This window comes from Leuresthes tenuis, unplaced genomic scaffold (assembly GCF_036924035.1).
Source record: "Leuresthes tenuis unplaced genomic scaffold, fLeuTen1.0.hap1 SCAF_6, whole genome shotgun sequence".
In the NCBI taxonomy this organism is placed as follows: domain Eukaryota; kingdom Metazoa; phylum Chordata; class Actinopteri; order Atheriniformes; family Atherinopsidae; genus Leuresthes; species Leuresthes tenuis.
Window position 1 is genome coordinate 13799286 of NW_027325360.1, and position 123916 is coordinate 13923201.

The 123916-nt window shown below is 40.1% G+C and overlaps 2 protein-coding genes across 2 annotated transcripts; one reads left to right on the plus strand and one right to left on the minus strand.

The window, feature by feature from the left end:
• Positions 1–1704: 1704 nt before the first annotated feature.
• On the minus strand, positions 1705–102840 carry ipo11 (importin 11). The gene is made up of 30 exons (XM_072387736.1): positions 102735–102840; positions 99120–99269; positions 95919–96019; positions 91883–91955; positions 89363–89566; positions 84041–84173; positions 83655–83713; positions 79362–79410; positions 76939–77009; positions 76595–76787; positions 75068–75220; positions 74355–74398; positions 72378–72468; positions 71480–71527; positions 68015–68120; positions 59248–59374; positions 52533–52566; positions 52327–52367; positions 52111–52227; positions 49871–49984; positions 47584–47699; positions 45840–45916; positions 32788–32867; positions 32563–32643; positions 29597–29692; positions 29132–29245; positions 28623–28744; positions 24008–24103; positions 22437–22521; positions 1705–3711 (listed from the first exon to the last, which is right to left on the minus strand). The coding sequence occupies exons 2-30, from the start codon at positions 99255–99257 to the stop codon at positions 3547–3549; spliced, it is 2928 nt and encodes a 975-aa protein (XP_072243837.1). The 5' UTR covers positions 99258–99269; positions 102735–102840; the 3' UTR covers positions 1705–3546.
• Positions 102841–107637: 4797 nt separating this feature from the next.
• On the plus strand, positions 107638–116781 carry hsd17b3 (hydroxysteroid (17-beta) dehydrogenase 3). The gene is made up of 11 exons (XM_072387737.1): positions 107638–107871; positions 113594–113640; positions 113814–113889; positions 113976–114083; positions 114239–114306; positions 115387–115431; positions 115685–115719; positions 115847–115928; positions 116015–116080; positions 116169–116318; positions 116416–116781. Exons 1-11 carry the CDS (start codon positions 107721–107723, stop codon positions 116548–116550), a joined length of 963 nt encoding a protein of 320 aa, XP_072243838.1. The 5' UTR covers positions 107638–107720; the 3' UTR covers positions 116551–116781.
• The last annotated feature ends 7135 nt before the right edge of the window (positions 116782–123916 follow it).

The following is a 123916-nucleotide window of genomic DNA, read 5'->3' on the forward strand; positions in this document are numbered from 1 at the left end:
TTTCACAAGAAAAAAAGCTTTTCACATTTTAGCCAATTAAACTATTACCTACTCAATGACTTCTCTCTACTTGATTGGCAAAACAATTTGTTCTTTGAAAAATAAATGAAAACCGTAGCCTAATAAGGAATTGGATTATCATTGGATATTTAGTGGATCTGCAGATGCAGGCGAAACCAGTCAGTTTCAAGGCAAACTCAATGCACCATCAGTTCAAAGCTGGCTTCTGCCATTGCTTTATCTGAACCGTTTTGCTGACTGCAGTCAACAGGCTGAATATTGGCTGATACGATGTTGGGCCGTTATGCCTAAATCACTTATTAAAGTTTTGTATTATCCAACCCCATCCACATCTTAGCCATTTGGTTAATGATGTTTACAGTCTATGATTTGGCTTTGTGACTTCCAAGTTAATTCGGTAGTGTACGCACGAGCCACCAGTATGAAGTTCTTTGTTTTGATAACTTCTGCATTATCATTGACATTGGTTGATATAATAATAATAATAATAATATCAGTAATTGAAATAATCTACTTTGGATTTCAATCTAGATAAGATGTTGCATACAAGATTTTTTTTTTATGCATCCTTGATGGAGATATGCATTCTGTGTGCCACTGATCTAATAAAGAGAAAACAAATGACTTGGACGTCAGCTGTAAGACATGCAGACATTAAGCATTCCCCGCAAGATCACTGAAAGCTCATAAGTTTAAATCGTCCTAGCATTGCGTTTGCAGTGCTGGTAAAGTTGTAGCTTGTTATGAGCCTGTGCAGCTGTATGAGCACCAACAACACACACAAAATGGGTATATAGTCAAAGCTAGAGATGCAAGGACTAAAATAAATAAATATATACATATATATATAAAATGCATGTTATATATGTATGCACACAGGTGGACTTAACGGAACTGGAAGAATTGGATCCTCATCAAACATTGGGGGTAAATACAGATGCTCACCATACTTTTCCAGTTAAATTTTTTAAGACGCGTGTTCTTATATTACTTCACCAAATTGGACTATTTTGAGTAAGTCTATTTCAGAAAAGTCTAATAACATACCCACTTACACTGCAGGTTGTAATGTAACAAAACAGGAAAATGGCCAAAGACTGGTGAATACTTCAGCAAATCACTGTATATCATACTTGTTGCGTGGCTGCATTTATGGATGATGCCTTTTCCCTTTTGCTAAAATTGTCAATGTGCATAAATGCCACCTTAAATGAGCCACTGGCATGGGTGTGGAGTGTTTTCTTGCTTCCACATTGTCAGTTGGATAATAAGCAATATGGGAATAACCATAGAGGTCCAATTGCACTAGCTAAAAAAATGGCAATGAAAAGAATCGGCTAACCGCTTACCTCTTTTGCAAAGTCTCTCCCACATTGGTCATAGCTTCTATATCAAGTACGCTGAACTCTCTAGAGTACATGTATGTGCTTGCTATCATGCTTCTTGATCAGTATGCCAAGGTGCTCCTTCCCCCTTTCTACTGCCTTCAGTGTTTAAATCCTTGCTGGTGGGTAATTTACAGTTCATCAGTAATAAAACGTGATAGCTTTCCAGGGCAATGGCGTCTGATCCACCTGAAATAAAAACACCAAATGAAACCTGGAAAAATGCCAAGACCCAGCAGCACTTGTATTTCAGTTAAAACATCTTAAAAGTAATAAATCGAAACACAAAGACAGTTACTCTGACTGATTACTGCATTTTTATTGAAGGCTTTGGAAAAAAGCAAAATGGATAACTTCCCATCAAAACATAACTAAATGTGTAACCCCAAAGACATTCCTCTATGGTGTGCTGTGTTCAAAAGGTGGCTGTTATTATCAACAGACTGCAACTAAAGAAAACATATACGGCTAAACTAGTTAAGAAGTGAACATATCAGTAAAACGGTCTTTTGTGTTTCAAGGACAATAAGGCTGAAAGCATAAGGCTGATATTCTGACTGCTACTCCCCTCTGTCACAGTATCAAAGGAGCAAGTGTCAGGATCCGCCTCTTTCCCAGGGAGGCTGACAAGAGAGCTTGAGAACCATATAATTCCAAATTCAAAAATAATTGATTCAAAATGCGGGGGACAGGCTCACATTATGCAGTTTAGACAAACTTTTCATTTTAGATCATATTTTGTAGTGACGCAGGTGCACACACCACATCTATCGTGTAATTCTTCAACTTCCACACCATGTAAGGGAACCCATATGAAGCAATTCATCACTTTGCATTGTTTACTACACCTGCAAATGATCAACTGTTCTGAGAAAATCCCCAAGATAAACTGGTGGTGCTGTCAAATTGAATATAACAAAGCCTCATTTCTAACAATACCGATCAAGTTGTGACGACAAGACAAATACGCACAGAATTTCCCTCCGAGACCCCTTCCTGTAACTGACTGTGTACTCAACTGCCACCTGGGTCAGAATTAATCAAACTGATTCAACGGTGACACCATCTAACAGCATCTGACATTTGCTTGGGTTTTTCTATGTAGCGCAAGGTTGCACAAAGATATGAGAAATGTCAAGAAACCAGATGAGGGTCTTAATCCAACTTCAGTCTCACCGTGCTGCTCCGAGGCCTTCTATCAATGCGTTGACGTTTATTGATGTGGAAAGGTGAAAAAAAAAGAAATGTCAAAGAGTTTTTGGTTATTAAAGTGCTCCGACACACCATCAGTTAGCAGCAGTATGTATATATACATATAAATGTGGTTGAGCACTCATACAAATCAACCATTTAAAAAAAAAGAAAAAAAAAAGACAAATTTACAAAAAGAAAAAGAACCAAAGGGGAAAAAAAAATCCCTCCAACTCACCTTAAAAAGAAAAGAAAAACTACACTGTTCTCAGTAGTTACTTCAAACTGACCTCTGGTTATGACAAAAGTGATCATTTTGAAAAAAAGAAAGTAAAAACAAACTAAAATATTGTCATGCAGAACATCATTCCTACTTTACATACGTACAAAATTACATTTCTTTGTTTCTCTTTTAAGAATAGACTCTGTAAACACTGCTTTAGGTCCTTCACGTTTGGTTTAGCCACGTTCCTGCTACAATCTGTATGACCATTTGTTTTTTTTCCCCCAGTAGAAAATTGTCCATGGTTCCTGCTCTGGCACCTGCAGATGTTTTTTTTTTTTGCACGTTACTCCCAAACTAACCCAACATTAATAACAATCCTCCTCTTCTCTACCCATTTAACGTCAGAACCTTAGAAAGTGAAGAAACTACTAGAATTAGGTGGAAGCTCTTGTGTGGTGATGCTTTCGTGTGGATGCTATAAACATTTTTAAGCTTCCAAAGAAATCCCATCTTCTTTAAAACATAAATGTAAGGGAAAGGATTGTTAGCTGAGGAAAGTTGACGAGGCTAGGTTTGGATATAGATAATGCTTAGCATGGGTAGAGGCTGGGAGTCCACACGTCAGGCTGATCGTTAGCCTGTTCAATACATTTTCAAACATGGTAGAGGAGGGTAGCGTTAGGCAAGGATGTTTGCGTAGAGGTGAAAGGGTGGAGATGCGATTCAGAGGCCCTGAAGGAACTCCTGGAGCTGCCTGACGAGCTCTGTGTCCACAGTCTCCATCAGGGCCCCAAAGCCCTGGTCGCCAATCAGGGCTTGCTGTGCCTTCAGCTTTTCATAGACAAACTGCTGGAGAGAAACGCTGTGCACAGGGTCCTCAAGAGCCAACTGCAGAGGGACAAAGAAAACAGAAAGAGGCAGAATTTACAGTCATGTGTCAAAGACGAGCTACTCACAACAAATGACCTGCTTATGTTCGACAAATCTACCCTCAGACTCATAAAATACAGAGGAGCAGTGTTACTGCATCAGCTCTACAAACTTTAGAAGAAAGTACAACAGTTTAAATAAATTCTTGTCTTGACTGAAATGGAAAAACCTTGAAGCCCTTACAAGGACGCATTGGGGAATTTATAGAAAGTACTGACATGCCTGCAAAGACAAATAGCACCATTCTAAAAAAGCTTATTACTGAAAAGGAGCATCTCTACACCCCGGATGTTAAAACTGTAGGCTGTGAGTTTCTGTCCATGTTGTCAACTGAGAGAGTTCCCCTGTGTTACCTGCAACACTGTGTGGTATCATCGGCTAAACTGTTGCCAAGAAACATTTTAGCCACACCTCTCTCTGCTACAACTTTTCAAAAGCTTGTCAGCTGATGTCATTTTAATTGTATTCTATTTTGTTATCCGCCTTTAGCAATAATATATCTACGGCCATTATTCTTACTGCATACTACCTGTTTATTAATACAAAATCAAACAAAACTCTTTATAACGACATAATCCAATGCTCTCGTCTGTGCTTCTCCATCTGGACCATTTAACAGCGTGCAACATCAAGTTTTAGCAATTGTTTCTACAAATTAGTCTTGACCACGAGCATGAGCTGCCTCAGTATGATACAGGGTTCTTTGTGCTGTGCATAAACAGTGGAGACGGCAGGCCGTGCGACAGGAACAAACACATAAATCTGCTGCCATGCAGGGGTCACCCGCCTGGGCGACGATAAAAAGACGTTTTAACCAAATCTGTCACCTTCAAGTCATTTCAAATGGAAACTTCATGATATAATGATTCATTTCAGTAGACTGCTATTCAAAAAGGCAAATCCACACGTTTTCAACCCTACAAATTCCTGCCTCAGCTGGCAAAATAATACGCTAGTATTGTAGGACAGTGCAGGACACTGACCAATGACGCTCGCACAATTTCTGAATTATTATTATTATTTTTTTGCAGAAAAGGAGAAAATGAACAATTGCTCAGACATGTTAGCATTTACAGCTTTGACATATCCATCTACCCAAAACACTTGCACCGGAGAAAAGGATTCGATGTATGCGGTTGCGACCATTCGTCTTACGCAAAAAGAAAGGGCTGGAAAAACAATCCTTGCTGACAGAGTAGAGGCTGACGAGAGCTAATAGGTTTCTGTGAAATGAAGCAAGGGCAGAGGCAAATGCAGCAGCACAGCGGAGGTGGAAAGCCACCCCACTGCAGAGGAATGAGATAACTGCGAACACAATTCCTCACAGAAAACGTTGTCAGTTTGTAACAAAATGACTAAATATAGCACGTGCTCTTTTTGTTTTTTAAGGATAAACTCCACTATGCAAATGTTCCTTTGAAGTTGAACTCATGCAAAAGAAATGTGTGTGAGTATGTGTAACATCTGCAGGTATTATGTCTCTCTGAACTAAGTTACCTTTGATTCCCCCGCAGATTGATTATTGATATGTGATAAAATATGACCCTCTTCCTCCAGCCTAATGAATGCTGGTCGGATTCTCACATAGTCCCTCAGTGACTATGTCTCCTTTCCTGTGTAATGCAAGGTTTGACGTATTATGCTCACAACAAGCATAAGAGAGCTCCACAAACCCTGCGAGAGGATTCACAAACAAAAGCAACCTTTTGAGAAGCAGTGTAGTTTCTAATGGGTTACAGAAAATAACCCTCGACACGCTAATTAGTTCTTAGCCATTACAGTGCAATCAAACTAGTGAATCTAACCTACATAATTACCTTCAGGACAAGGACTTGGATGGAGTCTCTCTGAATAGGACTGCATCTTTCATTGCAATGTCCGTGTGTGTGTGTGAGTGCACAAGCAAGTCTTGTATGTGTGCTGGAGCGCTCAATTAAAGCCTTTGTATACTCGATCAATAAATGTGTAACCATTAAAGGGTCATTTTGTAGAATTTGTAGTAAAAAGGGGTCAGCACCTTCAGCGCTTTCATTAAGTAAACCGTACCCACTTTCATAATGGTGTACACATGTTTGAGCTTTAATAAGGATTCAGTTAGCAGGTGAAATCAACGCAGAAGACATCAGCAGAGACATTATCCACCAACCATTCTACACGACAATTCACTGGATAAGCAAAAGTATCTGAAAACCAAGCCCCCGACCCTCAGCAGCAGCTGATGCTGGTGGATATATCCCTGTTAGCTTTTGATTTCAGTTTGTCTTCTCTTCTACTTCAAAAGGGCCGTGCTCCTTGTTTGTCACTGCAGGACTGACTACTTGTGCCTGTGGTTGTCTTGGAGCAGTAACTGCGCGCAGTGTTCACCTGTAAATTGTTAGTGTATTTTCAGACTGTGTCACTTTCCAGCTCGCTTTTCTTTCAAACTTCTTCCCAACATGTTTGCTCTCTATTTTACTATCCTGATTTTTCTTTTTTTAAGCCCATTTCACACAAGCTCCGGTTTTGGTTTCTTGGATAGTCGCAAATAGATCTCATGCTGATTTCAACGATGAGAAAGAACTTCTCTGAATCTGTGCTCATGTGTTCACTTCTTCCGTTGAAGTGAACAGATTTAGGACCTGCTGTTAGCCTCTTATGAGATGATAAAGACAACTCAGAGGGGTGCTTTCTAAACCGTTTCTGACAACATAACAGAAATTGCAATCAGTGGAAAAACAAATTTTCATCTCATAAAAGTCTAAGGTGGCAGACTTCACACTACAGCAATTCAATCCTCCATCTTGTGGTAAAAAAAAGTGGTATTTTCTCAAAGGTACAGACCCAATGCTAAGTTCAGAACAATTAACATCACTTCAGTAGTTTACAAACATTTTGCTAGTCATTTTTACGACGTTTTGATATTTCTTTTAAGCTAATAATCTTACAAACTGCACTCTTAAAAATATACTGAGGTAGAATACGCATTGTCTCGAGAGCAAAGCATCCCACTGAAGGGAACCACACATTTCATATAGCGTGTTAATGAATGACCTTCTACAAAATACCAGACAAACAGAGCATTAAAGCAAAGAAACAGTGCCTGCATGAATGAGAGCATCTATTTTCTCAAGGAGTGTAAACCAAGAGGGGCAAGAAAAAAACTCAGGAAACCAGCAGAATGCAAGCAGGACGTTATAAGTACACATGCACTAAAAGGCACTAAAAAGCACAATGATACTTCAACAGCAACAGACTACTGAGACGTACAGTGATGCATTCAGGCGACAAAACAATCAGTAGTGTGTCTGATTACAAGACTCATATACATGATGGACTGCCATCTCTGGGAAACTCTGAAGCAGAGATAAGACAGGAAGAAATCCACAGAAGGCATTAGGGCAGGAGAGGAGAGGATTTTTAGGTAGAGTAGACATTTAAATAAAACTGTCAATACAGACAGACACATAAAAGAGAGCGGATTATCGTAATGAAAGACACCGAGACGGAAAGCATCAGAGAACACCAGCAAGTGGCAGCAGAAAGATGGGACGCAGGAAGTAGTCACTGCTCATTGCTCAGGACAGAGAGGATGAAGGAGACGAGTGAGCAAAAGAAGAAGAAACGGAGCGAGATTAAAGACTGACACACGTGACATCGCAGTTTCTAGAGAGGCTGTTATATTGAACGTAATCCCCAGACAAATGGAGGCATTTTTCAAGAAAGATGAGTCAAGAGCCTCCTGTCAGTAGTGCAAAGACGGAAGTGTCTTTCAAAACTGTCCAAAAAGATTTACACGTTGCTCATGCTGCTACAGCAACAAGTTCAGAAAATCAACAGAAGCAAATGTGTGCCTATTTTTTAAATTATCAATCGATTTATCTTTTATTTTTAAATTGTTTTTTTAGAATCAACTTTTTTTTTTCCCAAGAGGAAAAGCACATTTATATTTCAGCGTAAAATATCAAAGAAAGCTAAGTCAAGAAGTCAAATTGCTAAGTGGAGACGATGATGCGACAACCTGTACTTTTCCAGCCTTTATCTCCCACTCCGTGGTGCTTCCTGTCCGACTGCGAGTATAGATACATGCACGAGTGTGCAAGCACACGCTCTCAAGTGTGATGCAATGAGCTATGGGGCTGTGTGATGCATGAAATGCAGACGATAAACTACAGTTGTGAAAGGCCATGCAGACAGCGTGGGCTTTAGTGGGCAGATGTTTATTTCATCAGCTACATTATGATGCATCATCTGCTGCCACGCCAGCCGGCCAAACACCCACATAATCCAAGTCTAGACGAGCGAGCCTGATCAAGTGGTCAAATTTAATTGAGGGCATCATGTTGCTCAAGACAGGAGGTTCTCAGCACACATTTTATTAGCCTCACGCTTTCAGGACTGAAACTGCAAAGAAAGCTTCAGTTTATCAAGTTCAAACTTTTATGAGTCCGTTTCCATATGAGCCACCGTGGCTCATATGGCAAAAAACACCACCGTATACTGATGAGATCCTATTTCTCTGTCTTTTAACAGATGTCCGTTGATATTACACACAAAGCTCTGGTTTGAACCAGACAACTTGTTTTTACTATTAAAAACACACTTTTTTTTAAAAAGCTACATTTATTCTTTCAAGGGGACTGACTCATTTCATTTGCATCCGTTATCACATGAAGGAGGGCAGTTCAGGATAAAGCCACAGCACAAATAACGCCCAGGCTTACGTTACCTTTAAAGTTGTCACACATGTTGACAAAGGTAAGCTAATACCCTGCATATTCTAAGACTAGCTGGCGGTAGTTCTCTGTACAGCTTATACTGTTAAAACAGCGATCGCTGCCATTCAGATCAATATATCTATTCAACGTTGAACATTTAATTTGAGTGCCAAAGCCTGCCACTGTGAGTAAAACAAGCTTATTGAGTTTAGTTTAATTTATGTGTGTTACCTAATGTCAATGATTGTGTTTCATGTTGTGTTTACAAAAAAAAGAAGGAAACGGTCGGGATGCAGGATTCTGGTTTTGCAGAAATGAGAAATCACTAAGGCCATTATGGCTTTTTGACAAAACACATTATCATGGTGGGGAATATTCATTAAAATACGGTAGATTGTGGCCATAAGGGTATGAATGTGGTCAGCAGCAGCACAGATGCTGTGCCATTCAAATAATGGGAGATCAAACTGCGCAAAGAGGCCATTTTCCACACCATTACACCATCACCGACCTGGATTGTTCGCACAAGGTAGACTGGGTCCACAGACTCATGGTGCTGCGGCCAGATTCATACCCTGCCATCTGCGTGCCTCAACAGGAAATGCAGTTTCCACAGAACAGGCCAGTCTCCAATTTTCAACTGTCAGCTGCAAATTCTAGCCTCTTTCTACCTCTTTCTACCATGTTTCATTCAGTCAACAGTATTGTGCAATTAAAAAGTATCTAAAGTAGGACAGCACTCCTTTTAAATAATTAATTCATCCAATGCACTGACTCAAAGATCCTTCATAATACATTGCCACTGCCTCACCTGTGCTCTGACTCACCACTGCAGGCAAAGAAACTGTGAATAACTGCACATTCCTTAATTCTTACAAACCCAGCCCACTAGCATGGGTGCTTTCACTTATTTTGGCTGATTAGACCCATATTCATGCTGAAGGTTAGAAAAGCTATGTAGGGGATTAAGAGACTTATCCCCAGACTCTAATGCACCAATAACAATGATAAAGGTTTAATTTGTTCTATCCTGGCAGATGCAACAAAGCTAACAAGGTCAGGATGTAAAACACAGCCTGCACATTTTTATGCACTCCTAAGAAGAGCTCTAATCCTCAAGAATGAGCAAAAACCATTCAGGGCCTGGAATATCATCAGTCATGTTGGCCTGCAATAAACAATGAAGGTGATTTTATGCTTGTGACAGACATTCTGCCTGTTAAACTTTTAGCATCTATGGAAATGATAAATTCTCACACACTGTTCACGATAGCAAAAGTAAAGAGCCTAAATCAAGTTTAAAAATCAATGCGGCGCTTCATCGAGGAGGCAGTCGGAAAGCATTAAAATCACGAATCAGGCATTCAGAGAGTAAACGCATTAACTCTCCTTTTCTTCTTGAAACACTCTATTATCGCGTATTATTAAATGTAGTTTTCAACAGTATTTTCCAACAATGATCTCTCATGGCAGAGGGTCTTATTCTGGCACAGCAGCCAGTGGGGGCAACGAGAAAAGCCGGAGCAGTCTGATTAAACTGACTTGAAGAGAGTTAGGAGCATAGACATGCAACAGCGGGAATGTGATTTTACAAATGGAAACATGTCTCTTTTGTGCTTCTTGCTGAGCTGCTCGACAGTTAAAATACTTGGGTTAGGTTATTCAAGGAAAGTTGTGCATTTTTCAATTCACACCATCTGGAAGACGAAAATGAGCGTGTGATTATGTCTTATGGATGTGAAGAAGAAAAGTTAAAGGCAAAAGATGTTACTAAAGAGAAGAAATGCTGCTTTGCCTCTGGGGAGAAGTTGGGCAACAACAACACACCGAGTCGGACTGTTGCAGTGAAGGAATCAATCCAGCTGCGTTACTGGCTGGATTAACAAAAGGGGTGTGCAAAACTGCACTTTACTTTCCCCCCCCTCATTAATGTCTACACTGGACTGTGATAATAAACCTCTCCTCACCGTTAGAGACGAATAATTCTTTTAACCCGACCTTTTGACTCGACTCACAACGGCAACCATCTCAACCAGCCCAATGACAGATAATGACACGAGGCCCAGGCAGCAGCGGATACCTGCACGTCTTGGACTGAAGCCCCAGGGAGGGTGAGGAGCTGGGGCTCAGGAAATTACCACAGTCAACCCCCGCAACATGAGTAGGGGAAAAGCAGATATTAATCATTACATATCGAGGGTCTAACAAGCAAGCTTTGCCGCTTATTGTTAAAATGCCAAGACTTAATAATATTGATTTTGGTGAACATCTAAAGTACATGCACACTGAATCCTGAATAAAAGTGAACCATGATGCTGTTTCACATCCCCTCAAACTAGCCTAGCCTCACTAAACTAGCAATATAGTGAGCTTCGAAGTTTACTAAGGAAAACAAATAGGAAGGAGGATCGGGATCGGCATTAAAGAGTTTATAACAAAAAAAAGAAAGAAAAAAACTATTTGCATGAATATAAGCCAACCTGACAGTGCACAAACTAAATATTCCAATCATTGCCAAAAATGCTTGGGCTGAAAAGATGAGACCTGTGGAACTGGGTGGAAGGCAATAAATTGAGTGATGATGAGAGGAAAGAAGTGAAGATGAGAGTAAGGGGTGGAGGGAGAGTGACGTGCCCCTGCTGCGGCTCACTGATAAAGAGGATATGGTCTTTTTGCCTCGGAGAGAGCAGAAGATAAATGAGGCAGGATGAAAAGAGGAGAGACAAATGAGATGTGAAGAAAGTGGAAAGGGTTTGGAAGTGGCCTGGTGAGCAGATGGAGAGGGGAAGAAAAGCAAAGAAAAAGAAACAGAATGGAGAAGTAGGCCAGTCATGCTGCAATAAAAAAAATGTAATTGTTGTGATGGTGATAACGACGCTTTGCTCCCAGAGGAGTAAATGCCTGCCTGCCTTTACCTTGTGCAAAACACAGTAAGATACACTCAAAAGAAAGACATTATCAAAGAGAGGTTGACAAACAACTTTACATAGAATGGAACTGTCATGTTTACAGTTGTTTTGAGGAAGCACAGATTCAAAACTCCATGCCAGTAATGTAAAATTTACCCTCGCTTCAAACATTTGTTGGCAAGTTGAGCCTGTCCCTTTGTCTGTTATATTCATCTTTTTATGCCCCCTGGCTAGAAAAGAATAAAGCCCAAGCACCATCTAAAAGAGTGTCACAAAACCGTGGGTTATAGAATAATCATTTTGATCATCGGAGCTCCTCTCAAGTCAAAAAATAAAGTATACAAGCTGGATCACTAGTTTAACAAACTGACTCGTAAATGAATAAAAAGGCCGAATTAACGTCAGCTGTCACAAATGTTACTGGGTTTTGCCCATAGGGTTTTCTTTATGATTCAATTCTTCAAGGAAGAGGAATTTCAAGGCAGGCAAGAGTGCAAGTTTCAGCTTGACCGCTGGGAACTGGGATGTGTTATTCATCAACAGCCGAGTAAACCGCACGAGGCAAGGGATTACAGAGTGAAAACTTTGTTAAGCCTTATAATACGGAGTTATGTTCACAAAAGCAACTTCTGCAGCTTTACATGTTGGCCTTTAAACCTCGTCTCCCCCTAAGAGAACACAAAGATTATACGTGTTCTTCAAATGCTCCCAAAAACCACGGAAACAAAGCACATCAGTTTGAACCTTCAGAGTACGACTGCGATCGTAAGAATCAAAGACGAAGGATGGGACTGTTTGAATATGGATCTGCTGGTATTTATGGAAGGATGTGAGAGCATCGATAAAAGATATCAAGCAGCAGACATGCAGTCTGTGTTTCTGTCTGTGCTTTCCGAGTCTGACACCGATTGCTGGTATTCTTAAGCTTTTGAACATATGGCATCCACTGTTATCCCCAAATGCAATGCCCTACAAAGAAACTCGTAATGCAGACACATCAAAACCTTTTTCTCTACTTTATCTGAAAAAAAGAAAGAAAAAAGGAGCAAATCTGTAACAATTTTAATGCTTTTTTAAAAAGGTACATTTTAAAGAGCCAGAATGTTCAGCTATCAAATAAAACGATGGAGCTTTGTTGATGAACATCTGAATGAACGTCCTCCAAGTTCGGTGTGTCCATCATTTTTGCCAGCGGGATGCGACTGTCATCAGATCAGACCAAATGGAAGTTCAAATAACATTTAAACCCCAATATCCACACTGAAAGGAACCGGAACGGTGATTGGCTTGAAATAAACAGAATAACAAAGGAAGAGGCAACACTTCTGAGCTTTATGCTGTGACTGTACCTGACCTGACACACACACACACACATACACACACAAAAAAAAACAAATACCCAAGTTGATTAACAAGTTTCCTCCAATCTGGAAAAAGCTAAAGTGGTAGTAATATTTCAGTGAATATGCAGCTTGATTAACAGGCTTTTTTCCACATTAAAACAGACAAAAAGCACTCGCCAAGAAGTAGAAAACAACTGAATAGAGAAATGACTTTTTTAAGAAAAGAAAGCAAAAAGAATGAGGCAGCAATAAGCGAAGGGATAGGGTCACGAACGTAACAATACTGCAACCCAAAACTGAAATGAGGTCAGAAAAAAAAAGTAAATGCAACACGAGGACAACTGAAAAGACCTCAGAAACACAGACAAATACAGCCATCTTTCTCCCTCTAAAGGATTGCACTGGGTCATGGCCTCTTAACTGGAAGGGAGGATTAAGAGCTTAATTACAGTCATTTCTTCACCAAATGAGGCGGCACTAATTGTAATACTCTTATTAGAACTGTTGTTGAAAGCATAGACGTAACGGTCCTCTGAAGTCTGTCATAAAAGGTGCATATTAGAAAACATACATCTAAGTGTATGGGCTTGCACAGACTTATGTACCCCAAACACGTCAAGACAGAGAAAAGCGCAGAAGAGCTGAACGTCTTTAGGGAACAAACCATCCATAAAAACACAGAGTTTAAAAGGATTGAAGTGAGGAAAGTCACCGACAGGAAGAAAAGGGCTAAGAAGAAAGTAAAAAAAATAGCTCAAGCAGAAAATTTGGTGGGTGAAAAAACACAGGCTCATTTTGCATGGTTGACATTTTCCCTCAGGACGTCTGATTCACAACAACATAACTAAAAATTTTCCCTCACTGCGTGACAGTGCAGACTTTCCTTCAGCTCAATTTGCACAGTCAAAAGCACATTTGCTCCCACTTCTAATTTCCCTCCACTGTTATTGTGAAACGTCTCAAGGTTAAGGACCTCCACAGACTCAAATCATTATGGATTTAATTCGAAAAAAAACAGATGGTCTTAAATGTAGAAACGGTACATTTTGTTGCTTATCAGCGCAAACCCTCACAGTGGATTCAGTTTATCAATAGGAGGCTAACTTTTCTGACAGCTAATGCTTAAAATCCAGAAATTCAGAAGGATCGAGAGGCCCCGTTTTCACCGTCTGTATAAGTTCTGAAAATCAAGTTCAATGGAAAAACTCTTAGATTCTGGGTCAAACAACGACATTCAACATTCTGCCTGAAATCTGGCGTGCCATCTAAAAAGGCACTTAAAGTTCCATTCATCCATTTGAAAAACAGAAACAAGGAGTGGAACAACCGAGGCAGTGACTGAATGATGGATGTTGCCTTCCATTTAAGGCACAAAGTCATTACTGAAACGCCTTCAATTCGATAAATAAAAGTGGTTATTAAATAGTGTTTTACAACCACTTCGCTTCCTTTGGAAATACTACGGAGACGTCTGCCAGCTCATTTTCAGCTAATCTTTTTTTTCTAATTGTCAGTGATATTTGAATGACACTGTATAGCGAAACTTTATTAAATGGAACAAATAGTCCAGAGCTGACATTTTGGTGCCAAGACGCTAAATGGGATGCGAGTTGAAATAAAGCAAATGAGGAAGATTTTGGTGCATAAGCTGCAGGTGTTTTGGGATGATTCCCTGGTGCTAGTGAACAACTTTATCTCAGAGCATGTGTGTATACATATGCCTTAATGTTTTTACCAATTATTATAAAATCTGAAGTGAGAACATGGACTAGCAAATACTTAAAAATCTATTTTGCCTGCCTGTATGCATAAAAATCTGATGAGAAATTTACAACACAATATACAAGATTGATAGTGCAGCACATAATAATTTGTTAGGAAATAAAATGTTAATGTCAGTTAAATGTAGAATCACATCAGACTGAAGTCATTTTTATTTTTTTAGAAGTGTGCATCACTACTTTAAAGCTTTAAAGCAGAGGACTCCATTCAGATTTTAATCCTGCAGGTGCTGCAGGACCCAGTGCTAATCTTAGAGGTGATCTCTCCAGCATTTAGTGAGCTTTAACCACAACGATGGAGTCATCAAACAGAGTCGAAGAGGACACCAAAGCAGCGCTATAAAGTACGAAAGTGAAGCAAGGCGACTCTCACGTGCAACAAGTTCTCTGCTCTGAACATGTTTAACGCGTACACAAAATCAACCAAACTTAAATGTCTTAAAAAGAATTTTTGCAGGCACTTTTCTTCACTGTCGTATTCAAAGTGAGATCTTTATGTTACAAAGTCTCTCAAATTCTTTTTAAAAATTGGGCTATAATTGCTTGGGTTCCATGTGTAGGAATAACTGAAATTGAGTTCAGCTGAACTCAACTATAAAAAACTATAGATTGCAAACTGTGTGTCAATTAACCTTTGAATTTAAGCAAAGTTTTGGCTCTCCTGCAAACTATCCATCGAGACTTGGTCTTACACCTCATACTCTGAATTCTCCCATTTTTAATATAATTGCTTGGGCCGCTGCCAACATTTAACTTCAAACTCATTAAATCATATCCCTATACTGTGGCTGTTTTGTGTTAATCAAACAGCTTGTGAATTACAGACAGACTGGTGTTATCAATTTAACCTCTGCATCGAGAAAGTAGTGAGCCGGGATAAGAAACATGGGATGATTTCAGGTCATATATGTATCTTTCTTTCTCTCTCTCTCTATATATATATATATGAATGACAAACAATAGCTCACACAATGTAACAATTAATTTAGAGTGGATTAAACTACAGCTAACTTTAGTGAAACTTTGATAACAGAAATACAAAATACCTTACAGTCACAGTAATGTGCTGCAACGTCATTTTTTGTTCATTCCTTTAGAGCCATCTTTAAACACTCCCGAGAACATTCACTCACTTCTCTCATGGACAAATGGCTCCAAAGACGAGAAGCAACTGAGACAGAAGCTAATTTTGATAATTCTGCCTTAGGCAACACGGTGGAGAATCTTTATATCTTGTGCTGCAGAATAGCGCCGTCAGAGAGGTCTGTTATTCAACAAAACCAAATTATGCTGACACTGATGGTCTGCTTGAGAATAGAACAATAACAAAGCAAGAATGGCAAGTCTTCATTACCAAAGCTTTGTGTGGCCCCACAGTGAATTGATAACAGGCCGAAACTCATTTCCTAGAAATATACACCTCTGCAGGATCTTTGGAGGTTATATGATTGTTCATTAAAATAAAATAATGAAAAACAGTTGAATGAAAGGAACAATTTAATGTTTCATCCGAAAGTCATACAAGCTTTGAATAATATTTTCAGAGAAATGAAAGCTAAAACAAAAACTAAACGCTATTTAGAGGCCACAAAGAATCAAAAGCTGCTAACGATCCACTCAACATCCGTTTGTACAGGCATGCAACGTTGTCCCGTGTGCACGGATATGACAGAAAATAGAATGATGAATGAATTTAGAAATGTGTCCAACAGAGACGCTTCTCTCTGCCTTGTTGAAAACATTCTCAGGACAGCGAGCTGCTCAGGCAGCTGAGAGGCATCACAGCCGAGCAGGTGGTGGTGCAGAGTTAAGCAGTGCCTTTGCATTCATTCTCTTTAAAACCAGCTTGTGAAATGAATTGCTGGAAAGTTTGACAATGAACCTGTAATTTTTCATTTTATATTCAAGCCCAGCATACAGCATGCATGCATAATCATACATACGTAAAGGCAGCATGTTATCGATAGCAAAAACTTTACATAACTTTAAATTCTGAGTCATATTGTCCCCATAAATCCAGTTTTTACAACACATAACAAAAATGGTTCAGCGTAAGTATTCATTGCCAAATGGCAGCACTTCTCAAATGTCAAAGCACGCAGAGTCAGATATTCTATATGCTGATATTCTTTACCGATAACCAGACAATGCAAATATCTGATTTTAAATATCAAAATTAGCATGATCTCTGAAAACAACTGTTCTAACTGTGAGAGTAGTGTGTTGATTATACAACCATAAATACCCACCACTAGTAATATTCACTACAGACATTCACACACGACTGAAAACAAACTCATTAGCCCAACAACTTGGAACTCATCAGTTGCGCATCCTGACAAATTTCCCACAAGTGACGACTTGTGGCAGTTTGTCCAAATGACTCCAGGCATTTTGCTGCCACTTGGGGACAGACGCAAACTCGTGGAACAATCTCGTGGAAATGTTCGTGCTTTAAACATACTTCTGCGCCTTAATAGGTTAAAAAGTTCTGTAACTTTTTGACTGAGCTTCTGTATAATATAACATCTCCTTTCATTGTTTTGCAAATGACCTACAGATCTATTTGCCTAACTCACAGACATGCTTTCCATTAAGACAAGTACAATCATGGATTGAGAATTACATCCTCATCCTATATTAAAAACAAAAAAGAAATGACCTTATTTAGACTATCGCACTGTTTAGTTGGTTATGACAGTGACATTAGTCTATTCAATTCTTACTGTCACACGGCTACAAGGGACCTTGGTTATAAACCGATTAGCTTGGTTTCAAAATGAGTTTTATTCCAAGTAAGGCTCCTCAGTAAAGGCCTTCCTCCCTCCAGCTGACTTTGAGAAGGCAATTCATGCCTTCATTACCTCCCGATAAGATGATCGTAACTCTTTGTATGTTGGTCTGGATCGGTTGTCAGTTTGTTGCCTGCAAGCAATACAAAATGCAACAGCTCACACTATGACAGGAAAGAAAAACAACGTGATCACATTCGCTACACTTCAGTTCAAAATGCTCTATCGATCCCCGAGGGGAAATATTCCTACCCATCACACCTGTACTGGCATCCGGTCCATTTCAGGATCCAGTTTAAAACTTTTAAGAGTCTAAATGGTGTGGGGCACCATCCCATCTGCCTGAACGGTAACAGTCCAGAGCCCTGCAGTCTACAAACCGATTACTCTTCAGCATTCCATCATCAAGGCTCAAAAACAGAGGTGATTGTGCCTTTATGGTGGTGGTCCCTAATCTGTGGAACAGCCCACCTTTTTCATATAAGGGCTGCCCAGACCTTTGATCATTTCAAAACACTGTTGAAAACCTATTTATTTTTGTCGGCTTCTAGTTCTGGTTTAGCAGCCCATCTCGGCTTTTATAGTGCAAGCACTGTTTTTTATTTTGGCTTGGCTTATCTTGGCTTTTATAGCGCAAGCACTGTTTTTTATTTTGGCTTGGCTTATCTTGGCTTTTATAGTGCAAGCACTGTTTTTTGTTTTTTTAATCATTCAAAAGTATATTCTATATTTTTTTATTTTACTTTACACTTGTTTTATTGCTCAACTTATTACATATATTTTATGCTACCTTCCTACATTATAAGTAGTACAAAAGTTTTAAATCGCTAATGTTTTGGTCTCAGAAAACTAATATAAAACTTCCAGCATAGCTGCAGTGGACGTCACTAAAAGCTTTAATAGATAGTTTCTAATTCGTCACTTTAAATCCCTTGAAACCTGCAGCCTCTCTTATACATTTGGACGTGACTCCATACATGATGACATGAATCTCTTGCCTCCATCATCATTCAGTGATCAGCTGATACAAGGATTTCATTTAGCACTGATGTGTGCTATCGAACAGTCACGCTGTTTTTCTGCTGGTGTGTAATCAGTCACAAATGCAGCATAACAACCTCTATGTCTGCCGTGTGTGTTTGCTGTGCAGGAACATTAGTGTGTAGTAAAAAAGAATGGGCTCAAGTGGGTGTGAGCCACCACAGCACAACAAACGCAGCCCATGTCATTAGTACCCAGTGGAAAAAGTCTTTGATGTTGCCTGTCCTTCTTTTTGTTTGATGGTGCTGGCCTTGTAGATGGAGCTCAAGAATCAAATGATGCATTATGTACAGAGGCCCAAACACAGCATCAGTTAGCAGAGTCTAGTTGTCTGAAAGACTCAGATCAAAGTGAGGGGCTCCTACAAATCAAATACAAGATAGAGTACAACAGTCTTCCATGACATAAAAACAAACTCCTCCGTCATGAAGAGAAAAACACAGCAAGTACAATTTAGGTTCAAAACAGAAGACGGCAGCAGTGATGAAGCAGCCGCTCCATCTCCAGTGACAATATATCTGAAGCGGTGCACACACAGTGAATGTAATCTCTGTATGGAATGTGCACTGGCATATCTCCATCCTCCAGCTGAATAGAGTACTGATATACTGGAGGTCTGAACTCCACAAATCATACATTGGTATGTATAAACTAGATGCATGTATGGACTTCCTGTTGTGCGTGCTGCCATAATGGCTTGCAGTATCTGTCGGTTTCTTTTTTTCTTGGTGCTTGACCTGAGGTACCATGTTATACTAAAATAATCACAACCTTCACTGTTATACAGCTATGAATGAGTAGCGGTATTAAAAGAGAAACAGAGAATTCCTGGACATCGAAAGATTGTTTTTTTTTTTCTTAACTCAAATGGGTGCACAATGTCTAAAAAAAAAAGAGAAGTTAACCGATATTCACATTCAAACAACACCCGTCTCCTTGACAAACGCAAGCACACAAACGTAAACGCAACATAAGGAGGAAAATTGTGCTTTTTGTGTGACTTGCATAGACTTATGTGGCTGGAAGATGCTAAAATAGATATTTTCCAATAGCTTTTAACCAACTGGATTAGAAAATCCAGATAAAAATATTTCCTTGGATAGCTTGTGGTGGAGTGTGGACGGGCCTATGCAATAGGTATGTAACGGCTCTGTTTAGTAGTACTTCGGTCAGGTATAGTGCCACTGTTCTATTAGAAAAAGCAGCTGTGCTACAGGAATCTAATGACTCTTTTGACAATTATCATTAAAATCATTTAAAGAAAGCAAATGCTATAGGTAAGGTGGGTAAGGGGTGATTCAAAGAAACATTCCTTGCAGGAAGGCCCAAAAACATCCAGCGATGTCAAACCCACAAACAAGAACAGACAGTGCTGGCAACTGCATCACCATTTCTTTGGAGAGACTCTCCAGCAATTGTCAGATATGTGTAACAATGGCTTCATCCAGTGTGCCAAAGTGGCTGCATTTAGTCGTTCAGACAGGAGTCTTTATAGTTTCATTCAGACATACCCAGTGGAGGGATGTGAAAGGCTAGATAGTTTATCAAGTAAGACAATGTATGGAAATCATTTTTATTCTTTTATTTCACAACAACTCATAGTGTCCTCGTGACAATAAATGGATTAAAGGTAGAGTTATGCCACTAATCTATCAACTAATTATAGGAAATTCCCTGAATCCTTACAAAAAAAAAAAAAAAAACAACACCTATTATCTGAGATGAGGAACATAAAGATAAAAAAATGTCTGTTTGGAATATAAACGGCACATGGCAGGTATACCGTGTCCACAGCAGAGGACGGGGATATAACAGTGTGATGCTATCAAAATGTTATCAACTATCAGTCATTCAGTTCACTCTATCTAATGGTGGATAAAACTGTAGAAATATGGCATTTCTGTAACATTTATCACATTACAGTGATTACAGTGATCACAAATAATTGTGATTCTAAGACACATTATGACAGGGCCACTGAAAGTGTGTACATGTTCGAGTTTGTTGAGCAGGTCTGTTGATGACATTTCCACCAACATCGGCAATAGGCCCAAACTGACTCATTAATCAGACAGCCAGTGGCTCAATGATCTTCTAGTCAAAGTTACTTAAGTATTCCGTTAATTTCAGTAGGTGGTCCTCCAAATACTTTAATGTAAATAATGCAATACATATACAGTAGAAGGGAAAATGACATGCGCCACACATCTGTGTTAAGATGGAGGAACATCAACGTTCAGGCTCTGTTGTGATGGTAAATTTTATGTCTCAGGACTGACAGACTCTCCAATCCACATTAACCATTTGTATCACCCAGACACGCTAATTGTTTTAAACTATTTACCTCTTAATTAACACTCAGACAAGATAATTGTTTTAACCTCCTGTTTCTTAATTATTATCAAGACTGCATCCTACCCCCCCTGGAGGTGTGGTTACACACCTAAAGAACAAAGCCCGCCTCCTCAGGTATAAATCCTTTGCGTTCCTTTTGTCTGTATCTTTTCATACCATTGCCGCTGAATGGTGTGGACTGATCTTTTTCCTTGCAACGAAGAATAAAAACTTAGCCGGCCGGCAGAAAAAGTAAGTTTCTCTATTTCATTGCTCATCAGAGGTATTAGGAAGGAAGCGATTGAAAACTTCCATAACACTGTCCAGTACTGGGATTCAAAGACCATTGCTGTGTAGGGTAGAAAGTCCAACTAAATCTATTTGTAGAGATTCACCACCTTCCCTACCTCAAGCTTCTTCATCCTTGGAGGTGTGACATTTCATGTCCCGCGTGCCAGTTTCCAGAGCTTCTGCCCGTACCTGCCGTCTGACAGAGTATACGACCCTACATTTAACTGTGCAGATGGTGGACATACAGCTGGCTGAACCGGAAGTTCATGCCACCGATGCAATATAAATGGGACTAATAATGTCACGTGTGCTGATCAGTCAAGATACAATTGTGTCGCTCACCAACTGTCTGATCGCATTTACAGAGGTGAAAAAACAGTTTGCAGTCACCGTTTAATACCAGGAAAAAAAGGCTTCAACAAACAACTGTCCCACTGTGCTTTCAGACCAGCATAAACATAAGCAACAGATGTTCAAACACACGTTTTCCCACAGATATGCACACACCTGCCAGAGCGACAGGCCTTAAAAAAGCCAAACTGGGGTTAATAAATAGTCGAAAATGTCTCCGGTCTCCTTGCTTATCGGCTTCCTGCGCACATTGAAAACTGTATCATGCGGACAAAGCTGTTGCTTGCACACACGCATTCGCGCACATCTCCGAGCACAGACGCTCACATGCATTAAGACGCAGAGCGGGTGTGATTTTGTATTCCCTGGAGCAAAGAGTCAGCCTGGGCTGAGGCGATAAGTGCAGTGGGATACCACCCAGCACATCCCCAGATGCTAACATAGAGAAAAGTCCCACAAAAAAAGAAATACATCACTATTTCTACATTCAAATGCCAATAAACTAAACCTCTATGTATTTTAGTTTGCTCAAGCGCTCATTTGGAAACTAACAATACAATCAGGGGAGTGTTGTCATTTCTAAGCCTTCAAAGTGTGACAGAGTAGCAGAGCAACACATCCTCACACAGATGCATGTTCATACATATATTTACGGTATCCCTGTACTGTTTAATTGGTGTACATCTCCCACCTAGGGGCCATATATGGGTACTAAACATTCAAGCTTACGTAAAGGCTTGCTGGATGCTTCCACGCCACACATTCACATCCAGGGGCTGCTCTTAGAAGTGACTATACAACGCACAAGATAGAAAGCTGTGAAGTGGCTACAATTTGATGCACGACAAAGTGGTACATCAAGTGACCATATTTCTCTTTTAGTATTTGAGAGAAACACATTAGTTTTTGAGAGAATACATCTTCTATGAGTGCCAGTCTAAAATAAGCAACATCACAAGGGGAGAAGATTGCTTTTGTGTGAGTTTAGAGAACACCTCAATGAGCAGATAGTAAGTAGAATTAATATAAAGTAGCACGTGATTGGTGTCTGGAATCTAAAATGAGAATAGGAAAACAGACAAAGGCTTTACTGACTGCAGACTTGGATATGTGCTGTGTTTGCAAGTTGCAAGAATGTTTGACTCACGAGTTTCTTCCTCTTATCCTGCTCGGTTGGTGGCTCCTCGTCGTCGCTTAGCTTGGGCTCTTCAAAATGACTCATCAGCATGCAGCTGCAAACACAACAAATTCAACTCAATATTAATAACCACCCATGGGCTTGCACTGCAGGGGGACAATCTCACAACAAGCAGCATGTGCAAACACAGGCGCACAAAAGCGGCCGAACCTTCTAGCACTTCTATCACACAGCTATGCCATCTACTCATATTGATTCATCTGCATGCAGAGACATTTGCATGTGAAATCTTTGTGCTCTGTACAAAGTCTGTGTATGGTCTTTCATTGCCTTTCTGTTTGGTACTTAATCCTTATGCTGAGCATGGATAAAGTAGAGGGCAGCTGAATGTCACATTTTGTGAGTTTGAAATGTCGCAAGTGAGAACTCGTGAACAGAAATCTTAACTAAACGCCAACCAATAACATTCAAAGGAGCGAAAATAAACCAATCGGCTTATTAAAATCAGGAGCTGGCAAATTGTGTCATATAGATATGTAATATATGTACAATAATTCCAATACAAATCAATGACAATGTGAGAGGGTTTGCATGTGAGTTTCAGGAAATCAGTCACCCAAATCTGCATCTCCCAATGCTTTACGGCTCTTTAAAGCCCTTTATAGAGTTTAAACTCTTTCTTGCCTCTGACTGAGTCTCTGTGCTCTTATAACATTGATTTCTGGCATCAGCTGCAAAGAGAAATACACAAACATTCTAGCAAGAACAACTTGCTTTATATGCTGAATAAATGAATGAATTATATGACCACATGATATTTACTTTTTTACTTAACCTCTGTTTAAAGTGTAAAGTTCACAGTACAACAGCTCCTCTCTTTCTTATTTTTCGGATAAGTAAAAAGCACATTCAATTTTGACCTTATTGCTGCTGAGTGAAAAGAGATTGCATTTCTGCAACAGCACAGGAAGACAGTGCCACGATGAAGAGGTTTGCTGGCTGACGTGTTATTATAGTGATTTTATCAAAAGCCGCACCTTAGAGGAAGAGCTCCAAACCACTCCTAAATAGAGGCAGAGACATTACTATAATACCTGCTGTTTGCCTCAGTTGAATGTGCGTACTGTACTGTTGTTAAAATTCGGAGTCGGTGTGAATCCACAAACACATTTTTGTCTATTAGGAAAAGAAAACTACTCAACACATAATGGTCACATAATGAAACACTTACACTCACCTCTCAACCTAACCTTTCAGGTCATTTCGCACACATCCTCTCTGAAAGCAGAGAAAACGTGTCTGCGTGTTCCACTACAAGAATAAGTTTGTGAATCTTTTGGCACTGAATGGATTTCTGAATTAATCACCCCTGAAATGCAGGCTTATTCTCACGGTCACAACACAGAGGAACGATCTGATTCAATTAATAACGCACCATCACTTGTGCTTGTCGTTTCACAAACATTTGGAAAGACTGGAGGATTTAAATGACGTGAGTTACAAATACATAGAAATTCGTGTCGCCCTTTTTCTACCCACTTGAATTAAAAAAGAAAAGGGAAAAAAAGACGAGTACTTACTCTTTGAAGGTGCCCGTTTCTGTGTCCTCCGTCATCACGTCATGCAGCGCTTCAACGCAGATGTTGATGATGCCACAGAACTTGTCCTGGATCACACTGATAAAACACAGATTACACAGCTTTGTTACTCAGCGGATCAAACAGCCAGGTTCAATTCTGAGCCCACTGAAAGAGCTTCCAAAACAAGAAAAAAACTCCCACAGGAGGAAAAAATAAAAGCAAAACATCAATTTACATCAAAGCATTTTTTGCTATAAAAATATGCTTTGATGTGCCCCTGTATCTATATCTGGCATGAACTTTTAGAAGTAGTTATTTTAAAAAAAAGTCCAAATCATAATGTGAGCAACAGTACATTGAAAACATACTAAGACATTTTTTTTCTAAATGGACACACCAGACAACACATATAAATGAAAACTGATGAGGCTTCTTATCTTAATATGCATTATTGCTTCAAAGTACGAAATAAAAAGAAAAAAAACAGCCACCATGGGTGTTCTTCCATCCAGGAAGCAATGTGGAGCCCACACTTGCTGGCTGGCAGAACCTGAGATCTTTCAAATATACTGCCTTGCAACATTCATCACCAAAGCTTGGAGACAAGCAGCAGTCAGTGATGAATTGTTTGAGCCATTCTTTGAAAACAGAGGAGAGGAATTGGGTTCCAAACGTCAAAAGGAATGAAATAAAAAAAGAAAGAAAGAATAAGTGTTGGTGAGGGCATCAAAGGCTCTGTCAGCTCAAGCGGTTGACTCGGTAGGCCGCGGGCAACGCTGCGTAAAGTTCACAGAGCATAAGGTCTGGCAAAACATGAAAAATCAGCACCAAGGATGAACACCCTGTCAGTAAACATGGGCCCTTTTTCACAAGTTTGGGAATCTTTCCATACACACCAATGGAGTGCAGACTCCAGGAGGGAAAAGAATATAATAACAGAAACAGAAACAGAAACAGAAAAACAAGAGCATCTCTGCTTTTTTGGGGCTTCTATACACCAAAGCCAACGTCAAGTAGCGACGGCAGACCCCCTGCTGGGGGGTTGAGAAAAGAAAAAAACACCACCGCGATAAATGGCACAATGTTCTTGAGGTTACCTCTGATCATTCCGGCTATACAATGAAATATCTATCTCTTGTGACCAAATATAATTCTTCCCCATTCTTTTTCTTTGTCCATCTGGTCAGCTGAAAGCTTTAGATGAACCTAAACATGTCAGTTTTGGAGAAGAGGTTTCTAATGGCAGATTTGCACCCATTTAGAACCGAGCATCTTAGATTTTACAATAGTGCTCTGAGTTACTCGTAAAAGTAACTGTTGTGGCACGGGGAATGAGCTGCTGCTAATCATGGTGACTGACAGAAAGTGAAGAGGCCTCGGCAAGTTGAAAGACAATTTCAAACAATCAGCGTGGCTAAATCAATCTTTGCCAAACATCATTTTCAGTATTGGCTGATTTCAGGAAACCCTCAAAAAAATGAAAACTTGTAAAGCAAATTATAATAATCTTTTTCTATTACAGACCCATGATGTCCATTGTTTAAAAAATATTCCGTGGATGCCACATATTCCACTAAAAAGAGAAAAAGAAAGGAAAACCGCTATGCCTCAGCTACTTCACTACTAAAACCGTTCTGCACCTGCTTTTTTCAGGGATTGCCTCAAAATGAAACAGTAACAACTCGATGCACACATTCTATTAAAGTTCCCTTCGTATGCATCTAAGAATGTCTCAGTTCTGATTTTATGCAGCTCAAAATCTCTCCGGTGATTGCTTTCTAATAGCTGCTCCGTGCCCATCATCCACATCATTGTAACTGGAAACATGATCTGAAAGCAAAGAAATCTCTCATCTTCTCTCTTCTTCCTCCTTTGAAAAGCAGCCCTACACCAGCGTAGTTCTTCAGTTTTAAAGCTGCAGCTGCTCTTTGGGAACATTTGCAATGGACGAAAGTGCACACTGCAAACAGTTTCTGATGACATGTATAACTCTTTCCTTTCTTTTAATAATATTGTGGACATGTGGAAATATATGTGGTGCTGATATGAGCAAAAAGAGTCGATTTCCATCATGTCGTGCCTCTTCAACGCTTTTCCCCAGATGTCCCTGTCCTGCATTTTTCAGATGGCGCTCATCTCCAGCACAGGGTTAACCAGACAATCTCCAGAAAGTCTCAGGTGTCGACTCAAAGACAAATGTTTTTGATTTCGTGGTTTTTAAAAAAAAAAAAAAAAGCTTTCATTTGAATGCAAAAAGCAAATTACACACACAAGCATGTTTGCATGCGGGTACGCGAGAGCCAAGGCATCCTTAAAGGCTGTGTGATATTAAATGATTTAACATTTAAGGTTTCAATACTATCAAAAATGCATTTAGCTAAAAGGGATCCCAGTGTTTCAATTAAACAAAACAACCAAACTTGCTGAAGCAAAGTACAACAAGAAAAATACAATTTCTCCTGCATGATGTCCCAATTTCATGGCAACACTGGAATATTCATGAGTTCAGCAAATCCAGGCAACAAAGAGTGTGCATCGATTTACACCTGCTTTCTTGTTGAGTATTGGAATCTCTTAATAAAGGCTTTGCCATCGATAAAATCCAACGACAAGGTCGAACATAAGGTTCTGATAAACAAAGCAGTGTTTTGTGAAAATGACCTCTTGGCTGGCTGTGAAGGTTAACTGAAGACCGAAAACATTTCCCCCCCCTCAGAAAACTTAATCTGATCTGGCTCAGTGTGTTCGCATATTAGCTCACCAAAAGATTAACGAGACAGTCTTACAGTCAGGAAACGGAACACAATCAAACGCAAACAAACTAAAAGAATAAATGAGAAAAGTGGGGAACTAATTAATCAGAGCCAGAAGCAGGAGAAGGAGCTGAAAGGTATGGAGAACATGTCACAAGCGGTTTATATATTTGCACAAGAGTATCTGATATGCTACAACACAAATACAGTAAGACGTTAGATGTGATTACAAAGCAAGCTGCTGAACACTGGAAATCTAATTGCACTCCAAGCTATTTCAGACAGGTGTATAAATAATCCACCTTCTACAAAATGAAGCGCTCACAAAATGCAACTTTACAGTACACAAGCGGATTTTGCTCGGGATTTTTTTTGTTATCACATTCATCATCGGCCTGCAGCATTTCCAAGGCACATAATAAATCCCTTAACTTTCATCATTAACATAAAGGGGAAAAAACTTTATTCAACTTGTGACTGAGACACTTGATGAACAGTAACAGTCTGAGGATTTAGGCTACCCGCAACGTTTAACTTTAAAAAAAAAGATTGAAAAAGTGCAGCTGTGAACAAGATACGGACCTCTTCAATTTTAGCTGTGACTGTATAAGAGAAAGTAGATTCGTCATGCGGCAGTTAACTAATCCAGCCTGTCATCACGAGTTGGCGTTAGAGACCACGAACGGGGGTGTGAAAGGATTTCATGGCTGTATGTGTAATGCTGAGCTCCCTTACATCTCGATAAAAGTAAAAATCATTTAAATAATAATAATAATAATAATAAAAAAAGGTCGTCTTTAAACACCACATTGTGTCCTTTGAACCACTTCTGAAAAGTTTTACAAAGGAAATTAAATGAGCTACTTCTTGATTGGAAGCAAAGCACTCGGCATTGACCTCAGCCTCAAGTTGTGGTGGCTGCAGTTTGGACAAATTATTCACCAAATTCACTTCACAGCAGCAAAAAAACTACTCTTACGATGCACGTTACCCTTCTGGAACTATGGTAGTGCTTTTACTGTGCTAAATTCAGCTCATTTTCACACAAAAGTAGGCTAATAGGTTAGTTCAGTCAGTAGAGAACAGAGGAAATCTCAGCTCTTTCTGCTAATCATCTCAATGCCCCACCAACACTCAGGCAGAGCCAAAGCTTTGTACACAAAGAGAAACCGGACCCAGAATGTTCCACCAACTGTGTGCTGTAAGCATAGTCATCAGTACGTCTCTTTTTGTGTTCTGTGGAAAATGTCATATCGCTTCAGACAGCGGCCTAAAAAACATCTACATCATGTGAAGCTTTAACACGACGAGTGCGTGAGCATTTATGCGTTTGCTCCTCATTTGCGGGCGAGAGATGTCGCCCAGATGGTGTTGACAAGAAGCGCACTAATCCACTACACTTGAGACTTTTTGCCCTCTCCACATTTGCAGTTTTCCTCCCACTTCCAAAAGCCTCGGGCATTCAAATCTAGAAAGGGTTAAGTCGGGACAAAACGCAAACTCATGATGGCGTGGGGATCAAATCACATTCTGTGACAACACATTCGCTCCCATAAGCTCCAAATAAAGCCTGAGTGGAAACCCTGCAGCCTGTGTAGCCAGTGTGTGTGTGAGTAGTACATGCTGTTATGCCGGCACTGTTGCTGGTTAATCATGACTTTAAGGGGGGAAAAAATATTAGATTTTCTATTAAAAAAAAGTATTAAAAAGTAATCAATTATATTGATTACTTTTTAATAGCTAATACACATTGTGGTCACAGTTAACCCATTCAGAACAACAGGCTGTGCTGTTCCGTGCTCTTCTGACCACATCAAAAGTCTCATTTGCACATAAATGGAGCAAAGATATAAGTCTCTCACCTGTTGTCAGAGGGTAGCAGAGAAAGCAGAGCCAGAGAGGACAGCTTCCTCCTCTCAGGCTGAGTGATGTTGTCCATGCGGTCGACCCACATCTCTATCACGCTACCCAACAACTGGTCCATCTAATCAGAGAGATTATTACGATGAAGGATGGCAGTGAGACAAGAGGAAAGAGAAAAATATAAAGAGAAAGCACACAGAGAAGTGGCAATCTAGTCTTAAAAAAAAAGAAAAGGTACAGACAGAAATAAATGTCAGCTTCACTAACTAGCTCAGAATACATTTTAAGGTCTCAAAATATGTCATAAATGTCTACAAGCAAAAGTGTACCAACATCAGGTACAGCACATTTGGGATTTAGAGAAATGTCAGAAAGGTTTCCATTTGCAATTCCTTCCTCGTTATTTTCAGATTCCTTCGGAATGATTCGTTTTGAACAGCCACTTAGCAAATATGATTCTCAGAGGGTTCCAGACTGGAGCGGAGATGACAGAAACGGCGAGCCTCACCTCTTGGTTGCATTCAGAAGCCATTTGTGTGAGCAAAGAAGAGAAGAAGCTGGAGTTCTGGAGCAGAACCCGACCCATGATGCCGAGGTAGGTGGACATCACCACGGGATATCGCTGCAAATCACACACATGCAGTCACACATCAAGATTAAGTCTTTAATATACATTACTGGGTTTACATAGAGCTTTTTATGTAAAGCAGGTCAATAAACCTGATAATAGGAAGTTAGGCAAAAACCCACAGACACAGCAGAGTCCAGGATGTATTGATTAACTAGAATCATTCATTCATAAATGCCTCTAAACAGCTCATTTTATGAGACAGAAAAGGAAAAAGTAGAGGAATATGCAGAGAAATTTCCATTGTAAGAGTAAAATATATATAATATATAAACTATCTTCGTAAGTTTGTCTGTTTATATAACTCCAGTCCAGATCTGGGAAAGATGAAAAGGTAAAACTCACCTCCCCGTCCACTATACCTCGGAAGACAGCTGGCAGCAGGGGCTGAAACATGTGGGCTCCCAGTATGGGGCTAACCTTTAAAGCTATTTCTACCACCTGCAGAGACACAAGGAGAGACAGGATGAGGGACACTCAGAGAGAGTGGCAAAGAGAAGCAGACAGGAAGGAAAAAGGTCAGTCGGGCGATGATGTAAAGAAAGTTAAGTGTGCTTGGATGGAAGAAAGTGAAGTGCGTTGAAAGACTGACGCGTGACAGGTAGGTTTAGTTTTATATCTATAATCACAGGTGGATCAATTCATCTGGTTGTTTGACAGCGTCCGCCTACGTGTCACATGATCAAACACCAACAAAGAGATTTTCTCATGAAACATTTATTCCAAAGTCTGCTAAAAGTTTCTTACGCTATAACAAATTATGACCACACCACAAACAATGGTGTGACAGTGCGTCATTGATAGATGGCCTTTCTTCCAGCTGTCACTAACAAACAAAGCATAGTGTTACAAACCTGGCTGAAGACCATGCAACACGACACACAACAGGATAAACAAAAGTTTCACAGTTGTAACAAGAATTAAATCAAAGAGTAAGTTAAGTGACATGTGGAGAGAGAGAGAAAACGGTGAGAGTCATTTTAAAGCTTAGTGCCACCGACATGTTAAACAACCAGATCAGTGCACATCAGCTCAGGAGAGAAAAGCACACTGATTACACAGATCCCTCTGTTGTCAGGGCTCTCATTGTTATGTAGACATCCTCATTTAGTGTCTGCTGGCTTTTCTTTCCCCAGACAAAAGAATTGGCAGGAGCCAGCTGTTCAGTAAAGCCACATGGTTATACGCAGCTAAAGATCACAGATCTTATGGCTAAATCTGATTACACACTGCCTGAGCTGTGCAAATAGCACAAACTTTGCAGAGACGCCACCAGAAGCGAAGGCACATGTACACACTGACATGTAAGCTCACTAAAGAATGAGCCCAAACATAAGAACTAATAGACTTCAGTAAAACTCTTTCAGCGTCTACAAACAGCTACACAAGATATATTAGACTTTAAGCAAGCAATTTTCATTGTGAACATAATATGATCCCTCCAGAATTTGCTGTTTCTTTTTCTGAATATTACAATAAAAGTTGCTATGCACTGAAGTAGTTTTTTTTTTTGCAAGGAGAAAATTGCACAACTGGCAGCATGTTTTTTTCTTTTTTTGTATGGATATCATTAAAAATGTAAGGCCCAGTGACATATGCTTTGTTTGTAGATGCACATCTGGGGTCAAGTAGAAAAATGTCTTTGGAGCTCCAACTCAGAAATAAATAAGTCTGCATGAAGTGCAGAAATAAATAAATATACTTGGATACGCATGGCATCCATAAAAGTTTAATGAAAAAAGTGAAAAATCTTATTTTCAGCACCCGAGGGGGGGGGGGGGGCTTACAGAACCTCAAAATACCTGAGGGCACTTTAATATGCTGAAGAGATGAAAGTGATTTGTGTGGAATGATGTACAGTAAGGTATGATATATATGATAGTATAGGATAGTATATATATATAGCTGACAACTTTTAACCATCTTAAACTTTATCATTAAACAGAAACAGATTCTTTGACAAGTCAAGAAAAACAGGAATATTTCAGATGTTTCATTTGAAGAGACCCAGCACAAAAAATACAAGTTCCAGTTTTTCTCACACAACTCCACCCACTTCTGTTCAAGCCAGTTAACAAACCCAAGAAAGCTCAAGTCAAACTCTACTCTGGTTTTCGCTACAGATTCCTGCAACTGGCAGCTTACAGAACCTCAAAATACCTGAGGGCACTTTAATATGCTGAAGAGATGAAAGTGATTTGTGTGGAATGATGTACAGTAAGGTATGATATATATGATAGTATAGGATAGTATATATATATAGCTGACAACTTTTAACCATCTTAAACTTTATCATTAAACAGAAACAGATTCTTTGACAAGTCAAGAAAAACAGGAATATTTCAGATGTTTCATTTGAAGAGACCCAGCACAAAAAATACAGGTTCCAGTTTTTCTCACACAACTCCACCCACTTCTGTTCCAGTTAACAAACCCAAGAAAGCTCAAGTCAAACTCTACTCTGGTTTTCGCTACAGATTCCTGCAACTGGCAGCTGAAAAAGAACAAAACCTATGAAATAAAAACGCTCACCTGCAATAAACTACTTCAAATGTATACAGAATATTTACATCACCCACTGACCTGTCAGTCCGTGAGCCAGCAAGAGGTTTTTTTAAGGAGCTACATAAAAAATGATTAAAACCAACTAGGTTTAGAATAGAATTAGAGTTTCTTTACAGAAACATATCTACTGATCGCAATGTCTCACGTAGAGGCTCAAAAACTTACAGGGACAACTTTTATAACCCGTTATTAGGACATTATTATGAGTGAAACAGGAAACGTGAAGGCATTAAGTTGCTTATGTAGTTTTGTGCAATTTAAACATGCATATTACGGTAAATACAAAGGAATATAGCAAAAAAAAAAGCACATAGTTACATTGCAACATCCACATTGAAAGTATAATCACATCCTTCATCATGAGATCACAATCGATCAGTAAAGAAAATAGTAATTCGATAAATTTTTTGTCATGTCACCCAGAGCCTGTAGGATACAGTGTAAAACTACGCCTTTATATTGTCATAGCGACATACCTGTACTCTGGAGGGTAAGGACAACTGGACAGGTAATGTTTAAACAGAATAGAACAGAATACAGGCGAAAATTGGATTGAAAAATATGTTATTAATCCCAAAATGGGAAGTTAACCAACTCTAGCTTAAAAGTTAAAAAGGTAAAATGAACCCACAGAAAAGGCAGAGAGAGATATCTGTGTGATAATGAACTGAAGTGATTTGTAGGGACATAAACAATCTGGCGTGACCGTCAAACCAATTATGTGTGAACGAAGGAAGTCGCAGTACCTTAAGCACTTGAACTTGTCCCTCATTTGTGATGTCCTTCAGCAGATCACAAAAGGATCGACATATTGATTCTCCATAGCTCTGAAAAATAACACAAAAACAAGTAAGTGAATATATAAATGAATGAAACCAAATGAACGCGGGTAAATTTGATACAGCTTGTGTCATTTTGCGTGACGTGTGTGTGTGTGTGTGTGTGTGTGTGTGTGTGTGTGTGTCTCTCACCTGCAGGAAATCCGCGGCTGATAAGTAGATGTAGGCATTGACGATCTGAAAGCAGGTGCGAAGATTCTCCGAGCTCAACTCTGAAACAAAACAAAATACTGAAAATCGTGTGTGTGTGGGTGGGTGGGTAAACAAATAAAAAGATTTTAATCCATAGGTTCATGTGCCACGTGTTGCAGTTAATCCTAATAAGACTAAAGAGAAGGATTTATTACATTTCTGGGGAGAAAAATAATGTGGAACTGGAACAACTAACGGTGACTAAAAAAAATGCAAAAAAATGGATGAGCTCCATTAAGCAATCAGTGTAGATGCAATAAATGAACACCTCAGCAGCAGTTTCACAAGTCTGGCAGCTCAAACAGCTGCTTAACTGCCACTGTGAATCAAGAAGGTGCGACAGTCTGTTTCCAAAAACGGCACCGAAATTATTAAGCATAATCTGCAACATTATCACCGTGGCCCTGTTCTCTGCTTTCTATCCGATTTTTTTTCTCTGGTCTTTCCTGTCCAAGTTCATGTAACATACACAAAGAGACGGCTTACAGATCGGTGCTGGATGAAAAGGGGATTCTCCCCATATACAATATCTAACCGTGTAATTCAACACAGTCCGATGCACCACAGACTCAGAAGAGCACCAAGTCAAAGGATGTAAGTGATGAGCCACATTCTAATGGGACTAAAGGGGAAACACAATATAACAGTGGATAGAAGAAGTCAAAAGGACACTTTTTACCTTATTGTAAAAAAAAAAAAGAAAAAAAAAAAAAAGAGAACCTATTGTTGCTCGAAACAAAGCAACAACAGTAGCCTGAAAAAAACAAAAACAACAAACCCATTGACTCTGAAAAGGTTGATAAAAATATGTTAATGCTTCTGGAATAAAAACTCCCTTAAGGTAACACACACTGAACAGTTTGGACCAGACAATTACACACTGGCTGGTGGAGTGCATGGCTTCTACTCCAGGGTGCTAAAAGTGTTTGCGTGTTGTAATCCAGGACCATTGTGCTACCATGGCTCTACAGTAAATGTTAATGGCCTCTTGAAACATCCTTTGTGTAATAATCACAAGTGGATACTCAGAGTGCAATTTGCTACTTAAAATGACCGTCGTTACATGCCTTCACAGGCTACATGTAAAAAAGGTGTCGGGAAGGATGATAGACAGCTGTACAAACGGAGCCAGCTTTTTTTTTTTTAATTAACTGCATCCGTTTGTCGAGCTAAGCAGCAAAAATAACGTTGAATTTATAGAGAGGAGGAGGAGGAGGAGGGGAAGGTATTCATTGCCGTGAGCAGGAGCCGCACAAGAGGACAACAGAGCAGTATCGCAAAAAAGGAGTAGAGTACGACTCGATTTGGAAATACACCGTGTTGAAAATAGGTAAAATAAGAAGAGGCCTAAAGGAAGAGGGAATTAATAAGTACAGATACATGAACAATGTAATTGACACTGATGTAAGCTGGTGAGGACGCTGAACACCCAAAATGGCCTAAATACTTCTTACGCAAACAGAGACACACACACACACATACACACACACACCTGTGTGCCAGAAAATACACTCTTCACAGAACCTTTTCAGGGTAGTTTCAGGGAAGACATGCTTACAGGAGCGTTGACTCCAAGGACTCCATACAACAGTGGCACTTGCACTCCCACATTCATTGAATTTCAATCAGTGGCTCAAGACACCAAGAGAGGTCTCAAGACACAGCTAATAAAGCCAAAGTGTTTATTTTCTAACTTTCCCCTCAAAAAGTGTAAGAATAAGCTGTTCAAATAAGATCAAATGAAATTTCAAAAACAGGTTATCGATCAAAAGTGGAAACTTAAAACCAAAACCGTCACTGAATTAATCCAGAATTAATCTTGTTATTGTCAAATATTGGCCCTCTGCTGCAAACTCAACTCTTTAAATTGCTGGAACAGCGTTGAGCAGAATAAACGCTGCATGCGCATCCTTCCACAGATTAAAACTAATTTGAATCTACATACTGTAAACCATCCAAGCCCGAGTAAACACCACAGTCCCTCATTAAGGTTTGTATGGAAGAAAATAAGAACTTAATGACGAGCAGTACCAGAGGAGTCATGTCTGACCATGCCACTCCACACAGGTGATATCAATGTTGATCTATGCCATATGTTTTCTGGGCCACCTGTCAGCCATAATAAGCTAATGGGCATAATCCATGCAGCCATCTGTTATTTGGGTTATTGTATTCCAGGGCCTATTTACACAGCAAGTCAGTGTATATATGAATATTCAACATAGTACGGAGCCAAATTAAAACTAAAAGAGTTCGGTGTGCCAGCATATTATATGACCACAAGGATGGAATTAAAAATGAATAAGCAAGTTTGCAAAATAGAACAGGAAGAAGAAATAGCGTGACAGTCGAATAGCTGGAGCGACTCTGGAGACGGGCATTAAAGCCATTATTGTACAGCGTGATCATTGTGTGTACTATGCTGCAGTATGGATAATGGGATATAAAGCATTACAAGAAAAGAGAGGAAAGATGAAAGCTACTATCATGAATAGTCTCCTTTGATTAGACTTTTCTTCTTTTTTTTTTTCTCAAAAAGGTAAGAACAGGTAATAGATGGCCTAACAGTGGTTGGACAAGTAAATGCATGTTCACTGTATGTAATGTTCACAGCGGCTCTCCAGTAGTAAAGGAGACGTGCACAAATGATCAAAAATGCATCTTTAACTGTCAAACAACACTGTGTACTCAGAAAAGAAGAACAAAAGGTATAATATCCAAGGTTATCCAACAAAAAAAGGGTGAAATTCTGAAAGCATAAAATGCACCTCTGGTCCAATATTTAGTAAGAATGACAACACACATCTTTTTCCGCTCTTATAATTCAGGGAGGCAAACGATTCTGGCCAGGACTGCAACTCAACATGGGTGTTTGCCATGAACGTAACCTGGGAAATAGAGAAGGGGGAAAGCATGGTTTGGATGTTGCTTTGTTGTTGTAAGGACAGCAGCGTTGGCTTCCGAGTCATTATTGGAATTGCCAGGATAAAGCCTTCAGTAAATGATTTAACAAAAACAAAAAAAAACTAATGAAAATACTAATTCAACGGCCGAATGGGGAGCAACAACAATATCATAGCTCAAATTATGTCTCACTAAAGCTTTAATTGTTGTGCCCAATACATTCATTCACTGGAATTCTTTTGCTGCTTTTGTTCTACTGCATCCCGAGTCAGACAAGTGGATGGCTGAGAGCTGTTGAGTTCTACTGGGAACAAAATGGCATCACCACAATGAAACATAATTAAATCACTTCCAATGAAAGTAATTCCTAGTAAAGCAAATTGGTTTACAGCAAGAATAACCACCAGCGTGTCCGTGTATAAACATACAAACACCACAAAACAATACTGGAAGAAATGGCAATGTCCAAATTAGCATCATTTGAGATGCTAATTGAGTAAAAAACTGACAAAACTTACAGGTTTCTGAGACACATCTCATACAACACAGTACAGGCTTGAACTATTCTGGTTAAATAAAAATTCTGAATCTAACAACAACATGATTCCAGCCACTGGATGTCTCAAGCTCTCATTTCTGAACTCCTCCACCAACAGCCAGTCAAGTCCTCTGGCATTGCTTTGAGCTGAGGTACCACAAATAAGTTCCCAAAGGCTCCGACTGGCACAGAAAAGACATAGATGAGTGAGCTAAGAGTGAACACTCGAGGCACAGCTAAGAGGCTACTCCGGTTCCGATGGCAGGAAAACTAGTGGGCTGTACGAATAAGTAATAAAAGGACAAATCTGGAATTAAATATCAGCTTGGGATGATTAACTCTGTTAGAAAAGTTCAGACTAAATGGTGCAGTAAGATTTAAAACATTTACGCTCAACATACTACAGCTAATGAGGGAAAAATAGGGTTCCATCACCATGAATGTTTCCCAGCAGGAAATAAAAAGAAAAACATTCATCTTTAAAAAAAAACAAAAAAAAAAAAAAACTTCAGAGTTATCGCACATATTTGTCATATCTAGAAAAATATTGCACATTTCCCACAGACTTAGGGTAGAACAAAATTCAAGTACACGCTTACACAGTGCCAAACTTCAGTCTGAACACACATCAAATTGGCAAACAGAGTTTCTGAAATTTCTCAGAGGTTAAAGATCAGAACTCAATGAATTGTGGCGATCGAGTAGTTCTCACTCATTCATGAACCAGACGGTTTACTGTTCTGGACAGGCTGACTGCGGGTTACGGACAGAATGCTATCAACTCCTGGATGGATTCTAACATCTGACACACATGGCAACAATAACTAGTCATGATTTATGCAAAAAGAATCGGCAGCGAGACGAAGAAATGGTATTACAAATATGCATAAAAAAGAATCATTGTCACGACCCTCTGTGTTCTGTATGAAAATAAATAAAAAATAACAGGAAAAGAAAATTCTTGTTCTGGGTTGGTCAGTCAACTCAGAGAATTGACTTGATAAGGCTTTCATCATTCCTGCTGCTCACTTCGAAAAAAGAGCCAAATGTCTGTGTGTGGCCACAGTCTGACGAAATAACACATCTGTTATTGTTACTGTAGGTCAACTCACTTCTGTTTCTACATAACATTCGCAAACACTTTTAGTCTATAACCAATTTGACAGCAACAAAAGGAAGGTGCATGCACGGCGGCCAAAGCGACTGCATGTCTGTGTCTGCAAAATGACAAATTCTAGTCTTACTGGTATTGTTCAAGGAGCTCTCCAAGGCTCAAAGTTACGACAAAAAAACCTACAATCCCTCCTTCCGCTTTAAATTCCTTTAAAGTTTCCACTGATTAAACCAGGCAAAAACATTATTTTGTGCGGAGGAGCGGCGGTTCTACTCCGAGCCCCTCCCGGATGACTGAGCTTCTCACCCTGTCTCTAAGGGAGAGCCCAGACACCCTGCGGAGGAAACCCATTTCGGCCGCTTGTATTCGCGATCTCGTTCTTTCGGTCACTACCCACAACTCGTGACCATCGGTGAGGATGGGAGCGTAGATTGACCAGTAAATCGAGAGCTTCGCCTTCTGGCTCAGCTCCTTCTTCCCAACGATGGGTCGGTGCAGAGCCCGCAACACTGCAGACGCCGCACCGATCTGCTCGTCAATCTCCCGTTCCATTCATCCCTCTTGAACAAGACCCCGAGATATTTGAACTCCTCCACTTGGGGAAGGATCTCATTCCCGACCTGGAGAGTCCTAAATGGACCATCTGCCATAAAGCAGGAACACTCGTTGTAATACTTGCTGTAATGTTGATTTAGCATAATATTATTTGACTTGTATTTGACTAAAACTCAGTGAAATTATAACATATTCCCATGTTTGTTCTTCTTTCAGGAAAAGAACTGTCCGTGGACAAGAATGAGACGAAATCATAATAGGCTGTTTTGCCAATAACTAAAAAAGCAATGAAATTCTCACAAAGAACTGGCACGAGAGAACATAATCATCCTCTCAAAAACACAGGCACACATACAGTGTCACAATCAATGAGTCACAACAAAAAAAAATACAAAAATCTGCTAAGGCACTGATTTAGTTTAGTGTGCACATCACACGGCTGCAAAAACCGCTTTGGTTATCGGCATTAAGAGGAAATGAGCCTCACTTGTGACTCTGATTGCAGCTCCTGAAGTACCTCCAATGTTTGTGGGGACACTGTGAAAACATATGGTCAGATTCCAAACCAATTTTTATTTCAGGTGTGTGGTGTGGCTGACAAAAGATAGAAAGACCAAAGCTAACCGATACCAGCAAGTGGTGCAAAACTGCACCGATGTACTGCAAGGACAGTTTGTTGGAATCATTAACCACACGTATAGACCATTTTTGAAATAAGTAAAGCGCCCAAGATGCAGAAACTTAACTGTTCGTGTTTAAATTAGAAAAAAAAGAAAAGAAAAGAGGGCGGGAGGTAAAAACTTAAGTGGATAACTTAAAAAAAATGTGCAGCTGAAGAAAACCTATGATAAAAAAAGCAGACATTATTTGGAGTTTCCCCTCTTACTTTCAGACGGAACACAACTAAATAAACAACAGCTAAAGCAATTTACAGCATGAAGAGAATTATTTCCTGTAAATCTAAACCTGAACTTGTAAATTAGCCAAATTAGAAACCCTTTAAAGGCGGACGGACAGATTCAGTCATAGAGGCAGCTAACTTTGCAAGGATTTACTCTATATGGGAAAAAATAAAAAATAAATTTAATCAATCAATCAATAACTAACTGATACATCCTCTTGCTTTTTTTTTTTTTTATCCAAAGTCATGGATGAGTGCTTGAAATAAGCAATGAAGTCTGGAACTGCAATTGAAGGATAACTAGAGCAACAAATGAACTTTTACAGATGCATAATAATGGAAACAATTTCTTCCCTCCCGACATTAAATATGACCAAATGTCTGTGATAACTACAATCAAACTACTTTTTGTTGAGAAGCCTGGAATAAGAAGTTTGTCCACTAATGGGAATGTCCAGATTGATCCATGAAGCACATTAGCAGGGCAGTTAAATGTGAGCGCTTTCACAGGCCCTTTCATGTTTCATGAGTCCTTGCTGTCTCTATTCCCTCTAACTGATGGGATGGTCAGTAAGAAGCGTTGCCCAATTTTCCTTCTGTAATTGCTGAAACTCTTCCTTAGTAGGTTGATGATGAAGCGGCCTCTTTTGAAAAAAGTGGATCTTAAACTGAACAGAGGGAGGCTGTTAGTATTAACACAAAACAAACGACATCAGTGTGGAGTTGTAGAAACTGTGAGGTATTTCCACATTTTCTGAAATTTAATAAACAAAAACAGACCCACAGACAAATAACTTAATGGAAACTTTAATGGGAAGCCGCATGGTACTTCAACTTGCTCACACGAATCAGCTTAATTTCCCCTCGCTTATATTCACCATCAGCACAAGTCAGTGCACCACATCAACAACTGAAATGTGTCCTAGTTCAGAGAATAGCAGCAGTGGCGTAAAGCTAGTCTCCCAATTTCGCCACAACAAGGCCTCTGACATTCTAATTGTGGAATTTGCTGCTTCAGTTCAGCGGTGATGGAACGGGGGCTCGTTATCAGACAAGACCAGGCCACACACCTGGCAAGCTGTGACACCCTCCGGAGCCCAACTCCCTCAATAGCCCACGTCCCTCCACTGCGCTCCACGGACTGAATAAATGAACTACCGGATGTTCAAGTGAAAGCCAGCCAAAGATGACGACCGGTCTACGACTGACAATGAGGTTAAAAAATAAGGACGAGTTCTTTTCTTTATCATTTTCTTCGGTGATAAGTGAATTAAAACTACTGCATAAAACTGGTTTTGCACTTCATGTCTACAGCGCTCACGAGATGCATTTTAAAACTGTGTGCTAATGTGCTTTGACCTGCGCCCATGCCTCTAAGCTATTATCTTTTTTTAATCACAGAAGCTATGAGTTTTCCCTCAAAAACTTGCAGAGACGAGCTAATTACATCCAAGACAGTTAAAATATTTTCAGTGTACCAATGTAACCCGAGGAGTAAAGTGTTTCTCACCGTAACATGAAAAAATATATATATATATATATATATATATATATATATATATGAACACGGGGAAAGGCAACAAAACGCAGAATGAATACCAAGTACCGACAATCTGCTAGAAAAGGCACATTTGACTGAGTTATTTTGCTCATTAAAGTAGCAACAAACCTCGCCTTGTTAACAGCAAAAATGGACACACATGCAAATGTTACAAGGCACATACGCTGCAAACGTATAAATATCTACTGATGGCAAATCATTCCGTTAAAACTACGCACAATAATGACATGGAAACAAAAGATGCTACTGAGGAGCAGAATAAATGCACCACAGCCTGGATTCAGTCAAGTTTATTTGTGGAAAAGCATTCTTGTGGACTAGTTTACATATACTGAGAACAAATTTAGCACATGATGCAGACATAATAAGAGGTTTGATCTGTGCTCGGTTTACAGCAGGTTCACAAACCACTCTTGTGCCTGGAGAGGGCAGCTGAGAAGACAATAACTGATTGGGTCAAGGCTCAATGTTGATATAAGCTAAAGCCACATAGCATTTACAACACTGACTATATTCACAGTTACGTGATGAAAGCTCAAAAGCAGCTACTAAAATGTTCTTGTGACCATTTTCACTTACACAAAAGGTAGACTATAGCATAGAAAACCACAGGGTGCCACTCCAAACCAGCAGAACCTTAGCCCAAAGCCAAAAGTGAAACCTGCAAACGTGAGGTTTTGAGTCGTTTTCACACGTGCGCTAAAGCCCAGAAATGTTCTCGATATGTTCTGCAGGGACTGGATTTAAGAGCACACGAGTTTGCAGCATTTGCTCCACACTCACCGTGCACTTAACCTCCACATGTCCACAGTAATAACACCTTCAAATGTGTTTGAATACAGCAGCTAATCTTGCAGAGCCTTTATGGTGAATGAGTGGACACACTGATAACAGCTGCTGCCTCGTACACTTCTCTGATGGCCTCAGTCCCTCTCTCCACTCGCTTAATGATACAGAAAACAGGTCCAAATGTATGCAGCACCGATGTCAAGACAAAAACGGGCATCGTTGTAAATAGGTAGTGCCTCATCCATCATTCTCTGCGTGCTGTAAACGGGACACTTATTGCATCATGTCCTGCCTCCAGTATGCTGCACCCAGGTCTGCCAAGGAGACCGTTTAGAGTATATCAATTTGTGAAAATGCATCAGAGTGCTTCTACCTCTGAAGTCTAAGTGCGAATGAACAAGTAAAGAGAAGATATCCACCCAATTATCCCAAAATTCTCCCGTGTTAGAATCTCAGGGAAATTTAGAGCAACTATGGACTCTGTATCCCAACTAGCTCATCAACGGCTAAAAACTCCACTAAAATTGTGGTCTTAATTATCCTCCTCATAATGTGCCACAAAGTTCAATATCAGGTAGACGTAAACAGCAGTCAGGCCAGTCAAGAACACACACTTAATGTTGTTGAAGGTATCCTGCTTCCACTTTTAAGATTAGGCTTAAAACTTTCCTTTTTGATAAAGCTTTTAGTTAGGGATGGCTCAGGTAATCCTGAAACATCCCATAGTTAAGCTGCTATAGGCTTAGACTGCTGGGGGACCTCATCTGTCACACCTTTCCTCACTTTGCTCTCTTTTTCCCCCTGTTTAATTTCACAATTGATTTTATGTACATGTCACATTATTGTGGTCATTAACTTGTGTTTCCCTGTTCCAACAGATATCCTTTGAATGGCGTTATGGTGTTTTTCCCCCTTCTTTTCTGTCTTCTCATACCCCAGCTGGTCGAGGCGGATGTCCACCCTTCCTGAGTCTGGTTCTGCCAGAGGTTTCTTCCTGTTAAAAGGGAGTCGTTCCTTTCCACAGTCGCCACAGGTATGCTCAGGACGGGAGATTGGACTGAAGACAAGTTTCGGTGTAATCTGTTGGTTTTCCTTAGCTAGGATATTAATTTTTGAATTGGCTCTATATGAATTAATTGGATTATGATTACAATGAATTGAATTCCAATTGGCTTGAATTGGACTATATTACTTAAGTGCCTTGAGATGACAATTGTTGTAATCTGGCGCTATATAAATAAAATTGAATTGAATTGAAATCTGTGCAGAATGAGGGCTAACACTGTTACACATATGAAAGTCAGCCGTGTCATGCAGCGACGCACCTGCATACCATCACAAAGACTGGCTTATGCAAACGTGCCACAAATCAGATCAGAGAAGGTTTCATCACAACACACATCAAGCGAGAATGACTTTTGTCTCTTGTTAGGAGACCATTAAAACCACTATGGCTTCACACACCAAATTTATGTTTTGTGCTGTACTGAGGCTGAAAATATCATATATTCAACTTTTAATAGCCAGACCCCTCCAGAAGTTAATTTTTGCCAAAGCCACCGACTGTCCCGGCACATTTCATGCAGCATCCTTCTTCTACTGCTATCTGCATGTAAGCGTATTCACAATCCGCTTTGCTACAGCAAAACCTTCCACCTCACGCCACCACAGAGTGGAAATGGCAAGCTGTTGACAAAGACTCAGTGTGCGCACAAAGTTATCTACCTGGTTCTTTTTGTAAGTAGCTTTAAAGATCGACAAACTGGTTCACGATATTTGAAGACAAACGGGGCAATTTTGCGACGTTAACCATCACTCCAACTCGGTGCTGTCAAGGCGAGTTCTCTTCCAAAACCAATTTCGCAGTGGCACATCTGTACCCTGTGATCAGAGCCTCCAAGGACGACTGTGATGGGTTTAAAGAAAACTTGCAAGCAAGAGCATTTGTTTCCCTCCCACACAGAACAGCGGGTCAGTGCAGCGAGACTATCCTCTTGTGGTGATGCAAAGCGGTCGAGAGAGGTCTGGCCATGAGACTGTGGCATGTGGACTACCATCAAAATCTAAAGAAACGTTAAGGAGCTTAAATGTGCGTCACACACAGAACATGAAAAGATAATAAGATTGTGTGCTTGACATGAAACTGGCAGTATAAGAGGAGGTAAACAGGATCTAAGTGCCAATCCAGGCTCACAAAAGAGTTCCGAACACCGAGGTCTTGCAGTAAAAAGTCCTTAAACCGAGCAAATGTTTATCTCTTAGCTGTAAAACTATGTTCCCAAAAAAAGCTAAATGGTTGGGAAGAGTGTAAACTATCCCCACAAATCTTTTTGCCATTTTAATTTGTGTTTTTCTACGAAATGTGACTGTTTTTCCCCATTGTTTTAATGACCAGGCATCCTCCACCGGACCAAATACTGATAGGAAAGAGAGAAAGGTCTCTGGTTCCATGAATAAGCACTGTTCAAAGCATTTTTGTTGCAGTTTTGTTTTAATTTCCCTCCACACGCTGGAAATGGCTGCATATGTGAAAACAGTAAACACAAAGTGGCTTTTTTGCGTCACGGGGGCACAGAATGCCTACGTCTATGATATGTTGACCAAAAGGGCAAGGGGAAAAAAAGTGTGGTATATTCCAAAGAGAGATCAATATTTTCTCAAGAAAGAGAAAGACGAGCTAGCTAGCAAAAGAGGATAACAGCTAATAAGTCATTTAAATAGTGCCCATTTGGGGCTACATTTAGTAAATTATCTGTGTGCATCGCATTGCTCATCAATTGGGACGGGGCTGCCATGACAAAAGGGACGCTTGTCATCAATGTTGTGTCTTATCCGAGGGAATCCCAGATTGTGAAGGGTCTGAAATTGAACAGCTGACTTTATAACCATCTGCAGCTTCCATTTAAGCTCATTAAGCTGAACTGCATAAGAAGAGGACGGAAGATGATTTGGCAACAAATTAAAGAAATTCTGCAGGTACACCTGTGACCTTATGTGTAGTCACGTCATCTGGCAACAACTCAAGGTAAGGTCATGGGCACTTGAAGAACATTTTGCCGTGGAGCCAGTTAATTTTCTTTCAAACCGCAAATCAAGGAACAGACCTTGGCAGAGGAAACGCTTCCAGAGTAAACATTAATGCAACCTGGATTCTGTGCTTCTATCGCCATCTGTCAACCTCCAAATAAGCAGCCGCATATCACTTCATATGCTTTTTTTGTTGCATTTCCCACCATCCAACCTTCACCTTCCTCTCTCCTTTCATGCGACACCCTCTTTCTTTACTTCATCTTTCTGTACTTCATCATCACAGACTCTTAAATGAGCGATGATGCAGATGATTCGTCTTCGCAGTGACGGAATGTGTTATGAGCAAACTTTAGTCAACGTTTTCTTATAAGTCCTTCCTTCTTTAAAGGCAGAAATTGGATGTTTGGGGTTTGTGTTGTGATCAGCTCCACCAATGTGGCTAATGCTGAATTTCACATGCCTTTTTTGCGAAGGCTTCTTGGTTGTAATACTTGTTTTGTTGCTTTGTAGCCTCCCCCGGTGCAATTTTCTGTTATTGTGTCTAAATATTGGTATGACTAAAAATGATCCACTCCACAAAATAACTAATAAAACCGAAGCTCTCCGTCGCCTCGGTTCGCCTGTTTCTTTTCAGCACTAGATAAGAGCCTTCCCTATCTTTCCACCCAGCCGTGTCCAACCTTAATATACAATCCTCTCATTTTAGGCCACCTTTTTCTGCAACAATTTTCCAGCAATCACATAATTCATTTTTATCCCCCGCCTTCTTGTTATGTTTCATCAAGCGCTTCCTCTTCTTGATCCTCTTTAATTCCCTCCTCCACCATCACTCCAATCCATTACCGTTTTCCTCATTCCTTTGCTTTTCTGTATCCAGTGGACTCCAAATCTATATCATAAGTGATCAAATGCTGGAGCAGGCTAATCAGACCACATGAGTGGCCGTATTAATCCAACTCATTCGTTATGTGCAGAGACACTAAATGAGCACTGTTCCTCATCACACTGAATGGCACACACACAAAAACAGCATGTGAGGTGTCCCACTGCTCTGGGCTTGTGATAAATCATCCAGCTAGCTCAATTCAATCTGCAACCCCTCACAGCTGCCTACACACGTAGAGTAGGGGCTCGGATAGCTCGAGGCGACTGCAAACTGCCACAGCTATGATCTTTACCAAGTTACAACAGCCTGAGGTAATGAAACTATGAAAATGAAGTCTGTCACGGGGGAATTTACTAACTTTTCTCAACATTTGTGTTATTTGAACCCGTAACGCGCACTAAGCAGCTGCGACTTTCAATCGTTGCTGCCGACTATTTTATCATTCGAAAAGTTTCCAGTTGTGTTTCGTAGCACACAAGCAGGTGTCCAAAAAAGAATATGTCCTCAAACTATCCAAAATGATTTACAGCTGTACTACTTTTTCATATCTTTGTGATATCCTACGGTCAACAGCTGATTTAATCCATATGGTAGTGCAGATACCCAAAAGGTATTTGTAGAGAGAGAAGAAAGAAGAAGAAAAAATGATAAAACTTATTTGCACACACATGGCCACATAAACCAGAAAAATAAAGAGATCTCATGTGAGCTCACCCAGCAAAGCAGACATATTCTGGAAAATTCTGAGCAGTTCTGGGGTGATGGCTGGGCTGTTCTCCAAAGTCACCAACCTACGCAATGAGGATGAGGGGGGGGGGGGGGGGCAGGCATATCAGGGTAGTACAAGGAAAGATGAGAGGGAGAAAGCACAAAGGAGATGATAAAACAGAATATGGGAGAGGTTGTCAGAAAAGGGTGGAGAAGACGTGGATTAGAGGCGGCAAAAGGAAATGGAACGGGAAATGCAGCCGGACAAATGGCAAAAAGAGGAAGCAGAACATAGGAATTACAAAGATGGAAGAACATAATGCAGGAGGTTGAGGAGGTGGGTAAAATTAAAAAAATTAAAAAAAATTAAAAAAAAAAAAGCACAAAGAAGAAGAGAAAAAACAATGTTATTGATCTGCTCAGCGTCATGAAAACATGGGAAATAAATCTGTTCAAATCTTCAATAAATGCACATACAGAATAATCTCTTCACATTACCTAATAAACAAATAATTAACAAGTTTGTGGATTAGAATTAGAAAATAATGACATTAATCAATCAGCTCTCTTTTGTAAAATCAACAAGAGTCATAGCAAAACATTTTTAGGATGGAATCTAGTTTCCTAAAGAATGTACTGAAGGTTTTAAGTATAAACACATACACGCATCAGGTCTTAAACATAAGCAACAGAACCTCAAATGAACAGATGGCCTATTACACCATGTCATTATCTATATAACAAAACAAAAACCAAGCCAAAATGTAGAACATCGTGTTAAAAAAAAAAAAAACTAGTACATCCTCACTGCTTCCATAGGAATTAGGAGGGTAAGACGCAGCCAGGTGCTGCTAATCAAATGCACTCGTTTCACTGATCATCAGCAAGTCTGATCATCGCTTTGTAGCATTCAGGTTTGTGTTCACACAATGTCAAGCAGAAAATGCATCAGCAAGGGTAGTGAGGCTGCGTCTCAGACTCTACAGTTAGGCTAGCATGCTAAATGTTCAAGTTCATGGCAGTACAGTGAAAATAGGACTGAAATGCTTGGCCATTTTACGCACTGCACATTTGGAGAAAAACCAAACCCAGCATCTCTGCAAAGCCTCACACCAAACTGTCAAACGTGCCGTTGAAGGGCCGATGGCTTTGGCTTGTTTTGCGGCCACAGAACCTGGGCGCCATGCAGTCATTGAGCCAACCATGAACTCCTCTGCATACCAACGTAATCTTTTTCAACTGAACCAAACCATTTGTGGGCGGCGCATTAAAAAAAAGATAACATACTGTTCTGCAGCAGGGTCTTAAGGTGGCTTTGAAAAGAAATGTTCACTAAACAATAACATAAAGGCAAGACTGTGAGTCACATTAATTATCAGCAAATTCATCACCCACGAGGAGCGGCAGCCCATGAAAGCACTAATTTAAACTAAGAGGTAAAGGTGAGCTCATTAACCATTACTCGTCCACAAAGTGTTTGCATTTGAATTCAAAATGTGTCATCAACACGAGTCAATAAATTAAGCTCATGACGAATATGCGATAAAAGACTCACAAGTGAATGGCGCCTCACAGAAAAGGAGAGAAAAGGAAGAGGTAAAGACAGCTATAGCCACGGTATTTGCTTGTAGCTGTGTATGGAGGGGATAGAAGTGATATTGCTAAGTGCTTCATAAATGTCTGCTTCAGGGGCATTTTTATTATTTTCTTGTAACTCATAAATTTTAGTGTACTTCATGTGTATCCATACCAAAGCTCCAGTCCATCCTCTAGCAAATAGACATGCGGCGGTTGAGAAACATCGGTGCTCAGCTGGATGACAGGAAGAAGGAAAGGGTACAGATTCTTGCTCTCCGCACCGAGGCCCTGAGGAGACACAAAGATGCGCGAAAGTTAATGCCTGAAAATGACAACCTGACAAGGAAAGCAAATGGAGAGGATCAAAACTGCACTGTACTCACTCCATGTGCTTCAGTTTGATCAAAGTTCTTTACATATCACCTGAGCAGAGCACAGTAGATTCATAGATGTTCAAAGCGCTGCAGCTGTGACTCACCGCTTGCAGCATCTGCCGCCTAACTCCACCACCGGTCAGAGGGCTTAACTTTTTCTTACAATAGATAAGGTGGACAAAGGGGGGGGGGGACTGCATGCAAGGTCTTCAGTTCTGCTGGAAAAATACTTTAGTCATTATTTTGTGTTCTTTATTTATTTCTTGGTCCCCTTTACAACAGCGCGGGCCCATTAAGTTCAGTTGTTTAAACAAGGACTGGGGCACAACTGTAGGAACTAAGTCACAGCTCATTTATTGGTCATTTGGATTTTAATGACATTTACCATGATATGGGGCTACGAATGAAATGACAACATATCCCTTTGGGGATATATGTCTATATACTTTTGTGTAGATTTGATTCTGGAATGACGAGAGACCACAACTACTCGAACAAAAGCATCATAGTTCAAAGCTTCATTTCTTCTTATAAGGCAAAGGATAATCTACACAAATATACATGTTTTTCATACATATTCTTACATACACAATCCTCGAGGGACTTAGAGTTCCCATCAACAACCAACTTTAGTTACTTATGAATGATGCACTCTGAAAAACTCTTTTCCCTCCAAAATCACCTCCATCTTTTTCACACAAAACCCTCAAAACCCTTGTCTGCGACTAGAAACTCAACCACCGCCTCACATCGCGCCCTTTTAAAGATCCCCATTCCCTTCGTGTCTCACATCATTTTGTAAATTCACAGAAAAGGCGGGGCGGGGGCTTGAGTTGCAGAATTAATCTGTGTAAAGGCGCAGAGCATCCAGAGTAGTGTTTCAGAACTGTCAACACCATTTCACCGATGGCACGACATTAATTTACTCCCTCATACATCTCTGTGGGTGTAAAAGACAAAAAAGGCGCTCACTCAATCCCCTGCTGGCAATAAACCTGCCTCTCAAACACAGACACCCTAGTCTCTTACAAACCAAATTCCCCCAAGTTTGCAAACAAGCAAGTTAATACACCGTTTTGCGAGCTTAAGGGGCGACTTATTGACACCAGCTCATTAATGGACATCAATAGGTTGCACCAGTCCCAGATGGACTGTAGTTAAATAGTCAAAGTGCATAACTGACAGACTTTGGTCTACATCCTGTTTTGGAGAAGAGCAGTGCCCTGCTGTTTCAGAGCAACACAATGCCTTGTGTGTCACACATGCTCCATATTTGTTATGCCATCCAAATGCTGTGCACTGTACAGATAAAGATTACACCTGAAACAATGACCAAATTAAACATCCCTCCTTTGCTTTTCAGTCTGTTGCTTGCACAATCTGGGTAGAGTGGAACTATATGCACCGCACATATTTAAATCAAATTAGTTCGAGGCAAAATCCAAGGCCCATCAGCTGTGCACCCCTATGTGTCGGATTCAGTTTGCCAGCTGTGCTCTTGTGCTACTCTCTCAAAGGCAGCTTGTCATTATCACTAAGCATTTCATCTGCCATTATGAAGTGCTGCAGCCGCAGTCACATAGGGGTCCAAATCTTATTGCAGGCTCAGGCAGGCAACTTCAATCCTCTGGGGAATGGAGCGTGTGTTTGCAGATTTTTTTTTTCGTCTTAATATAACTTTGTGGTGAACCCAACTGTCATTAAGGCAGCTGATTGAAAATTAAATACCATACAAACTTTCCCAAAAACACAACACGACACTGCTCACAACATACATGACAAGCATTCCATCCTGTCGTTATGAAATAATAACAACAGGATAAGTAATAATAAGTAAATCTGAAAAAAAGCAAAGCAGGAAGTGCGGTATTCAACCAGCTCCAAGTTCTCACACGTGATAGAAAAATATAACTGCAGCACAGATATCCCACCATTTTAGAGAAAAATACCTCATCGCACCCCACATCTGTCGGATCCCCGAAAAAGTAAAAGCTCTCGTGCTCGAAATCCTGGGATTTTCTGCTTAACGGACCTTCACGTATGCAGGAAATACAGAAGCAGACAATGGGTGTGAAAGCAACGTACCTGCACCAAGTGGACGAGTGTGGTGAGTATGGCGCATCGTAGCATGTTGTGTTCCTCGGACTGCTTCCAGAGCAGGGGCAGATACTGAACCAGACAACCTACATATGGTCGAATCTGAAGCACGACAACCAAGAAGAGGAAACAAAACGCACACGTCACTGTGACAGTCAACCTGCAAGTTCCAGGAAAAAACGGATTCTGTATCTGTATGTTAGCATCGTCTAAAAACACAGATTCTCATTTAGGGGCAACAAAAGCTGTAGTTCAGCCTTTCGTTGACTCATGTTTATCTATTTGCTTCTCTAAGCTTTTGTTGGAACATGACTGGACATAAAAGCCTTTCAGAATAAGGACATTAAAAAGGAGAATACAATAAAACTTTTCAGATAGCTTTTACTTATACTTTAACATGTCAGTGTGGCATTATTGTGTTATTTTACAAGGCATGAGGCTTAATTGCTAATTAAAGGAATATTTTTTATTTTTATTTTTTTCATTAGTGCAAATTGAAAAACAAGTTTTTGAGCAGAATAATCAAATTCAAACACACCTAAGCTAGAACTACATTGAATACTAAAAACTAAACTAATTGCGAGTGTTGAACTTATCCATTTCATTTTTCTACCAGGTTCTCTGGTTTCCTGCAGTGACTAATGGAGAGACTGCAAAGTTATGTAGATTGTAGGTCCTAGTTGGCAGTTGGAAGTCTTTAGAGCTCAAATCTTGCCTTCAGTAGAGTCCTCTACTTTCTGCTGCCCCTGTTAGATATCACCTCAGCGGATCATTTTCCCATCTCCTCCCATCCAATACATCTTCCTCTGTCATGGCACGCTTGTCCTCTCTCAACGCATCGATTAATCTCGTCTTTGCCCTTCCTCTCTTCCCCATCGCCTGGAAGCTCGCTCTTCAGCATCTTTCTCTCGAATATAGACATCATCGCTCTTCGGAGCATTTTCAAAGCAGCTCAATCTCGCCCATCTTATCATGTCCCTCAACAGTCCAACCAGAGCTCTAACACTCATTACAACTCCTTCATTGCCACTCATAGTTTGAATCGTTGACTCTTTAACTCTTGCCTCCAAGTCTGCCTTTTTTTTTTTTTTTTGTCAGTGGCAACATCCCGACACTTTACTACAAAGCTGGCATCTTCACTATCCTCTAAGGCAGTGTACTGACGATCAGACGTTCAGTATATATTCTAAAATAAAACTATTTAAAAAAAAATGGCATCTTCTAATAAAATGGGGCTGTATCTGGTATCTTTTTCTAGAGTTTTTAACACCAGAAATACCTTTTAGTTACAGACCATGTAGATTATACCACTCTCATTCCTGTCTATAAAAAATAAAAAAAAATACTGATTATGGCACTGATTTAAGGCCTTGAAAAAATATTTTATCAGCCTTTTTCTGTGCTGACCTTGGCCAACCTTTCGTACTCCCTGTAGAGGACGTGCAGCCCCGCTGCAGAACCCACGTTAGGATTTTTATTTGCTCAATTACACCTTCATAGAGAGTGGGGCTAGGAGCAGATAAAAGAGTAAAAGCAGAAAAATGACATACAGCCCTGAGGAGAAAGATAAAAAGAGAGAAGAACACAGCCACCAACTAGCCGAGGGTGACATTTGTGAGATTGACAGCATAAAAAGGAGCTAAATTTCATATCTGTCATAGTGTTTATTTCAACTCAAGCTGCACTCGTGGTTTCACTGCCTAGTTTCCTCAGCTGCTGCAACTTTTTGTGGGTTCAAAGTCCCTTCTGAGAGGAACTAGAATATTAATAGCACTTCAACTGAGTTTAGCCAGGGCCAGTGACTGAGGATGACTTAACCAGACTGACAGTTCACAAGAATGAAAGGCATTTCTAAGACAGATTTAAGCCATGAAGTCATTGAAGTGAAGGTGCTTAAAATGGATCTGAAAAGAACTCAGTAGGGGGTCCAGAGGAAGGTCAGCTTTATTTAGGAATGACAGCTAAACGGATTAGTTACTTAATGGATACTCAGAAAAAGAAGAAGGAAGAAGAAAAAAAGTGAAAGACTGAACGCTTATGGTAAATAAAAAGGAGACATCAGAACAACTGCAGCCTGAAGGCTTGTGATTTACAAAAAAAGTTCAAGGCTCAGTCACATTGAAACCCCCACAGAGAAGTCATTAATATCCGCATAGTTTTACCATGCTGGTCGGAGCACAAGGTGACCAATGTTTTAAACCTTGTCCCCTGTAGGCTTCAAACCTCACCTGGATGTTCACTCTCTCAATGACACAGGAGATGACGTGGAGCACCTGCATTTTAGTGTCACACTCTGTCACCTGCTGCAACAACTGGAAGAGCAGCCCAAAGATGGACTCCAGATACTAAAACACAGACAAAAGTTATGCATTAGGTGGGATACAAACTTCATTAGATCAACTACAATTTGGATTTCAAAGCCTCATTAAGACATTTTTACTCACTGGGAGGAATTGTTCTGTCCGGAACTCAAAGTCATCGACGGGTGATAGCGAGTTAAGGATTAAATTCTTAGGATGGTGTTCTTCTACAGTTCTTTATACTGCATTAGAGATGATGCTGCCAGGAACATGTTAAATGAGCAGGATCAGTTTGTTTGACACAGAAGTTTATCCCCTTCTGAAAAACAGTGCAAGTATGGGAAGGATATTCAGTTTGAGGGTGGTAGCTGTCTCAATCCGCACCTGTGAGGAACAGAGAAAATAATTCAGCTCATCGTAAAAAAGCCAAACTCCACACAGTCGCTCTTCCAATACTAACAGCAATCAAAGGTGCAGAGGAAAAAGTCATCCTAGGCTTGTGGCTTGAGTGTATGGTGAGCTGAACCTCGAAAAACTGACTAAATGCAACCAAACACAAAGAACATAATTCAACTTCCCCAGACCGATGCAGACCTAAGGCACATCTTGTAATCTATTCTAAAACTTAAGCCTTATTTGAAGACAGCCTCCTTAAACCTGAGGGCTTTCTGAAAACCTGGACAGGGCAGTCGATCTCAACTAAAAGCTTTATTTCTCAGATGCTGAAAAATAGAAGAATATTACATAAAACCATCGCATAAACCAGGTTTTAAAAAAAAAAAAAGGCTTTTATTGTAAAGTATGACCTATACATTTATCAACATTAACAGAAAAAAATCATACTGCTTCAGCTCTAAAGGTGAGGTGTTCTCTTAAGGGGTTAAATTGCAGCCTCAGAGAGACAAAACCTTCACATAACGATGTGATTTTTAAAAAGAGGCAGCAGATCATCTTTTATGCACCACCAGTGTGATCCGGCAGAGTCAGATGGCAGAGAGGTTATTAAAGAGGGGAAGTGGGTCCAGAGAAAGATAAGAGATAAGGAGCTGAGAGCTCCATTACTGCAGATCCCTTCAAGAACAAAATTCCTGTTTCTCAGGGGATGCAGTGTTGGAGAATATTGTTATAATAGGCAATATATGAAAGTCTGTGCAGTGTAATTTCACACCAAAGTTATTTGATTTGTATGTAACTTTAACATCCAAACTGCATGCTGCTTCATAAGTGTCAATAAACTTGATTATAAGTTTCTTCCGGACACCACTCACCCTTCAACTACTGCTTGTCAGTGCAGCTGTTGACCTCACACATCTGTATACTATCAGCTAAGTAGAAAGCCAGTTTGGCCCTTTTTCAGCCCGGCTTCCTCATGGATAATGTCTCTAATATTGGAAATAACACGTGCAACTTGCTGCACCCGGGTCATTGATTGTTTCCAGTTCTGATGAAAGTGAATGTCATCCTTCACCGGGCGGAGACATCTGCAGTTGTTAATCCCACTGATCCCATATGGTCCTGTATCCAGGACCATCTCATTGGGCTAGAGCAATATTTTCTCATGAAATATGGAATACTCCGATAGAAAAATACAGATAGTTTCAAGTATGTAAGTATTCAAGGTAGGTCCATATCCATCTATTCACCTTATTTCTGTTCATCTGATTATGTAACTGTGTTGGTTGAGTTCAGGCCCTCTGGTGTTTGAAGTCTCTGCCCTCTCCAGGCGTTACGTGGACCGGGTCTCAACCTTCTAATTTCAAAGTTACCTGGAAGTTGTTTTTCTGGATCTGATCATTCATACAGGGAACATTTCAACGAGGAAGTCGTATTTTCTCAATTTACAGGCTCGTAACTAAGTTGTTAAGCCCAACTTAATCAATGAATGTTTTTGGTCCGTGTTACTTAAAGTAAAATATTCCTTTAATCTTTTAATAGTATGAGTCATACCCTGGTCTTTTCTAAAGGTCCTCAAACTTTTGTATCTTTGCTGGTCACAAGGCTGGAGATAAAAGAAAACAGCTTTTGTTTTCGCTGTCTGTGCCGCTCTCAGGCCAATACTAATTGCTTAAAAAAATCATCTCAAGCCTTCTAGAGCCGGGAAGCGGCCGACAACAATCGATTGCACAACAAAAAGTACAATGCGCCAAACATCACAAAGAAGCACAGGGGAAAAGCTCAAAGAACAGCCACACCAGACAAACCGAATTATTTTCACATTCACCTTGCAGATCTTTTACTTTAGTCTCTCCCATAGCAGAGCAAACACAAAGAAACAACAAGAGAACCGATACAACCAAGAGCAGCATATGGTTCAGATTATTCCACGTGTTTATGCCACTGTCTCAAAGCAGCAGCAAAATGCTAAAACATGTAGACGTGCATTTGCAAGGCACCAACAGGGAGCTAACAGAGAACTGCGCTAAGCCCTTTATCCAAAACAACTTAATACTAAGATGCACAAAGTGCAACAATGAGGGGTTCGTTATTTTTGCCCAAGTTTTGAATCAACCCAGCAACATTCCAAATGAAAGCAGACCACCCCACCTCCTGAGCTACAGCAGCCTACCTTACTCTAAGGTTATCTTTTGTAGGCTGATAGAAAATGCACTGCAGAGATTCCCTCTAAACACAGCCATCCTCTGAGGCTGATTTCTAAAGTATGCAGGCGGTGGGTGACAAGAGAATAACTAGTCCGTTGATGTGAAAGTCACCTTGTCAAACTAATATCAAGATCACATATGCATCTGTATTCCCCAAACTATGAACTGACACATTTAAACAGGAAAGCTCACAAAAAAAACAACTCCTCGTTCTTTTACCACAGACCTGCCACTGCTGCAGAATCACCACTGCGTAGTTGATGACATTTACAGCAGTGAATAGTCTGCGTTTAACAAGTACTGACAGCAAAGGGACCCATAACACTGCCCATTTAAAAAAAAGAGCATGCCCATAACCTTAATTCAACTTGCAGTGTTATACAGTCAAACTATAATTCCTTTAAACATGTATTTACATAAATACCAATAATACTAATACTTTAAAGAAAGTAATGAATGATGATAGATCTGAGTAACTCTTTTGCATTGAGTATGCTATTTATTAGTAATGTCTCATAATTTCATATACTCTCAGAAGATAACTGCAGCTTGGCAGGGCATCACATCTTAAATACAAAAAGATTCAGTCTAACTGTAGACCGAATAACAAAACATTTAAAACCTAATTAGTTTAAAACAGACTACTGGTTTGTGTGCTCCAATCACAAGAACTCAAAATGTATTTCATGTTAAAAATATAAACAGAAATAATAACTTACTTTAAAAAAAATGTTGCTGAATACAAAACCAAGCAATGAACGGTGTGTGTCGAAGAAGGCACTGGCAAGAACTGAGTTTGATGTAATGCCTGATGAAATAGGCAAATAGAACAGACTAGAATCTGACAGTTACTCAGTCAAAATACGAGCTCCGATAAGGTTTTTTTTTGTCAAAATGTGAACAATTAAAAGATTAACCAACTTTAAATCAAGCAGAATAAATTAGACTTTGTGAATTATTCACATAGATAACAGATTTTGTGAATCTGTTGAAAATATTTAACTGGGCTACTCTTTGAAAGAAGTTGCCAAATATAAACATACACTATATTGCCAAAAGTATTCACTCATAATTCACTCATAATTAAATTCAGGTGTTCCAATCACTTCCGTGGCCACAGGTGTATAAATTAAAGCACCTCAACATGCAGACTGCTTCTACAAACATATGTGAAAGATCGGGTCACACTCAGGAGCTCAGTGAATTCCAGTGTGGTACCGTGATCGGATGCCACCTGTGCAACAAGTCCAGTCGTGAAATTTCCACACAACTAGATATTCAACAGTCAACTGTCAGTGAAGTGCATAGTGTGCAGAGGTCGCCAACTTTCTGCAGAGTCTATGGCTGCAGACCTCCAAACTTCATGTGGCCTTCAGATTAGATCAAGAACAGTGCATAGAGAGCTTCATGGAATGGGTTTCCATGGCCGAGCAGCTGCATCCAAGCCACACGTCACCAAGTGCAATGCAAAGCGTCAGATGCAGTGGTGTAAAGCACACCGCCATTGGACTCTAGAGCAGTGGAGATGCATTCTCTGGAGGGATGAATCACACTTCTCCATCTGGCAATCTGATGGACGAGTCTGGGTTCTTGTCTGACTGCATTGTGCCAAGTGTAAAGTTTGGTGGAGGGAGGATTATGGTGTGGGGTTGTTTTTCAGGAGCTGGGCTTGGCCCCTTAGTTCCAGTGAAAGGAATTCTGACTGCTTCAGCATACCAAGAGATTTTGGACTATTTCATGCTCCCAGCTTTGTGGAAACAGTTTGAGGATGGTCCCTTCCTGTCCCAACATGACTGTGCACCAGTGCACAAAGCAAGGTCCATAAAGACATGGATGAGCCAGTTCGGTGTGGAAGAACTTGCACAGAGTCCTGACCTCAACCTGATGGAACACCTTGAGGATGAATTAGAGCGGAGACTGTGAGCCAGGCCTTCTCATCAGTGTCTGACCTTACAAATGTCATTCTGGAAGAATGGTCAAAAATTCCTATAAACGCACTCCTACACCTTGTGGAAAGCTTGCCCAGAATAGTTTAAGCTGTTATAGCTGCAAAGGGTGGGCCGGCTTCATATTATACCCTATGGATTTAATGTGATGTCACTTAAGTTCATATGTGTGAAAAGGCAGATGAGGGAATACTTTTGGCAATATAAAATATAATGAGCTACATCCTATCAAGCTGTCTGCATGTTACCTCACAAATGTTTTCAATTTCTTCCTTATTTACTTGTCTGTCTTAGATACACTAACTGAACTACTGCAGATAAGTACTTACATTTGGTGAGGGGAAAGAAAAAAAAAGACTACTAGATACAACATGGGTATTTTAAGAAAAGCGCATTACATTTCCCTCCAACTCCACATTCTCTTCTTACTGCCGAGTTTTAATCTTAATTAATCCCAGTAATGATCTGTGATTTAAAACTGAGGCCTGTAAGGATGTTGCGTTTGCTGTGCAGACATCAAAAACACTTTATTAGAGGGATTATAATCATGAAACACTGATCCCTTTAAGAAATACCTCAAAGCCCTTCAACAATATCGAGAAGGAAAAAAAGTGAGCAGGAATAGGACACACAGTCAAAATGTCAGCTAACTTAACAACTATTCAAGAGAACAAAAGGCGAGCAACGGGCACCTGTGACGTCCAATTCCTCTTAATAACGCCACTGATTGATTGTAAAACAAGGAGCTTGTTGACGAGGAAAGAATTAAAGAAATGAAACGGTTTCTATGACACAAAAACCATAAGTTTGTATAAGTCTCAAACTGAACAGTACAGTCATCATATGTCCAAAAAAAACAGATCTTTACAACAATTTAGAAACACACTTTTTAGCCATTTTGCATCTCTTGAAAACAACAAAGTTGCAAATGTGCTGCAGCTTATACATCTACCATTCCAGACTTTTCTCCTCAACAAACATAAAATCACATGGACGAGACCGGTCATGCGAGCAGATTATACTGTAGAGGCAAAAATGGGGGGAAAAAAACAAGCCTGCACGGATGAGGTCAACTGATGCCGTTGTCCCTGGTTACTCATTCAGCAAAAAACTTTACAACAAGACGTCCTGGTGAATGTGACTGAGCTGAAGCATCCTTGTAGGAGTAAATCTGGAAGACTCCTGTCAGTTACTAAATGCAAGTGTTATCTTGGGCTATTAACTCTCATGGACCACATAATAGCAACATTAATGATTAATTGGACTGGGTGCTAGAGAGTAGTTTCTCCATTAAGCCTCATTAAAAGTTTATGATCAATAATTCATCCTGCCTTGGAGCTGGCTGAGGCATTATTGGTCAGGAGCCACATGAGGATCGGTGAGCTGGTCAGTGATGCAAAAGTAAGCTTGTGTGAAGGAAAACCTCTGAAAGCCATAAATTACCATAAAGAAAATGACAGTGTTGGAATATCTGTCAAATTCAAATATGTCCAACAATCATGAACGGCAGGGGAAAAAATAAATGTTTTGAGGAAATAAATGACAAGAAAATTTAACACACTTCAAAATGAGCCATGTATACGATACCATATGTGTATGATGATGGTCATCTTGTGGAGAAGTGACATTCATTTTCATTAAATTGGCATCTGTAGTAGCAGATGGCACCAGGTCTAATGGAAATGTCATCTAGCTCGCAAACGTAGGGCGCTATAGATTCAATTAGACTATTTTGCATTGCAAGTGCCCTGTGTGCCTCTCCTACATGTATGAACCCAAAACAATAATGCACCATACATAAATCACTATTAGAGTCATGAAATGAATAATGTCAGAGCTGCACAAATGATAGGTCGATTGCATATCTCATTCCATGGTGGAGCATGGTGTTAGCATGGGCCTGACTACAAGGGCGTTCACTTCTTAAGGTAGTGATCCAGATAAACACACCACCTCTACACCACTCAGCCTGCTGAAAGCCAAACAAACTGCTATCGGCGTGCACCTATGCGTCATCTTTTACACCGGTGGAGAAATTGCAATATGATCAGATTATGTAGTTTGTACTTAGCACAAGGACTGCAAAAAAAAAAAAAAAAAACCTTTCTCAAAGCTCTGACCCTCAAACACAACAGTGAATTGAAACAAAAATCTTATCATAGACTATTTGATCCAATTGGTTCAAAAAGCATGCATACAAACTTCCCTTGTCAGGTACAAAACTCAGTAGCGTCATGTAATTGTACTGTGGAGCAGCATAACAACAGATATAAAGGTATCTTTTGAAGAAACATTAAACTTTAGGGGACTTTAGGATTTTTCTGGGTTGATAAGCTGAGAAGAAGAAGGATGACAATCATACTGTATCACGGCTCTCCTTAAGATGTGTCTAGGAAGTTGGCGACATAACGGGAATGGTTCTACAACTTAAAGCAGAAATCTGTTTGTGTAGCTGACCTTACTTTAACTTTTTAAAGTAAACAGACAGAAAGAACAAGAAAGGTCTGCCGCTGCCTTACCACCAGGTCCGGGTCCTGCATGAGGTTCAGGATAACCTCGTAGAGTAAAGGTCGAAGGTCAGATTTGAACTTGACAGAGATCCATTGTCCTATCAGCCAGATGACTCGTCTGCGTATCAACTTGTACCTGACGGAAAGGAGTGAAAAAAAAAGAAAGAAAACAAAGAAGTGAGTTCCGTTATGTGCAAATATCCCTGCACTCTTCACCTAAATAATCCTAACCAGCATGCTGGATTATTGAATCTATTAAAGAAAGACATACTGTAGTAGCATACTATTAACTTCAAAATGAGATCTGTATCATCTGAGGAAATAAGCCATATATTTACAGTCCATCAGTTAAATATATAAAGTTCCTTCACTATGTCTAATGTTGGCCACTCTGTGGCTATGCATATTGAAGAATTAATGTGCACATCACCATTAGAGAGAGGAGGATGGAGTGGCATAAAGGAGATTTAGGACCGAAGCGGGGGATCTTTTGAAGATGCCATCTTAAAACATAACCCAGCGAGTAAACCAAGTTCAAAAAAGCAAGGTAAGTGCTTAGGGACTGATGTATACCTGTTTAAATGAATGCATGACCACAAAGCAAATAAAGCTAGAGGGACAATGAAACCACCGAGTAGAGACTAAGTAAAAGAAATAGTCTTGTTAGAAAGTCAGAGGGTTCAGAGGCCCACTGGGGCTGATGTGAATTAAATTGCCCTGCACTGCATGTCAGGCACTGACGGTTTTTCAACTCTTGTTTTGCGCAACTGTCCCCAAGCATCTGTCCTTTAAGTATCCGCAGAAAAAAAAACTGTGTCGAGGAACCACCTTCACAGAAATGAGGGAGTGGAGGGATGGGAGGATGAAGGAAGGGAGATAACACTCATCCTGGCTTCTTGTCAAATATCCCAAACATCAACGTCATGTGAAGAGACCAAAGTCTGGGCAACTAGACAGAAGATATCAAACAGCAGCATGACTCAGGGTTTGGAGATGGCACCTGATATAATGCTCTGTGTAAGAGGGTACGAGCATGTATTAAAAACCTTCTGCTTTTAAAGGCTAAAATGTCTATGAAAACAACCAACAACATTAATCTATATGACATTTAGACTTCATTTCTCATCACTTTAAAAGCAAAGTATGGCACTTTTTTTTTTTATTTAGGTGGTGGCAAATGCCTGACCCAGTGACAGTTTACACTGTTCGCTTTAACTAATAATTCATATTTTACTTGTGCGTCATGAATGTGGCGTCAAACATATCTTTTTAAAAATGTGTGAAGGTTTAAAGCAATGCGCTTTAATCCAATGTAAAGGAACATTGACACAAATATGCCCGCAACCAGCAAAGATGGCGGCAAGAACTTCCACAATCACCACGGCAACTTGAACTGAAAATATCAAAAATGTGTCTTTAAACTATGAGGAAAAATGTACTTTGGCCTTATGCAGTGAACTTCGTTGGCCAGATAGACTTTTCGGTGGGGACTTGGAAATTGTGACCTGTAAAGAATAAGAATAATAAAAAAAAAATCCCCATCATTTAGGTTGACAAAGGGCACTTTCTCTTATTTACCATTTTCCTCCATAAATTAAAATGTTTCAAATATACGACATCATGCAATGTTTTGTGGCTTCTCCACTAGTTGGACTGATGCAACTAATGAATGGTTTTGAAAATCAAGTCTACATATAATAACGTTTTTGCTGAGTTGCGTTGCTCAAAAGATCAACCGTTCAAATTCTGGGAAAGATCGGGGAAACAAATGTGCTGAGAATATGTCGGAGTATCTGCTTAATATTGTGTCTCTCTAGTGGAATCCTACTCCAACATTAGGTCAACTCAGGAATATGGCTAAAAACATTACATGTGTAAATGCATCTGTTTTGAAGCTACAGTAGTGTTTGATTTACTTAATGACAGGAAAAAGGAGACTGTCCGCAGTCAGAGTGTTAAATGCGGTAAGCTTGTACCATGCAGCTCCAGGAGCTGCCACGGACTCCACTGACAAGAAAAGAGAATGCATGCTGAGGACAGTAGAAACACTGGGTTCTCCTTGGACCCAAATTATTATTCAGTCGTTGCATCTGCTGAAATGACAAACATTTTCACCTCTATAAATATCCAAGCGAATGACTGTCAGACAGAATATCTGCTTCACCTGGAGTGACTACCGCTGCAGCTCGTTACAGCGCAGTGACAAATGGAAGCAGAGAATAGAAAAGCAGATGGAGGTGCAGACTGACAGGGCTTTGGCTGTCAGTCAAAGGTCGGACATGACTCACCCGCAGGAAACCTGCCGTCCTCCGTGACTTCAGAGATCTGTAAGGAACCCTGCACATCGTTCTGATAAGAACAATGGGCAGCCGTGGCCAAAAACTGGGCGACACACAGAGCAGAATCCCAGCCTCACACGATCCTCAACAGGATGACCTTTCCTTCTACTCTATGGAGTCTGGTGTAATACAGTGTAGATCAGGTAGTGGGAATGCTGTGCACACACTTAGATAGGAAGACTTGTTTCAATGTATTGGAAATGCAAATCCAGATCCTTAGTGAAGACCACGAGCGCTAAGCATGAAGGTATGTAGAGTCTCACAGCTGCACACAAAACATTTAGTTTATCTTTTGCATTGAGTCAAAAGCAGATTTAAAGGGGACGTAAAGATTTGGTGACAACATAGGTATCATAGGTTTTTATGTCACCATCAACAAACTCAGCTACTGCATGTTTTAAGAGGATGAAGTGGGGGGAAAAAATCATGTCAAATTGTAGCAATAAGGGAATAATAAATAAAAAACTAAAAAGACTCATTTTACAGATGTTCAGGTCACCCAGAGGAGCGATTCCTCCAAGACGAAAAGGTCAAGTCACAAAAGAGGATGTCAAAAATCCAAAGTGTTCTTTGCAGACTTTTGTGTCCTGACACTAGAACGATGGACAACACGCATTTAACCAGCTTTCATTCCTATTGGCTAATCAAAGATGGCTTGTGTAATTGATCCATGTAGCGGTATAACTGAATAACTATAATCATTTGTGAGCTTTCTCTGAGCGTGTGAGTTTGTGTGCGTGTGCACTTCGAGATGGCTTGCCATCTCTGAGCCGTAAGCACTCAGGCATGATCATTCATCGCAGTTATAACGGTTATGGCTTTGGCAGGGAAGATGAGAAAAGAATGTCAGCACGTCAAAATCAAAGAGTGCTAAGGAGTGTGCAAGTGCAACTGCAGACAGCCTGTTTGTGTAGCACCCAATGGAGGCAACTAATTCAGTCTGCCTGAGGCTCAAACACCAGGCTTGAACAGTTAAGAACAATACCCTGACAGATGTACATTCCATAGCTGTAAATAGTATGATAGAGAAACTTAGTGACACCTGACGTAAAGAGCAATTGGAGAGATTTATTACCACCATGAAAAGTGCGAACTTGCAGGCATTCTCCTATTTAAACCATGGTCCCATAACATCATAATGAAGTTACTCATGGAGTTAGCTCTTGGGGTAATGTACTACTGTACATGATGCTGATCTCACATCTAAGTGACCTGCAAGTGAGTTAGTGTGATGAAACTTGAAATTCAGATTTAAATCAACAGGAAAAAACCATTTCTTAGGTTATGTTCACGAAGCCAGACACACTGTTCATGTCTTATTCAATTCAAATTCAGTACAGGTCATATTTGAAGGTTTATAAGCACAAATACAGGTGACTTCCACCTGACTTTAATGTGAACATGAAGGACTTACTCACTTTGACAGCACACATGCGCTAAATAGCTTCTGGTTTGTGTCAGTTGTATCAACAACAACAGAAAGCATTGCATTTGTGAGACACCTCGGGGGGGGAATGAATTAAGAAACAAACCATTGTGGAACCGAAGCTATTGCAGCAAACTCATTTCAAGTCCTTTCCTCTACACACTGTTTACTGATGCGTGTTCATCGCAGACATTTGAAGTCAGACTTAACTGAGCAGCACACTGCTGAGAACTGATCAGTATGGAGTAAACATGAGAGAATGCTGAGAGCATTTATTTTTCTTTGCTTCATCATACAGTGCAGTATGGAGACACCTGGGGTCTGTTTGACAAAGCGGGTTCAACAAACTCTGAGGCTAATCCTGAACTCTGAGTTGATCTACTCTTAGATAGAGTTTCCGGTTCCAGAAACGCTGATTGGAGGTAGTTTAGTCAACTCTGAGTAGTTTCGCCTTGAGTTAAGCGCGTGCACCACAACTATAAAAAGCCAGCATCAATGGAGCCCCGATTTGACGAGTCACCATGGCAACAGGAAAGAGGAGGGCTACGTTTTTCACCAACCTCGAATTTGGAAATCTTAATGCATCTCATACGGCAAGTTTCAACAAGTTTTTAGAAAGAAGTGTAACACCGCTGCAGCTGCAAAAGAGAGGGAGACGGCGTGGGAGAACATTGCTGCTCGGGTCAGTGCACAAGTTTAAATATAGTCCTTCGCAATCACAATCATATTACAGGGGAAAACTGCTTGAATGGTAGCCTATTCATTCATTTCATTTAGCTGCTAAATCTCCACGGGATCATTGTCAAAAGGACATGTCATGTCGGTGAAAAAAGTCACCTCCTACTGTGCCTAATGGACTTCTAGAACTAAAAGAACGAGGCTGCACCAAAACTCGCCTGCTGACTGAATGAATGAGGTAATCAAATGGTGTGTGTGGCTGAAAGAGGGCGGAGACAGAAAGAAACTCGAGGTTTATTGAGAAAAACCTGGTCCCGACCAGGTTAGGCTCATAGAGTCTGTTACTACGGTAACTGGCTGAGAGCTTAAGTTACCTCTCTCTCTGAAACAGGCTAGAGTTACCCATCTTTATCTGGTTTGAGTTGCCTCCCTTTCTGAAACGGAAAACTCAGAATTTCCCTCATTTCAGGGTTTATAAACTCAAGAGTTTTCACTAAACCTGCTTTGTGAAACGGACCCGTGGGCATCAACCAACCTGCCTACATCAGAGCTACACAGCAAGCTTAAGTCATCTGATGCTTCTGATGCAGGTACAAGAGTCCGTTACAATGTGTGGCGGTCTGATTCAAGGTCTGTGTGGGAAGTGATGGCCCATAAATCCCAGAAGAATCACAACCAATAACAGCTTTCTCTCTTTTTCCCTGCTGATGCAGCAGTTAGACATGACCAGTCATAAACCTATTTATTTGCATTCCATTAACTTCAACACATTGCCAAAAATGCTGCTTGGCATCACATTTAAAGATGACTTATGACTGCAATTCTGGGCGATTTGCTGTAAGAACGTTTTATAAAATTATAAATATGGCAAGACATGCAGAGCTTCTGTTATCGCACTAGCAGATGTTTAGCTGGATGGAGATAAGTGAGGTCTGGCGAGATCACCAAATCGCACAAAATGACCCATAAATTTATTCAGAGCTGGAAGTGATAGGGATGACAAAAATCAATAAGGCCTCAAGGATATCCTTCCCGAGGAGACAGACAGCATGGCGGCTGGCACAGATTTTATGAGCTCAGAAGCAAAAGAAAGTTACAGGTGTGAGAGCGGGTTAGTTCAGACCACTAGGCATAGTACTTTTAATGTTATTTTACGTTTGTTTGATGCGTGCGGGTAAAAAATGGAAAAATAAAAAATGAAAATTGAAATACAGCATGCTGTATCAAATGCTGACTCCCAGGAGGGCCAAGGAAGGCCTACAGTGGAGCAGCTGCAACTGTTCTGCTATCCACCAGGCAAATGAGTCTACCAGAAAATCTGCCAACTCGCTTGCTTCTGGCAGATGCCCAAAAAGGTGGTGTCCTTCTCGGGAGATTTTGCCCAATGGGGGAAATATTTCCATTGCGTAGCGACTATGTTTTTTCTGGCATTACTATTACCACAGTACAAACACAAAGTACAAATAAAGATACATTACTTAAATAGAAATAAAGCAACATAATGGTTTAAACAAAACAAACCCAGAGAGTAATCATAAATCATAAGTGAGTAATCATAAATCCCCAGTATTCATCCACACAAAGATGTGCAAAATGAACTTGAATGCAGTTATCAAACAGCCAGAAATAACCTTGGGGAATTTATGACCGCATGGTTGGTAACTGATACAAAAGGAAAGGCACCACCAGTGTGTCAAATATTTCAAATGTGTGCCTCTATCACTGAGTATCTATAAAAAATGCCATCAGATCCACAGAATAGAATATATAGGTCCACAGTAAAAGTGCAGTAAATATAAAGAAAGTTTAAGGGCTGAAGCAGGAGGAAAACAACTGGGTGTTAAAGTGCAGCAAGATATGTCTGCTAATAATTGGTTGTAGATTAAAAAAAAAATGGTCAAAGAAGTCCAGACTAATGGGCCTAGTGATTACTTTAACCACTTTGTGACAGACAATTTTACACAGAGTGACTTAACTGTGATGAGATTGCTAATGGCAATTGTCCATCTCTGTCAAGTAAAGTTGAATTCTCTATGCGATAGCTCCACAGACTTTAAATTTCCACTACAGTTTCTACTCGTTTGTGATGTGCTCCACTGAGAATTGGAATCAGCTGGGTGATGTGTCCCACCATGTCTGACTCATCCTTGCACACGGGCCATTTCAATTCCTCCAACCACATCCAATCCCATCTCTGAGGGATATCTGCAGCGTATCAACTTTTGCCCATTCCACCTTTGTGCTTACAACAAAGGATTCCAACGCTCAACAAAAGGCACGTCAGTCCTGGCTTAAAAGGGTTTTGAGAAGCGGGCAATTTAATCACGACATGATGTAAAACAAGCGCATGAACAAGAAGAACTCAATTTTAACGCTAAAGAAGAGCAAACCCAAAACGTTCCCGCATTTTAATATAAACACTGCATCTAAATTTTCTCTGCTGATAAACAGCTTTAAATGGAAAATCAAAAAAGTTTGTCAGCCATCATTTCTGAACCTAACCTCAGCCTTAACATACAACTCCACTACCCTTGTAAATGATTCAAATAGTAATCTGAAAGGAAATCTTAAATAGTTCCAGTGTGAATTAAAACAATCTACTATCTGTGAAGGTGTAATGTAACAAATAAAAAGTATATAAAGTTAATCTTAAAAGGGAACCCCTGTCCTCACACACAGGCATTGTAAAAGGTTAATGAGTTGGGTGGGAATGATCTTCTGCACTTGTCCGTATTACAGCAGAGCTGATGAAGCCTCCTACAGAACACATCTGTTGTTTAATCTGAATATTATCTGTAGCATATATAATAAGTTAACATCTGAGAGTACTTCTGTGGGTTATGAATGCATTATTTGACATTTAAGGAGAAAGCCAGAGTCCTTTTAATCGCGATCAAAACTTCCATGAGGAGATTAGAGCAAACAGCGGACACAAGGAATTACAGTCGGGCTGCTACATTCTTTTGCCATCAACACTGGAAATGCGGGGTTTTTTTGTAAAAAACGGCTCAACATCAAGTTTATTTTTCCATTTTAATTCAGAGCAAACTCTGAATTGAAATCCACTCTGCCACTGCTTTGGTGAGCCATAAGATTAGAAATAAAAAAGAAGCGTGTGGCAGCTTTTTTGAGCATGCATAGAAATGTTTCCGACTTCTTTACATTTTTCTGTACACTCTACAAATTTCACTTTCATCATTTACCAAAGGATCAGATTTCATGTGCACGTCTTTGTATTAGTGCACGAATTCTGAATTTATAAAAAAGATCAAAACATAGCAACGGAGCGAAGCATTTGGCTGCATCACATTGCCTTTTGCTCTTTTGGGTTATTTCAGGATCCCACTTCTCAGGACGTATAATTCCAGCAACCCTACCCTAAGGGATTCTTACCCACACTGTAGATTTTCATTTGTTGGCACATGTTCCATTTGTTCAAATAGACAGAAAAGTACATTTTCAAACAATCAAAGGCAAAACAGTGGTGGAGCTGAACCTTCAGAGAAAGTATGAAAGCATCAGGTAAAAGTGAAGGATTCATTCACACCTGCACTATACGTGGGTGTCGGGACACTGTGTCATCAGTGATGTCAGCGCTAACCTGAGGGACCGACCTTCTGAGTGCCGCAGGCTTTTTCTTTTGATTGCTTTGGGGTCCGAGTGTACAGGGCATGTCTTTGTTCTTCATTTCTATCACGTCACATCCCCTTTGGCCACTCTTTTCCGACACATTTCATCGTATTCATCTGGCAGCCCACTGTTTGTTTAATCTTGTTCTTCCTGCACGAATGCTGATGCTGTCATATGTTTGGCCGCTACTTGTAGAATGAACATCTAAATATAAACAGCAGTTAATGTGGCCTGACAGGAGCTAACTCCATGTATCAGTTGGTTACTACTGGCTGCAATCAGTGGCTGGGGAGAGGTTAATAGTCGATTAACTTCAGTTATACTGGAAGGAACATTAAACTCTGCAACTTATCAGATGCTACTAATGAATGAAATTGAGCTTGCATAAAGCAAAATACACGGCTATCAAAAATTAATTGCTCCACATTTCACAATCCATTTCAACCAAATGGTGCAAAATTAAAATCATAGAATACAATATAAAATGTGGCTTTTTTTTTAATGACTCTATTAGGGGGGAAATGACTCAACTCTGTGGTCATTTCTGAGGCCATAAGGGATTTGCCCTGAAACCTGTACTTGTTCTTTTTAACTTACATTGAAAGAACCGCTGTGAGTGAAGGCAGTCTATTACAGAGTAACCAAAAACTCATTTGAGTGTTTGAACTGCACAAAAAGAACTGCGTCGCTTCCAACACCATACCTGTGATGGTTGACTTGCAGTTCTCCGAGAAGCTGATTCTTGAACCACTGGTCAAAGTCCACATTGTCAAACAGTTCATAAGCTGCCAGTCCGACCGCATTGTAAACTGCAAAGGAGAAAAAAAAAACACTATCAGAAAACCGACATGAACTTATCCCAATGGTTCACAATAAGACCGGAAACATTACGCCTTTTGTACGGCAGACAAAAAAACCTACAATCTCATTTGTGAGTTGAACCAAAAAGAGATGCACCTGTTCCTTTTAACAAGGAACATAATATAAGGGCATAATATTCGATCCCAATGCACAACTTATCAGATATTATTTCAGTGTTTAACTTTCTTAAATGTGTGTGTACAGTCTTTAAATATGGGCTTCACCGTGCACTAAATCTGTTCTAGCTCTGTATTCAATCCACATTGCAGAGTAATGACATTTAAAGCTTCTTTTTTAGTGAAAAAGAAATAAGAATTTATAGAGAATAAATGACCTTATGTGAAGAATAAACAGAAATAATCTTTGCATGCTATCATTTTTTATTTCAAGAGTATTTATTACTTGCTATGAGGAGCATATAGTGAGGGGTGGAAAAATAAATCTCATAAGGGAGACTGTTTAATAGGAAAGGAACAGACTTTGTAAATTACTTTATTTCACTGGTAATATGCTCGGCCAAGCAGTGGGCAAAACTAAAATGGGATGTTACTGTTGGTGTGTGCCAATGGGAGTGAGGCAAAAAGCAGAGCAAACAAGCGACAGCTATGAAACAATGCTGGTATGTCTCAGTGTGATAATTCAAAAGGTTACAGGAGCAGCTACACCTCATATCTTCTCTCATTTAACATGAGATGAAGATGGATAGGTGGATGAAGGGCAGAAAGGATCAATATCCATCAGTCGCATCTGTGTTAGTCCTTATTACAAAAACCGTATTAGTCCTTATGACAAAGACTGGGGATTTTCTTCTCATAGATAAATAAAACTGATGGGGAAACTGAAAGTTATAAATAGCATTCCTCCAGAGGAAGTTCTTAATGTGTTGATCCCCACACCATCATCAGTTCAATATTAGCACTTAAATTGTGCCATTTTGTCTCATTTTCACACCGTACCATTTTTTTTTGGGTACAGACCACTTTACATGCCCCTGGGAAACAGTCTAATTATCACTTGCCCTATATCACAGCAACAGTTTTGTGCCTCCCGAAAATTGTGTTGAATTGTGCAGTTCTTTTTTTTTTCTTTTAATAAAAAGCATCTCAGATTAAGTGCTTGAATCTACTTTCTCACTGGAAGTAAGTGCTACTGTCCCAGCAGCATTAAAATGACAAAGCAGGGACTGATACCGGGGCCACTAAAACTATACACACCCCATGGATGTCTACAACAACACTTCTTGACTAAGGTGACTGTGCAATAGCTTCACATCAGCTGTAATTCCAAGGAATAATATGTATTCATCAGCCAAATCAAAAAACACCACATTGGAAAAACCTAATACTTCACAATTGAAAAGAAATCTGGGACGGGGCCAAAACTGAGAACGGGCTCCCTTTCTCTCATTTAGTCCCTCAAAATTGACATTTATATAGACATTTATAAAGTGTCATGACTGTATAATAATTAGCTGTGATGCCGTCACGTTGAGGAAATGTAGCCACAGAAAAACGTTTGAACACGAGGCTTAACACACGCCCCCAGCTCGGATTTTATTCCTACAACAGCAGGCCGTCACAAGGGCCGCATCTTACCACCGCATCAAAGCTGGAACAGATTAGTTTATATTAGCCGCATTCGACTAATACAAAGACGTGTTACTTTAGCGCCACACTCAACAACAAAACAAAACCCGCGAAAAAAGTAAGGAGAGAAGAAAACAACACCACCAAGAAGCTAATAAGGAGAGCGAGGAGGCCACCGTGTTCTTGGTCTGCATGACGGTAAAATTAATCATGGACGATCACATCAGCGTCTGAGATCGAGGCTGGAAGAGCACACAGCGAGAGTCAGGAGACGAAGAATCGAGCAGCAGGCAATACTTCTTCGTTTCACGAAGGAAAGAAGGAGAGCAGAGCGCCGCAGACAAAGGAGACGACTTATATGTTATATGTTTATGCATTTAGCAGACGCTTTTATCGAAAGCGACTTACAGATAGGCAGGTAGGATAAGGGGGTCTTGCCTAAGGACCCCTACTGGAGGTAGTAGTACCTGTCATACAGGGGATTTGAACCCAGGTCTCCCACATGGAAGGTGGCAATCATACCACTACACTATCCAGCCCCTAAACTTAAGTTTAACTTATTAAACATGCGCCGGTTGTGTCCGTGTTGTATGAGTAAACGTTTCAGACAAGGTGCGTAGCTCCCAACCAACAAACACCTACGTCATGTGTGTTCCTATGGAACCCAGAAAAGACCCTGCCTCGGAGAAGGAGCTAAAATGGTTATAGGAACTGGGAGCCCTGGTCCCTAGCTCCTGTATGTCCGAATGTGCGAAAAAAGGGTTCCTGAAAACGTTATAGGAACTGCAAAAGGTTCCTACAGTGGGAATGCGCCTATTGTTTGACTGCCACTCTCAGCATTTGTCAACTATGGAGTCTAAGTTAATGGAGTCTAAGTTAATGGAGGCAACTTTGTAGACAATACAGATGCTGTCTTGCATAATACATATGACAGATGTAGTGTGAACTACATTCATTCATTTGTAACTTATTTGCAACACTTCATCTAAACTGTGTATGTAAACGTCATCTTTTTCATGAGGAGTGTGGTCCAAGAAAAATTGATTGAAGCTGTCCCATCAAGTTGAATGTATGGATGGATTAGTGGATGAATGGATGAATGGAAGGAAGTAAGGAAGCAGGGAAGGAAGGCTGCCTGCCCTCATCAAATTTGTCTTTGGCTCCTGATCTACTTTCTCACAGCACGGTTACATCATACCAGAGCTTTCCGTTGTTTAATCAACACTTTGAAAACAATGCTGAGATCTCAGCAGGCACGAAGCTAACAGAGGCCTTCATAACGCAAAACAGTTCAGGTGTGAATACTATTAAATCACCTTCGTTGAAGCACTGGCCTCCCAAAGACTTAAAAATACTAAAAGGAGGCAGAGAAAGGTGAGGAAACAGCAGGAGACTAAATAATTCCAATGAACATGGGAAGCTGAGTGGGTGTGAGATCAGTATAAAAAAATAAAAAGAACAGATAAGATTCAAAACAGCAATCCATCGCTACATTTTGGATTTTCATGGGACTATTCTTTTATGTTCCCTCAACGCCATCATCCATTTATTTGAATCGTCCGTAATTATGATTTAAAAAGAATTCAACAGAAAAAAAAAACATCACTGTTAGTTGATAATATTCTATAAAGTTTAGCTTCAACAGTATCTAATTATTATACCAAAAATTACCAACAACAGCCATTCTTAAACCAAAAGGAGAAGGTAGACTTTTGACTGACCTGCATCCTTCATCAGCAACTGGACAGGATCCTCCACATTACTTGGACCTGGAAGGACACAAACACACACTGGATGTCATTTCAGTGCCAAAATAGACAGGATATTCAGGATATGAGTTTGAGCCATAATCTTTCAACGCAAACACTGTTCAAGAGATGTGTAGAATCTAATAGACCCTGTGACCACAGGATCATAACTCAGCAGAAACTATATCAATCATGCCCAAGTTGTTTTACCATCTTGGCCTCTCCCCCCTCTCTTAGTCTTTGTTTTGCACTCAGACTTCACAGATCAATAGATGCGTTCTTTCAACAGCACAATCACTCAATCTGGCGATATTTTTTTTTTTTTCAATTTCCACTCTGTCACTTGAAAAGGAAAGCAGCTTAAGAGACCCGGGCAGAAGCAGACCCCTGTGATCCACCACTGTGAGCAATGGCACCACTGACTCAGCAACAGAACGGGAGCTACACGCCATTTTTCCCATGAGGCCTGGCAGCAGTGTGTGTGTGTGTGTGTGTGTGACAGGTGTGGTGGGAATCTCCAGGGACTTTCACAGTACTGTCAAGATTATGGATTGCCTGCTACAGATACTGAGACTACTTAAACTGGCATAAAAAAGGCTACATGTTCTGCCATTTTAAGTTTCTACCGTTCTCCCAGTTGTAGAATTTATTAAAAAGAAAAAAAAAAAGAAGAATTCAGATCGAATATCACCAAAAAAAACTGATACTATTGGGTTAGGGTGAGGCTCCTCAGCACCACAAATGACATCAAATGACAACAGGCTAATCTGTGGATTTAAAACTGCATTTAAATGTGTGCCAAAGCAACTGGTTACTGACGTGTTTCAAATTAAAAGAAAATAATGTCAAATAGATTTGACATTTCACTGACCCTGCAGATTCTGTACCATCTCCAGCAGCACTGGGGTCAAGGTCTGGCTGTAGTTGTGGAAGATATCCAGGAACAATACCTCTGTACAAGGCTAAGGAGAGAAATGGAGCAGAAGACACAAACAGACAGTTCACTGGCAAGCATCCAAACTCCACATTTTTAGCAGCCACCTGTGGTTTTGTCGGCCACTCGGTGTTAGCGGGTGGTCTCCAGAGAAGGTGACGTCAGTACTTTCCAGGAGGCATCACAAAAACAATGCATTCCCAGTTCAATAAGGAAAAAAATACAAATCAATAGTCCGCTATCAGGGGATTTGTGTGCCTTTGTTCATCAGACACTTGGTTCGCTTAAAGTCGTCCACTTATTGGTTTTAGCTGACACATACACACAGAAAAAAAAAAATCCATAACAAAGAAAAAGGTCCAATAAATATGACACGGGCTGTGCAAGTTTGTGAATACACAATAAATGCACCACAGCATCAGTGACATATGACAGCGTGTCCGTATAATCTATCCGCTGTGAAAACTTAATCCAGCTTTATGAGAACAGGACCAAGTCAAATATCTGCACCAGACAGACTGGTGGGGAGATAACGTTTCATCTACGAACCACCCTGAAAATTAAAATGTGCCAACACAAAGGTCGAAAGGATGAAATGCACTCGTGAGAAAAGGGACCGGCTCCCTAAAGAAAGGATTTTGCCCATACAAACTAAATTGGGGGGAGTATAAACACTGCGAGAGTTCAAATTAAAAATTAATCTCCGAGATGTTTAAGCGTGGCATCAGAAACTTTCATTAAAATTCTCAGCACAGAGTCAGATTGTTTGTTGTGAAACAAGAACACTTTGCTGTTAAAAAACCTCTTAAACCTTTTACAAAATAATCAGACAGGTGTTGTTTGCACCTTTATATGTTACCAAAAACCACCCACATGCTCACCCACAGAAAGGGAACAGTTGAAAGGACAAAAGAATAAACCAATAACAGTTTTCTACATCTGATTCAAAATAGCAACGGAACTGACTATTAAATAAGTTATCATTGATTGCAATCCCACTTCACGTCTGCAGCAGTCCGCTTTAAATTAATCAAAACTTTAACCAGACCTCGAGGGTCCATGAAACAAAGCTTTACAGCGAGGCAGACGTTTGTCATCTGAAATGAATAAAGTGAGTGCTGTGGGACACAACACACACCAGGAAGGAAGGAGAATTGATGAGTAGACAGGGGGGGGGGGGGGGAGAACATGGATGAGAGATTATGTCAGCAGAAAGCTAAAGATAAGCCTCTGCCGACGAGCTAGACTTAGCCAAAGAGACAAGCTACGAAGCTCCAGGCACCACCAGCTGATTTATCATGCTTTAATGTATACAATAGTGTTAGTGCCACCACATAACGCAGCGCTTTGGATGTTAGAAAATTCAGAACACATTAAATTATGTTTTCGGCCAGTCACCAGACAACTTCAAAGTGCTGTCGAGATTAAACGTTAAGGAACACAACGTGTTCTGCCGATTTCAGATTATCACACTGTAAACACACCGAGAAATCAGAGGAAACGAGACAAATACAAGCAGAGGGAAATGTCTGCAGATAAATATACAAACACATACTTTCTGTGCCTCTTAAGTATGATGAACTGCTTTAGTATGAATCAATGTGTTGCTGTTTTTCTCTGGAATATTCTGCCTTCAAAGGAAAGATTTTTATTCATTCCAATATTAAAGGTGACTGGATTTCAGAAACATTCCTCTTCAAAAAGTATACTGCTCTAGGGTTTATGTGATGTCATTTATGATCCTTTTCTGATGTGCAATAAACAGAGTACAGAAAAACACTGCGTATATACATCATCACTGGGTACTTAAGACATAAACCAATAAACTGTGTCAGATATTTAGTTTCTCTATGGCTTAATGTAAAGATTAAACAATGTGTGTGTGTGTATTTGTGCAGTGTTGTCTTTACTTACTCGTAGACTGTATTTCCAGGAGTCCCCACCAGTTTCTTCAACAGCTAGATCAAAATGAGAAGTTTACCCATTAGAAAATGCCAGTCTGGAGGTTACAGCAGAGTAAAACACTGTGCATGCTGCCTGTGGTTCTGTCTGACTCTGCACATACAACATCGAGCCTTTCAGGCTTCAAATTTTTCGTTATCTAAATTACTCGACGGCTCTTGGAGAGCTACGGGTTTTAAGGAAAATAAAAATCTGTTGCTGAGACCTAAACTGCTGCAGAGAGTTACAACACAAAAGTTCTTTCGCCTGTCATCCTTTTCATGGTGCTCTTTTAAAAAGCACCGTAAAAAAACCACATTTGAATGTTTGTTAATGGTACACAATGAAATGCTCCATTGCTTTATATCGGTCTAGATTCTTAATAGTCCAGAAGATGACTCAAACTTTATAGAAAACTAAAAAAAAAGAGGCTGAGGTGTTCTTCCTTTAAGGTTTAGGGGGTCCATTGCTTTAGACACCGGCCAGTTAACATACTTAATATATGCTGCATATCATCGCATCCACGGATCAGAGATTCTGTTGTTCTGCAGCAAAAGTCCTGCTGTTTACTTCACAAACTATCCCACTAGATCATTCTCACAGTTCTGGACATGCCTGTCCTCAAAAGTCCTCAAACTCGGTAAGATATGTGGATTCAGCATGCGTCTTAGACCCCGAGCTATTACCAAAGCTCTCAGGATCCTCCTCCCACATTGCCAGCTCTTCCTCTGTAAGAAGGAAGTAGTGTGAGACAAGCCGGCGTCCAATCTCTGTCAGCGTGGGGTGAGTGAAGAACGCAGTCTTGATCTTGTGAGCCTCCAGACTCTCCGGTTTACTGTCTGAAGGGAATACCAATGAAAGGAAAAGGAAAAAGGTAAGGAAAAAAGGAGACCGTTAATCTAACAGCTATATATAGAGATATTTTCTACTCTTTTCTTTTGTCTGGAGTTTCCAGCCCCTCGCTGCTTTACATCTAATTTACGGCAGAATCAAAGGTGGAAATCACATCCTAAACCGACGACAGACTCGTGTCCTGAGGTATGGAGGCCTTTCACATTTAGAATTGGAAAAACTAAAAAAAGGCATCTGCCATAATGTTGTGCTATAGTGTGCTCGGAGTGAAAAACACCTCAGGTCTGTTCTAAGAGAAACACTTCACTTCAGATTCTGTGAGACAGGTGGAAAGATCAGAGCCAGGGAGAAAACCGGAGGCTTAAAATGACACCACAGGAGAGAGGAGCACACTGAATTATGATGAAACTATTGAATCAACAGCGTCCCCTTCAACATTCCCTTTTGAACATTTTTGTTTGTTGTTTCTCTCCAACCGTGAAACAGAACATCCACCCATGGGTGGAAATGACAGCAATCGTAAAAAAAAAAAAAAAAAAAAAAAAAAAAAAACAGAGCAAAGTATCTTTCGTGAATCGGATTCCTAAATATGAATGTAACTTCAACAATAAGAGGACTCAATTAAAAGAAGGAATCTGTGTTTAAAAGCAAAAGTAAATCTGATCGGTTTGATTTCCTACAGCAGGTACTGAAATGTCTCCTTTTCGACATGACCCTGCAACTCACGATCCTGTTTTTCTGTCCACAGGAAAGCAAATCTGAAGAAACTGGGACACTGAAGCAAGCAGTGCAAACGTGAGGCTCGGTAAAATGATTGCTTTGTTGAGTAACGTTCAATAAGGCCCACCAGAAACTGTACTGACTCACAGAACATATGGACTGGATAGTGTAGTGGTATTATTGCCACCTTTCATGTGGGAGATCTGGGTTCAAATCCCCTGCATGAAAGGTACATTCTCCAGTAGGGGTCCTTGGGCAAGACCCCCTTACCCTATCTGCCTATCTGTAAGTCGCTTTGGATAAAAGCGTCTGCTAAATGCATAAACATAAACAAATGCCAAGTGCTGTGCTCCATAGCTAACGAAGTGCTGGAGGCCTCTCTGGCAGCTTGAAATAAACACGAGGAACAGTGACAAAGGAGCTATTCTTCAAAACACTTTGAAGAACTGGTCACACTGTCGACTGTCCTCGAAATCAGAGCCAAAATTCAGATTTGATTGTCCAGCTTTCATTTCTATCTTCTTACATATCAACACCTGGAATTGCATTGCTCTTCCATCGTGCCTTTCTAAATCCACGTGTTCATCTCGTCAGTGTCCTTTAGTCAGCCTCCTCTCTCTTCCAATGCTTTGATATCTTACCATCAATGTTCTTGGCAGGTTTGTAGGCATCATTCTTTACAATCATCTTGATGAGGTTCATGCACTGAACAATGAAGCGCTCAAAGGTCACTCCCTCTCCGGCAGGTGTAAACACGTAGCTAACAGCAAATTCAAGGGAGCGCTGGATTAGGGGTATAAATGCACACGGATGACACTCCAGGAAATCTAACAACTACATGGAAGCAATTAAAGAGAAGTACAGAAAGGACACACATATAGAAAGAGAGAAAAATAAAGTTAGAGGTAGAAACTACAATTAGTCAGACAAGTCTTTGTGCAACGCATACCTCTCAATTATTATGCGGTTATAAGAGTGAACTCACAACTTTAGTGTACAGAATGATGGTCTTTTCCAGCTTTTCTCTGCAGGTGCTTTCTGGACCAACCTGGCGACCTGAAACAAACAGCAACCACACGGCCTGCTTACTTAACAGGAGCAACATACTGACCATACCTAAACACATCCTCGAGCAATTGGCTTAGTTTGGAAACACAAAATTGACCTATTTATCGAATTCAACTCTGAGTGAATAATGTTCTTACTTTCAGGGGGAGAAATAAAAAAGCTTTTCATGTTTTTAATAAAAACACAACATCACCAACTAGACTCTTCGCCACTTCCACCGGCCGTCGTTTTCCAAAAAAAGAAGAAGCACTTCGAATAAGGCAAATAATTCAGAGTTATGAGCAATAATACACTCACGCCAGGATCATTAAAACTGACACACTTTTTAGAAATGAAGACTAATGAAGCTTAAAAGTTTCTAAGAGGAACAAATGTGTAACTTCTAGGGGTGTTGAACCTCGGCTGTGTATGAGGGTGCAAAGCAGAAGAAACAAGTGTGCTGCTATGGGCAACTGTGAAAAATATACTTATTGCTTTTTCTTTCAAATACATGCAAACAGGGAATTTTCAAAGCTGATACAGAGATTCTGGGCCAATATGAGTCTAAAGTGTGCAAATACATGCTGATCGAGCCTTTTTCGTGGCAGAAAACAAGTTTAAATCGAGAGGTCGATGGACCCTAAATAAGAAAGGTCTCTGTCAAGCAGTCTGGAACTTTGAGACCTTCGGGATTTAACTGAAACAGAAGAAACAGCAACTTAATTAACAAAAGAAAAAGATACGTTGTCTCAAAAGTCTTGAACCGATCAACGAAAAGAGCAGAAAAATGTTGCTTTTAATTGAAAGAGTTACCAGGCGTCTATGACAGTAGCTGCAGCAGATTAGAAGAAGGGCAGAGAGAGGCCTCAACTTATTAATCTGCCTTGATTTACAAGGGGAAACTTCCCCTTCTTCAGTTTAAATGCCCACTTCATCTTACCGTGTTGTGATAGTCCTGTGAGCTCATTACTATATATAATAGAGAACTAAAAAGAAATGACTCACTTCCTCCATAAAACTCTCTTGTGATGGTAGAGCCAATAAAGATGTCCCACGTAGTTTACTTTCCATTTAACCTCCGTTGTTAAAAATTAGCAATAAAATCATACAGAACAGGCAGGGTTATTGTTTCACTTTAATGTCTATCAGCAAGTGCTTAGCATAATGTTATCTGGCACCACACTTCAATTCTGTGCAGATCAAGCATTATGCAAATCTTGAGTGAATTACATTTTATTGACACTGTGTCAGCGTCATTTAAAAGTGTGTGACATCCAGTAGTGTTAGCCGATGTTGCTCAAAGTCATCCAAGTCAAACTGTTTCCAATAGTAGAGCGATGGATCGAAAAATAGACAGGTGACCTTAACTGTTACAACCAGATGTTTAAATCGTTGACCTCATCAAGCTGTGAAGAGCTGATACTTTACACAGGTCCAGCTATGAGCTGCCGTCCTGTTTCCTCCATCTGTCAGGCACCAAATACCAACAGGGCCGTGATTCTGTCGCCATTCATCCAGTCATCAGCTCGGTGATTATTGGAAGCGATGGTTGTGGCTGATATCTCAAATCTTTTTTTTTTCTTCTATTACAAGAGCTGCTAGTTCAGCTTAGGGAGTCATTTCATACTCATTAGGTTTAGATCGTAGAAATGTGCATGGATCTTTTTCTTAGATGATTTCAGTTGAGGGAACGGTTTACTAAAGTTAATTGGAGTTCTTTTGCTCCAGGTGCCAAAAGGTGGCACATATGAACAGGGAAGGCAATGCAGAATATCGTTATGTCACACCAACGCTGCTGCTGCTGCTTCGACCACAATAAAAACTTCATCTCAGGCATATGCCACTCTTGGCCTTCACACATTTAACACTGGTAATCTGTTGCAAAACAAATTCTCAGTGAAGAATACCGATAAATAAAATCAGAAACATGCATCGACCTTACAAGTTAACCACTTAATATTACTGCAATTATTGGGCTTAGTACTGCTAGAAAAACAAAATCAAACTTAAATATGCTGAATTTGCTTTGCAGCACAGGCCTCTGCTCTTTCAAGAGCTAACAATTACAAAAACTGGCATTCCTCGGGTATGAGGCTTCATGATTCTAGATGACAGCAGTGATTTTGAAGTTGTCTTTCCGTTAGCATCAGAAAAAAAAAAGCAAGCTCCATAAGGATAACTCTGAATGAGAGTGACGCAGAGCTACTACAAAGACCTCGACTGAATACTTAAAAGTCCTTCCTAGATTCCTTAAGCAAGTGTCTGCTGCACTAACTACATGAGACACTTTGTTTGTTTGCTCATCAAAGGGGAGGAGGCCTAACACGGAAAAAGATTCAGGACAAAGAGACGAGTACTCACAGCATTCCAAGAACTGTTTTAGTCTTTCAAACACTGCATTCAGGAAACCCTGAAAAGGAAAACACGAAGAGACGGTAAGATACCGTTGAATCTTTTCCACATTTCAGCAGTTGAATAAATCAGGAGCAGGTGTACTCAAACAAGAAACGTATGCATGTGCGCCTGGGCACACTTCCCTCTGTACACAAGAGTATAAATAAAAGTGCCGCAGTTTGAAAGCGAATCAATTTTCTGTAGCCTTGTGTAGCAGCGGCTTAGCATGAGAAATTAGATGATAGATGGAGGTGCAATCTGCTTAATTTGGCATTAATGTTCAGCCATGAGGTCAATAGCAGAGTCATTAATCACATACCAACAAACACATTTCAGCTTCAAACAGAGTTAGTGCAGAAAGGGGTTTTGGGGGGGGGCATATCTATGGAAAAAAAAAAAAAAGCACAGAAGAGTGGGTGGGAGATGATGGAGAACAAAGATAATGACAGACATTTGCTAAGCCATTCGGGGAATTTTGATAAGAGGCAGAGCGAAGGCGGATGGCATAAAAGTAAAAAACAGAATCAGTTATGACAGTAAAAGTTTGACGATGCAGGTTGAGTTGAGGCTCATGGGACTGCTGCAGTGAAAGAGGACGAAGTAACAAGTTAACAGAGGATTATTACAGTGATATTACAGTGATTACAGTGGAGACAGTGCTGGGTGTAATTTGGGAATGTCAGCAGTGTTACGATCGTTAATAAGGGCTCAACTGCATAGCTTTTTGTTTCTTATTATGAAGGTGTAAATGCTAAATTGGCTTCAGTTGCACTTCCTTGATAATCAGCCCCAGGAAAAAGTCATGCATCAGCAAAAAAACAAGTTTTAAAAATTCAATACTTCTGCAGCCTGTGTGAAAACCGGAAAATGTTATTCCTAGAGCTAATATTGTCCCCCTCGCTGCAGTTCTCCAGCAATATTGCCACTATAATGTGTGTGAAAAAGACCTAATTTGTTTAGAATGCTCCCATCATATGGAGAGACTCCTTAGTTCTACACTGGAGAACCAAGTGTGAAAGCCATAAACTACTGCCAGAGGGCGATGACACAACGAGCAGAGTTTAAGGAGGCGGCTCCAAACAAAGACAGATGGCTGCCCCACTTGCTTGAAGGAGCTAAATTTCAACCCAGTGAGAACAGTAAGACGCACATGAATTCTGTGCCTGTGTGAGAGAAAATAACTAGTCAGTAGCCTTTGGGTTCAGAAGAACATCACAGAGACCAACAAAACCAAGAAACCAAACACTCTCATTCCACTGGGAATACGTTGAGGAGCTGACAAGCGTTCTTGGATTACAACATGAGAAAATGTTGCACCAAAAACTGGCTGAACATATCAGTGGAAATATGTCCGGTGAGGCCAGTAATGTTTAACAGCAAAGGTCTCAGAAATTTGTTCTAGGAAGTGTTCATTTAATATAAACTGGCATAAGTATAATTACAATAGCATGATTGACTATGATGGAACATTTTAAACATAAATCATATTGACTTTAATTCATAAAAAAAAAAAAAAAAGTGATCTCTATGTGGATTCATATCACCAGCATGAAAAAACTGAAGTGGCTGTTAGGGAAAGCTGCTAGGTTTATAGCAAGTTTACAGAGACAGCATGGAAAATGGGAACCCGAGTAGTAACATTGAAGTCCTATGTTGGATATAAATGACTTTCACATCGGAACATGAATTATTAACTTCAAACCGTTACAATGAGGTGGGTGCAACAGATCGCTCAAAGCAAATGACATTTTAATGAGATAACGAGATTATTTTGGCCTTCATATCACCTGCAGGCTAAAAAGTTGTCTCATTAGTTTAACAGCAGAACATATTCTGTTAGAGAGACAGACAACATGTGAAGCCATAAAAACACAAAGAAGAAGAACACCAACAGGCTGATGAAGACAGCGACTTGTTGGCTTCCTTCTCATCCTTCCATCTACAACAAAAGGACATACTGTATTCCCCTTAAGGCGACTAACGCTTCCTTTTTACTTATCCGTGACTCTGTATTAAACATTCAAAGCAACGGTGCTAAATTTATGCCTTATAAACAAATTTTGTGCAGCGTAGCTCAAAATCATTTATTTTCTAATGCGATTTATTTTTAATTAGATAAAACATGATGATATGTGAAACGGAAACAGCTATGAATTTCAGCTAAATTACATTTACACCTCAGATTAAATCACATTGATCCAGAGCTGCAGACTGTTTGGGCTTAACATTATAAGAAACTATGGTGATTTACAAAGTGTGTGCGTACATTCTTCATGTGCTTTATGCACTTGAAGACCTTCTAGTCATGCCGTTTCGTTTCATCTGCTTACTTCCAGGACTGAGGTTGCCTCTCACTTAACACGCCGGTACTTGACACTAAAGCCACACTGTCATCCGAAAAAAGTTATGAGATGGCATCTTGACTTTAGAAATGATCTGTGTCTTACTGTCAGCTGAAATCAGCTGCGGGACGGTGTATATATTTGGCACCATTCACAAAGTTGTCGCAAAAGAAAACCACAAAGGGATGTGACAATAAGAGTAAAAAGAGTTTCTATTTTCGCCACCGCGCTTTTAAAAGTTTGATCGAGCCAACGTGGCAGCTGTACTCTGCTGAACGTCTTGGCCCTCTTAGCACAGTTTGGAACGACAGACAGGTGAAATTCAGGGGTGTCGCCAAAGTGCTGCTGGAGGCATGATGCTCATGTGGTTCTGGTTCAGTGAAGAGGCACCGCCAGTCAATAGAATAAAGTTGTTCCGTGTGATCACTTTCGCCCTAAGATGGAACATCTCTATTACTGACGGGAGAGGGAACAAAGGGTCGAATTACAGTTCAATGAGGATGAAAAGTATTGAATCGTATTCTGCCTTTGCGGTCATTGGACTGCAAAACAATGTGCGGCTCTGGGAGACTGACTGATATATTACGTAGGGCTCTGATTGATTCTCATCAAAACATGAACTGAGGGAATATATTTTTGAGGAAAGATGCTCCATCCATCCAGTCGAGCTCCACAGAATCAATGGCGACACACAATCACACTGCTCCAGCAGCACATGCAGCCCCATCAGGTTTGTCCTTTACTTTTTCACCCATCTTTACATTATATTCATTAGATGCTGGTTTTCCATTATCATTCGCCACCGTTGCTATAACCTCAAAATTATTTAAATGTGTCAGGGCGTCCTCTTAACCACAAAACACAGCAGCCCTCTAGTTGCATTTATTATTAAAAAGTAAAAAGGATTTGGATCCACTTAAATTTCAAGTGCAGAGGCACCGAAATTAAATAATAAGTCCCGAGTCTGGCCTGTACCATTCAATTTTGAGCTGTTATATATTGGGACAGAGAATTATAGCTGCGATTTATTTTTGCTTTTCTAATTGTTCTTATTTGCGTAGAACAAATTGGTACCATTAATCCCAGGGCTGCTTTGTTCACATGAACGAAGCATAAAAGTCTCTTTTTGTTTCTATATGCTGTGCAGTACAAGTCAGCCCACTGTGGAGAGAGCACCTGACTTAACTACATGTTAAGTAGAGTCTGAAAGCTTGGAAGCTTTTCCTTCTTAGCACATTTTAATCCTAAATTCATTCAAGGATTTGTTTTTATCTAAGAGTGGGCAGTCAGAATAAAAATGGCCTCTATGCATCACGTGGCAGATCGGTGCATTTAAGGTGCCGCTGTTGCAAGCGTTTTAAAGAGCACAGACATGATGACGCTACTTATTTCCACCACCAAACTACATCATGAAAATCTCTACATTAAAAAAAAAAAAAGGTAGGGCCAAACCAAAACGCTTGATCACTTTTGTAAAATATGTCTCCCGACTCTTTTATCGAATCGATACTTCGACCTAACGGGAGGTAGTCTGGAGCTGAAGTTCAAAGGACTGGAGCATTTGGTTAAAAATAATGCCATTAACTCTGAGCCATGAAAAAAAAAACTAAAGTGCATGCTGCAGATTATTTCCCACCAGATTTTAAACTAAAATGAATTAACAGTTTCTTGGAGTCGGGACTTTCTTCACACTGGGAGTGGGAGAAGAGTTCAGACACAACTCTCGACTGTTCGAGCCAAGACGAGGCTTAAGGCACTCTCTATCATCACAGCCATCCGTATTTTGCACGGTGTGACAGGAGTCACTTTCAACTCGAATCGCTGCCAGAAAAAGATCAGCTTTTGAAAGAGATAAATAAATAAATAAATAAATAGGAGGGTTTCTTAGGAAGAGACGGAAAAACAACTTAAATCTCACCATCACTTCCATGTTCTGTTGTGGCTCCTGGAATCCATGGACGGTCAATTTACGAAGCACTGTGTGGGGCAGAAGGAGCGAAAGGGAAAAACAATCCTAAGACAATTCATTCTACCAAAGTCACCCTCTACATTTAACAAGTGTTTAACAAAGAAGAAGCACAGATGGATACTTACACGAGTTCTCAACATAACCCGTGAATTCTATTTTTGTTAATCATAAAATGAATAAAACCACGCAACATGCAGTAAGTCAGTCAAAGCCGTGACCTTGTTTCTTTCGTTAATAAATTGCTGCATGATAATGCACGTTTGTTGCGTCAGTGTTAGAATCGTCAGGTTTGTGTGTGTGTGTGTGTGTGTGTGTGTGTGTGCAGTTGTTGGTACCTTTAAGAGACAGCAGTGTCCTCTCCAGAGAGCTGAGCGCTGCAGCCTCATCTCTGGCATAGATTTGCTGGAGGAAGCAGTCGGTGTGATGACTCCACAGGGAGCATGCGAAGCTGTAGATGCCCGATGCCAGCTGCCAACATACATATCAAAAGTACACCCCAGTCACAGGCTGGTAATATTACTGTGGATGTGAACAGGCACTTGAGCTCATTTTGCTGGACAAGATAGTAAAACACAAAAGCAAGGGGTATAAGAGATTTAGATATACCCGAACAGCACTGCAACACAGGAGACTTACAGTCACTGTCCACTCAAACCAACAAAGCAAAGTGTAAATGGGCTATAAGCCTAAGTCTTACTGAAATCAATACATCTAGATATCTTTCAATCGTCAACTGCAATTCATATAAAATATCTGCCACTAGATTAAGGCAAGCAAAACATCCAAATGAAAGTTAAACAATAACACTGCGCTCAAACATGGAAGCCAAGTAACACCTTGCCAGAGAAACCGTGTGCTTTAGGTAAAACTAAAGAAGGGGAACCGGTGGTTAAGTTGGTGACGAGCGTCTGCTAAATGAGAAATCCCTACTTTCACAGCACAGCACAGGCTTTGATGTATTCTTTCGGGGAACTGCAAGATTGGCAGGTTTCCTCTTTAAAGAGATTCCTCTAGAGCTTGACACTTTCCATTCCTAAGATCGCAGGCTAATCCAATTTATGGAGGCTGAAAGTGAGGAGGAAGGTTTAGGAAACAATTTGATATTCTTCTCTTGACTCCATCAATCGTGGTGTCACGTCTTACTAAATCTGTAAAGATGTGTTTGTGTCTTCACGAAAGCTCTGCTCTACTGGAAAACCATACTTTGGTTAAAGTATATCATTTACCAAATATTCAAGGCACATTGTCTAACCCTTGAGATTTTGGACATTATGTAATCTACTGCTGTTGTATAATCTATGGGTCACAGAATGTGATTCTGTTGTGAAAGGCTCCAAAGTCTCCAACTTCAATAAGCAAAGTGCAAGCAGCACAGTGGAAGCCAAGGAGCTCAAAGTTCTGGAGAAAAACAGGGTTCTATTATAAAAGAAAAAACTCTGAAAGGAATATGGCAACGCAGCAAACATAATCACACCAAAACACATGGGCCAGGCAAGGAGGACATCACTGAGCACCATCTTATGACACTAAAAGAAACAAGATAAAGTCCTATAAGTTCGACGAAAAGGAGGATTTATAATTCAAGTAAACGCGCGTTTTGTTCTTGAAGATCTCAGAGTTTGATATTTTCCCAGCAGAGCACTTTGCTCTCAGACTACAGGTTCAACCTGAGGATCCTCGCGTTTCTAAAAGTGAAGGTCGGGCAGGACTTTAGCTTTTTATAAGCCGTTCTCTTGTGGCAGAAGTTGTCAGTCGTGGGACACTTTTTCTATCTTCGAGATTTAAAAACGTATTTTTAAAATGTCTTCTAGTTAGGGATGGCTCAGGTGACCCTGCGACAACAAGGACAGCGGTCCAGGTAAATGACAGTCAGGCCCAAGGTAAACCTGAAGGGGGGAAAAAGTCCTTTAAAGAAGGAAGCATGTTGCCTTGATCAAACGATGCAGAGCCCAAAAAACAATACTAATACCAGCTTGTAAGCAATCAAAAAAGGAAAAACAGGGATGAATACTTCCGCAATGCACAGCAGTTTATGAATGGTCTGTGCACAGCTTAATACTATATTCATTAAATTCAGCTTGTAATTCTGTCTCCTTCATCACATGAATAAGATCAAGATGGAATTGACTGAGTTAAACAATGCTAAATATCAATCGAAGCCACGACCCAACGGCAGTGATCAGACTTCTTACAATTCTGAACAGGAACATGACAAAGTGAGGTATAGACATGTGCTGAGGCACATAATAAAAGTGTACCACAGATCCCTTATATACCACATAATGTGCATGCAGCAGGCACTTCAGTATTCATTTCAAAAAGGAACAGTATGGCGAAAGAAGAATATTTGCTAAGACTGATGGGATTTCCTGATGTAAACTACGATTCCTATCACGACCCGATGTGGCTGCCTTCACTGAGAAACATTATGGAACAACAAGAGGAGCTTTATCCATAAATCACAGGACAAACAAAGGGATTCGTAAAGGTCAGATGACACGAGACGTTACCCAAGCAGACGGACGGCTTTAACCCTCTCTTGTGATGAAAAAATAAGAAATATAAGGAGTTGGTGATTCATAACGCTGCAAACAACAGATTCAGGAACAATTTGAATTTTTAAAGACCGACTTTGGTGAACTTGTGAGAGAATTGCAGAGCATCCAGGAATCCAGTATTGTTGCATCTCACGGTGAATGTGTAACGCTCAAAAAAGCTCTGCAGTTACAAAACCTGCGTGTGTGTGTTTGTGTATGAATGTGTCTGCTCCTTTTCACAGCTACAGAGGCATAAAAAGAGGAAAATATCAATGAAAAGAAAATCATTTCCTTCTTTTCCTCGCTGGTTTACTATCCAGCTCACACCAAAACCCACACAAGGACAGGGCAGCTCATTTCATTCATCAGTCGGTTTAAGAACACACATCCGGTACGATATTGGCCCTTGATGGCTAATTCAAGAGCAAATTCTGCTCAGGATCGCGTAGGAAAAAAAAAAAAAAAAAAGTAACATTTCTCTGAACGGCCATTGGTGAAATACTTAAATTGATTAAATGTTAAGTTGAAGAAACCACATCTGAGATGTCACAAGCACTTCTCTTTTAAAAGTCTGCGTTTGAAAATAAAAAGCAAAGACAGGCTTTTCTCCGGTTTAGAAATTTCTAGTCTCAGAAGTGTTAGGAACTTTAAATTGAAAGTAAAGCATTTTGAAGTGACGAGTGCTTATTAGCATAACCATTATGCCATTGTATCCTATTTGCATCTTGCCTGGTGTCAGCTGCTGTCAGCCTTTTACACCTGGTTGCTTCCGTCTAATGCAGCGGTCACAAAGTGCACTTTAAGACAGATGCGGCCCCAATGAAGCTCTTCTCGTTAATGTTTTTTCCCCCACTCTGTTTCTCATATCAGACAATGAAACAAGTCTGCAATAACTACAGAAACGGCCCATTTACCACATGTTAACAAGTAGATCGCCCTCAAGCCATTACCAAGCTGCTGATTTTATAGATACGACATCAGCTGGGGAAAAAAAAGTAATAAATAAACCAGCATATAAATTAATCTAAAACAAAGGCTGCAGTGTGATTTTGCTGCATTGACATGGAAAATTATCACTTGGGAAGTAAGTTTGCCTTTTAACTCATGTCTTTGACAGCCGCGGTGAAGTCAACTGAAAGTTTGGTGTGCTTAAAGCAGAAAAGCTCGACCAGACAGTACATGGCATATGAAAAGCCCACCAGTCACTTCTGCATTAGGGATGTCACGATTACAGATTTTCTTGGTACGATTATTGTCAGAGAAATAATCGCGATATTACCATTATCACGATTATCACGATTATTTTTGCATGAATTCATTTTACACTACCATGAATAAGTAAAATCCCATGAACACTCATAGGTGTTGTTTTAATTTATTTCCCTCTTTGGATGCTCTCATAACAAAATAATATAGCAACAATGTAACGTTCTTATAGAGGTCATAGCACAGTGACACTGAAACTGTTTGACGACTTACTATGACACATGTTGGGCTTTACGTAACGGTACGTGAAAGCGGCTTAGCTTTTCCACTGTATGCCGAATCGGTGTTGCAAGTATTTTCTACCAATTAATTTTTATGTTAGGTAAACATTGACAAGTTCCACTGATGTACCAATATGGTTCCAGCATAATCTTTTCTGGAAATTGGCGGTAATTAGGAAACGTTACGATTAATATCGCAGTTAATCGTGAAAACGGGTAATCGTGACATCACTACTCTGCATTAAAAGCGAGAGTATTGAGGTGTTTTGGAAACGTGACAAACATGGAAAACCATATAACATGCTTCCACCAGGGGGAAGATGCAAAACACCCAGTTGTAGTTGCTGCCAACCAGAGGCCCACCAAGCAAAGGCTGTCAGAGACACAAATTACACACTTTATTGCAACTTTCAGTGCCAAGGATTTCAGATCAATTTCTGTCCTCAAATAAACCAAGGGAGGAGATAAATGTCACAGATGTCTCATGTAGCAAAAGATTCTGATGATGAGTCTGATGAAGTGACAATGTTGCTGTTGGAAAAGGCTGACCTGAAGGACAAGCACTGCCTTTCTCAAAAATAGCACAGAAACCTGTTCTAAAAGTATCCCAGTTTCTCCTACCCTACCAAATTCAGTCGACTTTTTAGTCATTTATCTTCCATACCCACACCCTGCCTCAAAAGATAATAAATAAATAAATAAAATGCAGCCGAGTAAAACAAACAGCTTCCTTTTTCACACTCAGATGTGGGTGAACAGAAACCACAAGCCAGACACATCATTCATAGATCTATTTGTGTGTACTAACAACCAGCAATGACTATATGAACAGCACTTGGACTTGAACGGTCGAGCACACTGCTGGAACTGAAATCTGGAGTTCTGCTCGCTGGACTGAGCCTGATGTGTTGTGGCACAGACAAGAGAGCACCGCAGAGGGTATTCAAAGTCATCAGCATATCGTTTATGGTAAAAAAAAAAAAAAGTGCACAGCTTAATGGGGTTTAGACTTAATTTGTTTCAAGTTGTGCCTAAAGGCTCAAATCTTGGCAAGACGCCTCTGCCTGACATCCAAGTTTTTGGTCCAAATCACTGCTTCACATGTCCAATGATGTGTCTAATATAGTCTCTTTCTCCTTTTGATTGTACTCATCTTCTCTCTTTCAGTCCGTTCTATCATTGTATTCCTCTTGAAGCCTTTTCTTCAAAGCTCCGTTTACTCAAGTCTTGTTCTTTCAATCATGAATAGTTAAAAGAAAAAAAAGGATTGTTTGCTGATTTACTTCCTGTAGTCATGAAATATATTTCTGCACACGTGTCTTTGTGCAGGAACCTCTTTCCACACACACTCAGCCAGCAGCAACACCAACAGAGCAAGACAATCAGAGCAGCTAAACAGCATCTCCTATAGACTAAACATAGAACTGAAAAAGCAGCTATCAAGATAATGTGACTGCTCTCTGGTTTGTCTTTAAAACACTTAATAGACAAAAGAGCAGCAACAAAAGGACAGATGATTAACTAACCAGAAAATAAACACAAAAGCAGACAGCAGTTCAAGTTCTAAATTGAATTCAAGCACAGCCACCAGGTACAAAGGACACAAAACATGCAGAGAGAAGCAGCTACTTACATCCTGGAAAAGACGCCTGTCCTGCGCCAGACGTTTGGACGCCAGGGTTTTGGTGACATGATAGAACGTCAGCAGAGCTCTGTGCTGCTGCAGGCCATCTTGACCCTTCACGGACTCCAGCAGAATTGGAATGAGCTCCGGCCACTGCCTGGGGCAGTCCAGACGGGCCACCTTGGCTATAAGTACTGCGATCTGGGTTGCTATCTGTTGGGGGAAAGGCACAGGAAGGAAATAACCAGTAGCACAGCAATAACACCTGCAGAAAGTTGCTATGCCAACTTTAAGAGGATTATACGACACCTATTTGAAAGCACTTGTAATTACATTTTTGGGGGTCCCTTTTAAAACGAGTAGCATGGACAGATAAAAGAACATGAAAGTGGTTGTGCACACCAGCCGTCCTTTCCTTTGACAGAGACCAAGGTTAAGAAATGTAGCCATTAAGGATTAAAGGGTAGCGTCATATGTGGGGTCTTTAGGTCAGCTGAAGGTCACATGATAAACTTTAGGGAATAAAGGTATACACCATCTTAACTTTTACTATAATTTGATTGGCTTCCAAGGGCTATTGTAGATCATTTCAAAGGTTTATCCTCAAATTGACGAGACAAAGCATTTGAATTGCAACAAAAAATGATTCACAGAGTAAAAATTCAATTCAAATATCTTTAAAAAAATCCTCATGAAGAAATTAAACAAAGTAAAAGATTCTCCGAGCAGTCGACAGTCAGAGGCTCGACGAAGTCAGGGGGTCTCCTGACCTGTTTTTCATGTACGTTTGCTGGGTAAATCGGTAGAGGAAGATGTCACTGGACTATTTTATCTGAAGTGAACATTATCAATGCTCCCCGTTTCTCATCTTCCCAGCTCTGTACTTCAGTTTGCGCATCATGTTTGATTGGGAGCCCTGCATCTGCCTGTTTGTCTCACTGAACAGACTGAACGTGTCTGCGAGGCAATGGAAAAACCCAATCAGACGTCTGTTTGTACTGTTGCTCTTTCAATCAATCTTTTACTCCCAGCGGTTTTACAGAACACTACAATAAACAAAATACCTCTATGTTTGCTTCAGCCTCAGACTTTTAATACTCCAGGAAATGCGTTAGGATTTTATATATCTGTTCATCTACTTCTGACAAGCCCTGTGCCGAGGTTGGGACCCCGTGCTGGTATCCATCTCCTCATTTCATAATGCAACCCACAGGACTGCTAAAAATACTAATTAAAGCCCCTATGTGAGTGCAAATGACCCTCAGAGTAATTTGTCAGTCTCTGGATTTGTGGTGCAGCGTTTTCATTGCGTGACCACAAGGTCGAACAAATATGAACTCTGTGGAAAATCAAAAGAAAATGTTCTGCTTTCAAATCTCAAAAACCAGCGTCATTAGTTTGGGAATTCACAACAAAATAACTCGGAAGTGTTTTGGAGTCGTGTGTGGGGCTGATGAGGTTCAAACTGGACCATCGTGCTGCCATAAGAAAAGGGACCAACCAACCAATCACATGACAACGACCTTAAAGACTCAAATGGAATGTATGGCATGGCCCTAAAAGTCTCCAGGTCTAAATATGACTTGGAAAAAAAGAAAGAAATCTCCATACAGACACAAAAAAGTAATAATTGCAAGGTTGCTGGAGGACCTTGTCCTCAGTTGTTTTGATGATGTCCCTGGAAAATTAGCTGAAGACATTAAAGAAAGGTCATCTCTAACTTTATACCTTTTGGAAGTCTCGTCCTTTACTCATTCAGCTTTTTCTGAGATTACACCTTAACCTTTAATTCCCACTTTCATCAATCGAGCCATTTACCCCAGTTTCACCTTAAAGTTCCCATTAAAATTGGAGAAAACCAAATTCTTGCATTTTCATCTGCTAAAGACCTCCAACGGGCTCATTTAAATAATAATCAATCTGTGAGCATTGAATTTAGTTTTTTGCTCACTTTTTCAAAGAAAACAAAGCCACAGAGCTTGCTTTGATAACAGAGCTTGCAAATGTAAATTGATGACAAAGCATCTTTAACACCAACGCACTAACAGAACAGAACACACAAACCCTGGAGGAGTTTCAGTTTGACAAGGAGGCTGTAACTGGTGAGACATATAGTGTTTAAATCGTATTCATTGCTTGCCATTTGGACACCATCAGTCCAGACATTACAGAGCTGTTCCTCAGAGATATACAACCTGTAGCCACCAGGACGGCTGACCATTATTTATAAGGCGACCTTCCATGCCTCCACAGACAGATGCGTTGCACACTGCTTGATTTCATTTCTGAACAACTTGATCGTTGCAGTACTCGAAAAGAGCCCTATATTGGAGCTTCTTTAACATAGAATCGTGTCTTTAATCATTATTTATGACATTTCTGATTTCATGAGATAACATTTCAGGTCACAACGTGGTAAGATGCTTTGCAGTTCATTTCCTTTGTATGATGACCAGATTTTGTTGAGAGTTTTCTCGATGAAAAGCAGTCCCCCCCACCCCACAGTACACCCAGTTTTCCTCCACTGACCTGATTGACAGGCTCATTGAAGTTTGTGATGAGACCTGCACGCAGCGACGTCTTCTCCTCTTCTGATAATGCACTGTGAATAAAGCAATAAAAAAAAAAGTCATTCGGGGCGAGTAAAGAGTCCACAGGAGAAGGAAAAAAAAAAGAGTAAACAGTGTACATTTTTAAGCTCTTTTTCTCTTTGATCAGTTTGATTTCTGACGAAAGTCTCATGGCGCATGATTACAGAATTTATCAAGATGTCGTAAGTACACACACACACACACACGAGAAGATAAGACTTAAAAACACACGCATAAGAATGAAGGAACGTGCATATAAACAAGGGCAGACTTTAAACCCAGGACTAAGTGGCGACCCGCTGGGCCCAGCATGCCGCAGCAGTTTGCCAGATGCACTGGCGTTGGAGAAAGCAGCACATAACCTAAGAGAACCCTTGTAATCTCATTTGCAACTCTTTACATGGGAGCCACTTTACTATGCTGAAAATACGAAGAAGATTTCAATTTGCAAAAACTTGTTATGGGGCTGAATGATTCAACAAATGTGTAACACCACAATGTGAAGCCAGCTGATGGAAGTAAACTTTGAATGAATCCCTCGTATCCGCAAGCTGTTCTGTTCATAAGATCCACTTTAACTGCTGCTGAAGGAAAGCAGAGAGTGTTTTATGGGAAGAAGAGTAAGGCATAAATCATACCATAACCCTGAAGGAGAGCATTTGTGGATGGAAGACAAATTACTGTGAGTGTGAGTGTGTGTGAATTAGTGAAACATTTGGTACGCGTATTTTTGGGGAAAATAGGGTAAGTCGAGCTTTAATGAAACACAGAAAAGATAAGATGATAGATTAACACTGGCAAGCATATGCCTAAGTCCTGCTTTGTGGGCTTTTGTGTTTGTACGCAAAGGGAGCCAGAAAATAAAATGATCAGAGGATAAATGAAAAGCAAGGGATAGAGAAGATTTAGCATGCGAAGACAGAGATACCCAGGAAGAGAACAACTACAATGGGATACATTTCCAAAGCGGATTTGGAAAAAATAAATCAAAACAACGACATATAATTCATACTCGTATTTTTCCTGCAGGAAATAACGTATATATTCTTAATTTGAACTAGAAATCTATGCTGTTTTTGTAAGGACACAATCTGGTCATCCTCATTCCATACATTTACAGCTTATTGCTTTTTTTCATGTCGCCAATAGAAGAACATAAGGGGGAGTTGGAAAGATTCTAGAACGTCACACAATAAGGAAGAGATATTCTCAAATTCAATTACAGATTGCTGAAAAATTTAAGAAAAAGCTGAAGTAAACCATATTTTGCGCACTATAAGGCTCACCTGATTATAAAGCGCACCCTCAATTATGGGGTCCATTTCTGGGGTCAATTAACCCATACATAAGGCTCACCTGATTATAAGGCATACTTATTACCCAATGTTCTCTGATTGATTTAACGCTGCCAGCACACGCAGTGAATGTATTACGTCCCTGTGTCAGCGAGAAATGGTCCGACGGTCAAGGACATTATCGTCGGTCGTGGCTGGGATCCGCCTGACCCTGGATTCACACCGATGGAAGCGGCGCGAAGGGAGAGCGGTGAGCGATGCCCCCATGAATGCTCGCCGCTCCCCGCGGTAAATTCAAAATGGCGGTATCTGTGACAAATTTTGGAATTGGATTATATGGCGCACGGCCATTTTTTGTGAAAATTTAAGGCTTTTCGGTGCGCCTTATCGTGCGGAAAATATGGCGCATCTTTCGTCAGGCCAACACGAACTACCGGATCAGCTTCAATGTAACCCCACTCACCCAAAGATAAAGATACAGAGTGCTGTCTAACATGCTGGTGCCTTCCATAGCATCTGATTCAGAGCATTTTACTCTGAAACTGTCCAGGGCTGCCCCGGTGCCCTGTGGATGGGGACACTGCCATCCAGGAGGAGAACCCTTGCCATCAGAACAGAAACATTTTATCACATGATGGAGTTGGTGACTTAGAACGATTTCAATACGCAGGCTCTTTAAGGGGAAAGCTGGATCCAAAGCCCCTGAAGGGGTGAGCTGTTCAGATGCTGTTCCTCAGTTTAACACCCTTCAGCCCTTAACTATTGATAGACAAAAACGGTGTTAATACTGACAAAAAGAGTCAACGTCTCTGCCACAAATAAATAGGTCTTGGTGGCAGAATAACGGTCTTAGTCGCATTCTAGAACGCATTCTATACATTTTATGTTTATGTTTATGCATTTTGTGCCTTCACACAGACTTCGTCTGTCATACGGAAACTTTCAATGCGCACTTGTGAAGTTTAATGAAGTGGAGGAAAGATTAAATAGAGTCCGATTTATACTGTGGTGGTACTTTGTCTGAAATTATTCTCCGTTTCTAAAGCTCAACATTTTGGAGAAATGACACGCGTCGGCGCGACAAATAAGAACAAAGACGAGACAAGTGTCTGTTTTTTCCAGTCATCAAATAGCAATATGTTATTCGTCACAGCAGAGAGAACTAATAACATTAATTATGAAGCCATCGCTCTGAAGGGACAGAGTCATGCACAATAGCAGGGCTCTGAAACCTGCAGACTGAATGGAATTTAATAGTTTTCCATTTTGACTTCCATTAGCTAGTCATGCCTTTTTTTCGGCCATGGCATGGTGAAATGTCAGCCGCTGATACCATTTATCAAAATATCACATTTATTCTTTGAACACATGCTCCTTCAATTATAGGTAAAAGCCCTCTTGAAGCTGTTTTTTTCTTCTGATTTCCGCTCATTAAGGCAATGATGGAATAGCCTATAATCAGCGTGTGATGCAATGATTAAGAAACTAGCTGTTCATGCACAAGGAAAATGTCTCCGTTACTCAGAATTTGGGCGGTTACTCTTTGAAAGGAAGGAGAGAATATGTCAAATCTTAAGAAACCTCTACACCAAGGACAAGGCAGAGAACCGAAACTGAATGGTTGGGATCTTTGGCCCTCAGGTAGCGCTCCGTTAAAAACAGACACCGCTGCACGCGTTCAATGACGCGTCTGTTCATCGCTGCCTCCACAAACGCCAGTTAAAACATCACCATGCAAAGAGAAAGAATACACGCAACCTTTTGGGGGGACCTGTGCTCGTTTAAAATGGACTGAGGTGAAGTGATTAACTTTCCTGTGGTCTAACAACTAACCATGAAATCCATTTTGAAACTCAAGGACACCTAATGCTGGGAAGCAAAGGGACCGTCTGGCCTTTACAGCACACAGAGATCAGCATCAGGGACGGCATGTGGGTGTGTTAGTGTGTGTCATTACAGCTAAACGGTAAATAAAGGCATTAGCGAGACATATGCTGCATTCAGATGATGTTTGATTTCTTTTTTTTTTTTAAATTAACATTCTTGGTACCCGTATGGTGGTCACACAGCGTCCAGCTTCTGAATAAACTGCAAAGGTGCAAAACAACTGAGAAAAATAGATCAACTTTGATAAACAGAATCACAATAAGAGCAAAGAATGGCCCCAGAGTGCTGAGGCAGAAATGATTACCTCTGGCCAGCGAATTTAGGAGCAAACTTTCATTGTAAACCCGACAAAGAAAACCAATTAAGTACCCAAAGACAGAAAGTAGGCTGTACATACTCAAAAGTGGATCTAACATCAGACAAAACAGGCACAAAAGAATAAGCCGAGCATAAAATAAAAGCACAATATGATTAATCGCGTTGACTGGGAAGAAAATAAAAAGGAATACAGCCGCCAAACGTCAAGCAGAAAAAAAAACCACAGACATGGGCTTTACCTGGTGAAAGCAAAGACAATGAGACAATGAAGACAAACTGGAAGAAAGACAAAACAGCAATATGCAACAACAGGTCAGCGACAAACTGAGAGTGGCTAAGACTCAAACAAGAGGCCGAGAGATTAGAACTGATGAACAGTGCATTAGCAGATGAGACGATGAACGAGAGCGTAACAAAAACAGCTTCAGACCGAAAAGTGAGAGCGTGGCAGCTGGGAACAAGAGAGACACTTACTGAGGCGCCACTCTCCTCCAGTATCTGTCGATGCCATTTTTGAAGTACAGGACAGCCAGCCACCGGACATTCACATCCAGCATGTGGTTGTTGAATATAGTCTGTAAAAAAGAGGGGGGAAAAACAGAAATAAATGTTTTAAATAGACCAAATAAATAGACTATTCAAGGACTGACACAATTTTATGACATATAGCAGCTCAAGCCACACCGGAGAAGAAGGTGGCAACTCGAGCATAATGACATAGAGCTGCGTTGCAGTCGAGTCACCGTTTAAAGGACAGCTCAGTCACAACATAAGGCCCGTAGACTTTGTAACCAAGATTAGCTAAGCTGTACACACTTATGTAGTTTTACTTCCTTTGACTGTTTGTCAGTGTAATCATAACCCCAGAAAATATGGCAAAGTGTTGTCAGTGACTTTGTTACTAGCCTTTTCACTGCAGAGGCAGAGGCTCCATAAAGAGCGGCACAGTAATATCACAGATTGGAATCTCGTCTCTCATATTTTCAGGTTTACGGGGGGGGGGGGGGGGGGGGGGGTGCATCTCAGAGACATTTTTGCTTTCATATGGATACATATAAAAAAAAAAAATCCATTGGTGTATCAAAGGCTCTGCAGTGTGACCATTTACTTGCACCTTGAAAGTAAAAGAAGATAAAAATCCGGCCGTGGCCACTCAGCTTTTATTAGATCCAGCACTGAAACTAGTTCTGTTGGTTTGGCTGTTGTGTGATCAGCTGATGCAAAGCTCTCTTAAAATCAACATGAAACACTGTTTATATGCTATGGTCCGTGTTATCACAGGCAAAAATAACCCCAATTTTGATGAGAACATGTTTTTTTTAAAATATCCAATCATTTGTTATTCCTAAAGTAACATTAGATGGGAAGCTCACAATCCCCTAAAGCCATTTCTACACGTAGAACAGCGCCCAGAGAATCGGGTCCAGTTTTAGACGGCAGATTGCATTTAAAAGTCTGTTAATAAATGGACAAGATAGTCAGAAACTCTTCATGCGAGATGCGCTCTCAATGACTAGATATACTCCAGAGAGGCAGCCAGGTGTAGGACACAGCAGGGAGATAATTATGCAAAACACACGGTGCAGTAATTACAGCACATTAAATATCCTACATATCCATAATCCAGCCGTTTGGTGTTGTAGCCATAAGACATATTAGGGCTTTGCAATTAACTGAATTTAAGCTTCCCACGTTTAAACATGGTTGACACGACATGTAACGACAGTATTGTTACAGAATAAACTTCATCCATTCATAAGGCCAGAAGAGAAAATATGAACAGACACTGACTGCAGTCATTTCTGACACAAAGCACATGATTGTCACCTACATTGTTGTTGTTTTTTTCCTGCAGCGACAGAGGAGGCCTCTCAGCGACGCTGCAGCTGTTCTGCCTAAACACTGAACAGCTGCTGCGTTGTGCGCCATCAAATGCGTCGAGGACTGCGGAGGCAGTAGAATGGTTATTCCACTCTTGCTCTGAAAGACCACTGGACTTGCCGGGCCACATGAGCGCCTTCTGCCATTTTCCAGATTCTGCAAGCACTCAATTCTCGCAGCACGTGCGCCGCCTGCTCCAACGGGCACAACTCAACCCTCCCGTGTCCCGCAGTGGGCACGAGGCCTCTAGTTCTTTATCCCTAAAAAGCACCTTTAGCGCTAAAATAGCAAGAAGCAACGAGAAGCCTGTGGCGTTGAGGTCGGCGCTGATGTCCACTTGAGCCCAGCAATAGCAAAGAAATGCACACTCGCCCCAAGCTGGACAGAGAGTCTACGAGAGGTAATCTAGGCCTGCTTGTTGATAGTACTGCTGTGAATAGCAATACACCCCCCCTGTGTTCTAATCTATCAATATTACATACATATTGATGAAAGTAATGTGGACAATAATTCATGGCTATGGCAGTTCAGCCCTAATACATAACTAAAATATAAATTGACAAAAAGAAAGCAGCACAGAGCCAATCAGCTGAGAGAAGGAATAATAGTTCACAGTCACTCAATGTGAAATATCCATAAACTAATGTCTGATCCAACAGTTTAAAACATAAGGCTAATGTGGAAGAGCCACAAAGTGGAGAAACACTGATGACCTCCAGGGACCGGCTCCAAAAATCTCCAACAAACTCTCTATTATTCTCTTCTTCCAACTCTTGTCCACTAGTCGTTATGTTGTCATTAGCCAGATTCCCTCATTCAGATCAGTGAAAGCAGTCCTTTTGGAGGTAATTACATAATGGGATACATATGCCACATCAGTTACATTTTTGATGCCACTAACTTGCCCATATATGGAACTCAAAGCCTTTGTTTTCTGTAAACAAAGTGAGAAGTGGGGTCATTTTCTCATGCAATCCTATACAGTTGGTCCGTGTCCTGCTGACCATCATAAATAATGGAGACTTAAGGTATTCAGACCCTGTGGCTATGTTCATCTATTATTGATAGATTATAGCTGTCATGGTCACAGCGAGGAAAAGAAATCCAGCTCTAAATGCCCTAAAACCACAGAAAGGTGGTTTTCCATTGCACAGGCAGCATCTTAAACTCAGAATTTCACATTGAATAAATGTGAATTTTGTTTTAAAGCATATAAATGCCTACAATACAATGCCAATAGGCCTTTGATGCTGGGAGGGGGGGTCCACCCAAGTTAATTCTTTAAAATGATGACTGCCACAATGTCAGACTCATATTTACATTAACAAAATAGTCTGAATGAAAGTCTTTTTTTTTATATAATATTTGCAGTCTCCTAATTCCTCTAGTCTTTGTAGATTTCTGTGTACCTACACCCTTCAGATGTTTTTTCCTCTGTGCAATGTCCAGCAGTGGCCATAGTGTGCAGCTTCGTGGGTCTCCAGCTGTCTACCACACTCTCTTCTTACTCTTATTCCTGCATTTAACAGTCTTGTGACGGCTGTAATTAGTGTTATTGTGCGAAACATCCCAGGATAACTTCCCACGCACAAAGACAATTAATAACCCCTCAATATGCTATTGTTATGCCTTTTACAAAACATACTCCTCCAATCAAAAAATAACCTTAAGAACAACTGCACCCTTCAACTTAAAACAATGGCATTCTGCAACATGCACCGCATTCATCAACATCTCCACTTTAGTTTTCATGTTCTGGAGTCAGATTTATTTCACTTTGGTGTTATTCCTCACCAGAAGGACTGAATAGAAGCCTGGCTGCGTCTCCCACTGCCGGAGCTGCTCCTCCGCAGGTTTCAGCACAGCTGTGTCCTGACTCGTAGCTTGGGTTAAGGCCTGCAGCACCACTGAACTGGCACTGTCCATATCCATGGCTGGATATATCTGCTATGGAACAGGAGAGGGGAAAGACATGCCAAAGTAGAATTTATTCATTTTGAGAAAAGTTCTGGTTCACTTTTGACACAAAAACAAAAACAAAACAGAATAGTTTGTGTGTATGGGGAGGGGGGAAAAAAACATGATACGTAATAAAACATCAAGAGAAAAACTGTGGGAGTTCATTTACATAGACAAAAAACGTCAGACAGAAATCTTTCCTTTTATGTGACTGTATTATTCAAACCCATTCTTTTATAGATCAAGCGCTGAACGCAGTAAGACAGACACAGATCTTCTGAATAAAGAAAAGCACAATACAGTCACCGGGAGTCATCTAATACATACAGAGCTGTACTATGTCCCAGATGTCCTTCAAACACCCCAATTTTACACGTTTTTCAGTCTAACTTATTCACGTCTACTTCACGTGAGTCGTTTTTTTTCAGACAGAAAGAAAGACCAGACACACCGACAGCTCATGTCAACATGTCAATAAAAGGAATAACTAAGTAAAATAAAAACAAAAGGTGGTTTAGATCTTCCTAAAAAAAAAAACTGTTTCAGAAATATCTGAGATGTGCAACTATAAGAAGCAGCTCATTCTAAAGTTAAAGAGAATCATCTAAATTCATATCTTCTCACAAACTTGCTTGATTATCCTTGTAAACAAATAATCTTTTATGTAAAAAAGCGACACACAGAAAGCTCAGAGGAAGAGACCCACGCTTTCAGTGCAAGTACTGAGCAAGGCTGCCACCTACAGTCCAGAAACGAGCACTCGGTAGCACAGAAAGCTGAGTGCCCGTGGAATAGCGTGTACATTTGGGCTGCCTCACTATCCACACAAGAATATTATCATATCTGGCAACTATGTGGCCACAGCTGCTGTAACATACCTGAGAGGTTTCTTCACAACAAGTGAATTAACAATTAATTCTGTTAAAAATATGTATTTTACAGTCATTGTCTATTTGGGTTTTTCTGTTTATTTCATGGCACTGTTCCATTATAAGCCTAAGAGTAATAATGTACCTCCACAACATAAAGAAACATTTATTAGTCGTGACCATTGGAACATAGAAACAAAAATGACATCTTTCTGTATCTGGTATATCTGGAAGGTTGGTGGGTCAGTAGACTGTCTGCTTTTGGGTTATTGGGAAAACATGCAATAAGCGGTATCATTGTCAAATAGCGTGCTGACAATAGGATTTGCAGTGAACAAACAAAAACGTCAATGTGTGATGCTGATCTCAGTCATATATAAACTATGGGTGCATTCCACTTCTACACCTAAGAGTACACAAAAAAAATCATCAAAGTGGAACACATCCCTCAATAATCCACCAATGCTTACCCCAATTCAAGTCAAATCGTCTAGTCGATATTGACAAACTGCATTGACAGTACACTTTTAATATGTCCTGCAGCACTTTTTAATATTAGTGGGTTCAGTAGTGTTCTGGTTTTTACCAAAATCAAAATCGTTGTGTTAAACCTGGGATGGCGGATAGTGATGTAGAAATAATGATGAAAACATATTTGTTCATTTCATCGTTATTTAAATCCACGGAGGTCCCACCCTGCAACCCTAAAGACCCAAAAGAATCAGCTGCAAACGTCCTGGTGTTACACAGCACAAGCACACATGGGGAACTCATGATAAATCTAACCCATTGGCTAAACAAAAGAGAACCTACATGGAGTTAGTGGAGAAGTTCATTGCAGAGACTACTAAAACGAACAGGGTGCAACAGCAGAGACCCACACATACTGCTACCCAAGTAATAATGAGCTCAACTCAGTCAGTGGGAATAATTGCAATTCTCCTCAGTTTCCCATTTCTACAACAAACCACTACGTGTTGAACAAAGCAATATGAACAACTATCGCTAGTAGCTTATAAAGGACTCACTCCTTGTGTAGATTTAAACATACTGTACGTCTTTGGCTGAGCAATTCCAACATGTTCACGTTATCAGTTAACTTTGGTGAACCGTTTTGCTTAATCGCTGAGAACAGACTCTAACCGTTATTTTAAAACTGGAAACAAAGAGAACGGCCTTTATCAGAGATGAACAAACCGTAAGTGAATTGCAGAGGGTGCACAACAAATTCAATTGCAAGATCAAGACAACTAAAACTCAAAACAAGAACAAGCCATGAAAATTAGCAGATTCCTGACAGGCAACTTCTACCCTTTAAATATTTAACTTACAAAAGTAGATCATCTATGTTCTGCTCAAATGTAAAGAGCTGTTGTGCAGGCTCGACGTGTGAAACAAGTGCAAATGAGAATGAAGATAGGATCTCAAAGCACCTGCCAAAAACAGCTTTATCAGTTCTCCAGAATCTCCCGAAGCGGACATTTGTGGGATTAAGGACTGTGGTCCCGAGCTGTATGAATACAGCGCAAGAATCTGGCCTTAGTTTTAGAATCATTAGCTTCTGCTCCAATCAAGGTTTAGTAAAAAGTTGGGTAACTTCGTGTGAATTGTGAGTTTTGATAATTTGATATTAGAACATCAGCAAGGTTTCACAGACTTCCAAAAGCACACTTAAGAGCAGAGCAGGAACTCAGAAGAAGTCCTATACAGATGCATACCAGCCCTGACTTTGCGAAGTTCATGATAATATCATCAGTTGATGGCATGCTGAGTGCTAAGGGTGCAGCATCTAATTGTTTATGTTATTTACAGTTTTGCTGACGTCTGATTTATAAAATCAGGCCTCTGCCTGATTTTAAACCCTGCTCTGTCTGTCAACATGTCGCACCTGTAACTTGCTTGATAACTGTCTTTCTAATGCGCAGAAGTAGTCCAACATTTGACAGTTACATGTCTAGTGTTTTTAACAGGACGCCTCAGCTCCTGTCAATAGTATTGTTGTCAATAATAATGCAGGCATGACTTCATCTGCAACAAACGCTGATTGCTGATAGCTTCAGCTCTGCTAAAGCTAAGTTATGAACTGACTGGCTCTATTGTATCATACTGCTATGTTTGGCCATGGGCCTCTTTTAAGGGCAGAGGGATATTCTTATGACGAATATTTCAAATATGTTGCATCAAGTGAGTAAGAAGTGGGCTAGTTTGCCTTGAAGCACAGGGGAGAATCAAAACAAGCTCACGGGTATGAAGGCAGAGCACATCAATTTCTAAATGTTAGAATTCACAACTGCATTGAATTAGCTCTGTAATCTTCGTTATGAAGTCGAACTTACTTTAGTTTACCTCCTCGCATATCACCTACCTATAAAATACAATGACTGCTCATTCACTAAATAAACAGGGAAAACAGAGCTTAAAATCGTGCATATCCCCAAACATTAAAGCTAAGTTTGGGCTAGCTAGCAAGCTAAACTTATTCAATACGAAAGCAGGGGCCTACAAATTCGGTGATGTCGAATCATATTACTTCTGGTTATAAAATAAATTATGCTTAGTGGATATATTAAACTGGACTCACCTAAAAGAATACCAACAGAAAACTGAATCTGTGCTTCTAACAGTGGCTGCTGAAGCTCTGCCAGTGCTAATGTAATGAGAGATGGAAACACACGCTTGTAGGAATGGCGCGGGTTGCACAGCAGGCGCATGCTGATGACGACAGATGGTTTAGCACGCGTTCGTCACGAATGAATGGGGCCAAGCGCTGCTGAGCAGTGTCATCCCACAGATGGAGCGGGACTTGGATTTCAAGTCCTTCAAAGAAGAAAAAAGTGAGCAAATGGTTGTCCCACCTGTGGTTAGTGTGCAAAAAAAGCATATAGTCCGAGAAATGGTGGCTATTCCCTTAACTACAAAAGATGGGCATTATGATGACTTTGTACTGTAAATATGTTATTTTTCTTTTTAGCTACTTACAGAGAAGAAAATTCTGAGATTTGCATGAAATATTTTTAAGTACTTCAAAATAAAAGCTAAAAAGCAGCGAATAATTAAGAGCTATATTTTTCTGATTTGTGGTGTTTTTTTTAGTTATTACATTATCAAAATGATGAGTAATGAGTACAACTTGCCTGGTGTGATTAATTTTAAATGGTTGGCATCGTAATCAATAGCTGGAAAAGCACCATTTCAAATCAAAAGTGTTTACTTACAATTACATGTCTGTTTGCTTAGAGTATGAATAAGTGTTCTGTTTGTCCCCTTAGCTGTCAATCAGCAACCTCAGCAAACACTCCCATAGCATCATAGCAGAGAACACTGCTAATTTTTCTGATACTGAATCCTAAACTTACACACTTGGCAATTCTATTAATCATTGATGTTTGGCTTGGTGGTGTTTTTTTCTGGGATGTGAAAAACTCAGAACTAAGATTATTACTGCATTACCCAGATTTTAGACATAATCTATCTTGCAGCAAATTTTGTGTTACTACTCATTCAAGGCACAAAATCTTTATTTATTTGCTAGTAAAAAAAATAATAGTTGATGATGCTGTTATTCAAAGGTATTTCAGAAATAATCTCCGTATTAACATGCCTGAAAACAAAAAAAATCACCACCTTAGGGCGCACACCGAACATGTCTCGGCATGCTGGTAAATAAGAGGTAGACGGTTGATTATGATTGACATTTAAACTGGGTGTGATCGATAAGGGAAGGAAATAGTGTCATCAACTTATCGTGTTTTCTCTTGCTACTCATCTGGACTGTCTAAAACACATGAAGCCAACATTCACTGCTGGTTACTGAACTGCTGCTTTGAAGTCTTGAGTTTGATATTTGCTCTTCACTATCTTGACCTTTTTAGAGCAAGAAATTACCAAATATGGACAAGAGGGAGGAGCTGGAGAGTAATGATTGCAACCTTATATTATGTCTCTTTGAAACTGTCTTGGGCTAGTATCACAGTATGAGAAATTACAGAGCTGTGATTTCTGGTGGCTCAGTATAGCAAGGGTTTGCGTGATTTTTCTACATAAAGTTCCATTATTGGATTGGATTGGATTATTGTTTAAAACTTTAAATGGAACAGTCTGGGCCTCTAAGTTTGAAGCCCTCACTTGCCCACCAAAGAAGGAGGAGAAAGGAGAAAGCTGGGTATTCGAACACATGCAGCATACAGCATTGGTGAAACCGCAGCAACGTATTGAAGTTAACAGTCTTAGAGATGAGCTGGGACTGGGAGTAAAAGGAAAAGGGATCCTGCTCCTGGGTGCACCCGACTGGCCCTCGGAGCAGTTTAATCTAAGAAAAACAACTGTCACATCCCAGTCGGCTGTAGAAAAGAGTCTGCTTGGGAAGACTGGAGGATTGAAAGACTGGCATCCCTTGAGAGAGGACATGGGAGAGTGATAGAGAGATGACAGCTTGAGCCAGAAGGCCAACAATCATCCACTTCAGCTGTCTACCAGCTGCAAACGAGCAAGCAGAGAAGATCTTTGGTGTGATATACAGGGTCCCGCAAATAAGCTTTGTTTTTGATGTCCTATCACAAAGCTTAACATTATTGTTTTCATTGTGCATTTATTCACCATCCATTGTATGCAGAGTGAATCATGACAAAGAAAAAAGTGAGCATTGTCGTTGCTAGAAATCCCTTGAGTTTACTGCAGTTTTACAAATTGCAGTTTTTGTGAGAACCTTACTCATATCTATTTATTTGGAAATAATTCTTAATTCTCAATTAATAATGACAACAAGCTTAGAGATCAGAAGGAGTGAATCTTGCAAATGACATCAGAATGACCTCTTGAAAAATTCTTTGAAGAAATAACATTTCATGAGATAAATTGGAATGGTACATCAGTTCTTGGGGGCTAAAGATGTTTTGGAGCCACCACTTAGAGGCCATCAGTGGCATTGCACATTAAGGCACCTCTACGTTAGCTTCACATCTGAAACTGGACAACTATGTCCTCTTACATTCTCGCAATATGAGCAAAAACTACTCACTAAAAGCAGATAACAGGATGTGGAGGATCACTCACTGTTGAAAGAACATGACAGATGAAGGTGTTTGACCCTTTATTAAAAAATATGCATGCATGTCCATGAATGAAGGTGCAAGTGCTAAGGACAGACTTCACAAAAATTGCCCATTTACACACCGAGAAATCAGACAACATAAGGAGTGATTTTTCAGTTGCCTGACCAGAACAATGTCAGCTCTTCCTTGATCTGAGGCTCCAGAGCTAAACTCATCCTGCAAGCAAAACATATTTACTTTGAGCCTATCTTACCCACTCCAGTGAAGCAAACACAGGACTAAGATAAATAAATGCAGTATGATTTATTGCATGCAGCAGTATTGTTCTCAGTCAGAAAAAAGAAAAAAGAAATTCAAAAGTGAATAAATACGTCACACTTCGTTTTGATGCAATGAATTTTAGATGAAAAGTTGTCAGTTTACAAACCTCGCAAACAGGACCTTTTTTCACTGCACTCCACATTTAATGTTGTTAAAATAAATCATATTATCATTTTTACATGAATGCACTATCAAAGTTTTTGGCATAATTGCAAAAAAACAGATTTTGCCATTTACAAAAGTATTGAGAACCTTTGCTGTAGCTCTTCAATCTGTGGTTAGATGCATTCAATTTGTTGTCTATGCGATAAGTTGTGAAGACTAAAATCTGCCGTTGGCAAATTGAATGGATGCTACAGTAAAGCAAAGAAATGGAAACACCTGTGTATATTTAGGCTGTACAACAACATGTCACAATAACAACCAACAACAAGATGTTGCAAACAAAGGGATTCTCTGTATTGTAGTCATTAAAAAACTGTGTTGGGACAGAGTGTACAAGTCCATTTCCATAACTATGAGTCCCCCCTGGAGCACAGTCGCCTCAATAACAGTGAAACTGGAGATGTGAATAGTTCTATTAAACAGAACAGTATAGTATAGTTCTATTAAACAGAATAATCCTTAAGACATCAGGAAACCTTAAGACTGGCCAGACTCCGCCCAGGAAAACCTCTGCAGCCTGCTCAGCCCCAACCTAAAGCTCACATCTCAAAACAACACCACAGCCAGGCTTAATCATGACATTTTGCACAGCTAGAGAGGACATTGTTTGCCTGTAGGGGATACTGGTTAAGCTATTTGCGGCATAGGTGGTAAGGTGGTGCCCCAAATGGGGCCTCTGATCAAGAGGGGTTGGAAAAAAGACATCAGAGATGTGAAGCAGAAGCAGAGCAGAAGACAAGGAGGAGGAAGTTTAAGTAATTTCTACTCTTAATCACTGTAGAGAGCGTGGCATCACATGGAGGCAGGGTTAAATGGCTTGGTGTGGCTGCAGGAATGGAGTGGGAATTTCAGTGCAGTGTTGATGTGTGTTTTGGCATTGCATGCATTTGGGGGCATATTTTTGGGCTCATTTCAGTGAAATTGAATTCAATTCAATTCAGTTAATTAATTCATTCTTTTTCCATATCTATTTCATCCTAATCAGTTTTGCAGTGGAGCAGGAGCCTGTTCAGCTATCTTTGAGCAGGAGTTGGAGTACACCCTGTACAGGGCTAACACAGAGAGAAAAGAGACGAACAGCCATGCACACTCACTCTTTTTTTGGTTAATGAATCCCCAGAGAAAAGCCATCCAGACATTGGGAGAAAAATTTAACTCCACTAAAGACCCAATTGAAATTCAAACCTTCTTGCTGTGAAGTGACAGTGCTGACCTAATTCAGTTAATTACAGATAAATCAATATTTGACCAAATATATTACTATTTACATTGCATTGCATCTCCTCTGAAACGTTGTCTTCAAAAACCTAAAAGAACCTAAAAAAGAAGAAAAAAAAAGAATAGATGCAAAAAGTCCCTTTTGAAAACCTGATCCAGACTAATGCAACCTGGAATTGCACTGACAGATCACATTACAATGAACCAGAGCAAACAGTCACACTATGACACACCTAAAATGACTTCAGGCCAAATCTGTGAACATCTGCTGAGATACCCAAAGCTCACAAATGTTTCACATCCATTTTGGCAAATATGTACCAGATCTGTCAGGAGGAAAGAAATAAACTGCCAGGCATGCAAATTCTGCAGAGACCGACCAAAGTCAATCTGCTTTTGCCACTAAAGAAGCTTTTACGAATTTCTGAATTATGGTCCAGAAAACTTTGAAAATGGGAGATTTTGATCTATAGGTGTTAAACAAATTTACAGAAAAAATATGTTTCACAATTGGTATTGTATGCAAATGATGGAGAAAATGGAAAATAAATGTAGATTTGAAGATTGACCGATAACAGGCATGTCTGCATGCAGTGCAGAGTTATACTCTTTCTGTGTGTGTCTGCGTTTGTGTGTGCGTGTGTGTGTAGTGTAATGTTTCTGGAATGGGAGTGTCTTCTGGCTGGTGAGTTCTTCTGGCTGGTGAGTCCCTCCCTCTTTCAGTTTTTAAGCACTGGACTGAAAACATTCCTTCACAGCAGGCAAGAAATTCAGAGAGGCTTTAAACCAGTTAGTGTTAGAGAAGAAAAATTATGGATTTGATGGAGCTGTTTTTCATTTCTCTTGGTATCGCGCTTGTTGTTTACTATGGAGTGAAACTGGTGCTTTTTAGTAGGATGCTTTTTCCAAAACTGTGGTTTCCATTGCCAAAAGCCTTTTTCACCTCTATGGGAGACTGGGCAGGTGAGCAGTGTGTTTGTATGTATGCGCTCTGAGTCAGACCTGTGACTAATGCTAAGACTTTGGTTAATTGTCTATGCATTATTAGAATGAATAGGAGGTTTGTCACATCTCTAATTAAAGCTTTAACACTTCATTTTTGTATTTGTAAATGCATTTGCAATGTGCAAAACGAGTATCGTGTTATGTACAAGTTCAAATGTGCCACAAACAGCATTTTTTTCTCGAGGTCACTGACAGATGGGGAATAGTTGGCAGTCAAAGTGTCAAAAAACTGATTTTCCAGTGCAGACTTGTTTAGAACTTCCACTGTTACACAGGATTGAACTTGTTTCATACTAAGACAGAAAATGCAGGTTGTGACTTTCCTCCAGATGCCAGTTTTTCATATCTATAAGTAATATCTAATAATTACTTTGTGCAACAACTTTGAGTTCACTTGCCAAATAGTTGCTATCAATGTGGGTATGGTTAAATAAGAAGAACTGCACAACAGGGAAGAAGGAAGGAACATTTTGAGCACAGAAAGCTTATGACAATAAACATTAAGTGCATTCAGGGTAAGTTGACAGAATTGATTAAGAAAGATAAGCAAGACAGTCTGCACTGTAGTTTTCCTATAAATATGTGAGCAATGTCACTTTACTCTTGGGATAACTACCATTAAACAGTGAGTTCTGGCTGGCCACTCAGACCGTCTCTTATTCAAATTCCCCTGCTGGTCCCACAGCAACTTCACCAGCTTATTTCCTTTGGCATCTCCTAAAGAGGTTATTCAGTCTCTCACAGAGCTAAAATACACCTCGTGAAAAACACAGTTTACTAGGCTGGTCTTTCTTTCCAAGCCCACTCTCATTCCAATCCAGCACAGAGGAAGAACACCAGAACAGTATGTCCTACGCTGAACAATTTCCATCCCTCTTTTTAAAAAAAAACCAAAAAAACCCACATTTGCTTGAGTTTGTGTTCCTTTCAAACTTGAGTTTTTTCTTTTTTTTTTTTTTTCCAATTCTTATTAGTCTAAGATGTGTTGTATGCTGCTGTGTGTGTGTCAGTTGTTAATAACATATCCAGTACAGAAATGTAATTGACCATGCGTTTTCCGTTGCCTTGCGCCTTATCAAGATGGTATTTGCAGGATTTCAAATGTTTATATCTTTACGGTCTTCTAGCATTCATGTCATGTCAAAGAAGATGGACTGCAGTACATGGCTCTTGGGCCTGATATAGGTCTCATTTAGATGTAAAACTGGCAGCTTCCCCTGCTGTGTTCAGTTCTGTTTGAATTAGTTTTGTTTTTAGATAAGAATTTGCTGTGAACACAAGCACAGTCAGCTCATTGTGAATCAGCATGCAAGAACTGTGGGAAGATTTGCAGGACAATGAGTAGAGTAGACAAACATAACTGTTTTCAATAGGGACTTCTATGACCATTAAGCCAAAACAACTTCTTTTTTAAAATTTTCCTGGTGTACCCACAGCTTCTGTGCTCCCCATTGTGATACAATGCTGACATAAAAAAGAAAAATTAGAACAGACAGGAATGGTGTCAAAATCAAGACATCAGTAACTTGATTTTGACACCTTAAGGGTATCAAAATCAATTAAACTTGCAATGTATATAACTACTCTGACGACACTATGATTTACTCTACACCAGTATTGTGTATGAACCCATTGAAATTACAGCTATCAATTTTGAACTGAATTAGTTAGTTTCAAACCGCGGAATAAGAAGTGACCGCGACTCTCTTCACAGTATTGATCAACATGCTTCTCTGCATGGATGTGTCATGATGAATTGTTCCTGCATGCAACCTGAGCTCCAGCAGAAACCATAAGATTTCCAATAAATGTCTGCGCCAGACAACGTCGTAACTTCCATGTTTATGAATAATACAACGGCATCAGGACAACACAGACATGTGTAGTTAAAGATACTTGTAAGACTATGTAGGAACACTCCCACAGTAGACAGCACGACGTAAACTGACAAAAACTGAAGTTCTAAAGCAAAAGTGGGGCTGAGAAGACAGTCATAAAGGAGAAAGTGAGGCCTGTTTCCTGCATCTGAAGGATGTAATTCCATGAGAGCCCAGGTAAGGTGGACTTAAGCAGAACACCAGAAACAGTGAGTAAAAGGGGTTTATTTTGTAAGAGGAATGATGGTCAACCTTTGGTCAAGGAAGTGATCCAGATGGGTGGTCGAACCTCTGAGAAACTAGAGAGGTAGGTTAATCCAAGCTTGGTTATATCCCTGAAGAATTCCAGGTGTATCTACTGGGATACGTCATTTAGTTTCTCCTTACTGGTCAGGTCGGAAGTCTCCTTCCTAGGGAGAAGGCACTGGCTGTGGTGAGGAGGAACTGAGCCATAGGAGGGGAAGCAGGCAGGTAAGTTATGAAGGTGAGTTCTTCAACATATCTCTGCAGGGATAGACATGAAGGAAACAGACTGGACTGAACCGCTGATAAGAATCAGCATAGAGTTCCGCGGAGGAAGATGGGGACAAAAGGAAACACAGGTAAGACAAAGATTCGATTAGGATTCAGGGTTTGTCACAAGAGAGCCCTGATTACCACATGAAGGATGCTGACAATCTGGCGAAGACTGGCTGCTCCTCCTCGTCCTTAAGACACCAGGAAACCTTAAGACTGGCCAGACTCCGCCCAGGAAAACTTCTGCAGCCTGCTCAGCCCCAACCTAAAGCTCACATCTCAAAACAACACCACAGCCAGGCATTGTTTGCCTGTAGGGGATACTGGTTAAGCTATTTGGGGCCTAGGTGGTAAGGTGGTGCCCCAAATGGGGCCTCTGATCAAGAGGGGTTGGAAAAAAGACATCAGAGATGTGAAGCAGAAGCAGAGCAGAAGACAAGGAGGAGGAAGTTTAAGTAATTTCTACTCTTAATCACTGTAGAGAGCGTGGCATCACATGGAGGCAGGGTTAAATGGCTTGGTGCGCTTGCAGGAATGGAGTGGGAATTTCAGTGCGGTGTTGATGTGTGTTTTGGCATTGCATGCATTTGGGGGCATATTGTGGGCTCATTTCAGTGAAATTGAGTTCAATTCAATTCAGTTAATTAATTCATTTGAACCTTCTTTTTCCATATCTATTTCATCCTAATCAGTTTTGCAGTGGAGCAGGAGCCTGTTCAGCTATCTTTGAGCAGGAGTTGGAGTACACCCTGTACAGGGCTAACACAGAGAGAAAAGAGACAAACAGCCATGCACACTCACTCTTTTTTTGGTTAATGAATCCCCAGAGAAAAGCCATCCAGACATTGGGAGAAAAATTGAACTCCACTAAAGACCCAATTGAAATTCAAACCTTCTTGCTAATTCAGTTAATTACAGATAAATCAATTTTTGACCAAATATATTACTATTTACAATGCATTGCATCTCCTCTGAAACACTGTCTTCAAAAACCTAATGAGAATTTTGGAGAAAATCAGCATGTTACTCAGATTGTTGCTGCTCTCATGACCACAGTTACAAACTGCAGTGACTGAAGAGCATAAAACATTGATCAAATGGCTAAGTCATAAAAAGCATTTGTTTGATGAGATGTTGTCACTTAAGAGAAACATGGAGAGACTATGGGACTACTGGCCACTAAGTACGACATACGAAGTCCCTTTTTCCCTCACTGCTGTTGGTATTGAATCTGATTGTTTTCACTTTACATCAGTTAAGGTCAGTTGTATTGTCTTTCTGGTATTTTATGAATTTACTCATTTCTTTTCTTTTTGATAGGTTTGGATCTATTTGTTGTTGTCTTCGGTCTCTGTTCGGTATTTTTTTGGCAGCCACTTTACATTTAGTGGTGGCTGCCTGTGTCTTAGAGGTGACTTTCATTTGGGTGCTTATTGACATCTATTTGTGTTCATGTGGGATTTCTCACTCATTGGTTTGAGTATCTTGCTAGTTTGTCTACATTTTGTGTGTCTTTGTGGTTGTCAGTTTGTTGCCTGTTGGCATATCTGTGCAGTTCCCATACATTAATTGTGAATTGTATTTTTTTTCCTTTTTTTAACCTTAGTTGCATCACTAATGCTGATGTCATATGATAGTTTTAAAAAAACTGAAAAAGAAGACCTGTCAACCAATCGATGACAGCATCATAAGTTCATTAATGCAACTTAATGTCATCCACAACATTGACATTTTTTTGCAAGTTTAGAGAAATCAGATTGTAATACATATTTGACACAATCAGAGGACTAGATTCAATTCTTATTCTAAAAAGAAAATGCTGCTTTGTTGCAGCTGTCAAACAACTAACATTTCACTCATTTGTGGGCCAAAGTGTAATGTGAGACACTGTACTGAGAAGAGAATGTTGTAGCATGCCCAGGTTTCTTCAAGAGGGACTTTTTAGGGGTTGACTTAATGGTTTCCCAGAAAACAGTCACACGGTTACCAAAAACAAAACTCACATGTTTTCTCACTCAGCTCAAGGGGCATGCAGACATCTTTAGCTTTCCTTTCCCAGGATGTATTGTTGTCATCCCATCATGCAGGAGACGTCACAGGAATATTGTTTTGTTGTGCTCCTGCACAAAAATATAATGCTGACATGTTTTTGCTGTCATTGTCCCAGTAAATCATCCAGATCATGCTTTCAACTTCTTTTTTTTAAAAGGACAGATTGGATTCACAAAAGATGTTTGACCTGTGATTTTTTTTTAACATGACAAATAATTCACCACTCTCACTATAAAAGGATGGCAGCACTAATCTCAGGTAAATTTTGCACTTTGCACCTTGGCAAATACTATAAGAGCAAGCATCCAGCCTCAATTATGATAAATGGTCAATAAGATATTGTGAAATATTTTATTGTTTGCAAATCTGGAACTGCCAATAGATAATGCCACCAAATGCTAAAAACATTTAGCAGGTTTTGTACTGTCATGTGAGTCAGACAGATATGTTTATCAGTCTCTATTCAAATTACAGGCTGGAGGTTACTTTCAGCGACAGCTATCAAAGTGTAAGCCAGGGACAGGTCATTTCTGGAGCCAAAATGGCCATTTGCTAAAATAGACAAGCAGGAGTTATTTGTACCCAAAACCCTTGTTCAAGATAGCAACAAATCAAAGTTCAAACAATATAGGCATCCAGATTGATATAATTCATGCCAATTTATGCCAAACTTAGCGAGGCAAAAGCCCACAACAATCATAATGAAATCAAAATACCAATGTAACATTATTATGACTGTATCATGTTCTTCTAGGAGGAAATTAAGAAAAGTCACATTTTTCTCCTAATTTGCTTGGAACATTTAATTTGACACGATGAAGAGAGTCTAGTTTTCAGATATTCCCACAACACATTTAAGATCTAAAATATCACTTCTGAAACACAAACGGAAGAAACGGACGCTCATCACTTTCAGGCTGTCAAGAGTAGAAAAGAGACTGTGATCTTTTTAGTCAGGGTCAACAGGAAATGGGAGAGCAGTGAGCATTCTGACACATGCTGTTTCTGTCTGTTCTCAGCAAATTCTTTATCGGAACTGGGGAACATGATGTCTTAGCACAGTGTGTAAGAACAGAATGGGTTGAAGTGTAAACAAATACAAACACAATCCTGAGATTTGTCTGACACAGCACGGGGATGAATGCTGCTGTGGGACACAGTGCCCCTTGTGTTTAGAAGGGGAACGGCAGAAAAACTGATGGAATGAATTTCTGACTCCAATCTCTCTATTTCAGTGGTGACTGGTGCTTCAGAGGGCATAGGAAGAGCTTATGCTTTTGCAGTAAGTCATTGTCAAACAGCACTGCTTGTGTTTGCATGTACCATGAACATTTCTGTACATTAAACTAAAATCTGAGACTCTACACCTGGACTACAAAGGCTGTATGAGCGGTGTTTTCCTTCTGAGCTCATCATTCTTTCCCTCCCTTCCACCATCATATCATTTGCTTTTAGCTGGCTGAGCGTGGAATGAACGTAGTTATCATGAGTCGAACCAAAGCAACACTGGATCAGGTGGCCAAGGGGATAGGTATAATTGGCTTGTTTTATGCCATAAACTGTTTGTCATGTACAGGGATAGACTGCAGCATATAGTTACTTTTCCATTCTTTACAGGTGAAACCACAGGGCAAAGGGTCAAAGTGATAGTGATGGACTTCACTGATGAGACTGTCTTCACTCGAATTGAGGAGCAGCTTAAGGACCTAAATGTTGGAGTTTTAGGTCATTTTTGTGTTTTTTTATGGAACTTTTTTGACATGAATTGCTTCCAAAGACATCAAACATTGACAATGTGCTTGTTATATAAATATGATTGAATAGTGTGTTCAGATATTTTTCCCTCTCTAATACAGCCTCTCCTTTCATTTCTACCTCAGTTAACAACGTAGGCATGCTGCCTACTTACATCCCGTGTGAGTTTCTTGACACAGAGGAGCTGGACAAGGTCAGTGGTACCTCAGCACCTAATACTTAAAGTGTCTCGTGATATTTTATAAACACCAAGCGAAGGCAATGTTTACAGTAATTGTAGCTCACCAAAATGACTGCAAAGCCTCAAGATATGTTTCTGTCATAATTTCATCTATATTATCAAAAGATTCCTCAAAATACAATTATAATTTATGCATTTCCATCCACAATTGTTTCAAAACCCTTAAAGTTTGTGTATTGAAGATCAGCTCATAGTACAGACGTAACTGCAGAGGGGCAAAACGAGATGACATATTTAAGAAAAGAACAACTCAAACTTCAAGTAAGGGAACACAAACCAGGGAGGAATCCTTGTCATAGTCTGGTCATGGAAACTGACTCTTTCAAACTTGCAACTTTATTACTTTCCCACCTATTCCAATAGTAAAATCTTTCTCAATTCTGAAGTTTATTTGAACAAATGAAAATAAACACTAAATTTGGTGGACTGAAACTCAAGTTAAGTGTGATCAAGGGCTGTGTTTTGGAGCTCCAGTCCACTAACATTTTGGTGTTTGTGAACAGAAACCATGTAGCCTATGCCTTCATTTGTATACCGTATACGTATAGTGACGACACATCTCAAGCGCTCACTGAAGGCGCCTGTGGAGTAACATTCTAACATCCGGTATAAAGTGACGCAAGCTAAGTGCAAGTTGTATAGATAAAGTACTTAAAATTCAACATCGTTTGCATCCACATTAAGCTGCTGTTTGCGTTCATCTGGCAGACAGCAGTTTCATCAGTCATATTTGTGTGCACGTGTATGAACATCGGCATGTGTATGCACAATATATAAAAAAAATGTTAGTGTTCCACAGCTTCACGGCGTTGCTATAGATCAAAAACTTTACTCCAGATAAAACCTTCATTAGCGCTACACCACTGACTCTCTTGTTAGTCTCACATCAGATGTTACCTACTTCTTGATCCTTGGGGAGGATCCACAAATAAGTCTAACCTCTGACCTCCAGTCCTAACCTCTACATCATTTTTCCTCTTGATGTCAATTAAGACAAACCTTCTTGGAACCTTTCTTTATGTCTGTTTGCAGACAATTACAAAGATGATAAACTGCAATGTGAAAACCATGGTCAAGGTAAGAGTGTGCCTGTGATGTTACATTTTCAAAGCTCATATAGCTACAGTTCATATTAGCATGTTTCACCCTTCACTGTCTTTTGTTATCTATATGCATAGTTTGAATTATCTTGAACAATATGACCTATTCAGATCTGAGGGCAGTGTGCCTGTAATTAGTGCAGGTGATGGATAGTTTAGGCGATTCTATTCTTCTTTTAAAGTAAACTATGTCTACATTTATCTCAAATCAAACCTTCTGTTTTCTCCAGATGTGCAAAATAATCCTCCCAGGCATGGAGAACAGGTTTCCTTTCCATGTTTTCTTCATGAGATGTAAAGTTGAATTGAATTAAATCATATGATGCTGATTGACAATGAGTGTCCTGCCACAAATATGAGGCCAAAGTTGTTGTCTTTTTCCATCTCTTCAGGAGAAAAGGAGTGATTGTAAATGTTTCGTCTGGAATTGCCTCTGTTCCATTCCCCCTGTACACCCTTTATGCCTCGTCAAAGGTAAGATCAGATCAGGTCTAAATATATTTCCAGGTCTCTTAAATTCTGTTTCATGATCACCCATTCTTTAAATTGTGTTCCTGCAGGTGTTTGTGGAGAGATTTTCTCAAGGTCTGCAAGCAGAATACAAGGATAGAGGGATTCTTATACAGGTACTTTGATTTTCTCCACTCATAAAAACAGGAAATTAGTTCCTCAAGTGTCAAAACTTCCACGAAACTTTCAAACTTGTTTTCTCAGACAGTGGCTCCATTTGGAGTCTCCACTCGAATGGCAGGCTACCAACAAACAAACATTGTGACCCTGTCACCGGAAGACTTTGTAAAACGTTCCCTGCTGTACCTGCGAGCCGGAGACAAAACACATGGCAGTGTCTGTCACATAGTTCTGGTAAACACAAATGTCACAAGAAAATGTTGAATAATGTCAGTTATTGTGACATGAGACTGACTGGTGGCTCTGGATGTGTCTGTGTTTGTGGATACAGGGTTGGTTACTGCAGTCTATCCCACTCAAGCTTCTCTATGCAGAGTCTGTGCTACACGGCCTACAAGACTATGTTAAGAAGAAAACGAGACAAAGGGAATCCCTTTCTGCATCAAGAACCATCTCTGACAAATAAACTTCACAAATAAATAGGAAATAAAGAAAATAACAGTAATATGAAGACATTTGTCTCACTGTGAATATATATAATCAAGGAAATGAGGAATGTGTATCATCATTGTAAATGTGCATGTCTTTGTGTATGCATGTAAGTATATATGTATGTATAATTATGTAATTACATAATCATTTCAAGCTTTTTGTAGCGTCATGGGTGACAACCCTCAGGAAAGCAGTTTTATTATTTTAATTGTTCTTGTAGGAAAATGTCATTTAGATTATTTAGTTCTCCACATGATGCCAAATATACATGGAAATGAAGCAATATTTCAGTTGTAAAAACTCCATTTACTGATACAAAAGTGAATCATTGTCCCAGCTTCCCTCAGTCAGTCCAGCTGCTCAGTATCATTGTGAGATTAACGGAAACTTGGCTTTCTGCTTCTTTTTGAATTTGCGTGGCACCTCATTGATAATAGGAAGGAATCGTGCTGGTGCACTTACACTCTTAGTTGGTAGCAGTTATTGGTAAGGGACTATATTGACATGAGAATATGTTGACATTTCATTCAGCAACCACACAAATCTCAAATCAAAAAATGAAACTCAAACCTTTACGATCGATGCTCTAAACCACACATTTTTAGGCATTAGACATGATAAACTAGCTTATATATTGACACACTCTTCATGTTCTTTAATGATTTTCAAGTTAAAGTGAGTTTTGCATATTTGTGTAGAAAAATAGAACTCAACCGGATACTAATATCACTAATGCTACTGGAAAGTATGTGCTTAGTTCTCCTGTTATCATCAGTCTTGTAGAAGAACATGTGTGATAATGAGTCTGGAGCCTTATCTGCTGAAGTGAAAGAACCACCCTGTTCTGTTCATTCAGGTTCACATACTTAGTTGTTGAAAGATGCATGCACACATCAAACACAATTTCAACTGTTATCAGCATTATCTACACTCATTGGAGATGGAGGAAACATTTGATCACACTGGTATATGTCACCAGTCTGATCCACAAAAGCAACACACAAGACAGCTGATGAGCTTCTGCCTGGTAGCTGATAAAAGATCCAACAAGAAAAGCTGCCTTTGATGGCCTGCTACAAACAGGATGATGTACAGTGTTGTCCACACAAACATTTGCAGAAGACGCACGCAGTCATTTGTGCTGCGAAGACGTCTGACCTAGAAGAGTCACCGATCACAGGGGGACCGGCGTGTTTAGACAACCATGATGAATGATCCTCCCCCATGAGAGATAGTGCCTTGGATAGGAGAGGAGAAAGAGACAGACTGAGGAATGGACGGTCAGAGTGACCCCGAACGCAGATGATTCACGCCTCGCCTACAAAATCCATAGAATAAGTTCTCTTTGAATAAAAAAATGATCTGATTTGTCCCACATCATAAGTGCTGAGACACTTTAGAATTTGTGTAAGGAAACACTGGAGGCAGATAAAAAGTTGCAAAGTTTTTAAATGATCAAATTTAGGAGGGTTTTTGTAGGATTACAATCAAAACAGGAATCAAATTAAACAAGTATGCTAGTTAGGGACATTATGACTTAAGACTAGATAAAAACAAATAAAAATCAATTAAAATGAATCAATTAACAACAATAAATGAATAGATAAATGAATTGAGTGATTAAATTTGAAGCAAGACTCTGTTGTGGTGGTTAGCACCGTCACCTCACAGCAAGAGGGTTCCTGGTTCAAATCCCAACTGGGACCTTTCTGTGTGGAGTTTGCATGTCCTCCTCATGCACGGCTTTCTACCACCATCAAAAAACACACATGATAGATAAATCACTGATTCTAAATTGACCTTAGACGTGATTTGTCTCTGCGTGGCCCTGTGATGGACTGGTAACCAATCCAGGGTGCAAACAACCTCTTGCTCAATGACTGCTAATTTAAAGGAAAAACTATAAACTTTATGTGCAACCGTTAAATGTGTTCCAAAATGTTGATTTAAAAAAGAAATACAAAATCTCGTTAAAAGGAGATCCCCCTTGTTCTGAAGTGTTATGTTCAAATACACAAGCAATAATTGAATGCATTGATTTGCATAAAATGTAAAGTTGAATAAGATTAAAACTGACCTGTGTAATTTAGAAATAATCAGTATTTTAGAGATTTAGACTACAATATAATGCAAGCAAAATAACCCAGTTTTTTAGAACTGTGCCACGTAAAAAGACTTACCAAGCACTTATATCTGTAATTGAACGTAAGGATGTAGACACAGTTGTTGATTAGAACCTTATTCAACCCAAAAACGTGTTAAAAATGGAAATGTGTAAATCTCACATTATTACCCTTTTTTGGGGTTGTTTGTTGTGGGTTGCTATTTTCTCAAATTAAATTTCATTTAATTTTTTTGTCAAATATGACATCTTTATTTTGGAGCAGATTTTACAGGCTACCTTTTGTTGCATTAAACCATTTGAGGTGTTTAGAAACGTCAGAGATATGCAAAACTTGAAAAAAACAATCGACCAATGACCAATAGACCGGTGTTTCCCAACCCTGGTCCTCAAGGCACACCACCCTACATTCAAATGACTGGGTCGTCCTCAGGTGTGCTGGAGTAGGGAAACATGGAAAACATGCAGGGCGGTGTGCCTTGAGGATCAGGGTTGGAAAACACTACAATAGACTATAAAAAATATTCACCTGCAAAATGGCTTCCACAAAGGTGACATCCAAATTTTGGATGTTTGAGGTATCATCCAAAAAGGTGTGGGTTCTTGTTTGTTTGTTTTATTGCTTTTTAAAGTCCTAAATAAGCAATAAGTTATTGTCTAAACCCCACCAAAAAGCGGGCAAAACTGTTGGTAAAGTGCTTTCCTCCTTATGAGGACTTTGTCACCTCTGAAATAAAATACCTGATAAAAACTGTTGCTCCAGTGTGAAAACACTCCATTATGGGTAGTATTTAACGGCATTAAACAAAGAACCAATATTGCTTCATCGATTGGTTTGGACTTCATGGTCAGTTTTCTGGATGCTAATTACTGTTAATACTGGATTTTAGCCTTTGTGTGTATAAACAAATGTGTATCATGTTCCATTTAAAAGATTTTCAGATCAAACAACACTCAGCACCCTCATCCTTGAAAGATTAGATTAATTGTGCTTGACCTGTCTAAAGCCAAGACTTACATTGATGTCAGATCTATTGATTCAGAGTTCTTTACAGGATCTTTGTTGCTTCCTTCGAGAAATGCTATTGTGACAAAGGTAATATTCAGTGTGGCCACTAGAGGGCAGAAGGTCCAAAGGTTTGATTGGGTACTCTTAATATTGTGAGGAAGGAACAACAATTTTTTTTTAAACTGATGAAATGTCTTTTTTCTTCTTTTTTCCAATAGTTGATTATGTAAGTAGGAAGATGTACTGATAAAAGTTCCTTAACAAAAATATCAATCAAACAAATACATCGATCTAATTTAATGGCAGTATTTGCCACTGGGTGTCAAGGAGGAGCGTAATAAAAAGTGACATACTTGTATACCTCTTTCAAAGCTGTAGTCTGAGCATTTTGTGCCCTGCAGCTGAATTCAAAAGTGGTCTATTCTGGTGTTTAAGAGAGGGGACTTTCCTCACCTGAGGTGGTCTGCAATTTACTGGTGCCAACATAATTATTACACCTTTTAATTTGCGTTTTCAAAGCCTTTCTTACATCAAAAGGTATGGTTGATAGGTTGATATTACTGCAGCCATAATAGCAGGTTACAGGTAGCCAAGACAGTTCACTTCCTTTTTGTAGATCATCAGTGTGGCTGAGCTTTTCCTCGACATTTGCAGAGTAATGGATTTACCATCAATGGGATCATATTTTAGTACAAATATTAGGTAAGAGCAGCTTCAGCATGTCTAAAGCCTCTGGCAGATGAAAGATTCATTACAGAAGGGGTAAAAGAAAGTCTCTGTTTTCATTTCAGTGGATGAGCACGGCTTACATGGGTGGTCAGGGCTCTTCATGCAGATTGCAAGTGTTATTGTACATGTGTGTGTATGAGTGTGTGCTTGTTTTTCTACATACATACGGTCCAAAAACAAAAAGTCCTTTAGACTTATGGGGTCCAACATGTTTTGTAAGAGCCAAATGGTGGGTCCAGTGTGTTTGAAGGGATTCTTAAGGGTCAAAACTTGGTTTTATGGTTAGGTTTAGAGTAAGGATGAGGATTTAGGTTAGGCATTCGACAAGTAGAGTTAGGGTAATTGGCAAGGGAAGGCATTGTGTCAAGGATAAATCACCTCACAAGCATTTGTGTGTGTGTGTGTGTAAGAAAAGGAGCGAGGTGCTGCTTTTGAGGATGCTCCACGTTTGACTCCTCTCTCCTCCATGGACACTGCATGTGTGTTTTTTCAGTAAACAGAAGGGTCCACAGACGATCCAAGACAAGCACATGGCCACTGCAGCCCACCCAAGAGCCAAGGTCAAGCTGGCTAACCTTCACACACGCACACACAATTACACACTCAAGTCGCCGCACAAGAAATTCTCCATGTTGTCAGAGGAGTTTTGGTTTAAGTGGGGAACTCTTTCACCTTTGTGCCTGATCCAATCTAAAAAGGTTGATCAAGGTAGACGGATCCTCTGACAATGGACAATGCTGAACAATAAAGGTCAGTGGGACACTATGAAACCCCGAAGTCTGACTATTTTGTGAATGTGCCGTGCGAGTCAGTTTGAGTCTCTGACGCAGAGATACAGGCTTCCCCCTTAGGGAGTGAGACTGGAGCCATAAAAGTGTAAATGGTTGACCATTTATACAAGCCGGAATATTTCTGTGACATGATTACCATCTTGTCTCTCAAACTCTGTTACTGAGCACAGGGACATTCACTCTCACATAGGAGTTCAAGACGTAATTATCTCTCCTAACAGCAACAATACATACCAATTCTGTCCCATCTTGCAGGGGAGCCTTTGAAACTCAAGAGGATAATTTCGATCCTTCAACTTCTCCCAAGTGAGCAGATGAACTGAACTATCTGCAAGGAAAAGTAAACAAGATCAAGGAAGAGTCAGATGGGAAAATAGGTAGTTAGGAGACAGAAATCCTTGATTTTTTTTGAGGGTGGATGAATTAAAAAGGAAAAAGTCGGTGGCTTCTCTGACGACCGAGCGCTCACATATGGCTAAGCTTTGCTTGCATAGCCTCACTTCAAGGCTAAGGGCCCTGCAAACATAAACAGTGGAGAGGCTGCAGCTGGAGCAGGGAGGCAGCCGCTTGCTTACCGAGACCTCTCTATACTAAACAATGGATCAAGTGAAGCACAGCCCTTTGGCAGTGCAACAGAGATCCAGGCGGCCCAGAAGAGCCTTTCTTCCGTACGTTTATGTCTTTGCTCTCTCAATATTTACTCCATGGGAAAACATACAATTTTCCACTCCTTTTGTCTGAAAGGAGAAAAAGAGTAGACCTCCTTTCTGTTCCTGCGTCTTCCACCATTCAACGCAGAGATGGAGAGGACTATCTGTGCAAAATGTCCTAATGAGAGACAATTTGCAACAACTGCACAGTTCAGATTATGAATTCCCATCATTGCATAATTGCTGGAACTCCAAACAGATGCGGGGAACAAAGATTTGATCTTTGCACAGATCTCATCCAGTGCAATTCATTGATATTCACACACATGGTCTTTTTCCAGCGGTGTTCTGGTGAAGCAAACAAAGTGAGGATTAGTCTCTCTTACCCTGTGAGTCAGTGCATTAGAAACTTGGTTTGTAAAAGTGTGTGTGCATGTGTGTGCATCTGTGTTATATCTCTTTTATGATGGGGCACAATGGGGAACGGAAGGGCCCAGGAGCCAGTGAATTAACCCAAATTACAGCTAACAGTTGCCTGGGTAACTGGAGAGGAATGAGGGGCAAATGGTGTGTAATTTCCTAATGAAGAGGTGGGGGGGGGGTTCTTCTTTTCCACATTTAGAGACCTCTTCTGCATGTTACCGTAACAACAGGAGACCTCTGTACCACTTCAGTGTAGTTGTTTACTTGCTGAGTCACCCAAATGTTTTTCTAATAGGCCTGAGATACAAATTTCTGATGTTTTTCCCACATAAACATTTATGATGGTCCCTACAACATTCTTTAACCAGGTTTTTTTTCTTCTAATGAGACTTTTTCATGAAATGATTTCGGTACAGTTCCTGTAGAATGATGATACATTTACTTCCCAGTCCTCAGAAGCCCTGACAACTGAATTTCTTAATCAGCACGTTCCCATCAGTATCGGTGATGGGATCCTAGATTACATCAGATCAGTTTTCTGAGAGTTTTCTGACCCACCTTTGTGCTTTTCTGCTTGTCTAACCGTTTAAAAGTGCATAAGCCTCAGTTAAGATGGCGATATGACAGCACTAAAAAAGGATTTGAGGACAGTTGGTGAGATGTTCACTAAGGATAAAAATCTATCCACACAACAGTGTAGCTTATCAGACTTTTTGGCTAAAAACTTGTGCGTTATGTGAAAGGCACAACGGCATCGTTTGCACTTATACTACAGTAACACCCACTCTGGCAAGCATCAGAACTTGTAAACATTCTTTGTGACAGCTAAGTCTTCATGTTGTTTGGTTGATTTCTTCTTGCGAGCAAATTCTATCCCTGAGATCCCAATAAAAGCAATGTGCAAGGTCAACTTCCTTCCAAACCTTTGCTTGGTGTTCCTGTTCTTTCTCCAAAAACAATCCGTGCAAACACTGCAGGGAAGGTTGAAAAGCTCTATGCCTTTTCAAGGTCTGTTAATCTTCCACTCCCTGAATTACTCGCAGTAATGCAAATGTTGACCAGGGGTGGCCAAATCCTTGCGTGCCACATGTTCGCGTTGTATTAAAAGTAAAGCACAACCAGGAAAATAAGAGTTGACTGATCAAATCCCAAATATACATTTGTTTCCTAATCAAAATGTTGATATTTTTGGATTTGGATTTTGGAAAAAAGCAGGGTCTCATTAACATTTCCTTTATTTTACCAAAGATATAGAGAAAAACTATGTTTTATGCACCTCAGCGTGAGCTATTTCATAATCAGCGACAGTCTGCAGACCTTCATTGGAGAATGAACGTATGGAAACCCGAGCCAAAGATGGCTGGGGGCCAGCGTGGGTCAACACTCATTCACACTTTTTTTTACAAAAGAAATCAAACTAGATGTCACAGCCTGACGTCTGCAAATAAACTCACATGTCCTGGACGTCTCTTTGCCTCTCCGCACGGCTGTCCAGCATACAACGGATTCACAGGCACTCATAATATAGAGACAGGAAGTATAAACAGACCTCTCTCCTTGCTCTTGACACAAGACACTCATGGGAGGAAAAGAAAAGCACACTTCATTAAGATCCT

What these genes read in the sequence shown, in the direction of transcription:
- ipo11 (XM_072387736.1), bottom strand. Translation starts at nt 99,257, where the DNA reads ATGGATATGGACAGTGCCAGTTCAGTGGTGCTGCAGGCCTTAACCCAA. An exon ending in TCATTCTGTACACTAAAGTT is followed by an intron (nt 76,788 to 76,938) that starts GTGAGTTCACTC and finishes GCTTCCATGTAG; the next exon opens with TTGTTAGATTTCCTGGAGTG. An exon ending in CCTGGAAATACAGTCTACGA is followed by an intron (nt 72,469 to 74,354) that starts GTAAGTAAAGAC and finishes TTCTCTCCTTAG; the next exon opens with CCTTGTACAGAGGTATTGTT.
- hsd17b3 (XM_072387737.1), top strand. Translation starts at nt 107,721, where the DNA reads ATGGATTTGATGGAGCTGTTTTTCATTTCTCTTGGTATCGCGCTTGTT. An exon ending in GAAGAGCTTATGCTTTTGCA is followed by an intron (nt 113,641 to 113,813) that starts GTAAGTCATTGT and finishes ATTTGCTTTTAG; the next exon opens with CTGGCTGAGCGTGGAATGAA. An exon ending in ATGTGAAAACCATGGTCAAG is followed by an intron (nt 115,432 to 115,684) that starts GTAAGAGTGTGC and finishes TGTTTTCTCCAG; the next exon opens with ATGTGCAAAATAATCCTCCC.